General features: G+C 31.8%; 7 protein-coding genes across 16 annotated transcripts; 6 read left to right on the forward strand and 1 right to left on the reverse strand.

The window, feature by feature from the left end:
- The first annotated feature begins 1,137 nt into the window (after positions 1-1,137).
- Positions 1,138-10,317, forward strand: LOC134726861 (uncharacterized). 3 transcript variants are annotated; one of them, XM_063591261.1, is made up of 5 exons: positions 1,138-1,237; positions 2,168-2,245; positions 2,922-3,020; positions 6,943-7,021; positions 8,435-10,317. In XM_063591261.1, exons 3-5 carry the CDS (start codon positions 2,990-2,992, stop codon positions 8,850-8,852), a joined length of 528 nt encoding a protein of 175 aa, XP_063447331.1. In that variant the 5' UTR covers positions 1,138-1,237; positions 2,168-2,245; positions 2,922-2,989; the 3' UTR covers positions 8,853-10,317. The 3 variants fall into 3 exon arrangements, with proteins under 3 accessions (XP_063447331.1, XP_063447330.1, XP_063447332.1); XM_063591260.1 differs by having other exon boundaries at positions 2,168-2,233; XM_063591262.1 differs by lacking the exon at positions 2,168-2,245 and having other exon boundaries at positions 1,139-1,237.
- Positions 10,318-10,509: 192 nt separating this feature from the next.
- Positions 10,510-22,912, forward strand: LOC134724715 (uncharacterized). 3 transcript variants are annotated; one of them, XM_063587896.1, is made up of 7 exons: positions 10,510-10,636; positions 14,507-14,566; positions 16,693-16,986; positions 17,961-18,044; positions 19,491-19,565; positions 21,069-21,147; positions 21,800-22,912. In XM_063587896.1, the coding sequence occupies exons 1-7, from the start codon at positions 10,564-10,566 to the stop codon at positions 22,209-22,211; spliced, it is 1,077 nt and encodes a 358-aa protein (XP_063443966.1). In that variant the 5' UTR covers positions 10,510-10,563; the 3' UTR covers positions 22,212-22,912. The 3 variants fall into 3 exon arrangements, with proteins under 3 accessions (XP_063443966.1, XP_063443968.1, XP_063443969.1); XM_063587898.1 differs by lacking the exon at positions 17,961-18,044; XM_063587899.1 differs by lacking the exons at positions 17,961-18,044; positions 19,491-19,565.
- Positions 22,913-29,154: 6,242 nt separating this feature from the next.
- LOC134724716 (carboxylesterase 1E-like) lies at positions 29,155-34,354 on the forward strand. Its single transcript, XM_063587900.1, has 3 exons — positions 29,155-29,270; positions 29,995-31,532; positions 33,715-34,354. Exons 1-3 carry the CDS (start codon positions 29,268-29,270, stop codon positions 33,869-33,871), a joined length of 1,698 nt encoding a protein of 565 aa, XP_063443970.1. The 5' UTR covers positions 29,155-29,267; the 3' UTR covers positions 33,872-34,354.
- Positions 34,355-36,565: 2,211 nt separating this feature from the next.
- On the forward strand, positions 36,566-56,743 carry LOC134724717 (uncharacterized). Of its 4 annotated transcripts, XM_063587904.1 has the most exons (13): positions 36,652-37,110; positions 40,791-40,895; positions 43,386-43,454; positions 44,309-44,520; positions 45,744-45,809; positions 46,421-46,504; positions 48,852-48,965; positions 49,685-49,813; positions 50,238-50,387; positions 52,357-52,441; positions 53,344-53,441; positions 54,647-55,133; positions 56,532-56,743. In XM_063587904.1, exons 2-13 carry the CDS (start codon positions 40,844-40,846, stop codon positions 56,558-56,560), a joined length of 1,575 nt encoding a protein of 524 aa, XP_063443974.1. In that variant the 5' UTR covers positions 36,652-37,110; positions 40,791-40,843; the 3' UTR covers positions 56,561-56,743. The 4 variants fall into 4 exon arrangements, with proteins under 4 accessions (XP_063443973.1, XP_063443971.1, XP_063443974.1 ...); XM_063587903.1 differs by lacking the exon at positions 36,652-37,110 and adding an exon at positions 36,566-36,638 and having other exon boundaries at positions 54,647-56,743; XM_063587901.1 differs by having other exon boundaries at positions 36,650-37,110; positions 54,647-56,743.
- Positions 56,744-59,520: 2,777 nt separating this feature from the next.
- Positions 59,521-77,198, forward strand: LOC134724718 (uncharacterized). The gene is made up of 12 exons (XM_063587905.1): positions 59,521-59,733; positions 61,654-61,736; positions 63,260-63,331; positions 64,122-64,321; positions 65,875-65,931; positions 66,644-66,721; positions 68,077-68,187; positions 69,486-69,620; positions 70,746-70,883; positions 71,206-71,290; positions 73,662-73,759; positions 75,172-77,198. Exons 2-12 carry the CDS (start codon positions 61,685-61,687, stop codon positions 75,775-75,777), a joined length of 1,632 nt encoding a protein of 543 aa, XP_063443975.1. The 5' UTR covers positions 59,521-59,733; positions 61,654-61,684; the 3' UTR covers positions 75,778-77,198.
- Positions 77,199-101,630: 24,432 nt separating this feature from the next.
- Positions 101,631-110,035, reverse strand: LOC134724719 (NFU1 iron-sulfur cluster scaffold homolog, mitochondrial-like). Its single transcript, XM_063587907.1, has 7 exons — positions 109,921-110,035; positions 108,953-109,062; positions 107,892-108,027; positions 107,071-107,137; positions 105,883-105,997; positions 103,781-103,884; positions 101,631-103,058 (listed from the first exon to the last, which is right to left on the reverse strand). Exons 1-7 carry the CDS (start codon positions 109,986-109,988, stop codon positions 102,843-102,845), a joined length of 816 nt encoding a protein of 271 aa, XP_063443977.1. The 5' UTR covers positions 109,989-110,035; the 3' UTR covers positions 101,631-102,842.
- A 3,473-nt stretch (positions 110,036-113,508) lies between these two features.
- LOC134726863 (UPF0728 protein-like) lies at positions 113,509-118,481 on the forward strand. 3 transcript variants are annotated; one of them, XM_063591263.1, is made up of 5 exons: positions 113,651-113,831; positions 114,036-114,070; positions 116,585-116,685; positions 117,655-117,774; positions 118,291-118,481. In XM_063591263.1, exons 1-5 carry the CDS (start codon positions 113,787-113,789, stop codon positions 118,353-118,355), a joined length of 366 nt encoding a protein of 121 aa, XP_063447333.1. In that variant the 5' UTR covers positions 113,651-113,786; the 3' UTR covers positions 118,356-118,481. The 3 variants fall into 3 exon arrangements, with proteins under 3 accessions (XP_063447334.1, XP_063447333.1, XP_063447335.1); XM_063591264.1 differs by lacking the exons at positions 113,651-113,831; positions 114,036-114,070 and adding an exon at positions 113,509-113,615; XM_063591265.1 differs by lacking the exon at positions 113,651-113,831 and having other exon boundaries at positions 114,036-114,057.
- The last annotated feature ends 25,698 nt before the right edge of the window (positions 118,482-144,179 follow it).

The following is a 144,179-nucleotide window of genomic DNA, read 5'->3' on the forward strand; positions in this document are numbered from 1 at the left end:
GTGACAAAAGTGTTTAATCCTATGGTATAAGACTCAACAATAAGAAAACAAAAAGAAAGTACGTGTGTGTGTGTATGTTTATGGACACATGAAAATTACAACGTGTTGTTTTAATTAATTTTTTACAACACTTGGTCGCTACATGTTCTAATAGACTATCAGTCCTCGAGGGTATCAACTACTCAGTAGTCAGTACTTCAGTACTAACATGACTAATAACAAACCTTTCTAAAATTGACGGTTACCAAATTTTCACCCTTGGCGGATTGAGATAAAATTTCGGAGACAAAGGGTAAGGATTTTTATTGGTTGCAGCCGAAGTGCCCTCAACATGATCACGTGTAAATGTGGAAAGTGTTTGTAAACAATTGCCACGTGTTTATTGTGCAACAAGTCTTTACATCCCTAAATATACGACTTTATTTAGTGACAACTTGATAGTTTTTAATCAACTAATAGAAGTTCCTGTGTATGTTTCATGCACAAATGTATGAATGTTGACGTATATTTTCGTTTCCGGCTTTACCAAGTGTGTAGAATCTAGACACTACCGTGTTTTTACCCCCAAATTAAAGAGTTCAAGTGCTACCATTGGTCAAGAATAATGTATTCGGAATAAATCTTCCGGCAGATGGCGCAACATTGTTTTCACAAATGTTGGCTCAATCCGCTAAAGGTGAAGAGAGCGGGAGTGGATCGTTACCCTTGGCTAGCGAAGATGATTAAAGCTTATAATGTCAATTTTGGTCATAAAGTTCTTCACCTGATTCGGTTCTCATACATCATTGGCTTTCAAATATTCGTCTTTGAGTAACCACAATAAAGGAAAATAACGACATGTATGTAGATCATAACATTAATTTGGTAAAAAGGAAATTTCGATTTATCATTGGTTTCCTTTCCATATCAAGAGTACGAAACAAGTTGTCATCTTAAACTCCAAATGTAAACTTCGAATTATGGTGTTAGGGTATTTTACAAATTGTCCAGAAATATTTTCTTCATTGTAAAGTCCATCCTAAACAAAATGCTAGTTAGTATTGTAACAAGACCATTTAAACCCCTTTTGTTAGATTAAAGGTGAATCACTAGCATTGATATCAAATGTTACAAATCAGGAAAAAATACTGTGTATATCTTTAATATTTTTCAGAGCCAACTGCCTTCATCAAAGAGCAACTTAATAGTGATCATCAAATTACAAAGTCACACGTGATCAATGTTACCCAGACTCCAAGTATGTATTACGAACACCATGAGAGATCAACGTCGCAAGAATTTGAAGCTGAACAAATCAGATGTATGGAAAACTGGTTTTGTAACGTTTTTCCTGTTGTTTAAGGAATTCCTTAGGTTCGAGCTGCTCAGGCTTTGGTTTTCTCCTCTTTGTTTAGTATTATGATGTTTGTCTTTTGTTCGGTTTTAGTGTGTTTTATTGCATTGATAGTTTTGTTGTCGACAAATGAGTTTGAATTTTCCTTTGGTATTTTTTTTCTTCTCTTTTTATGGCATACTTTCCAGATACAGAGGAGTTAATGCCGTCGCTTTTGAAACGTCAAAACGTGTTATATTGGGAATATTTTTGCTTTAGATTACAAACGCGCACATGGACCCCTGTTTAAAAATAAAATTGGGATTATTTTTTCAGGAAGAGAATTTGTACCAATTCTTAAATATGCAGCACTTTTTTTTTATAATGTGTCCTCCAAAAAAGTAAAATTTCGATTTAATGTATTATTTCAATTATTACACAAAATTATAGCATAATTAGGAAGGAAAAAAGATATGTCAAGAATTATCTCAACTAATCAGCTCCAGCAGTTACCTACCCCCTTTCTTGTCGCAAAGTACAAAATGATATTGTGTTCAAAAACGGTCACTACCAAAACGAACTGTTTGGATTGAAACATGTAAAACTAATCAGAGCATCTACAATCATTTCAAATACAAATACATAATCATAGATAAGATAGCATATATGAAAAATGCATAATAATTTGGATGAAATATTATTATACATGCCAGTTTTTGCTTATTATTTGTTTTTGTTTTTTTGTGCAACCATTTTTTTATCTTTTAATATTCAACATTTTAGTATCAACGGTCAACATATATGCGAAATTACATTTTAATTTGTTTTGAAATTTGATCTAACATTTTTTTCAAGACACAAATACAGTCTCAAGCTTCCCGACCGAAAAAACACCACGATCAACACAAAAGACAGAACAAGGTATACAGCAAGGTGAAGACCGCAATCATGAAGATATACTTATTTGAAGATAATACAATTGAAAATAAATTGATAACCAGCACATTGACAAGTTTTTAAGTTTAACCAAATTTAGACAGCTCACCTTCTTAGAGGTTATTTACATACAATTAACTGAATGGTAATGCAAGGCTTACCTGTTCGGGTCCAGAATATTTGTCCATTTTTGAAATTCGACTCTTTATAAGATCTGTATGGGATTTTTATGTGTGATAGTCGAAATGTAATGTCCTTATTTAACATTGGAGAATAAAAAATATATGTAGATATACTTTGACTATATTCAAAGGTTTTACTGGAAAATGATTTCCAGTTGTTGCAGGAGAAAAAAATCCCACTATCATTACACTTTGATACTGATTTTGAAAAAAAGTCACCACCGAAACGAATCATTTGAATTGAAAATAAATGGAAGCTCATCAGAGCATTTGCAAACATTACAGAAAGACAATTATAGGGAGATATCATAAAGGAAAATTGCATAATGATATGGCTGAAAATATCGTATGCATTACAGTTTCTTTTTCACAAAACTTTGTGCATGCATATTTTATATCTTTTTTTATTCATCATTTTAGTATCTACGGTCAAAATATATGCGATATTGCTTTTTATATGTTTCAAAATGTGACCATACAACTTTTTTAAGACAAAAATACAGTCACCAGCTTCCTGACTGTTCAAGCTCCACGATCTACGCAAGAGACAGAACAAGGAATGCGACATGGTGAAGACGGCAACCATGGAGGTATAGTTATTTAAAGATAAACCCGTTTAAACTATAACCAGCATATTGACAAGTTTAATATCAACCTAACTTAAGACAAACCGACTATGTTTTCATTCATTTTTGAAATTGGACTTTCTAAAAGGTCCGTATGCAACTTTTACGAGTGGAAGTGGAAATGTAATTTTAAATTTTGTTTGTTGTGAATGAAAGAATCAAGTAATTATAACAGAACAATAGGATGATTTAAGAGTTTATTAAACAATTGTAAGATATATATCAGACCATAATTATCAACAAAAAAATCTTGGAAAATAATTGCTTCATAATACAATAAGGCAATACGCTAGATGCGAATATCGTCTACTTCATATTCATCAGTGAATATAAGAACTTGAGTACCTTTGATAATTATTTACTCTACTTGGTCGATGCAACTGCTGGTGGATGTTTCGTTCTCGATGGTTTCACCCGCATAGTAGTTAGCACTTTGGTGTTGACATGAATATCAATTATATGGTTATTTTAATGAATTTCCAGTTTGCAAAAGTAAGAATTATTTGAAATACTGAGGATGTTCTTATCCCAGTCATTATCAAGTTTACCTGTGTTCAAAAATTATTAAAAGGTTGCAAACTTTTAAACTTTACTTACAAAGAAATGACCTTAAAAAATCGCGACATAACATATGCGACTTTGGCATTGAATTAAAGTGTTGCCATATTAATACGTGTAGTTGTTTCCATTACTTTAGTATTTTGAACCTTGGATAAACTCTAATGAAATATATTGAAAAAAATGAAGCTTAGAGCATTTGCAAACATTAGAAAAACACAATTATAAGGAAGATATCATATATGAAGATATCATATATGAAAAAAGGCTGAAAATATCATATGCATAACAGTTTTTAATTATCATTTCTTTTTTCATAATATTTTGTTCATGCATAATTATATCTTTAATATATTTCTCATTTAAGTACAAACTGTCAAAATATATGCGATACTTCTTTTTTATATGTGTTAAAATTTGATCTAACATTTTTTCAAGACAAAAATACTGTCACAAGCTTCCTGACTAAAAAAGCACCACAATCTACACAAGAAACAAAACTCGATTTGCAACTTGATGAAGACAGAAATCTTGAAGATAAAGATATGAAAAGTAAAAATTTTCGGATGGACTTTGTAAGATGTAACACTACCAAATCGTGCCCAGTCAAAAAAGATCATACTGGAAATTAGTACATACTTAAGAAAAATAGTTCATATGCACAGGTGTAAATATTAAACTATCTAGAATATATTTTAATGATTAAGGTATCAAAATAATATGTGAAGGACTAGTGATCTTCATAAATACATATTGACAGTTTATTTTACATGACTAAGGCCGTGTTCAAATTGACCTAAACTCGGTGTTGTGTTAGTGTAACTGACACATAAACTAAACATAATTACGTTCCCATTGATAAAACTCAATGTTAACATGTAGTTTAAATCATGTTTTGTCTACAGGCAGTCGATAGTCGATGTAGGCCTTGTGTAGGTTCAGTGTACACAAAACTAGACATTCCAAACTGTAATTTTTCCATTTATATGTAAAAAAAGAAACGATTTTTATATAAGATTGATACTTATAACACTTATTTATTAAGTTCTTTACAGAAATATTTGTCTAAACTCGATATATGTATTTGTTATAAAAACACTTTACGTAGCCTTATTAACCATTTATCAAAACTCATCTATCATCATTGCCGAACACATAATTCCTTAGAAAACGTCATTCCGAATCAACTGGACGTACACACTGACAGAAATATTTGCCACTGGTCTTCACTTCACTCATAAATGCATTACTGAAAAAGGGTGAGGTTAATTGTTTGTTGTCAAATGGTCGTTCCCTTACTGCTAGAAAAGTTGTTCGAAAATTTGAGTTCGGTTCTACGTAATGAAAATTTAAATGACATATAGTTTACAAGTGTGAACACATCTTATGTACAGGTAACTAAACAAGGTGTATAGATGTGGACAAATCTTATGTGAGACTAGTGTAGATAACATTAAACCAAATGTAAACATGTTTACTGTACACGGCGTTTGGTGTGAACACGGCCTAATTGATGTTTGAATGAGATTTTAAAGTTGAGTGCATATATTACCTGTTTCCCATACATGCGGTTCGTGATTTGGTTTATACACAGTTCCATTAACAAGTACTGTACAAGTATATATAAATAACACAAAATGATGAAATTCGAGATGATTTGTATCAACTCAATAAGTGTTATCAAAAACATGAGTACCATATCAAACATTTTTCAAGAACAAGTTGAAATTTCACGCCTTAAATCAACTTAGTAGAACCTGTTTAATGTAATTATTGATAATGTGCAAAATTTTAATTGAAATCTATGTTGGTGTTACTCACCATTAGACATTAAAAGAATATAATCAAGTTATCAAGCAATTGTAACAGAAAATAAAAAAAAATGCTGATTTAACAGTTAACTAGTTATTGTAAAATACATATCAGCACACACGTTAATGCTTTACATAACTTTTATACATTCAAAATATATCCTTATAAAAACTGCTAGTCTCATCATTGAATACGCTGAATGTGTATTTCGTCTACTTTATATTCATCAGTGACGTTTGACTACAAAATAAATGGAAGCCAAATCAAATACAAATTGAACTGCGCCTCATGTATTAAGCTAAAAATTCCAAAACTTTGGGACACATACAGCTAAAGCCATTTATACGTTGGGAAAGAAAACCCTTATATTGATGTCTCATATGGGGTGTGATCTGCTTAACCTTCTAGAACACTTACTATCAACCTTATTTTTGATAGCGCTTATGTAGCTCAGTGTTACGTTTTCGGTGATTTGTTTGCTGTTGTTTGCTATAAGATCGTATTTTTTTTTGTTTTTATGAAATTCTATCACCAAGTTCATTTGTTTTCGACTTCGAGTTTAGATATCATTTTAATATATATGTTCGTCTCTCCTTCAGCGTTTAAAATTAAGCTGAACGTTCGATAGACATCTCAAAAGCTAACCGTATAAACATATACAGTAAAATCATGAAATAACTTATTAGTTTCACTGATACAGCAGTATATAGAAAACATTTTTATAGTTATCAAAGGTACCAGGATTATAATTTAGTACCGCAGACGCGCGTTTCGTCTACATAAGACTCGTAAGTGACGCTCATATCAAAATATTTATATAAAGCCAAACTAGAGCAAAGTTGAAGAGCATTGAGAATCCCAAATTCCAAAAAGTAGTGCCAAATACGGCTAAGGTAATCTATGCCTGTGATAAGAAAATCCTTAGTTTTTAGAAAAATTAAAAGTTTTGTAAACAGGAAATTTATATAAATGACCACATTATTGATATTCATGTCAACAATGGTTGACTTCTGGCTGGAGATACCCTCGGGGACGAAACGTCCACACGCAGTGGCATCGACCCCGTGGTGTAAATGGTTATCAAAGGTACCAGGATTATAATTTAGTATCCCAGACGCGCGTTTCGTCTACATAAGACTCATAAGTGACGCTCATATCAAAATATTTATATAAAGCCAAACTAGTACAAAGTTGAAGAGCATTGAGAATCCCAAATTCCAAAAAGTTGTGTCAAGTACGGCTAAGGTAATCTATGCCTGTGATAAGAAAATCCTTAGTTTTTAGAAAAATTAAAAGTTTTGTAAACAGGAAATTTATATAAATGACCACATTATTGATATTCATGTCAACAATGGTTGACTTCTGGCTGGAGATACCCTCGATACGAAACGTCCACCAGCAGTGGCATATACCCAGTGGTGTAAATAATAATCAAAGGTACCAGGATTATAATTTAGTACGCAATACGCGCGTTTCGTCATTTGTGAATACAGACAAAGAGCACTTTCTATTTTAGATTTTACCATCATTGGAATTGTACTGAGCGGTGTACTACTCTTGATTTTCCTGCTTATAGGGGCTTTACTTTTCAAAAGGTAAGTCAATTGCTATATTATATCTATATTAGCTCAATGATCTATACACTAGAATTCCAATGGTACAGTTTAATTGTAATGAGTCATAGGTTTACAACCTCTCTTTTATTTTTTAGTTTAATTGAGTCCAGACCTATATTAGCAGTTTCTGTCACTGCTACGTGTTATGTGTGCCATGTCAATTCTGTTATAGCGTAGATAAAAAGTAGTTTCTTATATATATATTCCATATGCAGGTAGAAATTATTATCTTATACATTTTAACATCTTGAATATATCAAGTAACATTTTGCAGATATTCATATGTCTATCAGACATAACTCTTTATTTTTTTTAAACCTTGTTCTGGTTCCATATTGCATTTAATAATAAATCAAATCAATAAATCGTCATAACAATCTGTTTGTATATCTTATCATTAAGATTTAGATACTAGCAGATATATATATTTTTTTCGAAAAAAAGACATGGCTTTGAGTAAATAAATGTTTGTATAAGATGTTTGCTCATGTTGTATAAATCTGAAATGAGCATCGGTAAACGTCTGCCACTTCAATCTATAAGTCTTCTTGTTTTTTGTTTCCTGTTATTTGTTAACGCGCCAAAATTTAAAACTCTACATTTTGACACTAAATTCGTTAAATGGTTAAAAGATTTAAATCCTTCAAAAGCATAGAATTAAAAAAATTAAAACAACATAATGATTATAAATTTCATAAGTCTGAAGTACTTTTCTTGGTTCACCTTCACCAGGAGCACCCAAATCTGTACACATGAAGAAGAAAAAAAAACCTGAAACGCTCTATTACCAATTAATGACATCAAATTATAGCCAATTTTATTTAAAGTCAAATAAGTGAACAGCATAGCTTCTAAATTTAAAATCATTGTAGAAGGGTATGTTATAAATCAAGTCATTGCCGAACTACTGACTACTGTGCGGATAAATTGTATTAAAAGCTCAATTACTAGCTATTTATATACTGACTCGGAATATTCTCCCACATTTGTTTCAAGGTTTACCCTGGGGAAAAACATGTAATGTTTTTCTTTATTATAAAATTTATTCAGGGCTTTCTGAGAGCTGATATACTAGTTTTGGAATAAGTAAAGAATTTGAAATCAATTATTTAAAGCACGTATGTAATGTATTTATTATATTACATGTTGCCAATTCAAAAATCATTTTTTCTGATGGATATAGGTGGCAATGGTGAACATTGCTACATTATAAGTTGAACAGTTACACATCTAAGACAGATGTGGCTTAGACGAACTGACTTCGGAGATGACACGACTGTATCATTAAAGGAGTAAAACAGTCAGAAAATTATATAAACGCTTACATAATCTAAAATTAACAAACATAAATTCAGATGTGTTCATTATACAAACATTGATTGATTTTTTCAGATATAGGAAATCAAAGCAACGAAAGGGGCCAGAACGTACTGAAGAAATTGAAATGAATATAGAATCAGAAAACCGGAATCAGTATAATTATTCTGAAGTTAATGCACAATCGATGGGAAAAAATGAAAACCAGACGGTTGACGATGGTGTCACAAACAGACAGAACCAAATAGAAAATGACTACGATGTGTCTTCAAATGTACCTGCACGAACAGAAAGTGAACCGTTAACATATGACGTCCATGTGTCGGACAATACATACAACGTAACAGAAACTTCCGGTATTGAACCAAAAGATGACGTTAACAATACTTACGATCATTTTTTCGGAGAACAAACTGAAGATCAGTATGATACAGCTGATAACAAAGTAATACATGTTAACCAATGTAAAACCAATGCGGATTTATATTATTGATATAGTTCAATAATTTAATTTTGGATGTAACGCGTCTTCTGGTTGGCTGACGTTATTTTGTTATGAGCCCATTAACATAATTTAGTCATGTGACCGTGACGTCATCAACGTTTTTTCATGGTTTTCTACGGTTTAAATTGGAATTTAGAATTAAATTATAAGAAATGACTGTAATACTTTTTCTGTCTATTAGAAATAAAATAAAAAATGTAGTGGACACGGTTGAATAACCGTGCTACGCGAAGTTGATTTTCGCTATTTACATTAATTGATAGCGTTTGATTTTGTCAGTTTTATGGACTCTCCTCTTACAGTTTGCCCTGAAATTCGATATAAGTGTTATACATTTTTGCCACATGCTATATACTTTAAGATAATGTATTGGCATATTATTAACACATTATTCATAATCAGAGCGGGCTACTTTTTTTGTACTCTCAATTATAACCCTATATGAAAAAGTTAAACAGTTCTTTTGTGTAAAGCTGTATTTGTTTTTAATTGAATCATCAAAATTCTTTAGTTGGTCTGTAGGTTTCAATATGGATGGCAATATCTTATTAATTATAATCAGATAATGGTTACATTGCAATTTTCATTTAGAATTATGCTAATAAGCGTATTTTTCAGCCAGAGATTACAGTTCGTTACATATATTAAAATACAAAACCAAATATATCATTAACTAAAAAAGGTCATTTACATGTACTCATATCGGAATTTTATCAGCTGGCAATAATAGAACTAAAAAAGATAACAGTTGGGCCCATCTTTGCTCAACATTGTTTAAGTTCGTTTCAACCTTTGATATTGGTCAATAACATAATGAATGAATAGTACAAAAAGATTAAAAATCATATTGAATCCCTTTATCAAATGACCTGTGGAAAAAAGGTACTATTTAGCACTAGTATTGCATCAGCTCATATATCACATCAAAGGTTGTCAATCAACATGATCAAATCAAACTAATCTAGTTCACTGTATCGTTATTTTTTATTTGTCTGGATAGAAAGCTTGAAAAGAAGATAGCAATGTTATATTATCAATATCTATGTAGCTTTTTTGACAAAGAGAGGTCGAAAGAAACCATAGTAGGAGAATAAACGAATAGTAGGAAAATAAACGAATAGATGGAAAATAAACTGCAGCACCATCGCTAAATATTAAAAAGACAAACAGAAAAACAATAGAAAACATAGAAAACTAAAGACTAAGTAACACGAACCCTACAAAAAACTGGGGTACAAAGTTTCAATGGATTTTTTTAAAGGAATTCTAGTTTTTTTTTGTTTTTTTTTTATAAAATCCTGTATTGAAGCAGGTGCAGAAAAATGAACTACTGCACAAAAAGAAAACAACATTTTGGTACTTTCGTTTAACAAATGGTTTATATGCATTATATGTGCTTTATTTCATGAAGAAATTATATGATGATTTTTGTTATTTATTTTTACTAATAAAACATTTCTGCAAATTTTAAACGTCTGTTTTTTTTTGTTTTTTTTGTATTATGTGATCAGTATAGAGTTGTTTAATAGTTTAAACACTAAAATATATTCGTTACATTCATATATCATGTATATGTTAAAAATATTTCATACGGATAAATGATTACGTAAAACCTCATGTGACCTCCTCCACTCTGAGAGGTTATTTCCTGTATAAATATCTACACATACGCTCATTGCAGTAATATACACATAATTTTATGATGAAAATATTTATCTTACATTTTGTTTGCTGGTTTATGAGAAGAAACTGCTTAACATTGGCATTATCTGGTAAGAATGTCTTCATTACTATAATCACGAATTTATTCAGAGTGTTTCATAAGGGGCTTGATAATATTATCCTCAATCAAAATTGTTAGTGTAAGGAACTTTCTTAATGACTACGAATTTTCTAATTATTTTTAATTGATTTCAATGTCCTTTCATTCCGGTTTTTGTTATATATAGTGGCAAGTCCTCATTGTCATTATATAAGGCATTGGAAATCTTCCATAGTATTGTTACTATCAAAACGGTTTGTGAATAAACTTATCAAAGACATTAAGCTGAAAATGTCTTCGCCTTACGCTCGTCTCGTCTGCGAAACACTCAAGTGTACGTCATGAGCAGGTGTAAAATTTCAAAACATTTAATCTTTATGTTTCAATAAAAAAGAGAAAATAATCAAAATAAACAAAATGCAAAGCTGCTAGTGTGTATGATGAACTCCTAATCACTGTAAAAACTTGAAGTCCAATTCTTTCGCAACGTTAAATGTTCAATGAATTCAGGAAACGAATACATTCATATAATCAGTTAATAACTTCAAATTAGATACCATTTATAAGAATAATACTTTATATCTAAATACCAAAATTATCAGTAAACTATCGGGTTGTGTACAAAGATGTCATTTGTAATAAATATTCTATTTGTTTCCTGGTTTATACAGTTGGTAAGGCATCGTAAGAATGTCATGTGGTTTTTTGGATTTATTAATCTATTCTATGAATTAAATTTAAGTTTCCGAAATACTTCATCCCTTAACATGATTAACTCTTCATTAATTATTGAACTCTTTCATTTTACACCCATCATAAGATGATGATGTAAAAAAGAAACACTCAATTTGGTTAACGCCCTCGTGAAAATCTTTGAAATTACATATAAACATCACACTTAAAAATATGTTGAATCTAAGTATTAGCATTTCGATGACAGGAAGAGGATGACAATATGTTAAAAGAGACATTTTTTATGTATGAAAATAAATGTAACATTGTAGACACGGCTGGCATTTATCGAAGTTGTGCATTTCAGAAGCAAACTGAACTCAGTTTTGATCTTTAGCATCTTCCATAACTGAAGAAATTAAATGATCCAAAAAATATTTTGAAACAGCGAAAAACTTATGACATCTTACCGTATGATGCATCTGTGTTTTAACTTAGAATCGACATTCCCATGGGAACCAACTGTGCTTCTTTCCTTGTTGAATTGTTCCTTTATTCACATGACACTGAATACATACAGGAATTTCTTAGAAAGAAAGACAAGTAGTTACCAGTATCCTCAACTAAATAATTCAAAATGTGATAACTATATTGGATGCATCTATGACATCGAATTTGGGATAAAGGATCCAACAGATACAGTGAAGTCTGCCTCATATGTTTACTTACATAAAAAAAAATTGACAACGAGGGTCACTTCAAATTGTTTGTTTACGGTAGTTAGATAACTGCAGCTTCCCAATTTTGAACTTTCAATTTTATCAAACAACATTCCAGCAGCGACTGCAAACGGAGTATATATCTCACATCACGAAACTCAAGGGTCTGTATTTCCTATCATAATTTCCTTGATAAATGGTTACTTTTCACAAGGAAGCTTTTGAACTAAGAGCTCTAAGTGATGAAATTGATATTAATCCAAAGTAATACAAATACAATTAAAAACCAATTGTTCAAAGAACAATTGAAGGTCTTTCAACTAATAAGGATCTATTTTGATATGGAAATATTAAGATTCAGTTGAAAATGTCAGTTTCTGTGGCTTTATGATATATAAATATGAATTTCGAGCAAAGGTCAAAATCTAGAACGTCCAATTAACCTATGACCTTGACTTCAATTTCAAGGTCATAAACCAAGGATCCCAAATCAAAAGACCCTAGGTCTATATTATGTATGGTTCATGAGTAATATCACTTTATGCATAATTCTAAATATTAAAAAAATCAAAATTTAGAATTTGACCTTGACCTTTGACCTTGACCTAATTTTAATTTTTTGGGACCAAGGATCTTAAATCAAAATACCCTAGGTCTCTATCACTTATGGTTTAACAGTTAAAAATGCATATCACTTATATCATAAATAAAAGGGGGGATAACTCTCATATGGAGTCTCCGGATAGCTTCGGTCAAAATGAAACAGAACATCCTGAGGATATAACGAGCAATTTGGTAAAATAAATTTGTCGGTTTCTTATACGGTTGCGAATATTAAGCGATAACAAGAAAAACAGTGTTTGGGGAGATAACTCTTACATTGAAAAGATTTTGGTTATAGAATGTGAGTCACAAAAGCGTAATAACTGTTCGATATCATATACCATATGTCTAAGCGACATCTTGCGAAACAAAAAAACTGCGAAGCAAAAAAAAGTTGGCGGAAGAAAAAAAATAATAATAATAATAATCAGAAGAAAACCAATAGGTCTTTCAACCGTAAAGGTTGAAAGACCTAATAAGTACCAATACAGTATCAAGGATGAATATAACAGAGATACTCTATGTTTATATTGTATGAATAAAAATGAAACATTTTACATCCACATGATAAATGGTGTAGAATTCTACTTAAAAGATTGATACTGTGTAAACAAAATCATATTGAACTATAATTCGAAAATGTATTCATTTCGGATGATAAGAATATTGGTGAAGAGCTCTTGGTTAGGAGGTGCTCAACTCTTATTAAAACCGTTTAAAACATAACTGTTTATGTAAAACATCATCGTGTATTGAACTAAAATACTGATCAAAATTTATGGAAATTTGTACATGTAACATAAAAAGAAAAGATAAATAACTTTCATGGTTAGAATTCATTAAAACGAGGATTTTGTTTAATTGGTCAATTATGGCGGCAAAAATTCTTGGTAATGGTCATTCTCTGGCGTCAACATCAATATCTATCATGTCTACGATTCACCACTCTAAGAAAAAACACAATGTTGTAGTTTGCCTACACTAAAAATAAAAAAAGAAGATGTGTTATGATCGCCATATGAATTACATATTGTCCATTAGTAAAACTAATTGTCCGGTCCCATCTCGTGCACTGAGCTATTTATCTCTCCCTCCCTATAGTTAGATGATAACACGCTTAAATATTGAAAAAGACCGGCAGTTTGTGTTGTGGTATACAAAATTTGGCTGACTTTGAGAGCAGAACTTTTGAATAATACTTAATAAAATTGAGAATGGAAATGGGGAATGTGTCAAAGAGACAACCACCCGACCAAATAAAAAAACAACAGCAGAAGGTCACCAACAGGTCTTCAATGTAGCGAGAAATTCCCGCACCCGGAGGCGTCCTTCAGCTGGGCCCTAAACAAATATATCCTAGTTAAGTGATAATGAACGCCATACTAATTTCCAAATTGTACACAAGAAACTTAGATTTAAATAATACAAGACTAACAAAGGCCAGAGGCTCCTGACTTGGGACAGGCGCAAAAATGCGGCGGGGTTAAACATGTTTGTGAGATCTCAACCCTCCCCCTATACCTCTAACCAATGTAGAAAAGTAAAAGCATAACAATACGCACATTAAAATTCAGTTCAAGAGAAGTCCGAGTCTGATGTCCGAAGATGTAACCAAAGAAAATAAACAAAATGACAATAATACATAAATAACGACAGACTACTAGCAGTTAACTGACATGCCAGCTCCAGACTTCAATTAAACTGACTGAAAGATTATGATTTCATCATATGAACATCAGGCACAATCCTTCCCGTTAGGGGTTTAGTATCATACCATCATAACATATATGAGAAGAACATAACCCGTGTCATGCCAACAAATGTCTTTGTAGAATATATAGAACTATTGATAAAATATTTCCTATATTTATTTTTCAATATTGTAGATCACATTACAAATTCTCCCAGCAGTATGCCAGATGATTCTGAAAAGGAAATAAACAAGTGTATGTATACAATTTGCTTATCAAAGTAGCCACTGGTATGCTAACAAGAACACAAAATAATTTACCAGAACACCCTTCACTATGGACAAAAACGATATCGATAAGTAAGCTAATAGCTGTACCATTCATGTTCACCGATTTGACTCAAATTCTCATATTGTATTTATAACCATGTAAAACATTTATCTAAATTATAAAAAACATATTATATTGATAATCTACAGGACATGGGATCGATAATATGTAGTTTAGTTTCTTGTGTATTTAAGTCTTGACGCCACCTTTTTAACTATCGAGTTGACCACCGAAAACCTCATACATGTACAAGCGATATAAACCTAAATATCGATATAGATAAAAAGCGGACTCGTACATTTTTCAAGTTCAGTTTACTGTTATTATATAGATTTAAAGCATATGTTAATCGTCGTTTTAAGATTTGTGTGGATCGAATTAGGCCATCAAATGATTTACTTTTGTTTAATTCTCAGTTTTGACATATTCTTTTCATTCAAATAACCACACACACAGAATTCGTGAGATATCCATCCCAAGCTGAGGAGTAAATTTGAAGTTCAAAGGATTACGGAATCAATGAAGTAAAGAATTTATCATTAATGTTTCTTAGCTTTATTTGAAATCATACTGGTTTCTAAAAGCTACAATTTCTCCTCCATTAATGATCGAACAAAAAAATGTTCTATATTTCGTAGCTATTGTCATTTTAAAAAAGTTCTTCCATAAGAATAAAAAAATAAATTGAATTGCTTCAGGTTTATTATATCAACTCAAGTCAAAAAAACCCGTATAACATCAATCAATATTCAATTCTAACAAGGTATAGATGTTTACATGGTATTTGCATATCAGACCATTCAGCAGGCCTAGCTACATAGGTACATATATATACAAAAAATAACGTGTTATGATTTAATATCATATTCCTCAGTAGAAAAAATACAGACAAGAATTGCTAAACTTTCGTGTTATGATTGCCCCCGAAATAATATTTTTCTTTTATAATTATCATGGACAATTTCTAGCATTTCATTCATCTCTGAAGTTATTTGGGCTGGAACCTGTCTAAGGTCAGACTCAAAATATAATATACGCATTTCAGAACATAAAAAAGTTCACCTTCTTTGGAAGCAGACAAAAGATTGACATTTTAATCTGAGGATATATCATGATTGTTGTTTAAGTCGAAAGGCCTTGGGTTTTTGTCTGACGTTATTTTGCTTTTTTTTTACCAATTTTATTAAAAATATTAGACATTTCCTTCTGTTGTACAATTGATTGTCTGCAAAGTTTACAAACAAATTTATGTAAATGCACCAAGTTGCATGTGATAAACCCCACGGACAATAACGTAAAAAATTGTAAATGCAGGTTTGTTCTTCGGCCCGCGGAGTAAATTCGGTAAATAAACATAGCCTCTTTATCATTTTAAATGTTATTGAACTGCATCATTTCAGTGATCTTTTTTTACGAGTTTGTGATCAATCTATTTCTCCAATGGTAAACAGTTTCATTGTGTTTAATCAAATATAGCTCGACTCGTTGAAAAAAGCAATGCGTTGTGGGATTCTATAAGTTTACTACCAAATAAAAATACGTCAAATTAGTAGAAAACTGTCAACTTATATAGTGTCTTTGACTTTTAAAATGAAAACTATTTCAATGAATTTTCCAATGAAGTGAGAACTGTCCAGTGTAAAACAAATAAAATCTATGAAACCTTTTAATGATTTGAAGGAACGTGTTACATGTCAATCTCTACAAACGGTCTTGGGCTTTTTGTATCCTGTATTTTTCCCTCCAAAGAATATCGCTGCTTCGAATAACCTTTCACTGAAACATTACTTCTTTTCAATTATGTTTCCTTTCTGGCGGTACAGACTGTCCGGCAATATGGATGTAAAAGGCAGACGCAGACTCATCTGCGCTGGCTGTGTAAACTGGGTTTTTGTCAGAACCTGATATCAAAAGTTAAATACATCATATTTCGTGTTCTCAAAAATTTGTTTTAAATTCAAAAATGTTCCAAACCTGGTTTTTTTTAACCTTTATAAATCATATGACGTGATTAATTGAAAATCATGAATAATCTATATGACTACTTTCAGATCTTTGTCAAGGAGAAACACTTAATATTACCTGTCCATACAACTTTTTTATTGTGTTTGATGATGCAAACTTTGGTCGTGGACATTCAGACAGTCAAAGATGTAGACAATTATTGGGCAGAGAAAATACTAATTGTGACCACCGCAAGCAGACACTTGAAGTCTTAAATGATAAATGTCACGATCAACAACAGTGTATTCTTCTTGTTAACAAAAATATTTTTGGAAATTCATGTTGGGGTGTCACAAAGTACCTAAATGTAAAATATCACTGTAGAAGAAAAGTTAAAAATGGTATGTAAAGATTTATTTCAAAACATTGATTTTCGATTCATTGCCGTAAACGCTAACGAAGTCTATTTGTTGCATCGAAATATTGCTAAACATGATGTTGCTTAATCTTACCTGTATATCATCATATTTTGTCAATATGGATTCATAGATCTTATGACTTTTTAATTTTTTTGTTTGTACCGGTTCGTTAATTGATTATCATTTTTCTTGGTTTTGAATAATCTTTTATGAAAAAAGAAATGAAATATAAGGGAGCTATCATTTGATTTTTGTTGTCACTGACTGTCATATTTTTTTTGTCGTTCATAATTCAATTTAGACATACATCATACCGGTGCCTTTTTTAAAGAATTGTTTCTCCTTTTTTATATTCTAGATGACTATACATTATGCAATTAACTTAGTGTTGAAGGATTTGTATGATTTGCAAACTTATTACATTTCCTGATTTCAGTAAATAAATTTTAAACAACAAAAAATGGACAAACTTCATTATGTTTTTTTTTAAATGATAATTTTATTGTACATGTATATAACACATATTTTACAGACAAAAACGAAAATATTACAAAATTTGTGAAAACTGGAGTATTTTGTCAACTTAAAGAAATATAGAATTTAAATGAATTGTTTTCCAATAATCAATTTAAAATTGACTTATCTTAGATCATTTTGTTTAATGTTTATACGAATCTCGAAGTGTCGCCACTGGTACAAACTTTTCATATCAAGTATAATAAAGTTTAACCTTGGTTTTGAGTAAAAACACGAAGTTAAGAATCTACTATGTATAGAAAGAAATATTGCATTGTGTGTGTCATTGAGCATCTTCATATAATACATAAATTAATACTTTTTTTCAAATCTATTTGTCAAGAAGAGAGATAAATTATCACATTTGAACACTTATTTGTCTTGTAACATGAACATTCTGTAAAGTAAATTATGAAGTCATACCTGTAATAATTTTTTAGAGGAAACTGAAACCACCGAGAATCCAAGTATTACTGATCATCCAAATATGACGACTAATTTTATCAATAATACCCAGACTACAGGTACTACAAACCGCTCTATGAGAACTACGTCACAAACAAATATTCGTGCTTGTTCATATATACTTTTTTATGTTTTCTGCTCTTTGAACGGTTTGTGTTCTCTCACATGTTCCCCATATATATACTCATTATTATTTAAAGTTACATTTAAAGTGCATTTCTGTTCACAATTATGTGTTATATGTATATTTGCCATCAGGTTTATTTTAATTATTTAAAACACATTATAATAACATATTTATCTTTTACTTTTTTACATTCCTATTTTAGGATTGGAATGATTTCTATTCCTTACTAAACATACAAATAAAATTGAGAATGGAGATAACATCTTTTAAGTTTTGTATTGTATTTAGAATTCCTGTGCATGCATAAGTGAATTGGTTGTTAAGAAACGATGTAGAAACATTTAGGGATGTCAACCAGACTATTACTGCGAACCCAAAAATTATGGTCACAACCCGTTTTCCTACTTTTTTCCTAAATTTCAAAATGGGGTAATCGTTTTAAATTTCCTTCATCTTATATTTACCTGCTTATTATATATTGTATATATATATATATATATACGAGTCTAAATTGAAAACTACGTTCAAACCTATGACTGCGTTGGATAAAAACCGCAATTTTTATACGTGTGCATGTCAAACAAATTTCGTTGTAGAAGGGTCTAAAAACAGCACAAACAACATTTTCCAAAAGACCAAAAGAGTGTAAAAGTACATTTAAGCAAAACGCATTTGACTAACAGGTCGAACAACTGATGTTCTTGAACCCTGCTGACTGCCATATATATTTAATGCCTATACATAATGATTTATTTATATTTACCTCATATGAACGTAATTTTCTTCAAATGTATCGACTTATATTGATTTGCACGTTATTAGATACATATAGTTTTTTTTATTTTTTAAAAGTTACAGACATATACAGTCCATTGTCACATTGTATCTAATAATAAATAAATGAACTACTTTAGGGAACGACCAATTTACTTCAAAAGGGAGGGAGTAGGGGAATGGTTTTTTTCCTAAAAAACATTCTGTTTAGTTTTGAAAAAAGAAATATTATAATTTATCACGTCGAAAAACTAAATAATTGTTCTGACTAAGAAAACAAAATCTTTTGACGTTAAATGGTTGCCTTCTTGAGTATTTGAATAAAAGGACGAATAAAAAAAGTGAAAATGTGATAGTCTCCGAATATTACAATAATACTATTATAGACAGGTATGAAATACTAAAATTAAAATAATTACACAATAATCTGACTAAACGGTTTTCATGCATAACATTTTGAACTAACTATCTACACTTGTTTTACTTTTTTATTCAAATATACTTTATATGTTTCATTTCCTTTTTTTATCACTATTTATATTAAAATATCTGTGTTGTGCATTTTTTGTATCTTTAAAATATATGATCTGATTGATGTTTCTAGTTACAAATACAACCATTAGCTTCCAGAGTGTTAATGACAAATTAGGACAATCATCTACAAAACATCCTGAACCAGGTAGGCAACTCAATGAAGACAGTAACCATTAAGGTATACTTATTTATTGATCATAAAACTGGAAAAGTATGTTGCCTGTAAAAGATTGATCAGCTTGTGAGAGGACATTATATCGATATAAAATGAATACCGATACATGCATACTGATTCAATGCCTAGCTTACGATAGTTTTTTTTTCATTTGGTACTCCCTATGTGATATATTTTCATTGAATTCCAAGGTGTCAAACCTAAATCTATTAAGTGCAATTTATCAATACACAAATACGATAAGAAATTCAGTGTATACCCTTACGCTTGCGAATGAACTATGGAGCCAGTCCATTTACACGATTGACATAAGATCACTTCGATAATATAATGTCACAGTATGTTGTATATATAAAAAATAATTTATCGGTCTATATATGTTCCTTATTCTATTATTTCTACTATATGTTTCATCTTTAAATGAGAGTCGAAAGATAACAAAGGGACATGCAAACAAAAATGAATTTGCTAAGTTTTGAAATTACATTTGAATTAAGTTTTCTGTTCGTAACTTGCAGCGAGTAAAAGGCATTTCTTTATTAAGAGTTCAGGAGTTCAACATTTATTTATTTATAAGATAGAAATGCATTTTAGTATTAGATATTTCGTTTATGGCATTTAACTGTATGTTATATAAGTTTACAAGACAAAATAGTGGACAGTGATAGAGAGATATGTCATATTAATTTCTCCTGTTAGGTAGTAATCCCCATCGAAACGGACGCTTTTTTTCTTCTTTTTTTCTTTCTTTATACACCAGATGTTCCATCAAGGGACAACATCATGCCATTTGAAGATTTAAGATTCTTTGCAACACCTCGATAAGGTGTCCTTAAGTTTCTATGCAAAATGATTCTCTCTAGAAGACATTTTCCATTAAAAGTACAAACTTCTTGCCCTCAATCCCATTAAACCATTTATTGTAACATATCAAATGTTATTATAGTAGAATTCCTCACTTCATAAATAGTAATTTGTTTGAATTTTTTGCAATTAGACGTTCAACCAATCCTAATAGAACAATGAAATTTTGACTTAAAAGTTTCAAAATATGGTGTATTTTATGTATAAGATCAGATGTTAATGTTTGCACATTTTTGTAATCCAAAAAAACATCAAATAAACTAAACTGATAACTTGTTACCAGACGAACGTTTTTCCTTTGTCAAATTTAGGAAGGAACGATCGAAAACATTAAGTGTGTAGCCTTAACAAACACGAAGAGGGTTGTAAGTCCAAAATTGTACAATAATTTTGCCAACTGTGCCTGAGGCCATTTATGCCTAAAGATATTGAAACTTAAAACGTTTAGCTACACAAAAAAAAGCTAGACTCTGTTCCCCTTGTAACCTTGATATATACATGAAGGTAAATTATCAAGACTTTTAAGTAATGTAATACACTTAATCTTTTACCTTGAGTTTTGAGTCAAATAGGATCTTAAAGATTTAAAAAGCTCACTGTTTGTTTTAGAATTAACCATCGTTGGAATTGTGCTCGGTGTTGTTTTAGCCCTGATTTTTCTTCTAATAGGGGCTTTGTTGTTTAAGAGGTAAGTAATATTGCATATGTTTTAGCTGTCAAACATTTTCCATTTTATTAAATCAAAACTTTAGAAAAAAATCTATTTTAATTTTATCATTATATTATATTTAGATATGGGCAGGCTTTTCACAAATACATATGTAAGATATATAGCTTTTACAGACATTTTCCTTTGATCTTGCTGACTGATAATTTCCTTTCTCAGCGGAGTCGAGTGATATGAAAACTTATCGCATAAGACTAAGGGAGCATGTGTCGTTGTCAATGAAATTTTCAACGTCGCCATAGGCAACATAGCAAAAAACAGAGTATCATTTGTCATCTCAACTCGATTGATTTTCTCACTTTCACCGTACCGGCTCAAGTGAGAAAATCAACATGTTGGCATTTTTAACGATAATCTATTAATACGTCTTATTTACAGATTGAGTTGAGTCAAATAGATTTTTATTTAAGGGTTTGTTTTTATAAAATACCCTTACAAAATAGAAAAAAACAACACATTTACTATCAAACAAAAAGGGGAAATAATTCCAATGAATTAAGTAGATATAACAGTATCATAAGACACCTCTGACAATAAAAGCACTAACATAAACTATATTTCGTAAACATTCAGTCAGACTGATTTATCATAAAAATATTACCTGATTTTACAGATTAAGGCAATCAAAACAACAAAAGGGGACAGCACGTACTGAAGAAATTGAAATGAATGTAGAATCCGAAAACCAGAATCATTATGATTATTCTGAAGTAAATGCACAATCGATGGGCAATAATGCAAACCAGACGTTCAATGTTCCAATCGGACTGCACCAGGCAGAAAACGAATATGAAGTCTCTACACATGTGCCTTCAAGAACAGAAAGTGAACCGTTAACATATGACGTCCATATGTCGGACAATACGTACAACGTAACAGAAACTTCCGGTAATCAACCAAAAGATGACGTAAACAATACTTACGATCATTTTGTTGGAGAACAAACCGAAGATCAGTATGATATTGCTGAGAACAAAGTAATGGCTGCTACCAAATGTAAAACAAATGAGGATTTGTATTCTTAAAGTCATATGAAACCTGATTTTAAAAAAGTTGATTATGTTTTATATACTTAAATGTCTAAATCTAACTGTAAAATAAGCGTATAAGAACTGTCCTCTAAACGAAAATGCTTTATATTATCTTCATAAATGTAACGATACTATACTATTGTCTCAACATTCAGATATTCAAAAACTTCGTTAAAATTTCGGCAATTGTAAAAGTCATCGCAGGTGCGAGGAGAAACCCGTGATGAAAGAATGTAGACAAATGGCACGTGATGGTAATTAATAATAGTATATTATTGATTCTAAAACAACAAATTAAAAACGCCAAATCATTCATCGAATGTAAATGAAAAATCAGTTTACCATTTGGAACGGATGGACAATTAAAACAAACTAGATCATGGCTCTATCAATTCATTTTTTTCAATATGCTCCACTTACTGTTTGTTGATCTAGTTTGTTTACTTTTATCAAATCTCGTTTATGTCACTGATTTAAAGAGCAAGATATAAAAGAAACGCGTAATCGTTGTATTATTAATCATGTTAAGAATATTGGCTTATTTATAAAAACAGTCATAAGAACTGAGGGCAGAAGTCTTATATTTTTTTCCCATGTGTTCATTTATAATACAATTGTTATTTCTTTGCTATGTTATGTTCAGTCACACAAACTGAATATGTATATGTGACAATAAAACTATTATTTGATGGTCAGATATTTTATTGGTCCAGTTTTGTTATTTTAGAAACAGATTGATCTCTCCTAGTCACAAACCAATCACAAGGAATAATATGAAGATAATTTCTTTTTGATTAGAAAAAAAAATTTTGAAGTCTTTTCTTTCGTTTTGGCTAATAAACTGCTTCGTATTTTCATCATTCTCAGTTTAACATGGAGAAAACAAGTCCTTAGACCAAGAAATATACAGCCCTCAGCATCAGTTTCCCCCATCTGATTCGTTGGAAAATTGTGTTTCTTGGTACAATGTGATGAGTTCTTTGATAGATATTGTTTACCATACACTGGAGTTTTTATTGATATATTTCAACGTATCACCAGCCCAGTAGTCAGCACTTCGGTGTTGACATGAATATCAATTATATGGTCATTTTTATAAATTTTCTGTTTACAAAACTTTGAACTTTTCGAAAAACTAAGGATTTTCTTACACCAGGAGTAGATTACCTTAGCCGTATTTGGTACAACTTTTTGGAATTTTTGGTCCTCAATGCTCTTCAACTTTGTATATGTTTTGGCTTTTTCACTATTTTGATCTGAGCGTCACTGATGAGTCTTATGTAGAAGAAACGCGCGTCTGGCTTATGAAATTATAATCCTGGTACTTTTGATAACTATTTACAGATTCGAGTGGATTTCGCCACATAAGAGTTTGTTCAAATCCACTTATTTCAAATAATACTGTCTTGCACTCATAAATTTATACATACTTTTTTTCGTCTCTTCTAAGAATTACAAAAAAAAATGTAAATATGATCGGTTTTAAACATGATCAATAGAAAATACCTTCATCAGTTATTACTGTGATTCTCATCATCAGATTATATTTTTACCTTTTCAATTTTATTTATTATATTTTATTTATTTTCCTGCGTGCTATTGATAATAAAATAACTTAAGAATCCTGTTTGATCCATGCATCCTTCTTTATGGAAATGACATATGTCAATTTTCAGTGCTTATTGTTTAAGTTAAAAGAACGAGCATTACGAGCTTAACACGTTGTTGAAGACGAATATCATTTTTTGTTTGTTTGTCCTGTATACAAACTTGTAAGGTCATATTATTTATAAAAATACCATTATATATATTCTTAGACAAATATTATTAACTAGCTGAAAAACTGTCAATAAACTATGGAGACTATATAACTGTGTAATTATCTAAAGGCAGCATGGAAAATGTGATGTCATACTATTTCATTGTTCGATGTTTTCTACTTTTTATCATTGTGCGTCATATTTGTAATATCTCTTTTGATTGCTTTAGCATTTATATGCTTTTTGCAAATAAACTTATTCATTAAATTAGTAGTCTTTGGATGCATAGACATTTAGATATTAGATGTTCGGATGTTGTGGTATAATAATACAATCTGTGCTGATAAGTATTTACTTTTTTCTTTATTCATTGTGCCATAAAATATTGGTAGTGCGATACATAATTCATCAAAAGTTCAGGTTGCGAATTTCTCAAACAAAGATTACGTTCGACGGGAATTAGAACAAAAAGAAAATATGTGTTTATAAGGTAAAGGTCCGATCATAAATTAATCGTTAATGACACTGGATCAAACCTGATGACATTGTGAAAAATCTCGTCTCCGTCCAAAAGCCGTGATATTGTAACCTTTATATGAGGTTGGTACGAGTTTATTGTGGCCTTTAGAAGTATATCAACCTCAGACTTAGTCCTCAGTTTCAGATTGATATGTCCTCGAATCGACCTCACACAAAAGCTATAATTATATAGTAGTACATGTCAGTCAATGCATCTTTTAGTTAATCAATTTTTGCTATAATTGTGGTTTCCCAAATTAAATAAGTAAATTAGTTCATATATGTCAGTAGTTGATGCAAGCGTCCAGAATGGCAAAAATGAAGAAGATATATCAAAGAGTCAACAAAAATAACATTATAACTTGAATACATTGAATACATACATACAACATCCTTTACAAAAACGCAAAATGACAATTTTTTTAAAGTGAGGATAGGGCATATTTTTTTTCTCTCACCTATAATGACTTCTTTTGTACTGAAAGACAGGAGGATGCCATAATTTTTAATTCAATCTATAACGGATAGCCAGAAGTTTTGTGATACATTACATTCCCAAAAAATGTGATAAATATTATCTTTAATTTCTGAACAAAAAGTACACTGTTCAGTTTTTTTAATTTACATTTCAATAAAAATGAATTACATGGTAGAATCCTATGAACAATCTTAAAATGGAAGTTTTTCAAAAAAAGAGTTTCTGATTATAATGAAGGGCATGGAATAAATAGCATTCCAATCCTCAATCTGCATATCGCTTTCCCATTTTTCACGGGAAGATAAAGATAACACTTTATTATCCTCCAAAAATAATGTATAGAAAAATTTACAAGATTTTGGTTTTTTAACTTTATCTATTTTTTTTTATTTTTTTTAATAATTTCCAGTTTTGAACTACATTCTATTATACTTTTCCATCTCTTTGGAATCGCACTTAAAATACTATAAAATTCTACAAAATTAGTATTTATATCATACTTTTTTTTAAATTCTCTGACATCAGATCATTAATGAAGAATATACTATTTTCAACATATTTGAACCTGAAAATCATCTTGCCATCCATTTTGATGTTCGGATTCAGCCATATGGACTGGGTCAAAATTTCAGTATTGTTTTTAGCTTTAAGCTTATTTTTTAACTTGGAAAAAATTACCAGGATATCAAGTTCAAATGGATTAACTTTATTCTGCTAAATAAAGTAAACCTTCTAGACTTAAGTGTAAAATTTCCCCCCCCCCCCCAAATTTTGAATATAACTAAGTAGCAAGACATTTCAAGGAGAGTTCATTTATACATTTGTTATAAAAGGCGCATTAAAATAAAAGATGTATATTTTTTCCAATCGCTATACCGAAGCCACTTCTGGTAGACGTTTATTGTGCAAGAGTATCTCCAGTCAAATATTCAGCACTTCTGAGCAGACATGAAATATCATCATAAAATATGCACAAAGAAAAAAAATAATAGTGCAAGAAATTCACTGATTAATTACCTTAACATTAATGGTACCAATCTTACTATACCAGATACATATTTACCTTTCTCATTAATGGTACCAGTATTACTACACCAGATGCACATATGAGTTTGACTATCCCTCTGTTATCTTTTGCTCCTCTACTACAATTCTATCTCACCAGTAATGCTGGACGAAATATTTGTATTTGAAAAATAACATATAAAACAACAACAAAAAAGGACAAAAAGATAAACCGAAACTAGAAAAATATTCACAGCTTTGCAATATACAAATTATATATATGTACATTTGAACATGATTTCCAAATTTCACAAAAAGAAAATTTGATATCCGTAGCTATACCCGTATTTTCTTGATCCAAATTTATTATCGTTCATTTTTTACCCATTTGATTAACATCTGTAAGCCATTATATTTTCCTTTCGATTTTTCGTTCATGTTTTATACTAAAATTGTATTGTTCATTCATATCCTATAAACTAAAAACATAACTTTATTTACTCATTACTTTACACGTCAAGTTGAATATATACTTTCAAATGTTTAATGTAAAGATTGTCTTTTAGGTAAAAGCTTTCGTTTTGCAGCGATTGCAATACTGTAATCATAATCACAAATAAAGGGAAGAGAGAAAGTATGGTAAACACCAACCCCTCATCTAAAATCAGCAGATATCCTTCTCATTTAGTGGACGAATCACTCATCTAAACTCGGCAGATTCTGTTCATTCGTCTAGGAGAATCGTTACAAATTCAACCGAAGAGTGTCGATTGATGCAACTGAATAACTCATCATTCTTTTCTTTAAAGTCGGGAATATGGTCATTGTTATATTATAGTTCGTTTCTGTGTTTGCTACATTTCAACGTTGTGTTTCTTTTGTTTCGTTTGTTTTCTCTCATATTTGAGTATGAATGCACATTGTTATTAGACGTGTCATGGTACTTTCTATTCCAAATTCATGTGTTTAGTTTTGATGTTATATTTGTTATTCGCATCGGATTTTGTCTAATGCTTAGTTCGTTTCTGTGTGTGTTACATTTTAATGTTGTGTCGTCATTTTCTTGTAATTATTACGTTTCCCTCGGTTTTGGTTTATGACCTGATCTGTTTTTGTCAATCGATTTATAAGTTTTGAACATCGGTATACTACTGTTGCCTTTATTTATTCACTATTTGTTGAAATCATTGTTTTCGTCAGGAAAAACATATCTTCCAAACTTAAATAAAAACAAACTGTCTTTTTAAACTAAATACAGGAACAGGATTTTCTTGTAACGTAATATCGAATTTATTGGGTTTTTTGCGGGAACTAAGTTTCAATGGAGGAGATTTTTTTTATCTTCCACTCCTATCACTTCGAATGATGGTTGTTGCCTGTCTTAGACTATTGTCTGAAATCGGTCCCTTTTTATCACAACACAATATTCGTCTGATAGTCCTATATATTAACAGATAAACCGGTTAATTAACACGAGGATAAAGTTTATCTCAGTATCATATATACATCTATATAATTGATAACAATTGTAAACATTTCACAGACTACATTTGATATTTGGTTATATGTACAATATCAATGTTATTACTAAGTAAAATTATAAATTAGCAACACATCGAATTAAAAGAGAACTTTAATCAGTTATTTCGTAAAACATTAAAACAGGGTGAAATAGTGTTAGTGACTTGTTACTTTTCTATTAGAGGTCAATAAAAAAAAGTCGTCTGTAGATGAAAAGCACCTCTGACGTGTATTAATTCTAAGCCTGGTTCCTTTTTATTTTTTTTCTAAATTAAATGCACAGCGACAACTGCAACAGAAAAAGTTTAGAATAAGTTGTATTGTACATGTTTATTCGATTCAAGTAAATAAAGGTATATTGAAAAAATAATTGCATAGATCAGAGAAAACAGAGACTAAGTGATAAAGCGTTTTGGAGCTTCGATGGCTGAGTGATCTAAATAGCGAATAGAACATACTTTGAATTTGGTGCTTCTATTGCGCTTTTATGGCGAAGCCTAAAACAAACCCAAAAATTGCACTGAGTAGTACTGGTGGGGCTTAAAATACTAAAAACAAATCAATCGATCAATCTAGAATAATTAAGTGAGTTTAAGAAAATCGTCCTGTGAAAATTGGTCTTATGTGCTCTACTCAGATTTATGCACTAGTTCTCAAGAAACCGAATCAACAAATGAGTAACAAACGCTCATCTTTGAGTAAGTTTTCGCTCGTCTTGTTCTTACCCGTTCATCGATTTGTGTCTGCCTTATTTATGTTATCTCTTCACTTGCAAGTGCTATAATATGATTCTAAATATACTTATCTAATATGGGGAATAATAAATACAGACTTACTGAAACATATCACTTGACGTAAAGAATGATATATTACATCAAAACACATTTTAATCAACTTGCTTTGCCATACATTATTCCAATGACTCATATGTTTGCCTTTCAAAGGCAAAAACTTCCCCCAAAAAAATGCAAACAATACTTTCTAAATTGCATGCGTCCAAGCCAACTTTCTGGATTAACCTTCTTCAGAAATGTTCGAAAGCCAAGATTGTATAAGTACCAAAAAAAACTTTTACGGGGAAAATTCTAATTGTCTGTTATTCACTGATTATAAGGACTTATATCAATGAAAAATCGTCTTTTAAAATAAGTGGTTAACCTCTTCGTATCGTTTTATTCAAAAATAAAAATAAACAAACAACAATAAAACCTATAACTTTAACAAAAACCTTCACATCCATGGTACCAGTCATCCCAGCTGAACATATCTACAATGTTGTCTCATCAGTGATGCTCTCCAAACATTAATTAATTTGGCAAATTTGGAAAAGAACAAAAAATAAAAAACCGACAAAATCGACAGAAAAAAATAAGGCCGAACATGGAAAAAGAATCACATCTATAGAAATCAGAAAATGTGATATAAATGTCAGTGAGAAAAATACAGATACAAGATTTTATTATCGAATTTATTGGGAGTTTTTCTTGTGCTAAATTTCAATGAGGTGAATTAGTTTTTTTCTTTCATTTCCGTCACTTCGAATGAAGTTTGGGACCTTACTTAGGCTGTAGTCTAAAATTGGTCCCTGTTTATCACAGCATTACACGGATACACAAGTACTCGTCTGATAGTCCTACTTATTACCAGATAAACCAGTCAATTAACCCGCCGATAAAGTTTATCTCCTAATCATATGTACAACTATACAATTGATAACATTGTAAACATTTCACAGACTACATTTGATCTTTGTTTATATGTATAATAATGGTAAGTAAAATTATGAACTACCACATATAGATTTATAAGAGAATTCAAATAATTTATTACGTAAAGTTTTGAAACAGGCTGAAAACCGTGTTTGTGTGACAACTTTTGTGTTTGCTGAAAAAACGCGCGTCTGACATGCAAACTTTTAAGCTTAGTACCTGTGATGAGTTAATGAGAAAAATAATAAGAAAAACATTGTGTATACCATGTGTTCAACTCACTATGTAATGCACTAGTTCTCAAGAAACTGAATCGAAAAATATAAAGTAAAACTTTTGACAAATTTGCATTTTCGCTCGTTTTTTCTTAACCGTTTATCATTTTATGTCCTCCTTTTCATGTTATCAATATATAATACCATCATATGATTCTAAGTACACTGATCAAATATGATGAATTGATTAGTATACATGCCTATTAGTACTTAAACATATCATTTGACGTAAAAAAATCTTTCTTACCTCGAATCAAATAATGTCATCAACTTGTTTTGCCATACACTATTCCAAAGACTCTCTGTTTTTTCGCCTTCCAAAAGCAAAAACTATAAAGAAAGAGAAAACAACACTTTTGTTATTTCAAGCATTTGTAGATAAACCCTTATTAGCGAGTCTCAAGGCCAAATATATTCGTAAGACGAGGATGTATAAGATCCAAAACATAATAACAACATTTACGGTACCAATTTTGATTCATTTATTTGCATGATATGTTTTTTTTAAAGGCCAGACAGTTGCTGGGTTTAGTTTGTCTGATACACTACTTCTCCGAGGAGATTTCTTGTGTCCCAGTTACAATTAAAACACGACTTGGCAAAATTAATGGCACAAAAGAACCGACACCTGACTATACAACGTCTGTCTACAAATTTTATAATATACCTTATGCCAAACCACCTATTGGAAAACTAAGATTTGCCAAATCTGAGCCGTATGGTCAATGGAATGGAACTCTGAATGCCACCAGCCTTGGCCTAGCTTGCATGCAATCACCAGAACTTAATCCTACGTCTAGGTATAAAGGATTCTCGGAGGACTGCTTGCAGTTGAACATATATGTTCCAAATAATATAGCATCTAATACTAAACGTTCTGTAATGGTATGGATACACGGCGGTGCATACCAATTTGGATCCGGAACATTATATAACGGTACTATGTTAGCTGCTAGAGGAGACGTTGTTGTAGTGACAATAAACTACCGACTTGGAATATTTGGTTTTCTTTCATACAATGATACTGCTGCTCGAGGAAATTTTGGTCTATGGGATCAAATCTTAGCTCTACAGTGGATTCAAGAGAATATTGCAGATTACACTGGTGATCCGTCTTCTGTGACAATATTTGGACAATCTGCTGGTGGTTTTAGTGTGTCTCTATTGTCAGTTATACCGAGCATCAAGGGATTGTTTAAACGCGTCATTGCCGAGAGTGGTGTGGCTGATTCATTCTTTGCTCTGACTGACGACGCAAAATTAGTGTCTGTTGCTTTAAGTGATGCTGTTGGGTGTATTTACAATCCAATCACCAAAAATTATTACGCCATGCTGGATTGTATGAGATCTAAAACTTCTATGGATATAATGAAAACTCTCGATACATTGGCTACGGACTTAGAGACATCCATACGAGTAGCCATTCCTCTAGCACCGGTTATTGATGGTCAACTGTTTAATGACTTGCCCTCAAAAGTCCTGTCTGACAAGAATTCACCCGAGTTCGCGATGTTTCGGTCTCTAGACATGATAGTTGGAAACTGTAATATGGAAGGCTCTCTTTATCTCTCAACAACAGTGAAAGAACAAGAAAAGTACAAATTTAACATTACAAATGGAATTCCAACTTCGTTTTTATGTAAACATTTTGCGCCTTCATTATCTGGATTATATTATCATCATAGCCTAAAAGTTTCTGACGCCATTTGTAATGAATATAGCGTCAAGGACAACATGGATGAACAAAGTCGACAAGTTTTAGAAATGTATACAGATTTATTCTTTATCGCGCCTTCATTTTCTATATTAGAGTCGCACTCGAATAATAATACATATTCAAAAACATATCAGTATGTGTTTACGGAAAAAAGCCCTCTTCCGTTTGGCCCACCTAGACCCGCCTGGTACAGAGGATCTGGACATGCATCGGAAGTTGTCTTTCTATTTGGAATTGATGATTTGCACTATTCCCACATTCCAGTTTCTACCGATCAGTTTGACTTAGCCTTACGTATGAAAGACTATTGGACAAATTTTGCCAAAACCGGGTAAGTGGTTTATTTGAAATATATCAATTATGGTTATTACACAATCAATTCCGTTAAATAATAACCGCTGTATAGAAATGCGGGTATACGGTTATAATCAATGACCACCAAAAACCGTGAACACAAAAAGAAGCACGCATATGGGTCCACGTTGTCCATCGATCATCGATGAATGAGCCATGATAGTTATGATTAATGTATAGTAAAGATCACTAGTACACCAAAAGGGAGATAAAATCGAGACAACTGTATCCCTAATATAATTCACATACTTGTGATATAAATGGAAACTTACTAAGATAACACGGAAGTCACGAACAATTCGACAATAGGCTCCTGTCATACGAAACAGGTACATGGCGACCAAAACAAGTGTTGTCAGTTGGTTATAACTTTCAGTTGAACATAATACGGAGTGTCTATTCGTCCGGCTAGCCGGGCGAATAGTTAAAAATCTCTATTCGTCCGGCCATCTGTCTGCGGATGCGCAAATATTCAATATCAATAAAAGTGTCATGTGACGTTGAAAGTGTCCCGGATGCGGTGTCGGATAACACACGCGGTGTCGGATAACACACGCGCGTAAACAATGGACGTGTTGAGAATTAGAGATCGTGATTCATATTTAAAGATGTCATAGAGGAAACCAGAGAGAATGTGATTGCTTTAAACAAATGTCTAAAGGAGTGATTCCAGAACAATAGCGTATACATGTTAACTGTGAGGAATAAGCCTGAAATTAGGTGAAATTGATGATTTACCCCCATTTACCTTATGGAGGCAAAACGCATTCGGAAAGAATACTATATCAAACTTGCTTGGATGCCTTATTTTTTAGTTATACTACATTGGAGATCTATGAACATATACTGATATGCGTGGACTGGGAATAAGACACCAGGGTTTGGGTATTCCCCCTTTTGTATCTAAAATACATTTGTTTTCTAAAAAATCTGATCAAAAACACAATCCTACTTTTGGGGAACAGGTTACACGTGCCTGTCCTTCTCGAATTTTATATGAATTAAAAATCGCCGAACAATTTAAATGAACAATCGTTCATAATCATATGAGGACCTTACTTTAACCAAACTTCACAGAAACTAAAAAATCAGGATCTTTTGAAATCATAGATGAAATCAATTATGATTGACCCGGCTATTTACCTTACAGGTAATTAATAGGCAGAACAACAAAAAAGAGAATCGTTTTTACCCTTCCCCCTCCCCCAAATACCAAAGTTCCTTTAGAATATTAGAATAAAAAAAATCTGAACCAAATGTATAGTTTTTTTTGTTTTTTTTATTAGAATGAGGGTTTTTTTTCTCATAAAACGAGGTTAGACAATATATTTTAAGACACCCCGTGCTTCATTCAAAACCTTCAAAACACGATGTTATATGTTCATCATTATATATTTGGCCGGACAAATAGCGAAAAACCGTAAAAATGCTATTTGTCCGGCTTGCCGGATGAATAGACATTTTTGACTATTTGTCCGGCTAGCCGGACGAATAGCCACTGTCAACATAATATAGAACAGCGGTGAAATAGCGTAATTATAATCAGACTGTAAAAACAATCGGAAAAGAACTACCCTTAATCATGTGTTCTGACATAAGTGGCGTGCTAAATTATAATCCTGGTACCTTGATAATTATTATCGCAATAGAACTACCTAAACTATGGGTTCCCAAATAAAATCAATCGCCTTGAACAACTAGCAAAACCATTGGTACTCACATGTTGAAAACTTATTTTAGTGTGCGCTGATATTTGAGAAGAAAAATACATGTAGCACAAGACACGCTTTTCGGGATTATCTTAACCAAAAATACCCAAAATAAAGTATTTCATAGCCGGGTATATTTCTTCTTAATAAGCTATATGACCATAAGGGACCTTTAAGTTCTTTACTAAAAATTCACTCTGACAAAGATCGTTTTTTTTTGTTTTTTTGCGAAACCGACTTCAGGTGCTACGAAGATCTAATTGTCCGGCTTCGTCTGTGACAGCTAGAATAATATGAAAATATGTCATCTTCTTTCATTTTACTGGTCTATAAAAGGACACGTTAGGCATGCATCAAGACAAAAAACCCAGAGAAGACTTTATTTCTTCGTGGATTGTTATTTTCTGATTATTTGTTAAAAATATGTTTTAATATTCTTTTATATTTCAGAAATCCTAATTCTGAAGAAACCGATGTAGTTTGGCCGGCATTCAATACAGAAACTAAATCGTATATGCAGCTGAATGATCAAAACTTAACACGCAATACTTATTATAATTCGGACAGGGTTAAATTTTGGTTGGTAACAATCCCAAGCATGCTTTAGCATGATAGCTCAATCAAAAAGGATTTAGACCGGACTAAAGTTAACCCCAAACACTATTGATGCGGAACATTTTTACGTTACTCATTGTTCTATTCCTCTACAGTGATAAAAAGTACCAGTCATGGAAAATTCGTATACTCGCCAATATAGAATGAATAATGTGTCTCTTCGTGTTTATTTTTGACATTTCCTATTTCCTATTTATCATTTGGATTTAACATTTTTTAACACGTGTCCCCCAAAAAGGGTCAAAATGAGGAAAATAAAATATGGGAAGGGTGAAATTTGGACACAGGAGACAGAAAAATTCAGTCTATCGCCAGAAACGCTCAACCCTTGACAGTGGAGCTTCGCCAACTTTTTCTTTATACCTGTATTTTACATGTGTATCAATATATTTGTATATTATACAAATATACTGTTTAATATGGAAAATTAAATAAAACTTTATATTGATCTATTCTGATTAAATTGAGAACAGTTTATTCAGAGGTTTATTTTAAAGTTATACCGCATCTCAAACGGTCGTACTACAAATCAAAGATACAATATATGCAGGACACATTTCGAAAAACCTTTCATTCTCCCCCTTTTTTGATATCGACTTGAAAAAATGTCTCAAAAAAAATGAGCCATCTAAAGATTGATTTCAAACAGTTGAAACTCGATGAACCGAATAAAATATGTACAAGGAAAAAAAAAGAATATGGTATATCGGTAGTTGCCAGAGAGACAACTTAATTTGAGAAAGGAAATGAGGACTGTGTCAAAGAGACACAAACCCGAGCAAAGAACAGATAACAGCCGACGTCCACCAATGCGCCTGCAATGCAGCGAGAAAATCCCGCACCTGGAGGCGTGCTTCAGCTGGCCCCTAAACAAAAGTGTATACTAGTTCAGTGATAATAGACGTCTTACTAAACTCCGAAAGATATAAAAGAAACTAAAATTAAAATGCATGTTAGACTAACAAAGGCCAGATGCTGCTGAATTAGAACAGGCGCAAAAATGACGGCGGGGTTAAACATGTTTTTGATATCTTTAACCTTCCCCTTTACCTCTATCCAATGTAGAAAAAACACAACTATACGCACAGTAAAACTCAGTTTAAAAGAAGTCCCAGTCCGATGTCAGAATAGCTAACAAAAGAAACTAAACAAAATGACAGTTTATCGGACAGCAACCAATTAAAACCACCGAATTTTAGGCTCCTGACTTTGAGACTTACAGATAAAGATTGTGCCGTGTTTGAACATGCATATGAATACTAAACCATCCTCACACATGGAACAGAAATGTAAAACAATATAAGAACAAGTCGTTAAAATCAGTTGTAAATGACCTTTATATTCGCAATCTTATAAATGACAGATATATCTCATCACATATGGTATTGGAATATATGCTTTAAAAAAAGTTCACAGTTCAGTGACAGCGAATTAGTTTTTAAATCACTGCGCTAGAAAAGATAGGCTTATGATCATTGACCTTTAGGTCAGTCATCTGTCCCAGATTTCACTTTGAAGAAGAATCCTATTGAACAACATCACATTAAAAGTGCATTTAGTGTCCTTGCTATCTTCATTTTGATATTCAAACAAATTAACATTACAAATGAGACCGTAACATTAGGATAGGAACACTGTTGTACTGTTCTGAATGCGCAAATTAAATGAAATATCTGACAATCAATAACCCATTTGCCAATTACTGATTTGATTCTGTTATTGTACACTTTTTAAACAGATCGCTTCCCTTTGTCAATCTTAGACTGGTTCCATACCGGACAAAATTGACTTTTGCAAAGCATGATAAATTGAAAGTGATGTACATTTGTATCGGCGGTTTAACTTTTCATGAAAAATAATTTCTGATGTCAAAAGTATTTAGCTTAATGACAAATTAATGTAATGAAATGATTTGAAAACCTTAAAGATTACTCACATTACGCACAGGTAAATTTGCTTTTTCTGCTAGCTCTCCATTTTTAACAAAAATGAATGTCTCTCATAAGGGAAACAACTAAAAAAGGGGTCCCTCATTACAGGGTCAATTACGGGAATTGGCAGAGAGCCTATTTCCAAATATAATAGTTAGAAATTAATATATATGAGACTGAGAGGTAAAGAGTACTACTAACAAAAAATGGATTGGCATAGCGCCTATAAAAACTTAGATAAAAAAAGCGGGGGAAAAAATTCGAATTCAGAGAGAAAACAATTAACCCTTGACGTTAAGTGGTTGCTCAGTCCCTTCCTTTCTGTATCTGCAATCACAGGTACGAGACGAGATTAAAAAATGAAAGTGTATAAATATGCTCATTACACTAACACTATGCGTATATTTACATTTTCAATCTCATACCCATGTCTATTATAATCATATAGAATTTAGAAAATTGGACCTGAAAGCATAATATTCCAAAACTATAAGAACTGGCTTACAAGAAATTTATTCTTTTAAGATTCTGAGCTGTTCCAGCCAATATTTGTTTTAAATCAATACTTTGAACAGATAAAAACATATCGGTACCCTCGTCTTCGCAAAACTGCATTATATAACTAAGATATATAGCTCTTAAAATATGATTATACGTAAAGTTTATTATTGTGCACATGCGCACTTACACCTTATTCAAGATAACAAATCTATATCAATATTCAAAATAAACTTATACAAATTTACAATAGTACTTGAAAAGGTAATAAACCTGTGTATCCATCTAAGGACCGATACAATACAGCTTATTAAGTATCTAATAATGCAGGTATTCAAAGTAAAAGTTCCTCTTATACATTGTTATGATACTCTTCGCTTAATCCGAATACATTTGAAAGGTGTTCGTTTTTAACTGATGAATCGAATACGGTAAATTGAAATGAAAAAAAAAATGTAAAAAATCTTTTCAATTATTTTGAGGATGTTTTTCTAAGTATGTGTTCACCGAAAGGTCGTTAGTACAGTATATTAACATTATACACTTATTTGCACAAGAGAAATTGTATGTAGTTTCGGACAAACGTTTTGTAATCTTCCGGATGTATTATCACGTCGAAGCTGTCAAACTAAATAAACACTTGGAGAGGGTAGGCTCTAGATATCTCTGTTACTAGGATTGTAAAGCAGTTTAATTTTTATCAAAACATTTAAGCTACAAAACAATCGGATAATAACGTGTAGTGTTTGTGACTAATATTGTGTTTGGTTGTACCTCTGTATGATTTAGGAAATAATTAAAGGTATGTAATAAATTATCAAAAAATAGAATAAAGGCACGTTGGCACTATCAAAGTTTTCTTGTATAAGTTTATTAGTCAAAGATATTTTATGGTTCTTTGAACTGGCTACCGTCGAAAGAAAGCTTTGATCAAAAGTTTGACGGACTTGGATAGAATAGAATATAATTCTATGTTTCTTAAAACTTAGATGGACTTTTCCGAATTTACCAATAAAATGCATGTGAAGTTTTCTTTAACCATGTTTTTGATAAAAATAAATTTGATAATGACAATTTATGACTGGTCAAAGAAAACTTGCGACAAATTAGCTTTACGATGAAATTAAGATGTTTAAAAAAACATAGAATTTCAGATTTTGAATTATTCAATTCCACGTTTGTGACTTAGCTATTGTGTACGTATTGCAATCTGTATCGTCATAGTTATATTTGAAGAGAAAACATCAACAATTTATATTATTCTAGATATTGAACACTAAGTGCGCCACCGGAATCAGGGATAATCTCGTTTTCTCCGGAAGGGTGAACGGATCCTGCTCGACTAGTTTCACCTGTCTGTTGCCAACAAAATATTGGAATATAAGTATGGAGTGATGTCATACTTTTTAATTAGACAGGGATCTTGTCGACGCCATTTGACGGATAAGTTGGGTTAGTTCGTTGACAAGTATTTGTACATATCAATTCGGTCAATAACCGTCAAATGTACAATAAGGGTTAGAAATTGCATTCGGATAAATACGGACCATGTCATAACTGTACAATGATTCCGTACTAATACTTCTTTTGGGTCGTTTGTTTATCCGAGGCATTTTTAGTTTTAATTGTCAAATAATTTTGAAAATGACGTTAAGCTTTATCAACCAAACTAAATATTGAGGCGGGCAAACACAAGACGCATGATCAGTAATCGTAATGCTTCTCTCAATTTAGTTCGCAAAGATCCACGGAATTACAGAAAAATCTCAAAAACTAGCAAAATATAACAAAGTATACAGTGGCTGTCTTCTGCTCTATAGTCGGGGTTGTTTCTGGCACATTCCCATTCCCATACTCATGATCATATAAAACTATAGACGACTGGTAAATTGTATGCATAAATATATTTAGTTGGTTGAGTTTTATCTTTGATACTTTCAAAGTACATTTGGGTATACGTGACAAACCTTGAATAATTATTACCTCATTAATTTCACCTAGTCATTGGAGGCACGCCCGACCATAGACCATATTTATCAAACAACTTAATAAAACTTTTAACATGCAGAAGTACACTTAATTATTACTGTATGTAGTTATGTTAAGCGATTGTATAAGATTTCTTTCCTTTAAATTAGTTCTTTTTGACAAATGTTAATTTTGTGAAGCGGTACTTTTTACTACATACGAGTCCGCTATACTATCGTTTGTATTCGACTTTTCCTCACCAGAATTATTTTGACATTCTCTCTGCATTGTAGACCTATTAGTGACCTTCTGCTATTATAGTTTGCTCTATGATCGGGCTGTTGTCTCTTTGACACATTTCCTATTTCCATTCTCAACTTTACTTCCTATGTTTTTTAAATTAATATATCTCATAGGAATTTACACATAAAAAACAACATATAACGGTAAGTCCAACGCCATAATCCATGGGGAAAAGAAAAAAAACGAGCATCAGAAAAACAACAAAAAAAACAAATAACAGTCCACTAAGCTTTACACAAAAAGTTAAGACTGAGCATCGTCAACACCATCATTAACAAGCTGTACTCGGGTGTTCCGGAATGGTCAAAATACTCTGAGTTCCTTGTTTCCTATGTTAATCATCTGTTTTATAAATGATTGTTTACCGAAATGATATGCAGATAACCATACGGTATGTGCTTTTCTCATTGTTAAAGGCCGTACATTTTTTTTTTAACTTTCGTCGATATTTGTCTCGGCATTGGCAATCATATCACATCTCCTTATTTTTATAATTAGCAGAGACACAAAATAAAAACACAACAAAGCGGTTTTAAAAAAATGCTTAGAAAGTGCATTTTGTATCTGGAAGCTGTTTACAATAGAAAGGTGTGAATGATAAAGATTTATCTTTATCCCTTACGGTATAGTAACATAGAGACACAAGTATATCGTTAAAAATTTCCAAAAATACCATATGCCTGTGCTATCTGAAAACCTTTTATTAAACAGAAGAAAGAAGGCATTAAGGGCATACGATACAGTTACAGGGAAGGTAATGGTCCTTAAGGTGGTATGGGTGTCTTCCTCCATCTTGGATTGTAAAAAACAGAGAACCAAAGGTCCATATTTTCTATCAAGCTAGCAAAATTTGATGCAGGAATGCAGATATTTAATGTGAATTTTCATTCAAAAGAACCAATTTATAAGAATATAACTTATAAATATTAATATTTAATAAATTGCAAAGATCAATTATTTTTGTTTGTTTAAAAAAATAAATGAATTGGCATTTTAAGGGGAAATAACTCTAAAACAGTGCATTTTCTGAAGGATTCTACATGGAATTTTCCTATTTTGTATTTTAGCCAGAAAAAATGTAAGATGACCCTATCTTTTCTTTTGAGATTCTCAAAGCATTGTCTGAAAGCTATCTTTGCCTTAAGTATTTAACAATTCTATCATTTTGTTTAGTTTTTAATCACAAAATGGTGTTTTTTCCTGTATAATTCATACAAAATGTGTCATTTTGTCACATCCTGTAGCTTGAGAAAATGCGCGGTGACCTATCATTTTTATTATATTTTTCAACATATATCAATAGATACTACGCTTTGGCAAAGTATGAACAAATTCTATCATTTTTATTTTAGACTCCCATACCACCTTAATTACGAATTCGATACGTTTGTATATTGTCTAGAGCATTGTATACAGTACAGACGATGTTGTGTCAACAGCTTTTAAAACAATTCCTTCTAACATGTTGGTCTGAGATGGATATTTTAATATATAGATGTCAGCAGATTCACATTTTTTCAATGTTAAATTAAAAAAAAAATGTAATCTAAAAAATACTTGTTGTCTGCTTAGTAAATTTTGTATAGTGGCGCCACTTATGAAGGTCGGACAAGATTGAAGCAAAACGGACCGAAAGCAACGGACAAAAGCAAAAGTGACAAAAAAGAAAAATTATCGGTCAAAAAGCAGACCACAAGCACCGTATCAGACGGCTCCCACACAGAGCACACGTTTTAACGGTCATTGATATAGAACATTTCATTTGTATATATAAACAGGTCCCACAACTGTACTTACTTTATTTGTTCATTCCTAAAAGTTATCTTTTAATGTTGATAGTTAAAAGAGGCAATATCTTTTAATAGAACGTTCCCACGAGGTCAACAACTTGATAAAACGATATAAATGTCCAGTACATTACACCGACATGTAATAATAACAAACGATTACACCTGAGGATTACACTGTACACCATATCACTGAAAGTTTCAAAAAATATCTTAATCTAAATCAAATGAATAAATGACAAATCAATACACGGTCTCCTAGTCCCCGGATCAATACATAACTGAACTATTTTTCATAGTTTTTACTGATAAGGATAATAGTATAACAGCTTTAACAGGAAGTTTAATATGACTAAAACAATGCATGATATTTGTCTTATTTGTTCTTGAGACATGGGAATTATTTTGACATTTTTGTTCACAGATTTCCAGTTTCCGATTTCGACTATGAATAAGCTTCCAGTCTAGGAGATCGGAATGTTTCGTGAGTTTCTATTGGTATATTTTGTACTAACAGGAGTTTCAAAGGGTGAGTACTAACTTGTATATTAAATTTTTACGTCAAATTTTTTAGCTCAAATCAAACGATAAGAAGAAAAAACAGAAAAGTCTTTATTTTAGCAAGAAAAGTAACTATGATTCACATTTCTGTAAAAGCGAATACGTTTACATAAGAAAAGAGGTTGGGGTCTGTTTCCCGAGAATTTATTTCATACAAAAACTATTTAAAATCAAGGGTATAATAGCCTCATTTTGTTTTTATATTTGTCCAATTTTGCGTATGTCTCAACATTTGGCACACTCATAAAAGACTTCATGAAAACTGTAATTTATTTTCGATAGAATTTGATAGATTCAGGATTGTTTAAAAAGGTCCTGTCGTAATCATGACCCAGTTTTACTCATACTGTTGCAGATATCAATTAATTACGGCATTGATTCATTTGCCGGTTTCTTCTTTCGAAATGATGCACTAACTGGTTTCAATAAACGGTGACTGTTTATGAAGCTGATTCATCAGACTTACATGTATCATATATAATTGTGCATATAGGCATATATAAATTAACTAGAGTGTTATGCACAAATAAATACATATCACGTGTTTAACTTTATACTTCATCTTTTTTTTTTTAATTTCAAACTGTTTATAAAAATTAAAAGTTGAATATTCAGACTTTTATCATAAAATTTTGATTCACTAATTATTAAACTTTCATTTATATTTTCAGATTGTTGATGATTATATTTTTCTTATTATTATATCGTTTATATGATAAGCATAGAGACCTGTGAAATATGTATATTTCCATAAAACCGGACCGCACGTACAAATGTGGGATAATTCAATATGTAAAAATGTTTGTTTTCCTTCTCTCTCTTTTAAAAATATCGGAATGCGTTTTTAATAACCGTTTGACATCGATCGTTATGTCATTTTTGTCAGTCCCAGGAGGCCTAACATTACAGAACACAAATCAAACAAAAACATTCATATTGTTCGTGAATTACGGTTAAATCGAATCAACAAATATTTGATATATAATAAAATACATTATATGCAATTGCAGACTGATGTTACTCCGGATAACATAGATAACCATGGCATGTCAAGTGGTCTGAAAAACTATAAAAAGATATAAATTTACAATTTAAATTTATGACAATGTAACAATAAAATCGATTTAGCTATTTATGGTGATAGATTTAATATCAAAACACTTATTATGAGTGTATTTGATCTGAACTTGTGGATGACTGTTATTTGTTCAACGTCTAAAGGCATATATATATCATGCATATTATGAATGAGAAAATAATGTTATGGGCTATGAAAAATGGTATATTTTTTCAATTCATAACCATAAATTTATCACATGGATTTCATTGCATATACCACTTAGTACTATACTTTTTTTCTTATATTCGTCAGACCAAAATTTGGGCGATCAGAACAGTTTATGATGAAATTACCAATAACTAACAACATTGTCCTAAACTTAAGCCAGTGCCATCTTTTTTGCCTTAATTGACCAAATGAGTTGCAACCTCTTTTTAAAACAAGAGCATTCGTCAACTATAAAATATTCATTCAAATCAAGAGTAGGTATCATATTAAGAGCCACTTAGGTAAAACCCGCCGCGACCAATAGTTGACCAGAGCTGACGTGAGATCGAAAGATATTTTCGATTAAAAGAGTGTTTAATATTTGAACTTAAAAATGAACATTTCAAAGACATTATTTCAGATGTCAACTTCTTGCAAATGAACAATGACGAAAAACTTTATCATATCTTGATCAACTTTCCACGAAAAACTGCTAAATATCTGGTGGACGCAATTAGGAAACGACGTCAAGTTGTATTCGGACAAGTTTAGTTATTTATCAAAAACTTTAATTTATTGATGATTATAAAAAGGTTACTTCATGGTCAATCTGAATATTTTCAGTTTCTTTATTATAAATATTAATTTATTATGCATTCAACTGGAAATTTAGTAAATCGATCTTCTGACAACTTATTTTTCTTTTCTTTTATATAAGTTTGAATTTTTCACTATTTTTCACTATTAATTAATTATTTTGAATTAAGCTTAATTTTAATTTTCATTATTTTGTTTGAAATCCGTGATAAAGAATTACGTTTAATTTTTGAAAGTGACTTATAGACCCAATGGGTCGGGTGTATTTTATTGTGATTACACATGTCACTATAATAAAAAAATTGCTTACTTACTTACTTACTATTTGCCTTGACCTAAAATAGTATAGCACTGATTCATAACACAGTAACCGCCATAGATAAAAATTATAAAATTGTAAAAAAAAAACAACAACTAGGTTAATCATCAAACCAATATTCAAAGAGAAAATAAAAATAAAAACTTCGGGGTATTCATTAATATTGCAAGAGGTGATGAATGTGTCAACGAGACAGCAATATAGACAGTCTAACGAGAAAACAAAAAAAAAAACGTACACCATGTTCTATTTAATATCCTAATTTTTTATTTCAGTTTTGTGTAACTGTGGAACATTCATAAGTAATATTCCCGAAGTAAAAGCTGTAAACGAGACTCATACAGGTAATAACGGCTTTATTTGAGGTTTGGGATTGGAGGAGAGGAGTCGTTTAAGGCAATACGTTTTTAGTCATGTAGGTTTTATACAAAACAAGGGTTCTCTGTTAAAATGTTTCAAATTTTGAAATGCCGGGGTCATTTAAAACTTGCTATATGATATGGGTTTTGCTTATTTGCCTAAGCCGTAAGATATCCTTACATTCTTGTATTTTCATTTACAATCATACCGCAACTCCTATTTTTTTATATATATATTAGGAGTATTTTTTATGTATAGTTAATCTTATATCTAATATAGAAATAACTATGTATAAAAATAACCCAAATAGAATATGTGGTCAGTATGACTGCCGATGAGACAACTCTCCACCAGAGTCCCTGTACGGCCTAAGGTGGATTTAATGCTGAGTTAATTTTATAATAGTCCAAATTTTATATTTAACTTAACCTCATTGATAAAAAATCTAATGTTATGCCAACTATGTTTAAACTTACTAAATCAATATAGAACAAATAGTTACATGTCTTACATGTCTATGTATATTGACAAAAAAAAACTTTTATTTTGAGGTTAAGATCCGTTAAAGACACATCCATTCAATATTTATCGCGCTCTAGGTGTAGTTTTTTTTAATTTTTTTCCTTTTAACTGTTTTAAAAACGTTTCGTTTCTTTTTATAATATATTTAGTCTTTCTACCATTCTACCACATAACCTTTGCGATATATATATATATTTTTTGCAATATGTTTTTTTTTCTAAAATAGTTTTTTTGTCCAAATGATACATTGTAACATTTACCACAAGACGCTAAACAAACAACAATCAACCAATCTAACAATATTTTTGTATTTCAGGTGTCATTTGGAATGTTACTGTAGATCCTTTGACAAATTGGACATTTCATGCTACAAAAGTGAACAGTTATGACATTACTTCTAATTTGGATTTACAAATGAAAGTTGAGAATTATTTTAATTTTACTAAAACTTCAGACACTAGTGCGTTTCTTTCATTTAACATTATAAATAATTCTCTAGACAAGGAAGATGCCTTTTGGAGGAATACAGTAAGTCGAAATATTATGTTTAGTGCTGAAAAAATCACAAAGGCTTCATTTGTTTTCACTTGTTTAGTTTAAACATATTTTATTGTTCAAAATGACAAAAGGATCAACCACAAGTTTTACAACTTAGTAACGTCTTCTCCTAGGTTTTAGAAATTTTCATTTGTGTTTGTCCTTTAAAAAGATATGAGTATTCGACATTCCAGATTAAGCTTTCAATTTGACGAAATACAATTTTAGCTTTTCCTGAATGTCATCGCCGGAAAATATTATATCTTCCCTTATCGGTAAAAAAAAAATGCTGGTTTGCTGCCATGACGAGCAATCATGGAAAAAAGCAAACATTGAGCTGTTAACAGAGTATCCTGGTAACCTTTTATCCTGTCTTGTGGGGTATTTTAAGGTTTTAGAAATTTAGCAAATACAGAGTTCAACAAAATCAGACACAAAATGTCGAACCCTTAATTGTTCTTATATAAAAGTTGTGAATAGATTTAACACCAACAAAGATATGCCTTCAGCACATTGGTCATTGTGTGTGACTAAAATCAAAATGTTTTTCCTTAACTACTAAGTTAGAATGCTCCTATATCCAATTGACCTTCATTGCAGGTAATCGCCTATACACCAAAGGAAGAGTATAACTAATATAAATGGTGTTAATTCAGTGTAAATTCATGCAATCTGTAATGACTTCCGGACTATACATTTGTTTTTTAATTGGTTACCATAGCAGAAACAAGGTGAACATATTCGCCATGAGCATGTTAAATCTGATAACAATGTCAAAAGGCCAATAAAGGGCATGTGTATAATATATATTAAATAGAGGCAACAGCAGAATATCTCTGTTCAAAAGTCATAAATCGACTGAGATAAAAAAAAAAAAAAAAAACCACACAGGTTACATCTTTAAACAGAGGGAAACACATCGACTATAAGAGAAAAAAAACAGGAACAGCATAAATGCTGAAATGAAACAAAATCAAACGCCAACTTACAAAGAAACGAACTATTTGATAACAAATACCATATTTCTGAGTTGGGACAGGACATTTTATCGTGAATAGTTGATTGAACCTGTTTTAATTGCTAGCCAAACCTCCCGCTTATATGGCAATAATAAAAACTTGTATGTTTAAAGTTGCCTTCAGCGATGATACCCCAGATGGTTGTACGTAAGCAACTAAATTCTATTACAGAGTACTTTTTTTTTCTCTTTTTAGAGTAAAGGCGAACTTAAAGAAATCCATTTTAAAGTTAACTGCTTTGGTTCGGACAACGTCCCAAAGGTATGCATTCTTACATAAAAGGGGGGAGCGATAGCATAAGAGTACAACCAAGTATTATCGGCGGATTTGTGTTAACATATGAAACACTAGATATTTGTTTTTTTTTTTCTCAAAAATGATGAGTAAACACTATATGGAGTGCTTGTTTAATTGAGACTGACGGTTAGATAGCTTTTAGTTATTAAAGTATATAGAGTAAAGCTACATGAAAGAAAATAATATTAAATTCAAAATATACATGTATTGCAATAGAAAGAAAAAACAAACAAAAAATGTTATTTGTTTAGAAGACCTGAATCTTTATTCTTTGTCAAATGATCATGAATTTGACGAAACAATTTGGTATATCTACATATGAGACAGATTAATACACGTGTATAGACGATTCAAAACGAACATTTGATGTATTTAGCTATTGTAATGTATACCTTTCCAAAAATGAATAAAAAGGACATATTCCATACGTAACATTCTATTAGGTATTTAACAATATAAAGGAAAAAATATTGAAACAAATTTCTTTCAACGTGAACTGGTTTTCACTTGTTGCGATGAAACAAACACAGAACACTAACCATACAATTGTAATATGAACTGTTCCTATTTTTCAGGATATCAGAATTATCATCGAATCTGTGAATGAATTTCCTCAGCATTTCAATACTTCGTTTCCTAAAATAATTAAAGTTGACGAGGTAATACAACAATATACATGTATGATTTTCTATTTCAGTAAAAGGCAGTCCTATTTTCCTTCTTTTGGCAATGAATCAATGTGTCCTTAAAAAATTATAACGAATACCAATAAAAAGATGTTTATTGCATGTAAAAAGAAAACTTTCAACATGATAACGTTAAAGGCTTCTTTTTATTTTTTTATACTTGATGGAAGGGTGTATCTAGATAGATCTTTTTCTGAAAGTGCAAATTTATATCTGCAGAACATCTTTTGCTACGCATTTCTTTGACATATTGAACCCAACTCTAGACTCTGATCATTTAAAGATCCATTTGTCGGTCGCTTTTTCGCAGTGACAATAAGCCATAGCTTTTTGAAGAAAATGTAATTAATTTTAATCTGATAATGCCAATATCAGGTTTTCCATAATTGTACTTTGAAACTTGATTACTTGGACTGTCGTACACTTGTCAATTATGTTAGACTTTAATACAATTAAGAGGTTTAGCTAGCTATAGATATTACTCAAAGTTACCAGGATTATAATTTATTACCCCAGGCGCGCATTTCGTCTTTATAAGACCGACCAGTGAGGATCCAAAATTCCAAAAAACTGTGCCAAATACGGCTAATGATAACTATTCCTGGGATAAGACAATCCTTAGTTTTTCGAAAAGTTTAAAAGTTTTGTCAACAGGAAATTTATTAAAATGCTATAACCAGGTTTAATCCATCATTTTCTTGATGAGGAAATGTCTGTACAAAGTCAGGAATATGACAGTTGTTTTCCATTCGTTTCATATTTTGGTGTTTTGTTATTTTACTTAAAACTTAAGTCTTAATAGTTATCAAAAGTACCAGGATTTTAATTTTATACGCCAGACGCGCGTTTCGTCTACATAAGACTCATCAGTGACGCTCATATCAAAATAGTTAAAATGCCAAATAAATACAAAGTTGAAAAGCATTGAAGACCCAAAATTCCAAAAAGTTGTGCCAAAAACGGCTAGGGTTATCTACTCCTGGGGTAATAAAATCATTAGTTTTTCGAAGATTCAAGGTTCTGTGAACAGAAAATTTATAAAAATGACCATATAATTGATATTCATGTTAACACCGAAGTGCTGACTACTGGGCTGGTCATACCCTCGGGGCTGAAATGTCCACCAACAGTGGCATCGACCCAGTGGTGTAAATAGTTATCAAAAGTACCAGGATTTTAATTTTATACGCCAGACGCGCGTTTTGTCTACATAAGACTCATCAGTGACGCTCATATCAAAATAGTTAAAATGCCAAATAAATACAAAGTTGAAGAGCATTGAGGACCCAAAATTCCAAAAAGTTGTGCCAAAAAACGGCTAGGGTTATCTACTCCTGGGGTAATAAAATCATTAGTTTTTCGAAGATTCAAGGTTCTGTGAACAGAAAATTTATAAAAATGACCATATAATTGATATTCATGTTAACACCGAAGTGCTGACTACTGGGCTGGTCATACCCTCGGGGCTGAAATGTCCACCAACAGTGGCATCGACCCAGTGGTGTAAATAGTTATCAAAAGTACCAGGATTTTAATTTTATACGCCAGACGCGCGTTTTGTCTACATAAGACTCATCAGTGACGCTCATATCAAAATAGTTAAAATGCCAAATAAATACAAAGTTGAAGAGCATTGAGGACCCAAAATTCCAAAAAGTTGTGCCAAAAACGGCTAGGGTTATCTACTCCTGGGGTAATAAAATCATTAGTTTTTCGAAGATTCAAGGTTCTGTGAACAGAAAATTTATAAAAATGACCATATAATTGATATTCATGTTAACACCGAAGTGCTGACTACTGGGCTGGTCATACCCTCGGGGCTGAAATGTCCACCAACAGTGGCATCGACCCAGTGGTGTAAATAGTTATCAAAAGTACCAGGATTTTAATTTTATACGCCAGACGCGCGTTTTGTCTACATAAGACTCATCAGTGACGCTCATATCAAAATAGTTAAAATGCCAAATAAATACAAAGTTGAAGAGCATTGAGGACCCAAAATTCCAAAAAGTTGTGCCAAAAACGACTAGGGTTATCTACTCCTGGGGTAAGAAAATCCTTAGTTTTTCGAAAAAATCAAGGTTTTGTGAACAGAAAATTTACAAAAATTACCATATAATTGATATTCATGTCAACACCGACGTGCTGACTACTGGGCTGGTGATACCCTCGGGGTCGAAACGTCCACCAACAGTGTCATCGGCCCAATGTTAAATTAGTCATTATCAATTTTTCCGCCAAAAACAATGTCGTTGGAAATTACTAAATTATTTTTTTTCATTTTCCTATATAATATTATTATAAATGTATATTATTTTAGAATACGAAAAATGAGACGTCAGTGTTGAATATATTCCCATACCTAATTGACGCAGATATTCCTACACCTCAGTTGAAAGACTTCACCTATACAGTAAAATCAAGCAATGGTCAGGTAAAGACTTTAATTTATATAGATTAGATTTCAGGTTAAATGGCATTATTAAAAGGGTATAAGTTGTCAATTATTAAATGCTCCCATTTGATTTGTACCATACTAAAACGTAAATACAAACTACAATAAGTCTGAAATAAACAATTAACAATGCATACTAGACTTGATAGCATAAAATAAAGCCTATATCATTTTATGTGTATTTTGGTCATTTTTGTCTAGACGCCGTGTTATTGGAAAGTATCGTGATGGCCTCCGCAGACTGCATTGATTTTCTTTTCCTTTAAATGGCTGTACACGACTAATGGTTGCATAACCAATTTATTAAATTGATTGTTACATGGACTACGGATTCAAAGAGGTCTTATCATTCACTTGAAAGTGAAAACTTCACCAGCGATACTTGTTTTAGCTTATTTTGACCTAATTGAAGTAAGCTTTTTTTTATTTGGTCAAAAGCTCCTTAGCGCTTGTTTCGTATATTTTTACCTCTTCCGATTGAAAAAAAAGTGTTCTTATCTTACAAGTAATCGTTTTGGAGTCTTATTTATGAAGGATCAGAAAAACAAAATATGTTGTTAAAGCTAACTTGGACTGTTTTTCTTATATAGAAATAACATTAAGAAATACATACTTTATTGGTTAATGAAGACATTGATACATGTAAAGTAAAATGAGAATCTAAAATATTTCTATAGATGCATTTTTTATTTCTTTAGAATGATGGTACACCATGGTTCTACATACCCATTGCATCCTCGGATAACCTTCGAGTCAAGGCATCTCCGGACTTTGACCAGCTTCATAAAAATAACATCAGCATTTTAACTTTAATAGTTGTAGTCAAGGTATGACAAGTTATGTACATATGAATATTTATAAATAGATTTCAAGGTTACTTTTTAAAATACGCAATAAAGTAAGTGCATAAACCTGTTACCAATTTAACATATTGCATTGTACTATATATGCGACTGTGTTTGCAACAGTTTTTCAATGTTAATATTTCTTAAATGAACTAATACAGTTTTTTCAATGACATGCATAATTTTGGAAAAATTTGCAGAATGAAATTGTTTTAAACATTGGTGTGTACATGTTAGCACCATTTTCTTTTTATCAAAATGGATTCAAAATGAAATTTCTTATAGTATTCTATTTTTATTTTTAATTTAATGTTAATTTTATACGCATCATCAAAACCGTATTGATGAAGGGTGTTGATAATGCTGCCTCTGTTCAGTATAAATGTCGAATGTCATCTTATCTTAGGCGATTGATGAATCTGGTTTTGAAATAAACACTACTCTACAAATAGAAATAGTTGATGTCGATGACTTGCCACCATCTTTTCAGTATCCTGGATGTCAAAACAATTGTTCAGTTACTCCATATGAAGCATACACGGGACCTTCTTGGCGGGTATGTTTTTAGAATAGTAAACCATAACCTGTGTCCTAAAATACTTTTTAAAACAAGGTTACAGTGAATGAACTAAACGACATGTACAGATTCAACTGGTTAAAAAAGTATTCGAAGTCAAGTTTTCTCATAAAATATATTTTAAGTAAAAAGTAAAATCACAAAAATACTGAGCTTAAAGGAAAATTAATTCGGAAAATCCATTAACACATGGCAAAATCAAATAACAAAACGCATAAAAAACGAATGGACAAGAACTGTCTTGGTACAGGCATTTTCAAATGTAGAAAATGGTGGATTAAACCTGGTTCTATAGCGCTAACCCTCTCATTTTAATGACAGTCTTATCAAATTCCGTTATATTTACATTGATGCGTTAAATAAACAACCACAATAAATAAAATAGTCAAAATATGGGTACATCAGTCATCATCGCATAACAATTTTAAAAGGAACAATTTAACAGAACACAAAAACATTTACTATCTACGAACACATTATTTGATTTGAGTGTCTGACATCAGAAAATTTTCATACGTCACATAAATTTGTCGTTCAATGTGCATACACACAATTTTGAAATTTACATAGGCAATGTTAGCATACTGCAGGGTTAAAAAATCAAAAGTATGTAAGAATAAATTTCAGAAATAAGAATCCAAAAACAGTTAATTCCACTACGCGATGTTTTAATATAAAACGGAAGATGTGGTATGATTGCCAATGAGACAACTATCCACAAAAGACCAAAATGAAAGTTTTGAGCGATTAACAATATACTGTTTTTTTTAATTTACCAGAACCTCATTTGAATGTTTTGAACATTTCAAGCATAACTGCATAGCAGGTATGAAACGAAGTGAAGATATCGAATCAATTATTCAATAGTTGACACTATACAGTACATTTTACTGTAAATTTTCATATTATAAATTTCGTAATCGTTGAAAATGTGAGTCTACATCTCAGACAGAACCTGATGTCAGTTAACTCAGGGTTTTTTTTATGCTCACAAAAGTTGTACTGTTGGTTTTTTTTCTCTTCTTTATAATTTCGAACCTGTTGATATTATAATTTGTTTTGTCAAATAGTTAAATTAACAGAATTTTCAGTTTTTTTCTTACATAGTTATTATGATTGTTATCTGAAACGCGTTATAACCAACATTTTTTAACATCGTAATATTGTACGTGTCCCAGGCATAGATTACCTTAGTCGTATTTGGCACAACTTTTTGGAATTTAGGATCATCAATGCTCTTCAACTTTGTACTTGTTTGGTTTATAAATAGTTTGATATGAGCGTCACTAACGAGTCTTGTGTAGACGAAATGCGCGTCTGGCGTACTAAATTATAATCCTGGTACCTTTGATAACTGTTCAAATTCTATCTACATTTGCGAAATAAAACAACCAGCACAACTGTAAATGACCTTTAAGTACGTTTTCAAGTTGCTATCAAACTTGTTTGTCATTTTTGTCATTATATTCCAAAAAAACATTCATGTTTCAATGAAGGTATAAAAAATCATACACACTTCAACTAGTTTACGTTTGTGAGGTACGCTACACATTTTTAAGAAGATTACAAGCTACAGAAACATTTAAAAGTAGCATTGTATATAACATTACATTGCGTTAGACAAAAAACAATTGTATGTGTGTTTCCTACTTAATCTTTGAAAACACTAAGGTAGGTAGGTACGGATTTTTCTTATTTTACCACTTTGTTTAACATTGAGTCTATGGGAGGGACATTCTGACTTTAACAGTGATTATTGAAAAATTATTGAAAAAACTTTAGGATAGGACTTTTTTAAGCTTAAAAATAGGGAGGGTATGGTAATCAGAAACACACATTTTTTTTATTTGGCCTTATTGAAGCCAATCAGAATAGTGTATATCAATAACATCATGACGAAAAAAACACTTAACATTAAAAGTTCTCTTATTAATTATCTTTGATTTAGGGACCTGTAAAAGTACAACCAACAGATATAATAGCAAAGGATCAAGATTCTCTCGGCTCTAGTATCAAGTATAGCATAAAGAAATGTAAGTTAGATAAGAAGCATTTGTATTTAAGTTATACTTTCCTTTGTTCTTTAGCTTGCTAAAACAACCAGCTGAAATTATGGGGATGTTAGGTGGTTGAGGGGATGGGTGAAGGAATAAGCTACATAATTGATTAATCAACCTACTGATGATTAGAAGCTTCTATTCTGCATTTGTATAATGCATTTTTACTAATTTTTCATTTCATGTTTCAATATACTTAAAAGTGCAGTCAATAGATATATATAGGAGGATGTGGTGTGAGTGCCAATGAGACAACTCTCAATCCAAATAACAATTTAAAAAAGTAAACCATTATAGGTCAACGTACATTTGACCATTTTCAACGATTTTCAACGATTTAAGAAAGAAAAAGCGCAATCTAGCTATATGAGTCTTGAATCCATTTTTCAATCAATATATCCAATATAACAGGTATAATTCGGATGCTTCGGAAGGGTAAGCATTTCCTGTTCCTACAAGACGTATTAGGAAACGAGGACGTTTATAATCGACAAGACGAGTGGAGCAAATGTATGGTTATATATATGAAACAGATATGTCCCATCCTTGACAAACAACAAGATTTATCCACGAATGACTTATGATTAAGCTTTTGTCAATAAATGTAAAAGCGGATTGTTGGGTGCTCTTCTAACAATATGGTTATCAATAAAGGTTAAAATATCAGTACAAGGTAATTCTGAACCATTGTTTATTCACTGACATCTTTAAATATATTTTGTTTGGCTTCATTACTGTTTCCGAGTTTCATTCTTTACAAAAGTCACTTTTGAAACCTATAAAACCGACAGGAAATATGTGTTACTTTACTTATTTATATGTAATGAATTTGTTAAAACAAAATCAAACATGTGACATACATTCGTTTTAATTTCTAGCTCCAAACAACTATCATTCTAGTTTTGAAATCGACCAGAGTACCGGCGTCATAACACAGATTGGCGACGTGCTCACAATCAATGTTTTGACAATTGTTGTAAGTTAATCATTTTATGTTGTTTTCCTTGTCTACTTGCCACCAGCAATAAGAAAATATTGAATTATCTTTAAACAATCATTAACTCATATTGATATTTATACAGTACCTATTGTATACAGCGTATTTCATTAATTGTGTTTTTCATTTTTTCATACGTTTAGAATTATCCTCGGAGTTGGGTCTTTTTGTTGTTTTACTGTTTGGGCAACTAATGATTTGATCTTCATCGACGTTTAAGGGCGACTTCAAGAAAAATTCATTCGAAAAGGACAAGTTTAAAGTAAAACAAGAATTTTAATCCAAGCTATGCGCAAAGGAACTGTTCATTAGTATTCAGCTGAATTATTTACGCTTGTGTGCATGCAAAGGTTTTTTTAAAACAGTTCAAATAAATTTACTCTTACTAAGTCAATACGTCTGAAATCATAGGAGCGTAGTAGTTCTCAGTAGCAGATATGTTGATTGTATATTGCAGTATCTACGAATAACGATAGCTTTTTACAAACATATTTGATAATCATCTGACATTATCGCTATATAAGCAGGATTCGACTAACCACAATTCCAAGTTCGACCCACCATTTGTTCTTGAAATGTCATGTAACAAGTCAGAATTATGGCAGTTTTATCAAATAGTTCGTTTAAATTAATGTTGGCGTTTGTTATTGCATTTCAGTATTTCTGTTGTTCCTTTGTTTTCTTCTTATAGTTGATATGTTTCCTTCGGTTTGAGTTTGTAACCCAGCATTGCTTTCATCCATTCAATTTAGGACTTTTGAACCGCGGTATACTACTGTTGCCTTTATTATTAATCGTGTTTATATGATCTTGTTTTTCATTAGCTTTACTCCAAAAAGAAAGAATAATTATTATAAAATGTCTCAATTTGAGAAGATGGCGATGTTTTTGTTTCAAGATTGTTTTCTTTTAGTTTCGACGTAAGGTACAAACAAAATGTATCAACCATCGCATATGGCTACATCAGCTCAAACACATCAGACGAATGGATAACAACTGTCATATATCTGACTTTGTACAGGCATTTTCTTATGTAGAAAATGGTGGATTGAACCTGGTTTTATAGCTAGCTAAACCTCTCACTTGTGAACAAAACAAAAACAGATACAATAGGTAAAAATGTCTAAAATACATTATGTTATGATTTTGATCACTAAAATACATCATGTGTCATGTGATTTCAGGCAACAGAAGATACTGCTAATGGATTCTCGCAGACTGCAACATTATTGATAAGACTTAGTAATGACTCTTCATACCTTCCCGAAGCTTCTAAGGTTAAGGATGATTCAACCAAGTTAAGATTGATAGCAATAGTCGTTGGTGCTATTTCCTTGGTTATTATAGGAATTCTCATATTCCTTGTGATATTTGTGTATAAACGAACAAAGAAGAAAATGACTGTTGTTCCTAAGGAACAGTCACCAAACACAACCGTTGAGGACCTAGTATCAGATAGACCGTCAACTGTTGATGAGAAAGTAAATAATTGGAAACAGACTATAGATCCAATGCAATGGCCGACGGTCACTAGCAGACGACAACAACTTGATCCACTTCATTTGAGGGATGAATCCACCGAAACTGAAGAAAGTAGTATAAAGAAGAAAAGACCTAGGAAAAAGAAAAAGAAACTAATGGAAATATTTGATGGAACAAAACAATATGATGGTAAAGCTGATATTGAATTTTATATGGAACAAAATAAGAAAAAAATAAAGCGATCAACAAAAAGTAAAAACAAGAGGCCTGAAACTGGACCTTTATTTGTCAAAAGTGACTAAGTAATGATATTGATCATATATATTTTTAACGCATAATATATATTTTATAAGCTTCTGAAATGTCCAAGTTATAGTATTATTTCAACCATAGAAACATTAATTTGGTAAATGTGTTTTATTCAATTGGTACAAAAGTCAACGATCATTCGGTTTGTTTTTATGTTGTTTTAGTGTTTGGGTAGGTTTTCCCCCCGAGACAAAGTTTTTTTTCAAACTTAACAAAAAAAGAAATATTTTTACAATGACATTTAGGCACACATTTCATGTTCCTACTTTTTTGAGCTGTGTACTCACTATTATGCATCTGTTTAGGATCAACAATATTTCTAATGAGAAAATATGAGGTAAATGAATCCTGGTTCACACATTACATGTTTCGTACAAGGCGTACCCCCCCCCCCCCCCCCCCAAAAAAAATACATAGAAGGATGTTATTTCTATTTCAACTTTACATTATGTTATATGCAGATGATGATCTCCCTGCATAATGGTCTTGTATGCTGGTTGTTAATCTACCAAATTGAAATCCTGTGTGTATACAGTCATACAAGCTTCGTCCGCAGTCGCCAGTGTGGCATATTTAAGTTGCTTAAATTATATTTTAATTGTTTCTAGATTTTATGTTTTGAGAATCTGCTGTCACTTTTCATTTACATTGAGCTTAAATCATTTTTATATATCATCAAATTATATGAGATATTAGTTAGTCACAGATCATTTCTACAGTATTAAGATATATTCACTTAAAGTTTTTAACTAGATATATATATATATACTATATTATGCCAAGCAATGCATAGTTCATCTGGTGACTGAAAAATAACTAACGACACAATTATTTCCTATCATATATTTGACAATGATTAACAGTTTGATGCATATTAGGACAAATGATTTCTGTACAAGTTGAAAATAATCATGGGTTGAATTATTTATCTAAATTGGTGCCATTTTCATGTCGAAATTAAATCTACTGTACAGACTCTTTAAAATGTATTTGCCCATGAATATTAATTTTGAAGTACTTCACAGAACAAATAATATATCTTAACCCCATTTGCATTTTTTTCTTTTGAATAATATGAATTTAATGAACCGATTTACATTCAATATTGCATATTAAGCACAAGTATTAAAAAGACAAAAATTGGATTGGAAACAATTGAAATGGCACGAAAACCAACATTAGCGCTAATATGCATCAAACTTCAGAGGATATTGGAAAAGAGCAAATACAATCCAAATTATTCACATGACTTTAATTGACTAATTTCCCTATTTTCAGAGTCATCAAATGGACTATACCAGTTGTGATTGCCAGTATTATGAATGATAATTTCAGTGCATGTTATTGGGAGTGGAAAATTAAGATCTGTTAACCCATAAATGACATTGTTTGTTATTTAATTTTATAAGACAAATAATTTAAGGTTTATTTTTATTGCATTTATTGTATTTTTAATTTATTAATGTCTGTAAATAAAACGTATTTTTGTATCTTTTTTCTTTTGAATCGTTTGTTTTACAGATTAATTTAGAATAGTTTATGTAAATATGTAATACTCCACTAAACAAAAGTATGTCTAAGTTGGTATACAAAACCTGCAAGAACGATTCACATATGGCAGACATTATTTTTAAAAGAAAACATGAATGCAGATTCTTCTTACATAGTTTTTCCTACGGGATTTTAACATAAAAAATGAAAACAACCAAAGCATTTTTCTTGATTAACCTTCATTAGGAACGCTCAAAGCCGAATATTTGAAAGTCAATGATGAATAAGGACCGACTACGTTGCAGAGCTATAAACCTAAAAGGACCTTTTAAAATATCCACATCTATCTGAGGACAAATTTGGCAGATGGAGTTTCATCAGTATAATTTCATAAGAATCTCAGCCACGTGAGTAGCTCGTTAAACGAGCAAAAATCGTACTATACGTTTCTGACACATTATCTTGAATTATATTTTTATAATGTTTAGTTGAGTAAACGGTCACAATTTTTTGGTGCTGAGTTTACCAAATAAAGAGGCTGAAAGGGTCCCATTGAAAATTCCGTCTATACATTATGGAAATTTTATGATTTCTCCTTCTATAATTGTAAACGCCAATCAAACAGCAACCGAACAACACAAATATCCACAAACATCTATGAAGAAACTTACAAAAATAAATAAATATAATGTGTTTTTATCAAATTTACTGTTTGCAAAAGTATAAATTATTCTAAATAAAAGGGATGTTCTGGTATCTAACAGAAAACCCTTTCCGTTTTTTGGCACAACTTAAGTATGACAGCATCAGAACAACAAAAATGACCACAAACATCTAGGAGAAAAATAAATAAGTAGAATGTGTTTTTACATCATGCACGAGAATTCGCATGAACAATTGACCTCGAAATTCATTCTTTTAATGTGCTCGAATGATGCTTCTCTGTCAATTTTTAGGTTTCTTCCTCTCACAGGGTGGGACGACTTTGTGCAAACTATAATATTGTTTTTGTTTATAGTCCATGACGTATGAATATCATGTTAAAAGTTGCAAAACCACGAGTTTATTTGACATATACAATTTGAGTCTGGTAAAATATCTTGCCTTAAATATACATGTAACTGTATGATAAGAGAAGGTTTTACAATTGGTTGTATATTGTCTATTGTGATCTATTTTTCAGATTACTTTATCTCATATCGTCCTGGATATCAATAAAATATCAATGAACGCAAAGCAAACAATAAATCTACCTGTTATGGCTTCAAATATTCTATAAATCATCGATTATTTAGGAGGGATTTTTGTTTTCGATGAATTGTTTGATTCTATATTTCTTGGAAAAAGAAGAGTGAGAAGAAATTGTATTCGAGACGTTTAATGTATGGCTAGTAGATTTTCTTGATAAAAGTAGAATTAAATGTCCACAGATGAACAATTGAAAAGAAACAATGGTTCAATCAATATAATTTACTATTAAAAAAAAGGGGGGCAGATACCAATGGGTGATCAAAATGAAGAGATAATAATATTGCCAAAACGAGGCCAACAGAAAAAAACACGAAAGTCCACAAAAACTACACGAAAAAAACTAGATATTGAAAAATTAGAATTTCATTAAAAACTGGAACGAATGTATGTGCTCTGGAAGGGTCAGTATTAATGGTCTACTATTATTATAGTAGTAGCTATTGTCAAGCTAATATTAAACTCCTAGTTAAATACATAAGTGTTGTTGAGTCAATTTTGAAATTCGCTAATTATGCGTTTATATTATTATAGCGAGCATCAAAATTGTCTCAAACGGCAATATATAAGTTATATAATATTGATTTGATTAATAATAAAGAATAATACTTAAATCGGGTAAAAATAATTACTAAAAATATTTAACAGGATAACTGACGACACCAATTAATCACTAACATCTAACTTTGCAATAAAATGTATAAACAAAAGAAAACAACAACGAACACCACATGGTTTAAATAGTTTGACCTTGAACAAGCACATAATAGTATTTTTTTCAGATGGCATTTGACGGCTAAGTTATAATTCTAAATGTATGCTATTATTTGTATAACATTTTAAGTGGAAGCCTGAACAAGTCCGTCATATCTTAAAGACAGGTTTGTGTAATATCACCATGTTTGATTTTTTCAACTTGTAAAAGACAAATCAATATGAAAAAAACATGATACACTCATGATGACCATACGGTGCTGAGCTTTGGCCTAGGTATGTAAAGTTTGAATAAGTTTGGTCTTAAATGTCTAAATTTGTTATGCCATTGTTTTCCCTGATAAACGTTGAACTTGTTTTATTAGTAATAATTATAGTAAAGTCCCTTCAGATATATATATACATTTCTTAATACTTGTACTTGTATATTTATTACTTTAAACAAACTTTATCTAAACGTTTTTGAAACATTTTTACCATTTAATCAAACCATGCCACTTGATGTTATCAGTGTATTGATTTCTTTATCTTTACCGATATTTCATATATCCAGGTACGAGTACGGCTAATTTTTACCTATCCTTCTTTAAGACTACGGTTATAGGTATGTTTTTTCCATAGAGATTCAAATACGATAACATTTGCAAAATTCTTAATTTGACTTTCTGAATATTTTGTCTATTTTATAATAATTAACTTGACAAAACACGTTATTTCTTCAATTTATTAAAAGTTATCTTCCCGTAACGACGGAATCAATGGACAAAATACCTGGGACACGGAACTCTATCTTTTTGGAAGTAGTCGTTATGTTATGTGATAAAATAATACAAATATTTCTATTTAAATAGGATTTAAGAGAAAGGAAAATTTGTCAAATTGGATAAATGTGTTGGCAATAGTCCCGCGTTCCAATGTTGTCACGTTAACGGTAAACTATAGATTGACAGATTTCAGGATTGACTATGTTTTGAGTAAAATATGGATAACCTTAAATTGAAGAAGATTTTTTAGTCCATTGATTCAAGTAAGCTTAATTTAAGAAGTTATGTTTTAATATGTTTCATTATAGTATTTAGTTGTCTAATATAGATACATTTGTAAGTCTGTTTTATTTATAATTCAGACGTGAAATTTCTTGTCAGGCCGTCTTGAAGAATTTCCCACGTATATTGATTATAGGTTTATTCGAAAATTAATTTTATCATCGAGGAAAACTTTTAAGGTTTACATAATTTATACCTTCGCCTATTTCGTCATTGTGTTTTTTCGGTCTGTGCGTTCTTTCGTTCGTCAGTCCTTTCGCCTGTCTGCCCCGCTTCATGTAATATTAAGTTTTTGGTCAATGTAATTTTTGATGAAGTTAAAGTCCATTAATCTTGAAACTAAGTACTATTATGAATTGTTATTTGGATGGAGAGTTGTCACATTTGCACTCACACAACATCCTCCTATATCTATGTTCCCTTTAATATGATCTTTTAAATCTTAATGCCAAATAGGAAGTTTGGCCCTAATTTCACAATCCTCTAAACATTGAAAATGTTAGTGCGAGTGGGGCATCCATGTCCTATGGGCACATTCTTTTATATTTTTTCTGTTTCTAAGACTACAAGTCTTCCTTTGATGGTTTTAATCATTCTAAAATGAATTTAATTTTATAGCTTGTAAATATCCGCATTTAGGTCTATAAGACATGTTCCCCTTTTGTACACAGAGATTTACGAAGTGGTCATTTCTGTTCTTGAGTCATACTCGATTGTGTTTTTTGTTTGTTTGTTTGTTAAATGATTCATACATATATAACGTATTCTTAACTTATCAATTTTACCCACGTATCCTTAGTAATCTAATCCAAAGATGAGAAGGTATTTAACCATAATAACAAAATATTTTCGCTATAGATAACAGATGTCGGGGAAGTATCTAAATATTTAAAGTCTGTATGAAAATTTAGAGTTATAACTAAAAATGCCATTATTTTCGTATATTAACTATGACTCTTTCTTATGACTTTTTTTTTTTTTCTCTCTTTCATACTTACTCAGAACAGTTAATTCTCATTTCGACTATATGTACTTGGGACAGGACAATTAATTTCAATAATTACTTTCGCGTTTGGTCTATGTAATATAAACATACATGGTTGTCTCATTGGCAATCATACCACATCTTCTTTTTTATATGTACTACAAAAATAAGCATGTAATTGTGTTCAATTCATAGTTCAATACCCACAGCGGTCAATGACAGTATATATTGAAAGATTGTTTTGTCGCCAAGAACCTATGCATTCGACAACATTTTTTTTTATTGTGTCATTATGAGTTTTTATATGATTTTACATTACCAAATATTTGCTTGGTAAATAAGATAACAGGTATTAACATTCTATTATCGAATAACTTTTCCAAAGTGAAATTGTACAAACATTTATATCCAACTGATTAAAACTTTCGTATGTTAGAAACATGTTTAATTAGGTTCAAATTCGATCCCATATATACATTCCAAACGAAACTATAAATTACAAAGTGACAATGCACATATGAAGTGTTTCGTCATTGTTTATTTGATGTTTTAAAATATATATACGTTTTATTGATTTTTAATTTGTTTTTAAGGATCAGTGTTTCGGTCAGTTTTTATATCATTTGAGTGATATGCTATGTCTTTGCGTCGAACATTTTTAACTGGATTTCAACTTTTCCCTATTTTTTTCATTTATAAAATTGAGAATGGAAATGGGAAATATGACAAAGAGACATCAACCCGACCAAACAGTAGATAATAGCCGAAGGCCACCGGTGTGTCTGCATCGCAGCGAGAAAATCCCGCTCCCGGGGGTGGGCCTCAACTGGTCCTAACAATTGTGTACATGTTAATTGAAAATGGACATCATTATATCTATTGTATAACTTACTGATCTGTGATCCTTTATTTGCAGGTATTGCACATGGACACATGGTAACGCCAACATGACTTTACTACTCTGTATCGTATTATCTGGACTAGCTTCTATAGATGTTGGTGGGTAAACGTGAAAATGTTTCACCTTTTTATTTGTATTGGTACATCACAGGCACTTGTCTTTGTGGTACATGTATCGTATAAGTTTGAAGTGGCGGATTTTTAAGAAAAATGTTCGATATGAAGACCCTACATGTTAACAAAATAGGAATGGCATTTATTTTCTTTAAGGGACTCAAACGGAAACCTCTTGATCTGATAATTCATTCTAAAAATAAGTCCTTTATTGATTGGGTGTTTCATAGATCTTATAGAGTTAATCCTTATATATATAATACACTTACAGATCCAATGCTTTTCCGTTTTGTAAAGTTGGATGGGTTATACAACCAATGTGTCGATGCCACTGAAGATTATCGTCTTTATGACAAACTATGTTTTCTTTTCTGCAAAACTAGCGTATTTTCAGGGGACAAACAATGTTTGTACTTGTTTTTGTGTTGTCTCGTATGAATGTTGATTGCATCAATTTTGCTGTTATTAGGAAAATTTGAATTCAAGATCTATGTAGAATTATGACCAAACAAAACAGTAACCCAAAATATATGTGATGAAACATCATTATACACATCTGAGTGTAAAATTATAGTTCTCGTCATCAGTTTCTGTGTATTAAATAAAGACCCATTTATCTAATTTTGAGGACCCTTGCGGTTGTTTTCAGTTGTTTTTTTTAAAAATGATTTCTCATCCTAAATACACTTGAAACATTTGTCACTGGACTAAAAAGCAGATGTAACAATCAATCAAATGATATTTTTCTGTAGTCATGTGTGATTTTTTTAAAAGGGGTTGAAGTTAGCCTTTGACCTTGCGAGATTAAGTAATAATATACATCATAAAGAATTAGTTTGATAAATGACTATAGTATTTACATAAATCAATAGCAGTTCTGGAAATGGATGCCTGATATCTTTTAGACAACAAAAGGATGAATAAAATAGATCACACAATCGTTCCAATATCTTCAACAGCTTAAAGTGGGTTTTTTTTAAAACTAAATGGAAACGTCATGATAACTAAAAAATGTTTTTGCATGTTCATCAGATATTTAACCACATGCCTTATCACTGAAACTTATTTGTACTTTATACTAATATGTTTACTTTTAAATGATCGGTTCTCTTGATTGTTTAAACAAAGAACCATAGAAATCCATATTACAATTTTCCTGTTCTGGATCTTATGGTGGTCAGTTAAAGCCATTTCGCGTTTTCGCCTTTCATATTCTATAGGGCGAAAACGCGTCATCGTGAAGTCAAAAACGCAAAAACGCGAAGTCGAAAACGCGAATTCGAGAAAAGGCGAAGGCGAGGTCGAAAATTTTCGCGTTTTCGACTTCGCGACTTCGCGTTTTCGCCCTATATAATATGAAAGGCGAAAACGCGAAATGGCCTTCACCTGCCACCATAGAATCTTACTATTCGATCACTGGTGTGATATGGTATCAGTAATTATCAAAACAAATCAAAGGTACTGTTATGTTTTTCGTTTATTCGTCTATTGGATCTTATTTTTTTCAGTGAAGAGTTCAAGTTGTAGTGACTCAATTAGTAAACTTCCTTACCAAATAAGACTCAAAGAGACTGAAACGGGTATGTTTGAAAGTTTAGTCACAGCTATAAATATCCGAGCATATATAATGTAAGACTTTATAACAGATTAAAACAGTTCGTTTTTAGTAAATACACAATTAAATTACAAAATTTCAATGATGTAGTGAATTTGTGTCAATGAATTAAAACAGATGCGATGAAAACGTCATTTAGATAGCAACCCAAAGTTAAGCGATCCACGTTTGTTTTGCAATTAATTATGCAGGAAAAAAGACTTTAAGAAGATATACATATTGATTGTAAGAACCGATCATTTTAAAATGGTGTACGCAAAGAAATAAAATAGAAAGATGTTTATGAAATTAGCAGAAAGGTTAAGCAACCACTTTATTGGTTAGCAACAAACAAAAACACTATTCATTCATTGTATCGTTTAACTTGTGACACTTTATCATTTGTCTGGGTAGTATGTCCGTTCTTGTTATGCCCTACCTACGATAGTAGAGGGTCATTATGTTTCTGGTCTGTGGGTCCATTCGTTCGTCCGTTCGTTCGTATGTTCATCCATCTGTTCGACCCGCTTCAGGTTAAAGTTTTTGGTCAGGGTAGTTTTGGATGAAGTTGAAGTCCAATCAACTTGAAACTTATTACACATGTTCCCGATGATATGATCTTTCTAATTTTAAAGACAAATTTGAGTTTTTACCACAATTTCATGGACCATTGAACATAGAAAATGATAGTGCGAGTGGGGCATCCGTGTACTTGAAACACATTCTTGTTTTCTGTTTTATTTCAAAAATGTTTTATTGTACTTTTATTGATACAGGTCTTCAGTTTAATATTAGTTTAAACTCATCGGACAGTTGGAGTTTGGAAGTTAAACAAATAAATGGTAGAGCTCTTCAAAAACGCCAAAGAGATTATGTACGCACATTTTTCAACCTAACGGAGAATAATGAAACCAACGTTTTATCGTTTTATGTTGTAAAGGAACTGGACTTGGAGGGTTTTTATAAATATATTACAGTAAGTTTGCAGTCATAACTCTGTAACACAATCTTTGAATAATTCATTGCACCAACGCTATTCATTCACTTTTTCAAAAGGTTTATATCATCGGTACAAGGACACCATTCGTGAATATAAATCAACATGCAGAAATCTTATACGTTCATCTATTTCACATCAAATCTTTTATGATAATATTCTTTACAAAGCATAAAAATGTATACATTCACCTCAAAAGCTAACCCAAAGCTTAAAACAGACTGATTATGATGGGACATAGTTACGAACTGTTGTCAGGTGATTAGGTATGGCATCGTTTTTTCTATACATATTAGACCGTTGGTTTCTCCTGTTTGAATGGTTTTACACTTAGTCTAGTCATTTTTTAAGCCGTTTATATCTTGCTGTTCGGTGTGAGCCAAGGCTCCGTGTTGAAGACCATACTTTGACCTATAATGGTTAACTTTATTTCAAAAATTGTGACTTAGATGAAGAGCTGTCTCATTTGCACCACACTTTCTTATATCTAAATTATTAATATAATTTTATTTTGGCTTTAATATTGATTCACTTATAGCATCTTTGTATTGGTAATAAACACATTTATGCTAAAACCAGTTGTTGGCATGATACGGGTTATGTACTTTTCATATATTTTACGATGGTATGATACTTAACCTTTACCTGAGGGATTGTGCTTGATTTTCATCTGATGAAGACATACTTTTTTAATCAGTTTTATTCAGGTCTGGAGCCGGCATGTCAGTAACTGCTAGTAGTCATTTTGCTTAATTAGTTTCTTTAGTTATCTATTCTGACATCGGACTTTAAAACTGAGTTTTACTGTGCGTGTAGCTAAGTGTTTGTGTTCTACATTGCATTGTTAAAGGTATAAGGGCAGGGTTGAGATCACGCAAAATATGTATAACCCCGCCGCATTGTGTGCCTGTTCAAAGTCAGGAGCATCTAGACCTTTGTAAGTCTTGTACGATTTCTTTTTAATATTTGAGTTCATTAATATATTTCGGAGTTGAGTTTGGCGTTCATTATTACTGAACTAGACACTTTTTTGTTAAGAGTTTAGCTGAAGCACGCCTCCGGGTGTGAGAAAATCTCGCAGTGTTGGAGACCAATACGGCTGTTTTCTGCTCTCTAGATGGGTTGCTGTCTCTTTGACACATTCCCCATTTCCATTCTCAATTAATTATATTCGTCATGTTTGTAGTATATTAAAATGATGTGGTATGGTTGCTTATGAGACAACTATTCACTAGAGTTCAAAGTTAGTGGATGTAAGCAATTATAGGCACGACTTTCAAAAAAGAGAACACCCATACTGTATGGTCGGCTATAATAGGCCATAAAAAGAAAAATATGAAACATTCAAGTATGTCGGTATAAATTTTACAAGAAATAATTTTGCGTTTAGTCAAAGGAGAAATAATGGAAATGTAACAAATGTCAGTACCGGTTGTATACTTTTTTATTCTTTCTCTCTTTTCTATTTTCCAGTCAAAGGCAGTAATCATTGTATCGAAATATATTTTAATGTTGAATATATTTTTTTTCAGACACAAATAAGCTCTATACAACTAAATTTCAAGTGTGGAGTATTTGATGAGAGAGAGGTAAATGAAATGTTGCTGATTTTCGTAGAAAAACAACACAATAGGAAGAATAATCATTGAATACATTGAATTTAAATCACAAATAATAATAAAGATAGTCGGAAATATTATTTAACACTGCCATTTTACTTTATTATGCCAGATTTTGATTGGTTAATAACAATACGAGGTAGACAATTTTTTACTTACAATTGATTAAGGGGTTCCTTTTTTTATTGTAACCCTCTCACACAGTAGAAACTCGACAATTTGAAAATGATTTGCTGTAAAATTTAAAAACCAATGCTAAAATCTACCATTCGACCTTGGACCTTTTTCATAGTCATAAATATAAAAACTAACTTGTTACGTTTGCCTGACTTTAACATTTTTATGTACTAGTATATAGTAAGTCATATTAATTTAATTACTTTCACTTTATAATTTAAATGACAATAACGACAGAACAATTAAAGAACACATAGCTGAGAGGGAGATTAGCTACCTCTCGAAAAAAAAAACGACATCTATCCTCGAAATTGACTCAGCCAAAGTTTTCTTGGGATAACAATCTACCTCATAACCCTCTCAACTATGTGTTATTTAAATATAATGCCTTATGTTTTCTGATTTGACCTCCTAAAACCTTTTAAATTATCAAGGTCAGGTAAAAAATATTTTATAAAAATCATCTCTCATTAATAACTTTTAATTGTTTTTTTTTTCTCTTCAGATAGCAGTTTTAGTTGGTGCAGTTAATGAATTTGCACCTTATTTCAAGGACAGACCATACACTTATGCTATGACAGAGGTATGAACTTTATTTTGAGCAATACAAATATACGCATATATATTTTGTCAATTGAACACAGTACAACAGCGAAAGAACTTAAACTTGAATTACAACACACACAATATAAAAAAAGAAGATGTGATATGATTGCTAATGAGACAACTGTCCACAAGAGACCAAAATGACACAGACATTAACAACTATAGGTTACCGTATGGCCTTCAACAATGAACAAAGCCCATACCACATAGTCAGCTATAAAAGGCCCCGATATGACAGTGTAAAACAATTCAAACAAGAAAACTAAGGGCCTAATTATATAAAAAAAAATTAAAGAAAAACAAATATGTAACACATAAACAAACGATAACCACTGAATTACAGGCTGCTGACTTGGGAAAGGTACATCGATAAATAATGTTGCGGGGTTAAACATGTAAGCAGGATCCCAACCCTCCCCTTACCTGGAACAGTGGTATAACAGTAAAACACAAGAACGAACTATAAAAATCAGTTGAAAGTGGCTTAACTCATCAGATGGACAAAAATACAAGTGGACGTGGCCGGGTACTTGTAAATCCCGAAAACAAAAAGACACTAGGAACAAAAACTTGTTACACATCAACAACGCTGCTGTGTTCAATGACCTCGACCATTCATGATACAAAATTTAGGGTTTTATCATGTTGTGTATCTAGTGGAGACTTTTCACTGTGATATTATGGCTATATGGTAAGTTCACAACGCTCTTTCTAACCAGTGGCAATGACACTATGCACAACATACGAACAAACTGTAAAACAGTTTGTCCATGTACCTGCAGAAAAAAACATGAAAATGACAACTGGACGGATAGTGGAAAATTCAAATAACTATACCATAAGCTCTGTTCCCATTGGAAAATTATCTGCTATTTCTCGTACATTCTTTCAAAATGTATAGCCAGTTAAATGACGAAGAACATGTCAGAAGTAAGATGGATAATAATACACATAAAGATTGTATATGAGTAAAGATTGTACATGAGTAAATTTATATGATGCCGATATATCAACGTGGATTCGTTTGCTCACAATGTAAAAGGGATGACAAAATAGAACATAAATAAAATTGAGAATGGAAATGGGGAATGAGTCAAAGAGACAATAACCCGACATTGAGCAGATAACAGCCGAATGCCATGTACCAATTGGTCTGCAATACAGCGAGAAACTCCCACACCCGGAGGCGTGCTTCAGCTGCCAATCCATAGTTGTAGAAGAACCTGTCAGTTGGGAGAGAATGGCTATTCAAAATAGCAAAGTTTTAAAATAATTTTATTTCAAATACATGATCGCATGATAGTCGATTATAATGTCTGAACTTCTTTTTAGGATAAAACAAATGGGACAACCATATTTACTGTTCCGAACCATGTCGTCGATAAGGATGTTCTTAGAAATGGCGGCTTTAATTATTATATAGAACAGTATAAAGTACAGCCGGTAGGTCTTTATCTCTTTTTATTTTTTTCTAGAATTAAAGTCATATGAAACGAGTGACCGCTAAAAAAATATTGTTAACTCAATTCTTGAACTAATGCATACAAACAGCATACACTCAGTCTTCTGTGCACGATTTTATCATTTATTTTGCATAAATTTCGTATAATCGTCATTTTTTTTCAATCGGTCAGTATTGTTGTAAAAATATGGCAGGTAATTAAAGTTCGTGTTTTGAAGCCGAAGTTTAACGATTGTCACCTGTTTGTCAACAATCAACAAAAAAGCATGGCTATTGAGTACGTGTTTAACATGTACAATCAGATGATAGTTTACTTTAAGGACATCCATGCGTATTGCGAGCACGAGATTTTTACGAGATGGGTCACACTGAGGTCACTTTGCATTCAGAAATTGCTTCCTGGAAAAAGTATATGTACATAAGTTTTAAAATGAAAACTATCTATTGAGTTATCAAAAAACATATGCATTATTTTTTTTAATTTGAGTTTTTTTATGACTTTAATAATAGATTTTGTGCAATGTTGCTATTTTATTTTTTTTATTTTTTTTTGGGGGGGGGGAGGTCAAACGGACATTTTAGTTTTACAAGTTGTGCACGTTCTGTTCCGTTGTGTTTGATTTAACATTTATACTAACAATTTTAGGATTCGACTTCGCTTCATATTTGTTTCTGGCAAAAAAAAATTGTGTTGCTTTCTGACCATTTTGTGTCAAAGCTTACCTGATGAAGATTATAATAAAAGACATGTATGATATTGTCAAAATGAGGACGAACATATCAAGAAGGTATTAGAGGTGGGGATTGTGAATAAAAATAGTCATGAAGTGTCATAAAAGTTGAATTTAATAACCAAACGCTTGTCTAAACCCCTACTACAAAAAAAGAGAGATTACATGCTATATAAATGTTTATGTGCTTTTAAAATTTTACATCAGACAAGTCGACAGTTCTTTTCGATAAGCATGATGTTCATAAAAGAGGGACGAAAGATACCAAAGGGACGGTCAAACTCATAAATCTAAAACAAACTGACAACGCCATGGCTTAAAATGAAAAAGACAAACAGACAAACAATAGTACACATGACACAACATATAAAATCAAAGAATAAACAACTCGAACCCCACTAAAAACTAGGGGTGACCTCAGGTGCTCCGGAAGGGTAAACAGATCCTGCTACACATGTGACACCCGTCGTGTTGCTTATGTGATATCAAATCATAAGTTTTTGAAAGCATTTCTGTATATGTGAATTATTAAAAATTGTATTATTCAGAGTGTTGATGGCAGGGACTATTTTCAAATAAAATTTTCATCAAGCGGACTTGTCACCTTGAAGAACTCCATTGATTTTGACGATTTGTATAGAAGAGGAAAACCAACCTATTTTATGCTGAATTTAACAGCAGAGGTAAACTATTAAAAACCTGAAATCAAGACAACATTTTCAACTAGTATTTGATACTAAATAATGTTTAAATTCTTCAACATACTAATAAACTCACATCAACAAAGAAAAGCGTCATAAGTATGCAGTACTTGAACACTTTAAAATATTAGCACTGTAAACAACAAAAACTGACAAGAGATAAAATTAAGAATTTACATGGGGAATGTGTGAAAGAGACAACAACCCGATCTTGAGCAGACAAGAGCCGAAGGCCATCGTTGCATCTTCAGTGCAGCGAGAACATCCCGCACGGGTTAAACATGTTTTTTTTAGATCTTACCCCCACCCTATACATCTAGCCAAAGTAGAAGAAAAACACACATCAATACGCACAGAAAAACTTAGTTTAAAAGAAGTCCGAGTCCTATGTCAGAAAAGGTAATAAAAGAAACTAGACAAAATGACAATGATACATACATTACCAAAGGACAACTAGCAGTTACTGACATGCTAGCCATAGACCTCAATTAAACTGATTGAAAGATTATGTCTTCATCATATGAATATCAAGCACACAAGAGAATACACCATTGTTCATGTCTGTCAAATTTGTTTTGCGTAACGGTTGTTTTGTTATGAATTAGGCCGTTGTTTTTATCAATCAAATTGTTTCATATTTCAAAGTCATGTCAGGATTTTTAATAGCCGACCACACGGTATAACTTTTCTTATTGTTGAAGGATGTACGGTTGCATATAATTGCTAACACACTCTCCATTTGAACTTTGGTGAATGGTTGTCTCATTGGCAATTATACCACATCTCCTTATTTTGTATCAATTCTAAAGGACTTTATGAAATAGAGAGAAAACAACTTCTTCACTTTTTTATGACCGTGTAAATACGCTTTTTGAATGCTGCCTTTTAAAGTTGGCGCTTTAATATGTATAGTTACAAGAAAAAAACATACAAGACATATACTAGATAAAAAGTCAGCAATACATTAAGCTGAATGTATAATAGATGTATGCTATCCGGATACGCTATTTGTTTTGGATGAGCTTATGTTTAACACCTGTATTTATAAAATGACTTAAATAGTAGAATGAATTAGCAACATAGCTGGATATATTTCTTTTGAAATAGGATACCACGAATTTAAAGTCTTGGACGACTTTAAATATAAGCATTATAGATGTGGACGACCAGAAACCAATGTTCAGTATGTGTGTGCCACCATGCCAGAAGGCTCAATACAGAACAAACACACAGGTTGGATACAGAGTGAGTTTGTACCGTATTACCCTAGCCGTGTACTTTCCTCTTGAGCAGTATAAGTATTATGCTTATTTTCTTTTATAGTAGACCCAAAATAAAGAGTAATGGTAATTTGAATATTCCAGTACTTCAATGATATGCATGTATGTCTGGTAACTTTAGAATAGGGAATCTTATTTGTGATGAAAAGTGTAAAATGAATAGAAAGCGTTTCGTTTGAAATATGTTGAATTGATCAAAAGGTGGCAAGGCAAAAAAGTCTGGAAACACACCGCTTCTTCTTCTTTCAACGTTGCTTTTACAATATCATGGAATATTTTCATTTTAGGGAGTTCTAGGAATCAAACCAATGGAAGTGTTTGCAAAGGATCCAGATACATTCAACAATTCGATCGTCTACACGTTGGAGCCAGGTATAACTAGTGTAATATTTTCCATCTTAATCTTCTCTGTGATCAAATTTTATAAAATCAATCTTAGGATGATTTATTAAATAAAATCGTATGATTCATTTGAATTAAGCATGACAGCATCATATAAATAAATTGTAGTTGTAGCTGTATTTGGCAAAACTTTAATGGAATTTCGGTCCTCAATGCTCTTCAACACCGTACTTTATTTGGCCTTTTTTTTTCTTTTTCTTTTTTTTTTGGATTCGAGCCTCACTGATGAGTCTTTTGTAGACGAAACGCGCGTCTGGAGTAAATTCAAATTTAAATCCTGGAGTTTATGATGAGTTTATTTGAATTTGATAGAACACAATTTATACAATTTTCATCTTATTTCTCTTACATTAATTCAATTTTGGTTTATGTATGTGGACAGGCAAGATAAGAAACAACTAAAAACTTCCTAATTACGCTATTTTACAAATCACAGAGTTATCTTTTCCTGAGTTTGTGTTTAGTCTATTGAAACACAATGTCGAAGGTAGAGGTTTTAAAAATATAGTTCTGACGTTTATCTGGAAAAGTTAAATTGATAAACTCTACAACTTCAAAAGATTTTGTCAAATTTGAAGTGATATTTTTTTCAAGAATGAATAGTTATATATTAATAAGAGATTAGAAAAAGTCCAATTGGAATTAATGATCAAGTTTCTAAAAGAATCTTTGGATTGAAAATAAACTCATCATACATACCAGGATTGAAATTTTATATATACGCCAGACGCGCGTTTTGTCTTCAAAAGACTCATGTGTCATTTTAATGTTATATTTAACATTGCCATAAAAGCGAGAGGTTTGGCATGCCACAAAACCAGGTTCAAACCACCATTTTTTTCTTACAATACCAATACCAATACCAAATTATTTATTATAGTGACATGTGTTTTATGACAATATACAATATTTCAATAAGCAGTTGTAATTACATGTATCAACACCCGGCCCTTTGGACCTATAAGTCACTTTAAACATTTATACATAAAAAAATAGTAATCATTTAACAGCGGACAAAGTTAGAATTTATGTTTGATTGTTCCTATACAAAAAGTTTTTTCTTTTATTAAATGCATTGTTCAAAAATTTAGCAGTTTTTCTAGGATAATTGCAGATAAGAAGTTTAAATTGTTCATCATTAGAAAGGTTTTCAAAAGAGTGTTCTATATCCAATATAAGTTGATTTCTTAAATCTCGGTAAAAGACACAGTCCATCAGGAAGTGGCGTTCATTTTCAACATCACATGAGTCACACATTTTGCAAATGCGATCAACTTCTGCTTCTCCGACAAACCGTCCGGTTTCGATCCTCAAGGGAAGTATGCCGCATCTAAATTGTGCCAGTATAGAACGTTCAGAACGAGAGAGGTTCAGTCCAACATATGTTTCACATTTATATTCTGATTTGAATGTTTTATATGTCCGCAATTTCGGAAAGTTTGTAATAGAGTTTTCCCATTCAGTGGAACACAACATGAAAAGTCTGTCTTTTACAAGAGAAATATCGCAAGTTTGTTTTTGGTGGAAATAATCTTCCAAGTCAATGTGTGACAAAATAAGTTTAATATCTGATGACCAATTGTTCAAACACCGTTCAAGGTCCCAGTTGAAAACCTGTTTACATACGCGTGAATCGTCCATTTGAATAAGCTTGTTCCATAGTCTAATCATATTGTACCAGTGTCTTTCTTTACAAGGCAGCCACCCAACATCACCATTTGTAGCAACTTTCGGAGCGAATTTATGAACACCTAAGAAATAACGAATGGCTTTGGACTTACAATGTCCTGTACCAAGTCAGGAAAATGGCCATTGTTATATTATAGTTCGTTTTGTGTGTGTAACATTTCAATGTTGTGTTCCTGTTGTGTCGTTGTTCTCCTCTAATAGTTGATGCGTTTCTCTCAGTTTTAGTTTGTAACCCGTATTTGTTTCGTTTTTTTTCTCAATCGATTTATGAGTTTCGAACAGCGGTATACTACTGTTGCCTTTATTTATCCATCAGTGACGCTCGAATCAAAAAATGTTTAAAAGGCCAAATTGAAGTTAAATCTAAACTTTTTCATACTTGCAATATAGTTTCAAAACTTTCTTCAATAGCAATGCAATATGACATTGAAAAGGATTTTAATTTTATGTATGTGTCAAAATTTTGATTTTTTTTAAATCACATAATTGTTCTAGCTGCGATCATCACGCCAATGAAATTCGGGCAAAATTCGTGAAACTTCCTATCCAATCATCCTGTCAAATATTTTCTCTATGATTTAAATGCTTCTTATTCTATTTCACATATACATGTAGTTTTAAAATATTAAATGCAGTATATTTACTTTTCAAGTGCCATATCAATATGCGAGTGCATTCTCAATAGACAGCAGGACAGGGGAAATAACTCAGAATTTGAATGTTTTAGATGCTGGTGTACTTATTATAAAGGTATTTATAGTCGATTATTTTACTTTTGATATGAATATTGTCTAAAGTGTGAGTGTGATATATGATGTTCAATTGTTGAGGTCAAACTTCGGCTCTTTGAATTATAACTTAGAATCGAAAAATAATGCATATTTTCTCTTTTATATCGAAACGTCTTTCAAAGTAAGTTCCAATATGTATAGAAAGCGCATAAAATCGGCGAAAAACTTTCTAAAAAAAACCCATTAAATTCCAAATCAATAGATTTTTCTTTAAAAAATAATTGATATTGGTGTGAAAAATTCTGTTTAAATTCTATGAAATAATAATATGAACATCGCCCTCTTTTGATGGTTTACATAATTCAAAGTGGAGTTTTACGTTAAAAATACCACAAAACTTTGAACTAATCTCAACGCCACTCGTTGAAGTTTATAGAACGTGTATTTTTTAAATTGTTTGTTTTTACTTTTTCACTTCCATCAAGGTAACAACATGAACAAATAGGTTAATGCATAAAAAAATAAGTCGGTCAATACTGCAAAATAGAAATGTATGTATTAACAACAACATATAGTTTTTTTTTAAATCGATTTGAGTTTAGAATTTTGATTATTTTAAGAAAACGTATGCATGTTTTTCACCGATTTATGTGCTATTTTGAATGAGTTAAATCAGTAACATTTTAAAAAATGAAAGAGATAGTTTTTTGCGATTTTCAGTTATGCATTATCTGCCTATGTTTGTATGCAAAAGGTTAACAATGTATGTCACATAGCTTTTTTACTGTTTCTTCACATTAAGTGTCAAAATTGTAATATTTTTCTCAAATCAAAATTTGTGATATAAAATTGTGATAATTCTCAAATAAAAAATGATATAAAATTGTGATATTTTTCTTAAATCAAAAATGATATAAAATTGTAATTTTATTCTCAAATCAAAAATGATATAAACCTGTATGCATTCCATGGGTTATTGACTTTAATGACACATGTTACATCATTTTACCTTTAACTCATACTATTATTGTTTTTCAATATGTCAAAGTAATTGTTATCTGAAATTATTAGCATATTATTTAATAGTAATATTGATTCATTCTGGTCGGTTCTTTCAAATTAACATTTTTGTCTAAATGATAACTTCTTTTAAAAGTACAGAAAAAAACAAAAGATATAAAGGGTTATATAGAATCTTGAGTGGAAGAAGGAGAGAAAACACAATTGTCAAAAGAAAGAAAAAAAAAACACCTTAAAAGTCGACAAAACACGACATAAACAAGATCTGGGACACATACATATTTGTTATTAAGCATGTCACCAGCGACCCGCATTTCATTTTCTACTGAAGTTAAGTTTTTATTTCTTCCAATTCTTCATTTTTCCTAATGGGACTTTATAAACTGGACATATGTGGCTTTCTGTTTTTAGGCAACAGAAGATTCAGTCAAACAACTTTTCGATGATGCTACACTTTTGGTCACCCTTGGCAACGGTACATCGGCAACACCTCCTCCAGTAGGTAAATCAGTGGATGATGACTCAGGTAATTTGAAGATGGTTATCATTATCCTTGCAGTTGTTTCCCTGCTGATTATCATTGTGATAATTATAGTGTTTGTAGTATATCACAAGAAGGTTGCCAAAGCGGTTCGGCCAGCAGATGATGGCAAAGAAGGCTCAGCGGATATTTCGCACTCTCAAAACTGGCAAGCAATGAACTCGGGCAGTAAAACAGAACTTTTAGCAAGTGATATGCTTAATCCGGCTCTTATGGCAACACCGGATGGAAGAGGAAACACATTGTTACCGTTGACGAAAGACTCTGCGACAGGAACCGGAAAGAAGCGTTCGCGTCGTCGTAATAGGAATAAGGAACCGGAAATATTCGATGGGACGAGAGAATACGAAGGAAAATTAGACATGGAGTTTTTTACAGATGCAAATACGAAATCAAAGATAAAACAATCAACGAGAAGTAGAGATACCAAAACCGATCCTAAATACTGGATTACAATTCCAAACGATGATGAGTGACATATAAGAATATTTCAGGTAGTTTGTAGTACATAAACTTGAATGGTTAAAATATGCTCATCTTTCTATATTGAAAGAAGTTGAAACAGATGAGTACGAGAAATAGTCTACGAGTCTGTAAATGTGATTAGACTTACTGTCTGTGATATATTTTATTATAAATATTTGTGTTTTGTTTAGAATAATGTGAAGTTAAAAGAGGAGATGAAAATTTCTAGTTGAACTTACTTGCAACTTGCCATGCACGCCTCGTGTGAAGAAGTCTTTATAAAATAACGATGTTCTTATCTTTTTAACAATATATAGAATGAGGGTTTTCTAATTTAAACCGAAGGAGTAGTTTAAATATCGGCGCTTAATTTATAATGGCGCCTTCCAAAGTACATGTAAGAACTTGTTGCGCTTATTATAATTCAATTCAAAAGTGCCACCAACACCTTTTTGACAACGCTGTTATTTATATTTAATTTCTACAGTTATTAGCCTCAAGAGACCAGTATAATCTGCTTGTTAACAAATGTATTTTATGTTTCCGGATAAAAAGAGCGTTTTGCTTCCTTTCAAAGAAGGATGTTAAAAGGAAAGCAATTGCGACAGTACAGCCTACAAAGAGTTTATCCTAAAAAAAAGTTCATTGAATCCAGAACAAGGTCTAAATTTCTCTATAAAGTCTATACAGGACATTTTTTTGATTTCACAGAATTTGAAACCGATACTTTAATTTATTTTCATCGTGATGTTGTTTACAAACATATTGCGATGGTTTTTAATTTGCTTCTTAGAATATATTTTTAAATCATGTGCATACGGAATTTTTTGGTGCATTTTATTTCTATTAGAAAGAAAAAACACATTAACACTGTGTCTTTCGTCAAGGCGTCTTGCTCATTTGTATAATTACTTATGTATACTGAATAAGTTCGAGAGTTGGTGGGTTAACAGTTTGAACATGTTAACTCCGGTATATTCTGTTTTTGCTTTTGCACAACCCAGGAGGCAGTAGTCGAATTGGTTTTTTTCAAATGATATTCTGTTTATTTGTTTATGCATGTCAAAAGCTTAAATTGAAGTGTGAGTTAAATATTTTTGGTATTTGAACAGTCTGTTTATCTATGGGATGTTTTATTTTACAACGTAATTCGAATTTGTGCTAATTATTGAAAGTTCTGATAACTTCTTCTTTTTTTCAATGTTTTCTATAAATGATCTTTCGTCTGATATTTGTCTTATTGTCAATCATATCACATCTTAAACTGATATTATAAATAACGGCAACAGTAGTATACCGCTGTACAATATTCTTGAATCGATTAGGAATAAACAAATCTGGGTCACAAATCAAAACCGAGGGAATCACATCAACAACAAAAAACAAACACGGAATAACAGAAACACTGGACTGCTACAAAAACAAACACTAATACATAGAAATAGACTATTTGATATCAACAAATATTAATGTTCTAATAATTCCTTTTGAAGGCAGACTAGTAATCGGTTTTGAATTGTCAATTGTCACAAATATAAAATTATATGGATACCTGTTCTAAAACAGATATTTCTAAAACGTAAAAGAGTAAGGATCAAATTATGCGAGAAAAAATCTCGTTTACATATTATGTTCAAATATTTGTTAGTTGTTAATCGAAAAACAATTTTGATTTATACATATTTTTGTTAGTGGCGCAGTTATATTATAATTATGAAACTTATCTGGACAAATATTATCGATATATGAAACGTGTGATATCTGTATTGAAAGACCTATATTTAAGTTAATCTTATGTTTTTTTCGTCTTACAATTCAGGTTATGAAACTACCAATACAAAACGCAAAATAACTCGCACACAAACAACCACAATTACAAAAAAAACAAACAATGACAAAAAAATCCCCCAAAATACTATCATACCTGCATTGTGTCTGCATAAAACTCAGTAGAGCTAATGTTATGTTATGCTTTATATTAATTAAAAGATGTGGTATGATTGTCATTATCAATGGTAAAGTGTAATGCAAGCAAAAATTACAAAATTATATACTGATTCCCGATATCTCTAAGCTGTTTATCGTTAAGGAAAGGTGTTCCCTTTAAAATGCACGTATGTTTTCATTATTAATGTAGCCATAGGAAAGGTGTTCCCTCTAAAATGCACGTATGTTTTCATTATTAATGTAGCCATAGAAAAGGTGTTCCCTCAAAAATGCACGTATGTTTTCATTATTAATGTAGCCATAGGGTGTTCCCTCGAAAATGCACGTATGTTTTCATTACTAATGTAGCCATAGGAATGGTGTTCCCTCCAAAATGCACGTATGTTTTCATTATTAATGTAGCCATAGGAAAGGTGTTCCCTAAAAAATGCACGTATGTTTTCATTATTAATGTAGCCATAGGGTGTTCCCTCTAAAATGCACGTATGTTTTCATTACTAATGTAGCCATAGGAAAGGTGTTCCCTCCAAAATGCACGTATGTTTTCATTATTAATGTAGCCATAGGGTCATATGTAATGTTTTAATGTTTCCCTATAGAGACGAGTTACGAAGCATTACCCTTTACGCTAGTTGTCGGATTTTTTTTATTTCAATCTATTGATGACCTGTTTGAGGTTTTTTATGGAGTATCCCAATACATGGCGGACACAAATATAGGGATATTTATGAAGGCTGATATCTCCACTTTAACAGCTTATTTTCAGATTGGTTTTGTATCAAGAAAAATCTTTATAAGCGTTACCATTGAATGTGTTTTACATAAATTATAGAAAAACAACCAGAAGAACGAAAATCGAGATTCAAAAATCACGATGATCATCGTACCTTCGTCTATAGATGATCGTTACTTTGACTTGTTTTAATAAAAAGATGATCGTATTTAACTAACTCAAAATTTACGAATTTTTTTTTTCACTAAAAGATCAAAGAATAAATGAAAACCGCTATACTAAATAGAAATGACATAAGGGGGATTATAAGACTTATATGCAAATGTCCTGAATATTATTTTCTTATGAGTTATTTAGTTAAGATTCAAAATGGAGTTATGTTGATATGAAGTTGATATAAATATCATTCTCATGATACAGTTTAAGAATGCAGGCCAAAATCTTCACTGAATAAAGTAGAGGAGGGCATGAAATTACAATATTTTGATGACTTTCTATCAGTTTTAAATTGTTGTCTGGTCTTGTTTTTTTCTTAATCAAACGATGACTATTAAACATTGGTAGACTACACAGGCCGACTTCGAGGGAGGGTCATGGTGCTCGCATCACCTTTTTTAGGGGGAAATTTGGTTGATTGTATATGAGGTCTATGAAGCATGACTGTAACGGGCCGACTCTTAGGTTGCCAGTCCCAAATCTCTTCATGAAAATCTCTAGATACGCCACTGGGCTACTGTTGCCTATATTTTCCATGGGTTGGCTATATATGTACAGACGGAAAAGTTGAAATAGATGGTATACCCGTTCATATTAGATTTTCCAAGCTACAAATGTTTACATTTATACGGTATATGACATGTATTATTGAAGTTAGTAGATGAAGTTGTGTTAAGCCAATCATATAAATAAGGGATCTACCATTTGAATTTTATAAGGAGGTGGAATTTGGAAAAAGGCAGAACAGAATCTCGCGAAGTCATAACCATTTGTGCACTTACCAATAGGATCGTTCCTAATAAATAAGCTGATAGCGTACATTTTTTCACATACTAGACAGCTTTATGTGTCCTTATTCATCAGACAATGTTTCGTTGGAACAGACAGTTACGATCATCTTAAGTAAAAGTTAAGATCATCGTTGATAAAAATAAAAAAAAGTTACGATCATCATTGTGATTTTTTCATCTTGATTTTCATTCTTCTTACTTTTCCATCCTGTCCGAAAAACATATGTCAATGGCAATGCTTAAAAAGATGTTTCTTGACAAAATATAAATCTGAAAATAAGCTGTCAAAGAGGAGAAATCAGCCTTTTAAACTTTCCCTATATTTGTGTCCGCCAAATTGGGATGATCTTAACTGCAGTGATCGGTGATTGTATGTATAAATAAAAGTATTTCATGTTTTCTTTAAAATTGCTCATCTATTTTTAATTTTCCTGTTGTATTTATATGCTGTTACCTTTTTCGAAGCAGTTATCAATTTTTGCCTGTTGTTAGAAACTTGCATCGTTTGACTTGAAATTTACTTTTCACAAATGTTTGTATATATATAAATGGAAGATGTGGTAGATTTGCCAATGAGATCACTCTTCACAAGATACCAAATGACAAAAAAATTAACAACTACAGTTAACCGTATGGCCTTTAACAATATGCAAAGACTTTGTCACATAGTCAGCTATAGAAGGTACAAAAAAATAACGAAACACAAATCTGTAACATAGCAACAAACGACTACCAATTCATACATACAGTCTAGCATGGCCGTCAAACTTCATTCGTTTGACACGTACGTTATCTTCATTTAAACAAGAGGCTCTCAAGAGCCTGAATCGCCACCTTAATTTTTTTTGTTAAATCTCTCATCAATGATTATTTTGGCTTTTCAATTTATTTAAATGTTATTTGAATCGTCCTATTTTCTTCAAAAGCAAAACAAAATCATTTTCTCCTATGTTCTATTTTAGCCATAGGAGCTATGTTTCTTGACATACAAGGAAATAAAATATAAAATTTATACTAGATACTCTGAAACTCATTTAGCCTAAGTTTGGCTGAAATTGATACAGCAGTTTCAAAGGAGAAGATTTTTGAAAGTAAGTCAACATGATGAACAAATAGTGAAAGAAGTCTTTAAAGGGCAATAACTCCTTTATTGACAGTTTTGGTCAAAATGACTTATTTGTAGATCTTACTTTGCTTAACATTTTTGCTATAAACAGTTTATCTGAATCTATAATAATATTCAAGATAATAACCAAAAACTGCAAAATTTCTTTAAAATCATCAATTCAGGGGAATTATGCCTGAAAAAACAGTTACCCAATTCGGCTGAAAATTTCAGGACAGGTAGACCTTGACCTAATAAATACTTTAACCTCTTGTCTTATTTGCTCTAAATGCTGGAGTTTTTGAGATATAAGCCAAAAACTGCATTTTACCCTGTGTTCTATTTTTAGCCATGACAGCCATGTTTTTTGACGAAATAGAAAATAAAACACAAACTTTATTTTATACACCCTTCTGATCATTCAGTTGAAGTTTGGTTGAGTAGTTTTAGAGGAGAAGATTTTTTAAAGTTAGCAAATATGATGAACAAATTGTGAAAAATTGTCATTAAAGGACAATAACCCCTTAAGGGGTCAATTGAAAATTTTGGTCATGTAACTTATTTGTAGATCTTACTTTGCTGATCGTTTTTGCTGTTTACAGTTTATCTTTATCTATAATAATATTCAAGAAAATGACCAAAAACTGCAAAATTTCCTTGAAATTACCAATTAAGTAGCAGCAACCCAACAATGGGTTGTTTGATTCATTTGAAAATTTCAGGGCTGATAGAAATTGACCTAATGAACATGTTTACCCCATGTCAGATTTTCTTTAAATGCTCTCGTTTTTGAGATATAAGCCAAAAACTGCATTTGACCCCTATGTTCTATTTTTAGCAATGGCGACCATGTTTGTTGATAGATCAAAACTTCGGATACAATTTATAAACTAGATACCCTAAGAAACATTCAGTTAAAGTTTGGAAATATTTGGACTAGTAGTTTCAGAGGAGAAGATTCTTGAAATAGTTTACGACGACAGACGACGACAGACGACAGACGACGGACGACGACGGACGCCAAGTGATGCCAAAAGCTTACTTGGTCCTTTGGGCCAGGTGAGCTAAAAAAATGCAAATATGCTCAATCTGTGTTTAAAATGTGGTTTTATTGTGTTCACTTTACTTGTAGAATTTGTACGCCTAATTGCTCGATCAAAAATCTTCATATGCCTAATTGAAGTTCGAGGTTGAAGAACATTGGAGACACACAATAACGAAAGATTTTGTAAATTTCAATGAAGGTTAGCAATTCATTGTGTAGAAATTTCTTGGTATTTCAAACAGTACAAGGTTTGGTAAATAGTTATTTCTCTAATTTTTACGCTATTTTCACATTTCTTAATCGGTGTGAGAAAAATATTTCTCATCGCTAGTGAAAAAGCTGTCCTCGGCAAATGATTGGTCGACATTCAACTGTGACGTTTTATTAATAATTGAATTACCAATAATTTCTAATACCTATACCAAACCTATAGCAACTAAAATGTTCAACTACAAACGCATCTTACAGGATTTTGATATTGACGACTTCAAGTCTAAACCTCCTGATTGCACTTGTGCTAGTTCCCAATTCACATATAATCCTGCTGGCGACGTTATTACCGGTGACCTTAACATTGTTAAAAACACTTCTCTACGAAATGTGTTATCGAAAGGTCGTGAGCCTTAATCCATCAAGTGGAAATACAACTTTAAAATTTTGATGGATTCAGTCGAGGATTATGCCAGGCAATGGGCTAAGCGCGAGAAGGAAGACGTAGACACTCTATCCGAATGGATTAAGGCAGTGAGGTCGTTAATACAAATCAGAATTAAGAAACTGAATGGGTCCATCAATGCCCATGCTACGTCAATCTTCAAAGACCCAAATGATGCTAAACACCTATCCGACCTCCATGATAAATATGTTGTTGTCCCCGCAGACAAAGCCTCAAATAACATCGTTTTTGTCTGTAAAAGTTATTACATTAATTGCTTGCTAAACGAATTAGGTATAGACAATTCACTTGAAAATTCAACATATACCCTAATGACACTTACCAAAGAGGAAATCCTTGATAATCATAGGTCTGTTCTTTGTTCCTTTGGTATTTCAACCAAAGATGAATACCTAAAGTACAACAGTGTCCTTACAAACAACGGTATATTGCTGGGTCTTCCAAATTTCCCCTTTCTAAATTATTAACATCTATTTTATCAGCAATCAAAGACGGGCTTCAAAGTTATTGTGAAACTGCCTATTCTAGAGGTGGCGTGAATCAGATGTGGATACTTAAAAATTCCAAAGATCTTTAAGAATACATACAATCTAACTCTCTTTCATCTTGTAACAGTATTAAAACATTTGACTTTTCTATTCTTTACACAAGTATTCCACATTCCAAACTAAAAGACAAATTAAAAGAGTTGGTATTACTTTGCTTCATAAAAAAGAATGGCCAACGTAGATACGAGTATCTTGTCTTAGGGAGGGATAAATCCTACTTTGTAAAGAATCACTCTGATTCAAACAAAAAAATCTCTAAAACCGATATTATCAAAATGCTTGATTTCTTGATTTCTTGATTGACAACATATTTGTTACGTTCGGAGGACGTGTTTTTCAACAGACTTTCGGCATCCCAATGGGAACAAACTGTACCACTCTACTTGCTGATTTGTTTCTTCATTATTATGAGGCTGAATTCATGCAGGAACATCTTAGGAAGAAAGATAAGAAGTTAGCAATATCCTTTAACTCTACTTTCCGCTATATAGATGACGTTCTTTCACTAAACAATTCAAAATTTGGTGACTATGTGGAACGCATCTATCCCATCGGCTTCATATCTTGACTTACATCTAGAAATTGACAATGAGGGTCGGTTGAAGACAAAACTTTACGACAAAAGAGATGATTTCAGCTTTCCAATTGTGAACTTTCCATTTCTTAGTAGCAACATTCCAGCAGCACCTGCATACGGGGTATATATCTTCCAATTGATACGATATTCCCGTGCTTGCATTTCCTATCATGATTTTCTTGATAGAGGGTTACTGCTTGTTAAACCAAGAGTTCCAAATGGTGAAGTTGAAATCATCCCTTCGTAAATTTTACGGACGCCATCACGAATTGGTTGACCGTTATGGAATTACCGTTTCACAAATGATATCGGATATGTTCCTTACGTTGTAACTACAATCCCCTTCCCTTTCATGATTTTAACCTACCGAATTAGACTATTTACCGAATTTGTAATCACATAAGCAACACAACGGGTGCCGCATGTGGAGCAGGATCTGCTTACCCTTCTGGAGCACCTGAGATCACCCCTAGTTTGTGTTGGGGTTCGTGTTGTTTATTCTTTAGTTTTCTATGTGTCATGTGTACTATTGTTTTTCTATTTGTCTTTTTCATTTTTAGCCATGGTGTTTTCAGTTTATTTAGATTTATGAGTTTGACTGTCCCTTTGGTATCTTTCGTCCCTCTTTTAATTTGTTTGGCTTCTTCTGAATATTGCTATTGTGATGTCTTGAGAAAAGGTGACCATGTCTGATGACGTTACATAAAAAGTACACAAAAATCGTCAAATCTTTGAAAAGAAAGGATAAAAGTCATAAGAGAAACAAATTCCACCACTATAACTCACGTAGTACTATATTTTTCCACTTTCAATAGTTAATGTTTTATACGACCGCAAAAAAAGGGCCCACAACAAGCATTTTTCTAGTTTCAAGACAATAACTTGTGTGTATCTGTATGGATCTCTCTGACATTGTACCACAAGTTTCCATATAACACGGGTAAGGCTGTGATTCCCTTTGGGGTTAATTTTCCCGAATGTGTTGGAATAAGGGGCCAAAAAAGGGCCAAAAAGAGGCATATTTCTAGTTTTCAGATTAAGTGTATAAATATCTATAAATTTTTACAAGATGATTCAATACCACTAAAGGAAAGTTGGTTTGATATTTTGGGTTATTGTCCCAATAGTTTAGGAATTAGGGGACAAAAGGGGGACCAAAATAACAATTTTTGTAGTTTTCAAATTTATGTTTAAATGTTTGAATCTGTCTGAAATTAAACCACAATTAGGACGCTTCTAAAACATTTAACATACAATGTTGGGTATGTTCGGATTTACCTCCTTTACACTACTTGATTTTTATGTTTGAAGACATGTCAGGTTTTGAACTAATGGCCAACAAAGGGGGACGGAAGTCGTTTTCATTTATTTTTTTCAAATTTCTCAAATTCCTAATTTTTGAAAAGTTAATAGCAGAAATCTTTAATTGTACAATATTGCGCAATAGATTTGTAAGATGTTGACATTTGTTTTGTGTCAGAAACTCATATTATGTCAAACATTTGATCGCAATCCAAATTCAGAGCTGTATCAAGCTTGAATGTTGTGTCGATACTTTCCCCAACTGTTCAGGGTTCGACTTATGCGGTAGTATAAAGCTGTGCCCTGTGGAGCCCCTGGTTGTATTTGAAAAGCTCGACAAGCCTCTAGCTTTAAATATTTAAATTTAACTGTCTCGAGTGGAGAAATTTCTCGTTACAAACTTGTTGCAGTTGTGGAATCTATATACCTCCTCCATCACCTCCATCTTTCGTGACGGAAGACTATAGTATATCAAAATAGTTGTTTTTCCTTTCTTCGGTCTGCTTGATCATGAAATTATGAAAGTTTTGAGATTCCAAACTACACTACGGTGCTCACACTTATGGCATTGCCTTATAATAGATATTCGAATGGTTTGATAACAATAGGCTAAGAAGGTTCAGAGAAGATAAAATATAAAACGTGTATGGGCAACAATAATTGAAGCAAGTTGATAGCAATATTACTCACATACTTGAATACTTTTATATAGAGAAAACAAATCACATCTCCGTTAACTTAAACTAATAGGAAGATGGGTGTTATACGATTTTCAGACTAAGTGCTGTTTTTTTCTGAACTCTTTTAATGAACGCATATAGGAGAGAGACAAAATATACCGGAGGGACATTCAAAATCATAGATCAAAAATAAACAGACAAAGCCATGGCTAAACAAGAAAAAGAGAGACAAACAATAGTACACAAGACACAACATAGAAAACAATACAGTTTCTTCAAATATCCGTAATATAATATCAAAACATTGTGCCAAAGTATCATTGATGCTTATTGATTAATACTTGTCACGAAAAGGTTACACATATCCGATTGCTTTCTGCGAAATGAAATGCTCTATACAAGGCCCATTTCAAGTCAACATTGGAAACAGAACTGTAGAAGACACCCAAGGTTTGTTAAATATTTATATAATAATCTAATCGAACATTTCTACCTGTAATTTATAAAATAAATGTATGATTCAATGATCACATTATTTATTTTACAGTCTTTTATATAGATTGAAAATGTATGAATGTGCACCGCTGGTGATATTCTGTTGTGTTCTGTTTATAAATTTCATGTTTATAAAACTTAGATTTTTTTTCGAAAAACTAAGATTTGTCTTATCCCAGCCATAGATTATCTAAGCCATATTTGACACAACTTTTTGGAATTTTGGATCGTCAATCCTCTTCAACATTGTACTTGTTTTGCTTTCTAAATATTTTGATTTGTGTGTCACTGATGAGTCTTATGAAGACGAAACGCACGTCTGGCGTACTGAATTATAATCCTGGTAACTATTAACACCACTGAGTCGATGCCACTGCTGGTGGACGTTTCGTCCCCGAGGGTATCACCAGCCCAGTAGTCAATCCTTCGGCGTTGACATGAATATCAATAATGTGGTCATTTTTATAAATTTCATGTTTACAAAACTTAAATTTTTTTTCGAAAAAATAATATTGTCTTATTCCATGCATAGGTTACCTTAGCCGTATTTGGCATAACTTTTTGGAATTTTGGATCCTCAATGCTCTTCAACGTTGTAGTTGTTTGGCTTTATAAATATTTTGATAAGAGAGTCAATGATGAGTCTTATGAAGACGAAACTCGCGTCTGGCGTACTTAATTATAATCCTGGTACTTTTGATAACTACTGTGATTAAGCCCGAGACATGTTATGAAAAAGACAAGAAGTCAATCATATCTGGTATACGGTCTTCACTGAAGACATTGGAAGACAGACTTAATGGTAAGAATAAGGTCTATGACTCAAAAATTACATCTTTTTACTTTTTCGTGATTACATGATTACATTATTTCCTATCATTACTCTAATTCAGAATGTTAATACGTGCCCTATTAGTGGTTTTCTGCTGTGTTTCTGTGATTAAGTCCGAGAAATGTTATGGAAAAGAGGAAAAGTTAATCGTAGCTGGTATACGATCAGCACTGAACGCATTGGAAGGCAAACTACTTGTTAACGGTAAGAACCTATATTAAATTGGCATTTGCTGCCAAATTCGTGCTCACCGATTTGACTAATTTTTTTATACGTGATTCAAAACATATTAAAACGTATATCAAAATTTTAAAAAAAATAATGAAAAATGAAAAAGCATGGACTCGATAGTATAATATGTATCAGCATTTAATGTAGATGCTATCTAATAAACATAATCTCTGGAGAATGAAGACGATCTAATAAATAGATAGGTTAGACAAATTGGGTCCTAACTGGCGGCTTATATCGAATTTTATTAATACTTCAAATTACATGATAGTAAATTAACTTTTTTGACTAAATTGTAGCTCATACCGACAACTTATATCTATCACACACATTGATATTCAGAATTGAGGATATTCAATGGAAACAAGAATAAAATCATTTCCCGATCAATGTATTGATTGAAGATCTATATTTTTTGGGGGAAAATGGTATACCTGCATATGATGTGAATCAAAATATTTCACTTACTCAAACTTATTCCGTGACATTGATTTAACCAACAGAGTAATATAGCTATTTTAGAAACCTATCTATTCAACTTTGACTTCAGATCTACCGATATATATATAGTCAATAAAGTTTAAAAACAAAAAAATAAACTCGCAAATTAAAAACATTTAAAGAAAAAAAAAATTCTTGAATACAACCATTATTGGAGACATTGGAAGACAAACTTATTGGTTAGTGCAATCCATGAGACACATATATATAAGTAGGATCCTTTACTATAGATAATTTAGCTGATCTGTAACAATAACATCTTCATGCCTAATATATCATGTAATGTAGTACGCCGCTAGATTAAAAACTGACGTGGAAAGGTAACACATGCCCACCGTAAGCTCTTTTTTTGAGAGCCCAGGTGGTACTGTGGTCTAGCGGGACGGCTGCAGTGCAGGCGATTTGGTGTCACGATATCACAGTAGCATGGGTTCGAATCCCGGCGAGGGAAGAACCAAAAATTTGCTTTCTACAGATCTAACATTGTTGGGTTGATGTTCAGACGAGTTGTATATACAATATGTACACAGCCATGTATCACCATCATTGATGGTGATCCGATGGATACATCTGTTGTAGGGTTGTCACTGACTCAGACGTACTTATGAATATAATTACTTTCTGTGACTGTATCTAACATTAATTTGTAGGATCCTTTACTATAGATAATTTAGCTGATCTGTAACAATAACATCTTCATGCCTAATATATCATGTGCTGTAGTACGCCGCTAGATTAAAAACTGACGTGGAAAGGTAACACATGCCCACCGTAAGCTCTTTTTTTGAGAGCCCAGGTGGTCGTATGGTCTAGCGGGACGGCTGCAGTGCAGGCGATTTGGTGTCACGATATCACAGTAGCATGGGTTCGAATCCCGGCGAGGGAAGAACCAAAAATTTGCGAAAGCAAATTTACAGATCTAACATTGTTGGGTTGATGTTTAGACGAGTTGTATATACATATATATATATATATATCATAACAGTGTTTTGAACTCATCATTAAACTTTATTATATCATTGATATTTAATGATATAATGGGAACTTTGAAATTCTATTGTACATCGATAGTTCAGGCTTATTAAAAATAATCATTGAAAAGAAACAGCTGTTACAAGTGCATCAACCCTATTATCTATCCTTAAATTGAATTAATCTTTTTCATGTATTTGATTTAGTAGGAAAACCTCAAGGATGTTCAGCAGATTGGAAGGAATACAATAATCACTGCTATTACTTTTCAACTAACAAAACGACATGGTTTGAGGCGGAGGTAAGACCAGAAGACTGGTAATTGAAATATTCCAGAACGTACATGTGCATCACGTATGAATGTAACGTTGATATTTAACAATATGATTATAGATCATCATGTGAATTTTTACTTTTCCATGTTTTCGTCATTTAGTTCCCGAGTTCTATTGTTTATAATTGTGTATAAAACTCTTTATCGTGCTTGATTTCATATTTAACATTTGTTCATCAATCAATAACAAATAATAAATACATATTTTGTACAATCTATTATGAGAATCCTTCACTATGATATCAATTAGTTTTTGATCGCCTTTACAAACTAAGTACTACAAAAAATAAATTGAAGTCTATTTGTGGAAGTATATACAAGTGTTTTCCTTATCGTAATCCACATTTTTTTTCACACTTTTGAAAGTAATGTCTGTATCAACATTTCTTTGGGTCCACAAAATATTCATGAATCTAAATTTTATAAATACTTTTACAATAACGTGGTTTTTTTTCTAATTTGCAGAGAATATGTAGAAATATGGGAGCATATCTTGTCAAGGTCACAGATGCACAAGAAAATTCATGGATCAAAAATATGATTATTACTAAAAGTATGGATTTCTTTTTTTGAGATTTAAATGTGATCTTATCAGTTATAAGAAAAAAGTAAAAAAGAAACAATAAATTGCCAAAGGTTTGATGTTCTTTGGTTTGCAAAACTCAATAACGGCAACAATTTGGACTTAAAATTAGATTTATTAATTTTTCTCTTTCCAATTATCTCATTGATAATTTCCTATGTCTCGTCTGTTGGTGTCCTGTCGATGTTTGTTTCATTGTCAATCATACCTCTTTTGTATACTGTGGCATTGTGACTTTTGCATTTTTCCCTTTTTACAATGTGACTGTATAGATGCGATGTAGTGTGTTGATGATTTCATTGTCCAGCTATCAAAAGGTTTATAAGGTTTTTTATCTAAACATAATGTTAAAGGAATTATAAGTCGAAGAGGTTATTTTTTACAGAGTTTATAAATGCGTTAACTCAGCCTTTCACTCACAAACTTAACATAATTTAGACTTCATTTATCTAGTTCAAGTTGTGAGTGGGTCGGTTGAGTTAATACAAAAAGGAATTCCTCAAAATTAACCTTGATGAATATTTGACAATATTAGCATGGGTGTACAGAAAAAAAGCATTGGAAATTGACTAGCTGAGCTCCTGATCGTACTCAACGATCCTGATTGTAAATGTAAGTTTGAACGAGTTTTTTTGTATTTTCTGGCGAGTTTGATGGTTTTTTGGATTGAATTCTTAAAATCAGGCCCAATGGTGAAGTTGTCAATTTAAGCGTCATAACTGTAGAATAAGGGATGAGACTGTATAAACTTGATTTACTTCATCCTTTTTGCATACAATTATTTGACAAATGTTTAAACTAATACTAACTTAATAAAAAAAAGTAATAAATCGTTTTCAACAAAATATATCAACTCTCAATGGTATTCTTAAATGCTGCTTTAATATGTTTTTGTTTTCTCTCTTTGAACAAATTGAACAGAAGTCGTTGCACAAAATTACTGGATGGGAGCACAAGATCAATTGAAGGAAGGAGAATGGAGATGGGTCAGCGATCAGTCTAAAGTACAATACTCTGGGTGGTCTACCGGCGAACCAAACAATTATGGCGGTAATGAAGATTGTGTACTATTTTACTTGCCATGTAGCTTTAACTGGAATGACGGTCGATGTCATTTCCCATATGGGTATATCTGCGAAAATCAAAATGTACGTATAATAAAAGTCTCTTTTTTTTCATTTGATATGGGCAACCCAACAGAAGACATGTGGACAGTGGACATGATGCTGATTATCCGTCCGGAGCTCCAAAGTTCGTTCTGTTGGTCGTTTGATTTCGTGTTAATCGATACTTTCTTTGCTGTGAGGAGCTGTATAGTATCATTATTGTTGGGTGGCCTTTTTGTCTTTTATGTTTTGATCATATTGATGTCTATTTCCCGATAAAACTTAATCTGAATTATAGGTTGTATTGCTCACTTTGCATGGAATGTGTTATATGTTTTATGTGATCCAATTGAGATTTAAAATTTGAAATAAATTTTCATTTTAAAATCAGAAGAACTAATAATAAACGAACTTTCGCTTTAATACCTTATCACAAAAGTTTTTTTTTTTTTAAATGTGTTATTGATTTATTTTTTTTCTTTTCTGGGTACATACTCTAAAAAATCAAGACAAAAAAAACAAAACTCGATCAAATTATCATTCAGTCGAGACTGAACAGTCGAGCTTAAAAATTAGAAAAAGTCAAATCACAAAAATACTGAACTCAGAGGAAAATAAATTCGAAAAGTCCATAATCACATGGCAAAATCAAATCAAAGCGCTGTAAGCACTGCAGGCAGTTAACCAAAAACCAAGGCAAACATAATTATGAAAACTGTGGCAATGTTTCTTCAACTTTTTTTCTAAAGATTTAAAAGAACAAACATTAAACATTCATTTATAATTGTACATTTATGTTCAATTAATGAATTAAACATTAAGGCAAATAATTTATATTTTATCAAGGTTTTCAATAGCAACGCACATGACCACGAATGGTCATGAGTCATTCATGAGTCAGCAGTGGTACAAATTTGAAATGATTGCAGTTCTTCTAGTTGATCGTAATTGTTCGTATTAGTTGACTGTTAGTAGTTCAATTTGACTTTAGTATGAGCTTGTAAAAGTATGAATGGACTTGCTTCCCTGGAAAGAAAACTGAGTTTGTGTTGTACAGTAAAAAAGTTATGAGACAAAAATCAGACAAATGTTTACTACTACAGGGATCAATGGTGAGGTCTGACTGACCTGTCCATAGTAAATGTAAATGACTCCCACCTTCACCCCAAGTCCAAGTTTGGAATAAAATGACAGGTGTTAGGGTCTAGCAAAGTGATATGAATATGTGTTGCCTATGAGATTGACCTTGTATGTCATTTAATCTTTTTTGAAATGACAAACAGGAATGAATATGGTTAAGGCGTTGATATCTCAATCTTTTACAAGTTCTCAAAACCCCTATTTTTCATTTGATTTTTTATATTGTCCCATACATGAATATATATGGTTTATGTGTGGGGTATCTCGACCGTTATCTAAGTTTTCAAACATGAGGGTTGGGGGACCCCAGTGATTTCCCCTATATTTCATTTGATTTGTTATATTGTCCAATACATGAATATATATGGTTGAGAGGTGGGGATCTCATCTGTTTCTAAGTTATCAAACAGGAGTGGGTAGGGTGAACCTAAGGACTCTCTCTTTATTTCATTTGATTAGTTCTCATACACGAATATATATGGTTTAATTTAAAGGTGGGGATCTCGACTGTTTCCAATTTCTCAATCAGATGACTGCGGGGACTCCCCCTATATTTCATTTAATTAAGAGTTGGGGATCCCAACTGTTTCAAAGTTCTTAAACATGAGGAGTAGGGTGACCACAGGGACTTCCCCTATATTTCATTTGATTTGTATATAGTCTTATACATGAGTATATATGGTTAAGGGGTGATGATCTCGAAATTTTCCATCTCGAATTTTTCCAAGTTCTCAAACAGGAGGGTGTACGGTGACCATAGGGACCCCTTATAATTCATTCATTTGATTTGTAATATTGTCCTATACATAAATATATATTGTTTAAGATTGTGGATCTTACCCTAAACAGAAAGGGGTAGATTGACCCCACGAACTCCACCTATATTTCATATGATTCCCATACATGAATATATATGGTTTAGGGGTGGGGATATTGACCGTTACCAAGTTTTGGTCATTTTGGTCTCTTGTGGATAGTTGTCTCATTGGCAATCAGACAACATCTTTTTTTTTAATATAAGAAACTTCCAGCTATATTAACTGACCTATCAAAATTGAGAAGAAAAAAACACCCCTTGAAATAGCAGTAATATGTTTAACTTGAAAAGCATTTAACATGCATTACCAACATTTATCACTGATAAAAAAAAATAAGCTGTTAGATAAACTGTTCCCAGCTGTCACATTGTATTGGATTTTGACATTAAAATTGGTGTACAAAATATTTTCTTCTTTTTTCTCTCATTTACATATATCTTTTGGTTTTCAATTCTAGTGTTTATATTTATTTACCATGCATAGATGTATTTTGTCACCTGTCTGGATTTTTATAGCTTTTTTATAGCCAAAACCCGGGATTACCCTTATCCGCTTCCAATATTGTAATCTCGCGGCAGCCATTTTTTTCAATGTTGTTCTCTCTAGACAGATAGTGGAGCCTCGATAGTGAGATACGATTTTACTCGGACTTACACATTATTTATCAGCGATTTTCTGTATAAAGCTAGCGGTTGAACAAATTGAACATCGCTGTCATGAATAGTAATGATGAAAATAAGCTTGAGATCGTTTATTAGGAAACTTTGGTAAAAATGTTAGCAAAGTAATTTTTTTTTATTTTCTTTCAAGGTCCGTTGAGCATGTCGGCGTAGCTAGTAACCAAGTAGAAAGTTCGACTGCAAAATTGGCAGGTCGCAGACCTCGGACCACCGCTTATTTAAACCCCTGCGTCCAAATTGAAAAGATACGAAAATTTCGTCTTCTTATTCAAAATTGCCGCCAACTACTGACGTATATATACGTAGTTGACTACGTATAATTGCCAAACAATATTCCTACGACTTTTGCAATTTGGGAAATCTTAACTACTTGTCTTTAGAGATTTTCGGCCATTAAATATTTCATACATTTGTTCTTTGACATCTTAGCCAAAAGCTCAGGGGACAATAAACTACAGAAGGATTCCTAATGTGCTCTACTTCCTATGTGCAACTTCAAAACTTTTGGGAAAATCGACGATCATTTAAGGTTTTTCTGGTTATATTTTTTGTAATCCAGAATGAAAAGTATGAAAAAACTGCCTAATAAGTTATAAATAATATAGTAGTTAGCTAGATGATAACAAAGGCATGTATTTCAGCATTTATTGGATAGCACACAAATCCAGGGTGCTCGCATAAGGCAGCTTAACTGCCTAAAAACAAAACGCATCAAAAACGAATGGACAAGAACTGTCATATTCCTGACTTGGTAGTAGAAATGGTGGATTAAACCTGGTTCTATAGCGCTAACTCTCTCACTTTAATGACAGTCTCATCAAATTCCGTTATATTTACATGATGCGTTAAATAAACAGACACAATAAATAAAAAAGTCAAAATATGGGTACAATTTAACAGAACACAAAAACATCTACTATCTACGAACACATTAATGGATTTGAGTGTCTGACGTCAGAACATTTTATACGTCACATAAATTTGTCGTTCAATGTGCATACAAACAATTTTAAAATTTACATAGGCAATGTAAGCATACAGGGTTAAAAAATCAAAATTATGTAAGAATAGATTTCAGAAATAGACCAAGATTTAAACTAGTCCAAAAGATATATATAGAATTTGTAATAATCCACAAATAGTTAATTAGTTAGATAGTGTTTAACTTGTTGGATTTTAGAACTTTGAAAGAATTTGCTTGCTTGTTTGCTTGCATGTTTTTGGGGTGTTTTTCATTCTTTTTATTTTACAGAGATCAAAGTGCCCTCCTTAGCCCAAAGTGTAAAGCGCACAATCAATAGAAATGAGGAAATGTTTCCTGATTGCAGCAAAATTATTATATGATTAAAGATAATCTCTCAAAATATATGTATCTTTTTATTAGTATAGTAGTCATATTTTAATACCCCTGAACAACCAATGCCGTTAAGTGGTGGAAGTCATACTTTAATCGATTGGAATCAGGCGGAAACCCGGTTGAAATAGAACAAAAGAATCGAAGCTCTTTGTTAGAGAAGGCAACAAATGCTTACTGTAGTGTTTACTATAGTGACAAAAATTTAAAAAGTTTATAGGAACAACTAAAATGACAATTTTCTTCTCAATTACGAAGCGTTTATTTTCAAAAACACCATTTGCATAAGTTTTCAATGTATCTAGCTAGTTAAGCAGAACAATTAGATAGCAAGTCGACGACATGGGTATATTTCAAGCTGGATGTAGAAAATGCATAACCTCCGATTTTTACCACGCACGGCAAACATATCAATTTATTTGTTCAGTTGTTTTCGTGTCTGCCCTTCCATTATGTGAATCAAGAAAAAAATCCAAAAAATGGGTAACAATTGTATCAAAAAGAGAACATCGAGTGCACCTTTTTTATGTTAGGGCGTGTTTGAGTTGAATATTTTGTCTTTATATCGTACAAAGCAAGAATATTTCATACATCGTCTCGCTTCAGATTCTATCATTTTTATATATCAAAGCTACAGTCTGACTTTATAACATAAAAAAAATCACAGTGCGAAAGATGAAATATATGGGTCAGGTGAAATACCTAGCTAATGAATCACAAAAACAGAGTAGGAGTGTTCGAAAAGCTATTTTTTTACTAAAAATACTTGACGACAGTCTTTCAAGTTGCTGATGAAAATGCATATCTTCGAAAAAATTATATTTGTCTATGTGTGATAACTATAGGGTTTAAAGTCTTCAACCACTAAAACAAATCTAGTCTGCCCTTCCACGAAATATTTAATTAGAATGTTTCAAAATGTGTATGAATTTTCGAAAATTCCACCTGACAACTGATCAGACAATAGTTTTAAGTTGAATCAATGCAGACAACATTATTTACTGATGCCCATTAGCTAGTTGATACATTTGTCTTTTAAAATACAACTGACATATAAGGATAATAAGGACATATTGTAATATGGTAATGGTGAAATGTGGATAAATTTATCGATTTCCAAGAGCGAAATTGGCAGCGCGTCATTTCACAATGGCTTCCATTTCGACGATTGTGAAAATAAACTGGCGTAAAGGGGAGATAACTTTGACGAAGTAGAATCCTGACTGGAATGTTTTAAGATTTCAATCAGTTGTTGGCATACACATATATAATTTCATGATGATGAAAATTGCATATTCTTTTATATTTCCTCGATTCCGATTGTCTCTCCTAAGAAAATATGGAGATGTGGTATGATTGCTAATATGACGATCAAACAACATTTTTTTTAAACAATAATAAATCGGACACCACGGGTGAAACCCATATTTTATGGTTCTGAATTATCCTGACATCACAAATGTGAAACAAGTCATAATAAACAATGGTATGATTTGTGGTAACAAATACAACAAATAAACACAGACTGCAAACAACTACGGCCGTGTTCACACCAAACACTGTGTACAGTAAACATGTTTACATTTGGTTTAATGTAACGTACACTAGTTTCACATTACATTTGTTCACATCTATACACCTTGTTTAACTACCTGTGCATAAGTTTTGTTCACACTTGTAAACTATATGTCATTTAAATGTTCATTACGTAGAACAGAATTCAAATTTTCAAACAACTTTTTTGGCAGTTATGGAACGACCATTAGACTTTAAAAAAAAAGGGGGGTGATTTTACCACAATTTGATTTTTTTTAAATCGGGTCATACAGATGATTAGAATGAACAAATATTCTGAATCCAAAGTTTGCCCATACATTATAGTGTCAAATATTGAATTGGTACCATATAAAAAAAATATATATAAACTTTCGCGCGAGAGCCCCCCCCCCCTTTTTTTTAAATACAGTGTTTGCTCCTTTAAGAGAGTCATTTTGGATGATTTGCAGTAGTTTAAAGATGTCTCGATTAAACATTAAGAACGTAGGCTGCATCAGCTTGCTTACAGGACAGACTAAGAAATAGAATTGTGATGTTAAGGATCACTACATTTCTATCTTTTTTGTTTGTTTAAAATGTATTTTTTCTCCAAGGAGTATTTAGCAAAAGGAGGGAGTTATGTTTTTTTTTCTTACTGTATTTAAACGGACTTGAGCTACTGCACAAATACAAAATTAGCCTCACCCTTTTTCAGTTATGCATTCACTCATTCTATGAGTGAATCATTGTTTGAGTAAAGACCAGTAGCAAATGTTTCTGTCAGTGTGTACGTCCAGTCGATTCGGGAAAACCTTTTTAAATGAATTAAGTGTTCGGCAATGATGATGGACGAGTCTTGTCTGTCTTGATAAGGGGTTAATATGGTTAAGTATAGTGTTTTTATAACAAACAATATATATAGTTTAGACAAATATATCTGCAAAAAACTTAAATAATAAGTGTTATAAGTATCAATTTTATATAAAAATCGCTTCTTTTTTAAATATACATTGGCAAATCAAAGTTAATTCTGAATGCCTAGTTTTGTGTACACTTAACCTACACAAGGCCTACATCGACTATCGACTGCGTGTAGACAAAACATGATTTACACTACATGTAAACATTGAGTTTTATCAATGAGAACGTAATTATGTTTAGTTTATGTGTGAGTTACACTAACACAACACCGAGTTTAGGTCAATGTGAACACGGCCTACCTTAATTACAGGCTCGCAACTTAAGACAGTGGAGCTGCACCTTTTAATTCCGGTACTATTTAGTTAAGTATTACCTGTTCCAAATAAGGTATTTATCTTATTTAGCTGCATGAGTTTAATTTTCAAAATGTCTATATTATGTCTTCTTTATCATGAAGGTCACATTGAGTCTGATTGAGTCCACAATTTTCTACATTAGAAAACGTCTGTGCCAATTAAGGAATATATCAGTTGTCATTCATTCGTTTGGTGTGTTTGAGCTTTTGATTTTGTCATTTAATTAGGGAAATTCCGTTTTGAGATTTTTTTTCGGAGTTCAGTATTTTAGGATTTTACTTTTTTTCTGTCGTTTGAAATGGTATTGTTATTGTTCATAACCTTGTTATATACTTTTTTAAGGTCTGATCTATGATGAAAAACGTGATTTCTGTGTTTCTTGCACAATATAGTAAAACTAATAATTTCCTTAACTACTTTAAATTTCCTGTATACCGTCTTCTCAACATCCATGTTTTGAAAGGGAACATGCAGTATTCGTTGCTGCATCTTTGTTGGTTGTTTGTTAACTCCGTTTATTTGAAATTAAAAGTTTGTATTTAATTTTACTTCATATTTTGGGGAATTTCAAATGGCAAATGATATACATCATGATATAACATAACGAGCTCTTCTATTGCTGGTATACATATTGAAGGTGTAATACCACCATTGATTTTCCCCTATTAATAAGTCTTTGCTTATTTCAAAAACTTTTGCAGAATTTATCTCTCTTTTAAATTAAAAATATTTGGTATGAGTACAGTTTAATCCTGTCCAGTACTGCAGACAAAATTTCTCATAACAATTTCTTGTATATACGAAAATAACCAATACTGGGAGTTAACCAATAAAATTTTAACCTCTTTTTAACCTATGTACAAGCTTTAGTAACCATGTAACTTCAAGTTTTCAAAATATTCTATCAAAACACCAATTAAAAATAATGGCGCTTTGATACACCTGAGATATATGTGTATGACCAATAATTTGTTTACTGCAATTAAATGATTAATGTCCCACAATTGTCAAATTCAAGGGAATATTATTTTCGACCCTTTTTCGTATGAAACCGGATGTGACGTGCTACTATGATTTTGTGGTATTACACCTTGTAAAAGTTGATTTTGCTTTTTTTTAATGTTTTACATAGCTCTTAAGAGATTACCAATCTACAATCTGTATGTTTTTGCAAGCGCATTGTTAATAAATCATAACCTGATTACCATCTCACCTTTTAAACTGTTATGAATTTAAGTATTATCTTTTTATACTTCAAACAATTATTTAAATCAATAATCAGTTTGAATAAATAAACTCATCATAGATACCCGGATTAAAATTTTGACGGCCAGACGCGCGTTTTGTCTATAAAAAAAAGACTCATTTGTCATTGAGGATCCAAAATTCCAAAAGGTGCCAAATGCGGCTAAAGTAATCTATGCCTGGAATAAGAAAATCCATAGTTTTTCTAAAAAATCAGTTTTGTAAACAGGAAATTGATAAATAAAAAAATGACCACATTATTGATATTCATGTCGAACACCGAAGTGTTGACTACTGGGCTGGTGATACCCTCGTGGACGAAACGTCCACCAGCAGTGGCATCGCCCCAATGGTGTAAATGGTTATCAAAGGTACCCGTATTATAATTTAGTACGCCAGAGGCGCGTTTCTTCTACATATGACATATTGAAACATTTGCATTATGAATGTTACATATCAATTAGAAGTTCAATTGATTTTACTGTCCTTAAATAGTTTGTTGGTTGCTCCATGGTAACTATTTCATACATGTTTAGGACGAGATAATATAATTAGATCCTGTCAAAAAAAAGCTGTTCATGATGAGGGTCGGGGAAATGTAAACCTTCACTGGAAAATGAGGGTACATAGGATGGGGACAGAAGTTTTGCAATGAAACAGGACACTAACTAACACAATAAGAGTTGTGGCAAATGTTCTTTACGTGCATAGAGCATGACACTTTCTTTCCAAGAGACATCTATATTGTGATCTGATATGGCTGTGTGCTTGTCAAAAATGCCACACCAAATGGACACCCTACATTGGCAAGGTTGTTACTGTCAGTTGATAGAACATTACGCTAGACTATTCAACAGTGACTGACCCTTAAGCTTGGAAGAGTTGCCAAGAAGAAAGTTATACAAACTGTATGTTCTAAGGTCAAGGATAGAGTGGAGAAGTAAGTAATCCTTGTTTCTGAGGGTGCTTCGGGGGACAAGTGGTTTAACCCCTTTAGGTTCTCATCGGTACACTCTGGTACCGATGGGCTATGTTTTTGGGCAACTAGCTTGTGTAAAGTATTGAATGTTTGACATTTTGTTTTTTTTTTGTTTTTTTTTCATTTTTGACATTTGTTTACGTACAGAAATGGTTAAGAGCTCAAATCAATCCTCTATATCACAGCTGTGTGATTCATGCATGGGGCCTTAAACGTCTTCCGAGTATGGTTTGGTATCAAATCGCCCCTAACGGACAACATTTTCTCCTGTGAAACCCGTTTTTTTTCTTAATTTGAATACACTATTTCTGAAGAGTATGGGAAAATAAACTGTTGATTTTGGGGGCAATGTAACTTTTTTTTATTAACTACGCCGTGTATTTTTGAGGGTAACTATTCATAGTATGATTAAAACTTGTACTCAAGTTAAATAAGTGATTTAAAGTGTACCAACGCAATCATTAACTTGAAATGCACTCTCAATTTGTGGTCAGTTCTTACCAAACTAATTGAAAAAGAGACAAAAAAAGACAAAAAGTCAGTAATTTTTTTTTCAAAGTTGAAATAGATGTAACAGATTATTGTTTCTGAAGTGCCTGGTTATGGAAATGCCGAAAACACTTTTGTTGAAACAAAGGAACCGGTAAAAGTTTAGAAAAAAAAATGGCAGACTAAAGTATGATATCATCCTATATATGCTCAAAATGATGGGATTTACATCAATTATATGTTATATCGAGCCTTATTTTTTAAACGAAAACAAGCTGATTATTTGTTTACTCTCACTTCGTTAATGGAAGAATTAACTACTAAAATTTCGATAATTTAAGCTGGAACTCCAGTGGTTCAGTGGGAACCTGTACTAGCCCACAGCAGGAAGATTGCATGTTCGAACCTCAAAGCCAGAGGTGAAAAAATAATTTCCTATATTAAATGTAACTTAATTTAACTTAAAAAAATATTTTCCTATATGAAATGTAACTTAACTTAACTTAAATGTAACTTAGCTTAACTTAAATGTAACTTAACTTAAAAAAATAATTTCCTATATTAAATTTAACTTAACTTTACTTTCAATTTCAAAAAGAAAGTCATGAATACATACAAAACTCAAATTAAAAACAATGTTTGTATGTTTTTAAAGAATGTGTGTCCCCCTTTTAAACAAAAACTTCATAGGCCCAAAACACCAAAGTTATTATTGGTAATTCTTTGAATCTTTACTTTTCAAGTCAAAATTCTATGTGCTGGTTGACTAAACATAAGTTAACCTGAAATTTGCGTCAAGGATAAGATTTTGGATGAATAAACGGCTAAAATCCGTTGTTTCGCATATTGCGGGCGACCTTTGGGAGGGCTTATTACACGTATTTCCTCCAACTATACCATAATGGCAACTTTTCAGTTTCTATCAGACTCAGGCCTTTGCTTTGACACCAAAACTTGATCCTATTAGCCAGTAAAAAAATCTCTACACGACCTTTTTCGCAAGATTTTTGTATTTTTTCACTTTTTTCCGCAAGTCACATGACTTTTGGACAGATAACACGTGACTTCAAAAGACAAAATTTCTGATATATTAATTTTTTGGAAAAATATAATCATTTATCTCTCAAATGGACCCAAAACGACCTTTGTGTGAGCTTCAGTGTGAATGCTATTTGCGATTTAACTTTGATCGTGTCTTTCCACAAGTTTAAGTCCAATTTGGCAGAACGGGAAAGGGTTTTAAAGTAGTTGCAATTGTAATCACTAGCTAGTCAACACTGAGGTTGTGAGTTCCAAGCCTTTTTGTGCGGTTGCACTAGACTCCAATCTTAATTGACTAGGATTGTCAGTTTTCCTATCAAAGGTCAGTGTTTTTTTCCCAGCACTCCTCCACTAATAAAAACTTGCCGCCAAGAAATAGCCTAAATGTGGTGCTTAAAAGTGGCGTTATAACACAAAATCAAACAAAATCAGTCAAACCATTGTTCCTGGCTAATGAAGATGTGTTCATAAACATTTTAATCTTTGTGGTCTATTAACACATTGGAAAACATTAATTATAGAATATAACCTGCTACATGTATGTATGCAAGAATTAGTGTTGCGCATTTCTTCTACCTTTAAGAAACAACACAAATACTGGTATGTAATTTAAATTTTAATGAATATCAATTCACATCACATGTTTTAAAACATATATAACAATAAATATCAACAACAGACTTCAAATGACCTGTACGGAACACCTGACATCTGAGCATTTCTCTAAGGAGTCAAGGTGGTATATGTCTGTATACATGTATATAGGTTATGTTTGGAATAATCACTTTGACACAATTTCACATTGCATAACTCAAAACAGAGAATGATTTTTAACTGAATAATAGTATCTGTACTCTGTGTAAGGATCATTTTATAAAAGGTCATTATACATTATTTTCAGCAATGATATTCATAATAATTTGTTTTACTTATATCAAAGTGAGCTTGGTAGGCTCTTCCAAAAGGGTAATCATATTCTCTCCCACATGGGACATGATTGCAAATACCCTACAGTCAAAGTTGTTTGTCTGTAATTTATATATTGGAACAAAGTACTTAATTTTACCCCTTCTGGTCTTATAAAAGGTTACAAGTCAAGTTGGGGTTATGTGATCTATCTCAAATAGTTGAATACTAGTAACAAATGTCAGTATTTTGTTAAGAGAAAACAAAGATTCAGCAATGTATTCTTTATCAAAATGTGTGTGCATAGCTCAGTCTTAAAAGGTTATTCAGTTCAGATCCTACTTATTGATGCATTATTTGTTATTCAGTGTTTTATCAGAATCCATTATTTTGATTGAAAGACAATAATAGTAACCTTATTCATTGGCATTTCAAAATAATATTTTATTCCAAATTAAATCAAAAAATTTATGACAGCATGTGCTTTTTAGGAAAACAATGCATAGGAAAACAAACAAAAAGGCCTGATAAGTTACCCCATGGTTGTAGCATTAAAATGTAATTGGAAAATGGAATGGCCCTTTTTGTAATTTTATTAGTGTAGTGTTATGGGTTGAAAATATGTATATTTTAGGTACATGTATGAAGCAATTCCACATTTTTACATCCCATAAATAAAACAACAAAAAGAAGCATTCAATTTTTAAGTAATATCAAGAAGAGGTTTGAAAAATGGTTGCTTAAATATCAAATCAAAAACAATGAAAATGCAAATAAATGCCAAACAAAATTTCTATTCATAAAGCATCTTATTTAATGATCCTAAACTCACTTGGCACAACATTGCATCAAATAGTATACATGTATATCCACTTTGAGTAAAACAATGGATAACAGCAAGGTAACAGCTGATGTCATAATTAACAAACATTCCTTATTAGGTATCTTTTGATTCTCCAATACTTTTCTCAAATTTTTCAAATTCTTGTTCACTCATATTGTCAGCTTCATCCTCAATCTGTTCAACTCCCATAACTTCTGGTATATAAAACTGTAACATATTTTGTACCCCATGTTTCAATGTAACAACTGAACTTGGACAACTTGTACAGGAACCCTGCATCTTTAGTTTTACAATACCTTCTTCAAAACCCTGTAATTAAAAAAAATATGTTGATTGTATTCAAAGCAAGATAAAATACATCAATAGATAATTCATATTAATAAAACATCCAAAATTTTCTGAACTTACAGTATAATTAATCTATCAAAAAACTTTCTTTATATAGTTACAAGACAGAAGTCTGCTAAATATTGTCTGTGCCTGTCCCAAGTTAGGAGCCCTTGGACTTTATAAGTCTTGTATATTCATATGTTTTGAAGTTTAATGTGAAGTCTGTTTTCACTGAACTTATACACATTTTGTTTAGGGGCAATTGGAAGCCTGCCTCCATGGCTGGAATGTTCTCTCTGTGTTGAAGACCCCTTTAATAACCTTCAGCTGGTGTCTGCCCTTGGGTCTAGTTGTTGTCTCTTTGACACATTCCCCATTTCCATTCTCAATTTTAGCATATGGATATGTTTTTCCAATCTTGGTCCCTGCATTGTGTTTTTTTTAACCTATGTCAAGACAAGTTCTTATCACTTATATACATGGCTTGAACTTAAAAGTCTGATGAAAAAGCATTTTCATGTCTTACTTAGACTTGGTAGAGTGGCTAAGCTTGGAATTCAGCCACTCTGTACACACCTCAACTGTGGAAGAATAGAAAAGGCAACGTAAAGTTTACTCCATAGGGTACAAAGCTTAAACCAATTGTGTAAACAAGAGATAGAGAGTAAAACTAGTGAAGTTATAATGTATTTATAGTTTACCATATAAACAATATCTCCACCATCTTCCTGTACAGTAGGTCTTATTCTTGTGTCAAGTAACTCCTTAATCATTAGGACCACCTCATCATCCTCTGGGTCTACAGCTTGACAAAAAAAAAAAAAAAATTTCATTGAAGTTTTAGATTCATACATTGATAAATCAGTATTTGCTTCAAATATGTTTTTCAAACAATCTTTATAAACAGGATTTATTGATAAATCAGTATTTGCTTCAAATATTATGTTTTTCAAACAATCTTTATAAAGAGGATTTATTAATTAGATCATTGCTCTTTGTGTTTGATTCTTTATGTTGATGTTCTTGATTGACAGTATTCAACCAGATACTGTTTTATCGGTAATTCGTATATTTTCCCTTTGATCTTACTGCCTAATATTTTCCAGTATCAAGGTACTGGCGGTATCACTGAAAATATTAGGCAATACATTGCGTGACGTCATAACATTGCATGACTTCATAATTACCAATAAACAGAATAATAGAAAGTTTCGTTTTTGATGCTGACTATATCGTGTTGAATATCTTAACTTGCCCCAAAGGGCTCGTCTAGATATTACACATGATATAGTCACTATCAAAAACGAAACTACCTATTATTCTCTATATATTTGAGTAGAAACCTGTAGTAAATAGCATTTTTGACCATGCTTTCCAAAATATGTTGGTTTTTTATTTTTTTCACTTGTTCACAATTATTATCATCCTGTTCCATTAGCTGCACTGTACCAGTCTTTATTGAGTGTTTTACTTTGACTACAAATGGTCGCTAGGTGACAAAAGGGGTTGGTTGGTGTTGGCATAAAACTGGGATAAACCCAACACATTTTAGCATACACCAAGTCAAGCTACCTGTTTTAAACATGTGTTTTCTTTTATTATAGTCATTTTCATGGGTAGTTAGATGATAAAATACCAAATTTTGAATTGGTTTTTAAAGGTAAATTTCTATAGCTAAGGTGAATTCCACAAAATGCAGTAGCTTTTACTTTACATTTATAAAAATGTATAGCCTCAGCATTACATTTTTAAACATCATATGTTGTAGTAACCAGGGCTTCCAAAATTTTTCTGAGCCAGCCGGACATTTCATATCTGATCCGAATTTTAATCCCTAAGACAAAGTCACAAAAGGCAATTATGGTAATCAGATGGCCATCCCATTGACATTAAATTAAAATCGATATTAAACTTTACTTTGATATGAATTTGATGTTCTGACATAAAATGTTAAAATTGACATTGCATCATTCAAAGTGTGCACATCAACGTGCTCATATCTGCATTAGACTCTTTATTTGTGCAAAATGAAGTTGTCTAGAACTTTATTTTCGTTTTTAAAGTCAAATTTTTCAAAACCGGATGTTGACTTGACAATGATAAAACATGGACCATAAACGGATACGTAAAATCTGTGTACGTTAACATAGAACTACTGAGCGAAGAAGCTCTTTCCATGTTATTTCTTCAACAAAACACTTGAAATGAACATTAGATACAGGCATTAATGATAGTTTTAGCATTTTTGAAGAAATGTAGGATGCATTATTGAATTTCCCACCTGTGCACATGCGCACACGTGTTCTTGTTCATACAACGTAGTTCTGACGATTTTTCATTTAAAACCTTTTTAAATGATTTATCAAATCATGTTTATAAATGTATTTATTATATATTTTAAATCAATTAGATACAAGCTGCTGAAATGTACGAAAATAATTGGGAATGGATCGATTAATTTATACAATGTCCGGTACTGAAAATAGTTTACCTGTCACCTGAACAGGTAGTTTTCAGCTGTCCAACAACTAATTAGCCTTGATTAAAATTAGAAAGTACTAAAGTAGGGGTTGTTTTGATAGTAATTAATCATTATGTCACTTTTATGACCGGAAATGTATGGCTGTTAAAGGCAAAATGTTGGGTCAAAAAGATCGTGAATTTATATGTTAAAATGACCGAAAAAGCCTTTGAAACTAAAAAGTATATGACCGTTTCATGCTTTGCCCAGCCGGTCTTTTACCGGACATTATACAAATGACCGGAATATATGACCATTTTGGAAGCCTTGGTAGTAACTAACCAGTATCAATAGAGGGTTGTTCATCAGTCAACACAGGTAAGCCACTGGCAAAGAAGTCCATAATGGTTCCATAGACATCTGGCTTTACCACCTGCCAATCAATATCTTCATCTGTCTGTAAATCAATAAAATACCAAATAATAGTACAGTGCAACCTGTGTTATCTGACACAATGGGGGACCAAAAAAAAATGTTGGATTAAGGTGGTACCTAACACTACAGGGAGATAACTCTGTATAGTTAGCTAAATGTTTTAATGATGCTGTGTTGTAAAAGGAATATAAAGCTTCTCAATGAACAAAATTGGTGTTTGTCAAACTGCTATATAACCAGTGTAATTTTTCTGACAAAACGGTTGGTTCAAAATTTTTGAAATTTTTATAGTTTTGTTAAAGGGTCAAAGTAAATACTTTGACAAAATTTCATGAAAATTAAACGAGCCAAATTAATTTTAGTGAAATTGTTGGGTACCACCTTAAGCAGGGTGTCAAAATACTCAGGTTCTTTCTGAAAGGATTAGCACATTTTGGGACCATGAAAATGTGCTGCTTAAAGTAAGATGTTGGAATACTCAGGTGTAGGGTTAGATAGGTTAAACTGTAATAGAAATTGAAGCGAGCAATATTGAAGCTATCAGAAATCTTATATTACAATATGTGTACATGTGTAAAGAATCAAAAAGAATATTTATTAGTTCTGTATATGAAAAATCTATAACACTAAATCTAACAGAGGATTTATCTCATCATTGTATATCCTCTTTTGAAGTTTGCCATGAAATACTTTTTACTGAAATGAGTTTACTGTAAGTTGATCTTGGTTTCAATATCCTTACTTTTTTACTCCTACTGGGTGTTTTTTTTAGCCTTAATTGAACGGTTACCCTCAAGATCAGTATGGGTTACAGTTTACATCTACTTTTGAAAACTTAACAGAACTTATCTTTTCATTACTGAATGATACTTATGGGTTAAAAATATTACTTTGAAACCTATAGTGGTTTACTTTTATAAATTGTGACTTGGATGAAGAGTTGTCTCATTGGCACTCATACCACATCTTTTTATATCAATTATACAAACTGTACTTTGTATTCTATTTATATAATTTGTGTCATGAATTGATTATCTAAATCCATTAATTGATTTCCATTCTATAAATAACTTGAAATACCAACAGAAGACTTACTTTAGTTACAGTTATAAAATCTGTTCCAAAAAACACACCTTTTACACCATCAATTCGAAACAGCTGTCTGAAATTTAAGAGAATTGTGAAACAATGTATGAGAATGCATGAAAATCATTTAAATTTTAGTAAAACATCCTCTTTCTTATTTTTACACTAATGTGTTCAAATGTTAATTTAAGATCAAATACATTTTGCACAGACATATATAAGACACAAGATAAATAATTTTTAACAGAAAGATATTGAATTGTTAAAAATTACAATTCCATGATCATGATGATAGGGATGAGATTTTATACTATTGAGAAGTGGCGGATCCAGAACTTTTGCTAAGGGGGGGCTCGCTGACTGACCTAAAGGGGGGGTCATAATTCCCTATATAATCAACCAAATTTTTCCCACAAAAGGGGGGGCCGGACCCCGGACCCCCTGGATCCGCCCATGTTGAGGTTGTGATAAGCACATTGTATATCACTCATTTCTTACAAATAATTAGGCTTTTTTTTTTTGGCATAGAGATAAACATCAATGCCTATTTTTCCCTGATAGTCAAACATGTACAAATGATGTTTAAGATTTGGAATAGGGTTGTACATATGTATATATTTGTTTAGGGGCCATCTGATGGCGCCTCAAGATGTGGGAATTTCTCGCTACATTGAAGACCTGTTGGTAAACTTCTGCTGTTGTTTTTTCTATGGTCAGGTTGTTGTTTCTTTGACACATTCCCCATTTCCATTTTCAATTTTATTGTATCGTTCTAAAACATACAAAAATCTTATTTCAAACTTGAAAACATTTTAAAATAATCATCTTACTTGGCTAAGGTGGAACAGTAAGTGGATGATGCATTGGGAAAATCTTTGGTTCCTGCCTCCAACACTTGTACTCCTGGTATGAACTTTAAACTGTTTGGATTGGGAGTCTCTTGTGTTTGAATAAACATATGTCTCACTGCAATAACAATAATGGAAATTTGAAAATTAAATTTTCTGATAAATTATCTCTCATTATGAAATCTTTTTTTTTAAGTTTAACTACCGGTAATATGTTTATTGGAGATTTTTTTAGTTGTGACTTGCTATGAACTAATTTTCAGTTACTGCAATTAATTGTGTCTTTGAGAAGATTTGATGCAATTGCCAACGAGACAATACTCTATCAGAGACCAAAAGACATAGAAGTTATAAACAACTACAAAAATGTATATATCTAGAATATTTGTATTAGAATACTCAATAGAGAGGGTGATGGATTGCTACGCTCGAAAACAAGGTTTTCTCTGGATAACGACCTGCTCTGTCAACCTCTCCGCTACATGTATGTGTTATAAAATTCTATATTTATATTTAATAAATTAAATAATGTCCACTATTTTTAGTAAATTCCCAGCAATTTAGGAAAAAAATTTCTAGGATGTTAATATTATCAAACCTTTGTAAATTTGCTGATCTAAGGAGATTATATGTCTGTCACAGTAAAATAGCTGTGTCTACTAAGACTGATCTAAGGAGATTATATGTCTGTCACAGTTAAATAGCTGTGTCTACTAAGACCTATATGTATTCCTTGATGGGACACACGGTATACACATTTCCACTCAGACTGTATGCCCAGATTTATCTATCTATTAGTATGACCAGTAAACTAATGAAGCATGTACAATATTTCAAACATCCTTCAGAATAGTCACCGTCAGGACATGCTAGTGATCTCTGTTGATGAAATAGTTAAGACAATTTGCCCATAGATACCCCTCATAGACAAATGATAGATACATGCATATACATTTGTACATGTAACTAGTTTTTAGGCAAACAAAACACTTGAATTGTGTATTTGTGTTTTTTTATCATCCAATACACTTTATCAATCTTACCTAATGATTTTCTGTTTATACATGGTGGCTGTAACAGCACTCTGTTATGTGTATTTGGGATGGCTCTGTTTATTTGGTTACATCTTGTACATGTGTGTACGCTTGAAACCCTAAGAAAGTAATTAAAAAAATGTAAGCAGATAAAATACAGTATCTAAGTTACAATATACAACATTTACAATGATGTACATGTATAAAGAATTCTTTTTAAAATAACTTACATGTAGGATGTGTCAATGTATGTGGCAGTTGATCAAAGTTTACCAGTTAACATATACAGAGCAATAAGTTTAAAACTAGTTTTACAAAAAAGGAAATGATACACAGTAATTAAACAGATATAACATGCCACGCAGGTTATTCAGTTATGTCAGTGTGCACCACATGTTTGATGTTATATAATTATTTCTTCAGATATAGAAAAAAAGTAACAGTCATTCGTGATATACGCATCATTTTTTAAATGTCAAATAATGTAAAATAAATAAAAACCAGTTTGATGACCTTTGACTTTGAACATGTTGTGCTTTTATCTGTATTTTTGATATCCCAAAATCCTTTAATAGTAAAAAGAATAGATTGTAAGGACTTCATACTTTTTCACATTCATCATAACTTAATTATTTGGTGGAATTTTTACACTTTTTCGTAAGAATACAGAAATTATACATGTCATAGTGAGGCCAGCTGATAAACCAGAGAAGTACAATTCTATAGAAAGTGGACCGAATTGATAAACAATAGTAGAGTGATCTTTTAAAAAGTGGGGAGAGTTTCTGAATAAGTGGGCCGATTTGACGGTGGGACGAGTTGACTTTGTTATCACAGGTCTAGATTACGCAACGTCACTTTTCAGAACCCATAACAAGGCTAAAATATAATTAGCTTGCAACATAGTGGCACTTTTAATATACCTTATGGATTTAAAAATGTTTTTTATTCATCCCAACCGTATATTATTAACAGACCTTGATAAGACGTGTTGTTTGCGAAAGAAAACATTTCTCAATGCCCCAACGTTTATTTTGGTAGCCATCTTGTCGAAGTCGTGGTGGCAAAAGTGCTTGAAAGTGAATTTAGTAACTCGTCCCTCTGAAGACTCGTCCCTAGTCTAAAAGGACAGACGAAGCAAAGTAGATTGTGAAAATGAATTGAGGATGTGCACAATACTGAGTATGTATTCTATAGACATTTTATCGAATCTTTTTTAAGATTCATGCATGATGTGCAACAATTTTGTTTCATTGATAATTTTATGTGATGATGTTGTCACTGACTTTTGGGAATATATATATAGTTTTTGTGCTTGTTTATTTTTGCCCACTTATATAAAATTTCTATTGTAAATCTAATTTAATCTAAAAGCAGCCAATTTAGGAGAGGGTTAATAAAGCAACACAAAAATTAAAAGCACGTTTGAAGCATTGAGGCAATCTATAAAAAGGTGATAATTTCATTTATTTAGTTTTTTGTTGTAAATAACTAAAAAGTCTATGTGCGCACTAGTAATATGTAAGTAACAGCTATAGAGAGCTCTTAATCTAATATGACTATCAGATAAACATTCAGAGATTATAAAGTCAATGTACATAAAATTAAAAGGCATGCATTAAAAAAGATTTATTTTGTTCAAATAAAATTGAGAATGGAAATGGGGAATGTGTCAAAAGTATGTTTTAATTGGGCCTCGAGAGCCGGTGTGTATATGATGCAAACGCCCTTGGGCAATGCACACAAGTAAATGTACCTACCATAAAACCAAGAAATGTTCATTTGCTTAACAAGTTCTTTTGAGACATAAAATCCATGAACATGATGTATCAAATTACCAAACAGCAGAGCAACATCAGTCAATACCACTCTTGGATTGAACAATTAAATGTGGTCAAACTGTTTTCAGCCCTAAATGGTATGGTGAGTGACCTATTCATCTATCCCGAAGAGAAGCAGTGGCTTAAACAAAAAAGATTTTAAACCATATCTTATACGGTTCGAACAAAAGTATCGTATGTCCATGATTTTGTCTAAAAAATTATTTAGTGTGTTTAATATGAAACAAATGTAATAAAAGATACTTAATTATTGACGGAATTAGTTAAAAATTTAGTTCGAATTTCTCAAGTGCCAATACACTGATGCATCTTATTTGTATGGTTCAGAGACGGATTTAGAAGGATCTCCCCATCCCTTTTTAGCTCACCTGGCCTAAAAGGCCAGGTGAGCTTTTCTCATCACTTGGTGTCCGTCGTCGTTGTCGTCGTCGTCTGTCGTCGTTAACAATTACTGAATGGATTTGAATTAAACTTAGCATGATTTTTCCTTAGATTATCCTGCACAAAGTGTGTGCTTTGATTTTTGATCCGTCAAAAAAAATGGCCGCCGTTACTTAAAATAGAACATAGGGTTCAAATGCAGTTTTTGGCTTATATCTCAAAAACGAAAGCATTTAGAGCAAATCTGACATGGGGTAAAACTGTTCATTAGGTCAAGATCTATTAGGCCTTAAATTTTCAGAAGAATCAAACAACATTGTTGGGTTTCTGCCACTTAATTGGTAATTTTAAGGAAATTTTGCAGTTTTTGGTCATTATCTTGAATATTATTATAGATAAAGATAAACTGTAAACAGCAAAAATGATCAGCAAAGTAAGATCTACAAATAAGTTAATAAGACCAAAATTGTCAATTGACCCCTTAAGGGGTTATTGTCCTTTAATGACAATTTTTTACAATTTGTTCGATCATCATATTTGCTAACTTTAAAAAATCTTCTCCTCTGAAACTACTGAATGGATTTGGATGAACTTAGCATGATTGTTCCTTAGATTATCCTGCACAAGAGTGTGCTTCGATTTTTGATCCGTCAACAAACATGGCCTCTGTTACTTAAAATAGAACATAGGGGTTAAATGCAGTTTTTGGCTTATATCTCAAAAACGAAATCATTTAGAGCAAATCTGACATGGGGTAAAAATTATCATTAGTTCAAGATCTATCAGCCCTGAAATTTTCAGATGAATCAAACAAACCATTGTTGGGTTTATGCCACTTAATTGGTAATTTTAAGGAAACTTTGCAGTTTTTGGTCATGATCTTGAATATTATTATAGATAATGATAAACTGTAAACAGCAAAAATGATCAGCAAAGTAAGATCTACAAATAAGTTAATATGACCAAAATTGTCAATTGACCCCTTAAGGGGTTATTGTCCTTTAATTACAATTTTTCACAATTTGTTCATCATGTTGACTTACTTTAAAAAATCTTCTCCTTTGAAACTGCTGTATCAATTTCAGCCAAACTTAGGCTAAATGAGTTTCAGAGTATCTAGTATAAATTTTATATTTCATTTCATTGTATGTCAAGAAACATAGCTCCTATGGCTAAAATAGAACATAGGAGAAAATGATTTTTTTTTGCTTTTGAAGAAAATAGGACGATTCAGAGAACATTTAAATAAATTGAAAAGCCAAAATAATCATTGATGAGAGATTTAACCAAAAAAAATAAGGTGAGCGATTCAGGCTCTTGAGAGCCTCTTGTTTGCTGGAGAACTTGGTTGGTCACGGAATTTGGATCACTGAAGCATGAATGTAGCGGGCCCCGCTGAAGCAGTTAGTGCAACCCTCTTTTATGAAAATTTCTAGATCCGCAACTGTGGCCAGTTTGGGCCATTACGTTCTAATCTAGTTTCCATAAGTCGGGTAGGTTGGAAATAGAAAACTTTAAAGGGTTTTAAATATTATTCGGTTTACCGTTAAAATCATTAACAATATACATCATGAGCACTTATTCTCCTTTTACATATAGCTCTTCTTATATGAAAATCTTTAATCGATAAATTAGCGTCCTTTACGAAGTTAGCCTTGCGGTTGAAATACTTTTCTTATGTTCTTTTACCTTGTAATAAAGTATCAGATCTTTTGACCACCCAAAATATTTAAAGACTGTTACAAAGTTTACATTTTACAAATTTAATTAATTAACTGAGCTTTGTACTCAAATTTTGTACATTGAAGAACACAAGTCTCATAGAAGAATACAAATAATTGATATTTCCTTCGTCCAAAACTTTTCTTACAAACATGAGCATCATCAAGTAACCATAGCCCAATTTGTTGAGCCTGTGTACATATTTTACCATAGATATAATGACAGCAAAATAAAGAGAAAACTCTGTAACCTCTGATAACACTGCGGCCAAATTTGAGGATTTTTTTTTATTAACACCAAGAATATACTGTAGATATCTGAAATGTGTTTTTTTTTCTTTTCTTCAAATAGTCATTTATGTGAATTAATTGAAAGAAATAAATAATCACTGTCAATAAAATTGCAGTACAATAATTTGAATATGGAGTTCGGGTCCGATTTGGTTTCGGGTCGACTCTCCCATATTTGTCTCAACTTCGGTCCATTCTTGTTCTTGCAATCATTTCAGTGAGTATGCATATAGTATGCTTACAATAAAATATCACTGCTCTAGAGTGTACTTTATTGTTATTTTACGATTAATCATAATCAGCTTTTACAAAAAGGGCCGAATACCCATAGGGCGAGTTAGTAAAATTAAGCGTTTATAAGATTAAGATCAAATAAATAAATACACACTTCCTGGATACATGACGCCAAAAATCTAAGATATAATACAACTAGAAAAGGTTAATTACTTACTTAAATAACAAAGTATATAAAATCTACCTAATATACCGAGAGATATCTGTATTTTAAAGAGCTACATCTTACCTTCCACCAGGAATATGAATACGGAATGATCACAACATTATTTTTTACTCCAATATTTTCATCATCAAAATTCATACTCACCATTCATGAGTAACACAACGTGTGCTACAATGTACCAGTGGAATATGATCTATAGACGTATTTACACTTGTATTCAAATTTGTCCGCCATTACATAACATCACACAGGTTCCCGTAAACTTTGACTTCATAATTCAAAACATATGACGTCACAACTAAAAAGTGATTGTTGCTTGATGTCAAAAGGTTATTCGGAGGTAATGTAAGGTCATTCGGATGCAAAATACAGCTAAATACCAAAAGTGTAAATATGTTTATTCAACCGTCATTAACACATGTTTCCATCCCCTGTAATTGCTCAGTTTTGTATTTTTATATAGTGTTTTGTGAACTTGTTTCATTATGCTTGTATTTTATTCTGAGGTAAAGTTCCTGGCCTCATAGTCCAAATAATTATGACATCTTGAAAGGCTATTATATTTTTTTTCTGGGACGCCTTACATCGACGCAGGAAGGCGTCAAAGCAAAAGATTAAAATAGCCTTCCAAGACGTCATTATTATTTAGACTACTGCATGGCCTCATTGCTTTGCTCCTCTTGCTTTAAGAGTTTAAATTGAATGTTGCTTTAGTTATTCCACGTTAAATTCTGAGTGCCAATGAGACAATTCTCCATCCAAGTCACAATATATAAAAGTAATCCATCATATGGGGACGAAGTCCCCAATAACAGTAGAAAATTCAATAAAATAATCGGGAAAATTTCCCGAATTTTTCAGTGTACTAATGAACTCAAATTTGTTCAAATTTTTTTGTCGCCGTTTTGAAATCCCGGACCTGCGCAGATATCTGCAATGTTCTTCCTTTTTCCGGTTTTGTTTTTATGAATCTTTGAGTAAAATATATATTTATCAGTCTAGTATAAAAAGGAAGGAACGCAATACCAATTTCATTTTTAATAATTCCTTGATACAATATATGAAAAAACGTTCTTTGTTTACTTGCATATGACGTCATAACTTAAATAACGTCACAACTAAAATCCCTAACAACAGAACCAAAATCGAAAATGTTACGGTATTTCCATTTCTTTTTTTTAACAAATATTTAAGTAACAAAAAAATAATTCATACAGACTTCGTCCCCATTTACAGGTAATGCCTGCCTCATATTAGGTCAAGGTAGTAAGTTCTTCAACACAGAGTCTTGGCTCATACCAAACAGCAAGCTATAAAGGGCTCAAAAAAATTACCAGTGTAATATATAAACATATATATATCATTACACCATTCAAACAGGAAAACCAACCGTCTAATCAATATAAAAAACAAGAAACACTTATGAACCATATCAAAACACCACAACTACCATATGACTACTGATTATCAGATTCCTTACTTTAATACGAATGTAGGACATGGTGCAAACAATTGCAGCGGTATTGAAGGTTTAATGGTACCAAACCTTCTCCTTTATCAGAAACAGTAGTGTAACATCACAACATAGAAAGACACATTATAAAATATCTATTGGAATGGCTTACAAATGTACGTTACTCAATCAAATAATGTAGTAACACAAATGAAAGAATTTCATCAGTCATTCAGTAGTTGTCTTTTGTTGATGTGGTTCATAACTTAATTTTGTGTTTCTCGGTTTTTTATATACATTTAGATTAGACCATAGACCACTTTCGAGTTCATCCGTCACTGGCAAAAACTCGTCAATTATGCACGCCTTTAGGACATCATTTACCAGATAGAGGGGGTCGCCTGTATCCCTGCACTATTTACTTTCTTCAAGCGTCTTAGTGATTGTCTTTGTGCAGGATAAACTAGAAATAATGGTTGCTCTGTAGGTACTTACTGACAATTCCCTAATGACAGCAGTGTTGATTGTCAATTTTGAGAATTCAATTTGCCGAATAATTCGTGCAATATAGAATTATAGTTTTCCAACCACTCGCTCAACATTGGAAGGGAAGTGACGACGCCCCTAAACGCACAAATGACAGTGATAAAGGCACGTATAGTTGACGAGTTTTTTCCGGTGACGGATGAACTCGAAAGTGGTCTATTGGTTTTATTGTTTGAATGGTTTTACACTAGTTAATTTTTTGGGTCCTTTATAGCTTGCAGTTCGGTGTGAGCCAATGCTCCGTGTTGAAGACTGTACCTTGATCTATAATGGTTCACTTTTATGAATTGTGACTACTACTATCTCCCAATTGATACGATATTCCCGTGCTTGCATTTCCTATCATGATTTTCTTGATAGAGGGTTACTGCTCACAAGGAAGCTATTAAACCAAGAGTTCCAAATGGTGAAGTTGAAATCATCCCTTCGTAAATTTTACGGACGCCATCACGAGTTGGTTGACCGTTATGGAATAACCGTTTCACAAATGATATCGGATATGTTCCTTACGTCGTAACTACAATCCCCTTCCCTTTCATGAATTTGACCTACCGAATTAGACTATTTACCGGATTTGTAATCACATAAGCAACACGACGGGTGCCGCATGTGGAGCAGGATCTGCTTACCCTTCTGGAGCACCTGAGATCACCCCCCCTAGTTTTTGGTGGGGTTCATGTTGTTTATTCTTTAGTTTTCTATGTTGTGTCATGTGTACTATTGTTTTTTCTGTTTGTCTTTTTCATTTTTAGCCATGGCGTTGTCAGTTTGTTTTAGATTTACGAGTTTGACTGTCCCTTTGGTGTCTTTCGTCCCTCTTCTATTAAATTAGAATCTTTTGATTTGAGATTTATTCTCGCTGATAATTTTTTTTACACCTTTCTGATTTGAATATTACACATGTAGTTTATCGTATAAATTAACAAAAATGTTTTATTCATTATACAGAAAGAAAATGCCACCAAATGCACAAGTTCTTGTAGCCCATGGTCCATATGAAGCATGTGGAAATGTTGATTATAGAACTTCAAGACTTGAAGGATTACAAGGTAAGTTAAGAGTGCAGAGTGTTTCTAATTTTTGAGAATTATTCTTGTTTATCTAGAGTAAACCACAGTGAATCAATATGAATTGTGATTTTAGGGAGCTATACCATTTGATTTTTATGGGGGGGCTAGGATGAAAAATTTTGTCCTGCTTTTTTTTTTAGTTGTAATCTCTGTCCTGCCTTTTTATTTTTTACTCTATTCGGTCCTGCCTTTTATTTTTACTAGTTTATCCTGACTTTTTTTACACAAATTGTCATCCTGCCTTTTTTTTTTACCAAGTTGCTCATCCTGCCTTTTTTTTTTACTCAAAACTCCTGTCCTGCCTATTTTTTTCAAATTTCATCCTAGCCCCCCCATAAAATTCAAATGGTAGCTCCTTTAGGTGATGACAGTATTGTTTTATTAGCCCCCATGGTCTACTGGGTATGAGCTGTTAGATTTACAGTCACTTCAATGAGTCTGTTTTAATATACTGCAATATTTAAATTAAATTTTTTGTTTCATTTGAGTAAAATTGATTTACCTCCCCTGAAGTATGTATAATTCATTCCTGCAATTAACTATTTCACAAAAAAATATTTAAAGTAATGATAATCATTTCAGTATATATCTTATTATCAATTTTTGTTGTAAAAATGTTTGTGCTCCTGTTTACATGTACATTTATAAGTTATAATAGTATGTATTGATGAAACCTTTCAAATATTTTTCATGTATTATAGCTTAAGAACCAAAGCTGTCAAGTCTAATACAATTTGATCATAATTTCTTTCCTAATTGTAACAAATTACAAATATTATTGTGCAGTGAAGAAATTCTTGTGTCATGAAACTTAAATGAGTATAGAATCAGTCCTTTTTTAAAAAGAAATCCTACAATATTAAGGTTATTAATTTGTATTTCTAAATTTATTTTAAAAAAAATAAAGTATACATGTACAACATAATAACTGTTTACTTTCTATTACAGCAATGTTACATAAAGAAGGACACACTGTAGAACTTGAGGAGATTGATGACTGGAACAAAGTAGAAATATGGGTCAATGGCGAAAAAGTTTTTGATTGTAAAATTCAAGATTTAGAATATGGTAAATATCTCGGGATAAAATTTTGGAATTTGCATATAATATTTATGGAGCCTTTTGATCTTTCATGATCAATTTCTCTTAAAAAAAGATTGACTTTTTTGTTGGAATAAAAGATATGTCATGTCCTATTTTTATTATATGTATATTAAGAAAATAATTTAATGGATTGTTTGTTTGTTGGTTAACGTTGAGTGAAAATATTTTGAGATTCTCAACGGAATTCTCAAAATACAAATTTACTGGACAGTTAAAAAAGACAAGAACTATATTTTAAGTATGCTAACGATGGCTGAAATGAGCAATTATAATACAATAAATCAATGCTTATGAAACACAATATTTTGAATAAGCATTGGTAATAAATAATTATTGATAACATATATTAGATAAAACATTTACTCTTTTTGATTTGTTTGTCTCTTAAAAATGGTACAAATTCTTGATTTTCTTTTTTTGAAAAAAACAATTTTTAAATATTTAAAATGATTAAATATTTTCTCAATTTAATTTTTGTAGGAAGTGATGGAGAACTGGATCCTCTTTGCCAGAAAGCTGTGGAAAATGTAAACAATGCATTCTGATAAGCAAAAAATGCAGGAACTCATCAAGGGGCAATAACTTATTTTGACAATTGTATTCATATAATGTAAATAGTTTTACTGTGTATGTAATGTAAATAATGACAGAAGTAAAGTATGTTTTTCAAACTCTGTGTGTTTTTACTCATCTTTTTCGAAGGAGAAAAGTTTGTGTAAATTGTGATACATTTATTCTATAGTGGACATTTAGGTTGATGCACCTTACCATTTAGTGCTAAAAAGTGTTGTTTTTTTTTTCACTTGAGGACAATTTTGACAATTTTCAATTTGTTTAGGAGTAATGCTTTCTGAATGATTGAACAATAAATTTTGTGTCTTGGTTGCTTTTGACTATATCCCTTGTGCTGTTAAGGAGTTATGGCCAGGGTTTCCGCTGGCGGTCGCCATTTTCGCAAAAAACATAATTGTGGCGATAAAAATTCGTCATTTGCGAAAGAATTTGACAAAAAAATATATAGAACGATTTATTTTCCTCCATCTTGTTTATTTACTTTTTTACGAGGTTCTCAGGCTTTACCTGATCAGACAATACTCGGAATTCACCTTGACCTAATTAAGATTTGGACAGATAATCAATAATTAGCTGATTGCATTTTATAACTATTGACAACAAAGGACTAATTAATAAAGGCGTTGATTTAATTGTTTGACAAAATGATATGGTTAAATGGCTTCCGCTAAATGTCACATACAGAACTTATTCATCACTTTGAGACGCACATGTTAGAAGAAATCTTTTGACGTCTCCTCTCCTTTTAAAGATATTTTTTTAAAAGAAAGCTGTTGTTGTGACGAAAAATGTTCAAAAATCTCTGATTTAAAACTTTAACTATCCTTTGACTTTAATATAGGTAATTGATCAGGGAGACTACTTTAAAGTCGTTTGAGTGACACGCATGTTTCAAGCATAGTTTTACGTCTCAATTTTTTCATTTATGATGGTCAAGAAAAGAAAACTATCGTTAACTTATGAAGAAATCTATTCAAAAGATTGGGAAAAAACCCTCGAATGAGAGTAGCCCTTCAATGTTATGACTACACATGAAATGAGGGATCCAAAACATGGCCATTAATTTTGTTATATTCCAGGACTAATATCTTCTTTATTATTAAAAGTATAGTAGCCCCCTCATTAAGAAAAGTTGTTTAAAATACAATGACTATTTATCCCTTTTAAGTTAATGAGTGTTTATTCATTAAATGTAGAGTTTGAAATAAGTTTGAGAGAATAATCATAGACACAATGGGTCAAAATCACCTTATTTAAGGGAAAGGGGGAAGGGGTAGAAAAAAATGTAAATTTTAAACAAAAAATATAATTATATTACTTGGCAAAAAAAATAATACAAGTGGCAAAAAATATATTGTTTTTGCGAAAGAGGTGGCGAAAAAAATAATTGACCTAGGGGAAACCCTGGTTATGGCCCTTTAAAGTGGGATAAACGATACCAGGGGGACATTCTGTATTAATGTATGTGTCTTTCATCATTGAACTGTGTCACAATTGGAAGACAGTAATTTTATCCTAACCAGCAGCATTTTCAAATACAAATAAAAGAGAGAGGCGAAAGATTCCAAAAGGTTAATCAAATTCATGCATTGTAAGTCAAAAACAAACTGGCAATGTCATGACAAAAAACGAAAAATGACCAGAAGACAGTATACTAAATTGAACACAACATAGACTGAACAAATAAATTCTGTCCTATTTTAATTTGTATGACTGTTTAAAAAAGACTTGTCACACTGTGTATACTGTTCAGATGTAAGATACTAATATTCTACTATTATTATGAGGGAGGAGTATAGTTATATCAAAATTATTGAATATATTATAGGTTGTTTTGTTTTTCTTCATTATCAACTTCAAAACAATGAATGTTTCATTGATTGAAGAAAATTGAAGGACAACACAAAAAATTGAAATCTAATTAACCCTTAATATTAAATAACAGTATAAAACAAAATAGTATGATAGAAGGATATTATATTTAAAAGCTTTCTGCCTGGTTACCACAGTTGAAAAGTAAATAGTCCGTTTTAACGAATTCATTGATAAAGCTCAGATAAACAGCTTCCTTCTGGTAACTTTACCATAAAGGAGCATGTATGAAAAAAGCAATTATTATGCCCTGAAATAACACAAAAGAATTAGAATAATTCTAGCCTTCAAAGATGATTTTAACTTAAAATTCATTGATGAATAAATTTAAAACTAATACAATTTAGTGCAATAAATAACTTGTGTGATGTCGCTTAACCATTATAAACATGTTAAACTGGACATGTTTGACATAAAATGTTCCTTTAATAGATGAAGTTTTTGGTCAACACAGATCAGCTAACACAGATATGATGCCTGGACATACCAAAACAAGATATTCAAATTTACACATATTTGAGTCCTTGTAAAATATTTTTGAAAACAAAATATATATTTTCTGTAAAGAATTTGATCAAATCTAAGAATAATGACACAATCTCAAAATGAGGCCAATTTAGCCTATGTTTGAACAAAATGAAAGAAGTTAAGACACATGATAAACTATGACCAAATGTTCATATTTTACTACTAGTATCCTTTCCATGTGTCAGTAGAACCAACACAGTTGAAGAATTTTGATATTTCTGGAATGTCAATGGCAAGCTTATATGACATGATTTTCTATCCAAATTCCTTCAGAGAGGGTTACGGCTTATAAATCAAGAACTCGAAGTGTTAAAGTTTAAATCATCCTTTTGGTAATTTTATGGACACCTTCACAAGTTGATTGATCATTATGGAACATCTGTTTTACTTTTGACAACTGATATCTTACAATTGTTGTTACCAAAATGCATCCCATTTCCTTTAATCTAATCTGACATACAAAGTATCACATCACATCACTGGATATATATTTACATGAGCAACACAACGGCTGCCACACGTGGAACATGATCTGCCACCCCCCAAAGCACTTTATGAGATCACTCTTAAGATATTTTGGTGTTTTTTTACGCTTGCAGATTGCTTAGTATATGTGTTCTCTAAACATATGTTGTGTTTTGTATACTATTGTTTGTTTTGTTGTTGTTTTTTATCCATGACATTATCAGGTCTTATTTAACTGGTTATTTTAATTATCAGTTTAGATCCTTGCATGCTACTCTCTATTATACATTTTCTGTTTAATCAACAATTATCTGCATACATGTACTTGTCATTGTTTTGCTTCTAAACTGTCTATTCTTTTTACTACTACACTTGGTATAACCAAAAAGCTGGTTTTAAATGGTTCAAATTAGGCCTTTGAAAATAGTGGAACTAATTACTTTTGTATGTCAAAATTCGTTGAAAGTACTTGATTAATTGTATGATTATATTGGTGATTTCGAATCTGTTCAGAGTTTTGATATTTCCACTCTATATACCACTTTGCCTCATAATCTTACTAAGAAGAATTCACACACTAATGTTCAGTATACATGTTACCTCAATCAATTGCACGCAGTGACCCAGTTCCAGACAGTATTCAATTTGCAATTATATTTTTTTTATAGTTTTGCTGTAAGGCCCAATAGTATCTTAGCCTCTTTTTCGAAACGTTATTTCGTCAATTTGTATTTTTCATCAGAGGATGATTTTGTTGGAAGTTTTAATAACATTTGGATCTGATTGGTTGAAACGATTCAAATGAAAAATGTGATGTAATCACTTTTTTAAATCCGGGTTCGTATTGAATAGCTAATGTTCCTTTTGTATTCAAACCCCTTTTGCAAACTTTTGCACTGAGATTTCTCTCCCACCTGTTGGATGTCCGTGTCACAAATTACAGAACAATGCTAAGTGTATGCTAAAACTTCAGTTGATTACACTCTAGTTTTTTCAATTTGATTGTCAGATATACAGAAAAATGTTCAAATGAGCACCGAGATAACTGTTATTTCGTGTTGAGCAAAATTGTACTGTGGACTAAATTGGAAAAATTTCCAATTAAAATAATTTGGATTGAACGTGATTTAAATACATATGTACATACATAGTTTCTTTTCAATATTAAACAAGACTAAACAAAGAAGCAGGGACATTTTTGTGTTCGTTATTTATTTATACAATAGTGTCAATAGAAAAACGCCTTGATGTGTTTAGGTCTTAAATCTATTGGACACATTAACATGGTGCTGTACTCTGACCGTCTTATTACGCGAATTCATTTCTTTGGCTTACTTATGCAATGTCAGTATGTGCATATTACTCTTACAGTTATTTTTGTTGTTGTTGAAAAAACAACAAGTTCAAATTGATAGTAATTAAGTGTGCAAGTTATATACATATTTGTAACAAGAGCTGGTTAACATGTTAACAAACTAGTTTTCATTTCAATATCATAACTAACAAAAAAGCTTAAGTTTACCGGTCATCATAAGATACACATTCATATCTCCTTTTTTCTTCCAGTTAACACATTATATAAGAACAATTAGACTATTTAAAAACACACATTTAACGCATCATGTAAATATAACGGAATTTGATGAGACTATTATTAAAGAGAGAGGGTTAGCGCTATAGAACCAGGTTTAATCCACCATTTTCTACATTTGAAAATGCCTGTACCAAGTCAGGAATGTGACAGTTCTTGTCTATTCGTTTTTGATCCCTTTTGTTATTTGATTTTGTCATGTGATTATGGACTTTCCGTATTGATTTTCCTCTGAGTTCAGTATTTTTGTGATTTTACTTTTTATCCAAACTCAATAGCTATCTGATAACATTTCGCTAAGCTACACTCAGAAATATTAAAACGGGAATTCCGAACAAAGGAGAAATTAATACACATTCTCTGAAGTTACAACTAAAATTATTAGCCCTATTCACAATTTGTATTAAATATATTTTAATGACAAAATTCGTTCTTAACCTTGACTGAGAGAATTAGAAAATTTCAGTCTATCGCGATATTTTCATTTAGAGGATTTAAATTTATTATGCATCACATTTAATTATAAAAGAGAGGCAACTGATATATCAAAGGAATATCTAACCGTTATGGCTTAATAAGAAAAAGATAAAAAAAAAAAAAAAAAAAAAAAAAAAACGGTACAAAAACCACCTTCACCTAAAAAAGACACCTTTACAGGAATGTTTTCACTTGCATGCAGTAATATTTCGTTCATTTAAACGCCACTATAGATCTAGTTTCGGGTAAAGCGAACGGGTTCATCACCTTTCAGAAAGCAAAATTAACAATAGGGAGCCAAAAAGTTTCTTTTCTCTTTAGTTTTTGTATGTAGTTTACTGTGTGGTATCTAGATATAGGAAAGGACATTTATTGCTATCTATATTTGATCATCAATTTAACGTTATGCTTTGGTGAATTTATAAATTAAAGAAATTTAACGTGCGCTTATTGTTTTTTTTTGCCATACAATGTGCTTCATAATAATGCCAAAACGTTCACAAATGTTGTAAAGAAGAAACTTTACAATTTTGATAATCATCCAGTTAGATTATGTAACATATTTATCTTCTCATTACAATAAGTAAAATTACAAAAATACCGATGCCGAAGAAAATTCAAAACATTAAGTCCCTAATCAAATGGCAAAATCAAAAGCTCAAACACATCAAATGAATGGATAACAATTGTCACAATCCTGACTTGATGCAAGCATTTTCTTCAGTAGAAAATTATTGATTAAACCTATCAAAGTTTTTCAGAAATAATATTTTTGTTTAATCATTATATATATATCATATCATTTGGGTTATAAATACATGTGCAATGAGATTTATTGACGGACCATTTACTAGTACATGTAATTAAATAGGAAACTTTTCTTTGATAACTGTCAAATAAATTTAAAGAAAAAAGAAGTCTTTTTTCATCCATTAGTTTATATAAATTGGGTGTGTGAAAATGCAGTTTATAGAATCGAACAGGAAAAAACTGTCAACTGAATTCAAGAATTAAAAAAGTTCGCTATCTACCTAAAATTAAAAATCATAGACTTTTTAAGACTCCAAAATAGATAATATCATTAATGTCCTACAGCTTTATTGCAAACGTTTATGAGAAGTTCTTCGATAAGTTCATTATGATAAAACAAAAGTTTAATATATGACTCTTTCACTTTTTAAAGCAATTCATTAGACAAAGAAAAAAGTTTTTTTTACAAAAATACAGAACTCTAAGGACTGACAATGCCATTGCAAAAAAGAAATTTAATTAAAAGACCAACAGACACCTTGTATTCCATTGTAGATTCCGGTTATCTGTGAATGTCACGTGAGAGGTTTAGCTAGCTACATAACCAAGTTTCATCTCCAATTTTTTATTTTTTTGGGGGGAAATGCCTGTATTTAGTAAAACATATGAAAGTTGTTTTCTATAAGTTTGATGGGTTTTAGATTTTGATATTGCATTTTTTTAAGGGGGAAATTCCGCTTTGAATTTTTTTGGAGTTCGGTATATTTGTTATTCTACTTTCGCTATTTTCACAAAATTCGATTTTCTAGGAATTTTAATCAAACTGACCTATATCCACATACCGTTGTTAATATCAAACAATAGTTCATTAGAAACGACTTGTAATAACGTATTTTCGAGGAATTATGACGATGACCATTAGGGATGTAAGATAAACCTATCTTAATTTCGAGGGGGAATTTTTGTGTCGTCTTCTTATTTTGCTTGTCGATTATTTACTGATGTATATTAGTGGGAGATATTATGGACATAATTGTGCAAATCGTGATACAAGCATGAAATTTGGTATAAAGGTTAACTAAATGATACTTATAAAAAATCCGCTGCTGGCCAGAAAAAATAATCATTTTTTCAAGATGGCCACCACACATTTTGAAAATGGCGTCATAACAAATTAGCCATTAATGGTTAATCCTTTGAAAAGTGTGTTATTTGTAAAATCCATTGTTAGATTTGATAAAAAGAAAATGACAGTTCATAAATAACGACTAGACAATACATTAATGAAACTTAAGGTGACTTCCGGTTTCAAAATGTCGGCTAACGAGTCAAAAATTTCATTTTTTTTTAATTTCAAGCAATTTTACAAGGGATTTCAATCCTTGAAAGATGTGTTATGTATAATTCAATGTAAGATATGATAAAACGTTAAAAACAGCTCCTTAGTACGACAAAACAACACATAACTGAAGAAAAATAGTGGTTTCCGGTTCCAAATTAGATGCAAATACGTAAAAAAATATTTTTCATCAACTTAACAACTATAACACATGCATGAAATACAAGCATGAACTTTGGTATACAGGTGGACTGAACGATAATTAAAAGAAATCAGGTGCTTGCCATAAAAAATTTCATTTTTTCAAGATGGCCACCGATCATTTTGCAAATGGCGTCATATCCAGTTTTAAATCTTTGAAAGTTGTGTTATAGGTATAATCCAATGTAAGGTTTTATTAAGCGTAAATAACAGTTCCCAAAGTACAGAAAAACAACACACAAATGACAAAAAAGATTGATTTCCGGTTTCAAAATGTTTTGAAAATGTATTTTTTTTATAATTTTCATCATCTTAACAAGTGATATCACATTCTTTGTAAAGATTTAATGTCTAGTTTTATTAGAAAGACAGGTTCGTTATCTTAAAATTATCGGTCAGTAGCCAATAACAAAACTCGTACTCGGACAGAACGGTAGCATTTACAGTCACCAACACAACTGGATGTTTCGCCTCGTCATTTCAAAAGTTCCCGACAGGAGGATGCAACTTTAACGGTAGCCGAAGGAGTCCTCGATTTTTTTCTTTCATCCAACCCTAGTATTCATGAATTGGTACATAAATCAGACTGAGCCCAAACTTATCATCCTTGATACGCTGCTCTTTCGATGTGCTCCGAAGAAAAAAACTCTTGTAGGCGGAACTACATCACAATGCCGCTGCTTCCTGGGTAAAAATAAAGTGATGATGTTTTGTCATACATGATGCAAACAAATGCTTCTTTTATGTTCTTGTATGTGTCTTTATAATCAGCAAAGAAATAAGTACGTCCCTTACATGTTGAAATACTTCCTATGTCATCCAAACTGACCTATTCCCTTAGTGTCACATGCACTGAATGTATGAATGAAAGGAAGAGTAGCTACACGAGGACCAAACGCATTCGATATATCACGTACAGGAAGCCATCAAAAGACTTCATTCCTGCCAAAACCTATCCACAGTTTGTTCCACCAAAGTTTTGGAGTGCTGCAATTCTTAATACTACTACATCTGTGTCGGTGCTATATTGAATAACCGTCCTACAACAATTTTCATAATCAGGCCGATCATGGACAAACATTCGTATATTTGCTTCTACATGCTTACAAGGGGTAGCTGGAAAGTATCCTTATTAGTCTCTACAGAAGCATTTCTGTCGGCAAAACACTTGAAAAATTTTCGTTTCGTTGTCATCTTCATAGAGAAAACTACTCCAGAACCCAAGTTTTGTCTTCTCACATCTAGCCTTTCAATGATTCATTTAGTAAATCTAAAACAATATCTACTCTTGAATACTTATCGATGCAAGATTTTATTTAAGGCCGTATAACACAATTGCAAAATCATCCACAAAAATGTTTCAAGTTTATCCATTTGCACCGATTTAATACCACTGTTTAAAATGACATCCGAAAACAAAAACGGAGGAGCAGTTTGTCTTTATGGATTAAGAAATATTCCAAATCAATGTGTCCACTGCGACAAAAAATAAAGACTAGAAAAGATATCTAAGAGCTCTAGCTTTGTTTTTTTACAAAAACGTTTACAGTTTTATATAATAAGAGTTGTTCTTTTTAATCTGGTTATAAGAAACCGGTTCTCCTTCGTTTTGTATTTACTTCAAAGGATCTTCAAATTATTTGCCTTTGATCTTTTTAAAGAAACCCTTGTGTGTTCATCTATTATAGAATGCCTCAAACCACTTGATCTTGCAAATTTATCTGATGGTCTACTGACTTCTGGTATAGCTACCATCAATACGTCTAAATGAGGTCTTCGGTTAAATCTATGACAACACATCGCCCTTTACAATTGCATTATTCTGTTTTTGTCTGATCAATTGTGTTATAAGAAAAATATTTTTTGGTCTTACGTACAGTAAAATTATCATTTTCAAAATCAATTGCCACCTGTGGATGACTTAAGAGAAGGGAAGCCATATCTCGGAGAAGGTCGGTCGCGATCGAGAATATGTTACACGATCAAGACCTAAATGAATACAGTATCATGCTTTATATGGACTGTTGGTACAAAATCTGACTCATGAAATAAGCATACTACCAAATTCACAAGAAGTTCTTATTTTATAATTGAACGCCAGGAATTGAACTGTGGTAGAGATGACTATATTTTCTTACGCCAGTCTATCAAATCATTGAACGTCACAGAGTCATGATATGATTATAATTTATGTGTTTAGCTTTCTTAAGCCGATATAGATCTTTTAAGCTAAAACACATAGAGTTGTCTGATGCGCGTGTCTGGTCCTAGGTACATTTGAACATACATGCAAGAATAAGCCGTTCTAGCTGTTGCAATAATGGTTTTAGTGAGGAAACATGAAACATGTGTCCATCTACCTTCACTTAATATATCACCAAGAACTTTAAAACAAGTCATTTCAATGTGAAATCCACGTTACATGACGATAAACTTATCTTCGATGTACAAATCAGGCAATTCCCACTGAATAATCATTACCAAAAGTGGCTGATCTACCGTTACTATTGATGTTTTTCTCATTTTAACCACATTTTCCGTCTTATCCATCAAATACCTGTTCATTGCAACTGAATTGGCTTGTTTTTAAACAGTGGCATCATAGATTTTACACTTACTTGCTTTTTAGAGTAATGAGATGAACTACGATTTATACCAGTTTGCCCTGGTAGTGCATACAAATAACTCATTATGTCTATAAATGGTTTGCGCATGCGCAAAATTGTTAAATCATGTGTGTTATAACCTTGAAAAATGTTATCAAACCAAATCATAATATCATTGAAAATCCCAAATCACTTATTTTATAGTAAATAGTTCAACTATTTTTTAATGAATTTTGTTACATTTTCGCGCATGCGCAAACCCGGTTTGTGTCAAATACTCATGTCTAGGGAATTATTCACATGTAAAGAAGTAGCTACCAAACCTGACAGCTGTTTTTCACTAATAGAAGGTAAACGAAAAGTTTTCTAGAAAAAAACAGTATTTTCAAACTGAAAAAACAGCCATTTTGGAAAACGGCGGTGGCCATCTTGAAAAAATGATTTTTTTTAATGGCCAGCAGTTGTTTCTTTAAAAGTATATAATGATGATGCTTTGTGGTAATTTTCATGCTTGTATCATCATTTGCACAATTCCCTCGATTTTGCCTGCTAATATCTTCCAAGACGGGCTTCAAAGTTATTGTGAAACTGCCTATTCAAGAGGTGGCGTGAATCAGATGTGGATACTTAAAAATTCCAAAGATCTTTTAGAGTACATACAATCTAACTCTCTTTCATCTTGTAACAGTATTAAAACATTTGACTTTTCTACTCTTTACACAAGTATTCCACATTCCAAACTAAAAGACAAATTAAAAGAGTTGGTATTACTTTGCTTCATAAAAAAGAATGGCCAACGTAGATACAAGTATCTTGTCTTAGGGAGGGATAAATCATACTTTGTAAAGAACCATTCTGATTCAAACAAAAAATTCTCTGAAACCGATATTATCAAGATGCTTGATTTCTTGATTGACAACATATTTGTTACGTTCGGAGGACGTGTTTTTCAACAGCCTGTCGGCATCCCAATGGGAACAAACTGTGCCCCTCTACTTGCTGACTTGTTTCTTTATTATTATGAGGCTGACTTCATGCAGGAACTTCTTAGGAAGAAAGATAAGAAGTTAGCAATATCCTTTAACTCTACTTTCCGCTATATAGATGACGTTCTTTCACTAAACAATTCAAAATTTGGTGACTATGTGGATCGCATCTATCCCATCGAATTGGAGATAAAGGATACTACAGATACAGTTAAGTCGGCTTCATATCTTGACTTACATCTAGAAATTGACAATGAGGGTCGGTTGAAGACAAAACTTTACGACAAAAGAGATGATTTCAGCTTTCCAATTGTGAACTTTCCATTTCTAAGTAGCAACATTCCAGCAGCACCTGCATACGGGGTATATATTTCCCAATTGATACGATATTCCCGTGCTTGCATTTCCTACCATGATTTTCTTGATAGAGGGTTACTGCTCACAAGGAAGCTATTAAACCAAGAGTTCCAAATGGTGAAGTTGAAATCATCCCTTCGTAAATTTTACGGACGCCATCACGAGTTGGTTGACCGTTATGGAATAACCGTTTCACAAATGATATCGGATATGTTCCTTACGTCGTAACTACAATCCCCTTCCCTTTCATGAATTTGACCTACCGAATTAGACTATTTACCGGATTTGTAATCACATAAGCAACACGACGGGTGCCGCATGTGGAGCAGGATCTGCTTACCCTTCCGGAGCACCTGAGATCACCCCTAGTTTTTGGTGGGGTTCGTGTTGTTTATTCTTTAGTTTTCTATGTTGTGTCATGTGTACTATTGTTTTTCTGTTTGTCTTTTTCATTTTTACCCATGGCGTTGTCAGTTTGTTTTAGATTTACGAGTTGGACTGTCCCTTTGGTGTCTTTCGTCCCTCTCTTTTTCCACTATATCGCTTATAAGATATGATTTATGGAAACGGATACAAAAAAAGGATTACTAGTACATGTTGGTACTTCACATTAAACCGGTACATATGGAAGTTTTGTGTTCGATAACGAAATATTTGATTATTTCAATATCAAACAAAAATGCAAGATTACGTACATGCGATTTGACTCTACACGAATACTGTGAAAAGAATTTTATTCGTGGGGTACCAATTTTCGTGGTTTTCGTGGATGACTTAATCCACGAATTTAAGTGTCCAACGAAATAAAACAACCAATGTCCAAATCAAGACACGGAAAGATCCCCATGAAGGTTTGACTACCTATATGATCTAGAGAATATATTGACTAACCTAGAATCTGAGAATATTTTAATAGCAGTCACAAAACTACAACTGCATGCAGGATTATACCCATGCAATATTTGATAACCTAAACTGTACAATTTTTTATCTTTTAATTTTCATAAAAAAAGTTATTTCGATGAAAGTCGGATTTCCGGTATTGATATGCAAGTATGATAAAGTGTTCATTTTCTATCCTCATAGTTCTCATACATATGGGAAATAATAGTTTCATGCTGGGCTTTATTTTGATAAGAATTATTTGAAAATTAAAGATACGCTTACAGCATTTGTTTATGATACTGATTTCTTCAGGTGACATGTTTAAGACCTAATTAACACCTTTGATGGTTTTTAATCTGTTGATCACTTTATCCTGGGTTAATTAATGTTGTCACTACGATTTACAGGATCAATGTTTACTTTGCAATTTCCTTCAATTCTGACAACTTGTAACCTTCGTTTCTAAAGGCTTTTTTTGAATTTTTTTAAGAAAACTAAAATCCTCGAATTTAAAAACCCACGAACATCTAATTATTGCTCAAACCACGAAAATTGATACCCACGAATTAAAGTACTTTCACAGTATACAAAAAATAAGTTAAAAGACAAAAACCAAACCCAATTCTGTTGCAGGCTAGCGTTTATTTCTTATTATAACTTAATACTGGTCATTCCTTCAAAGTAATCTTTAAAATTATGGGAACGAACATCAAAATAACAAATAATAAATTGTATGCGTTCCATGTGATTTTTTCAGATAATTCAATTCAACAGGAACGCTCAAATCCAAAGAGTTGAAAAACAGTTAATTTTAGTTTTATTCTGAACATGAATGTTTTGTTATAAGTTCCCTCTGCTAGTATTTAGGTGATATTCTAATTTTTTTAAATGATTTTTACCGAAAACTTTCAGCCGTGATCCCTCAAACAATCCAGTATGCATATGAATGAAATCAGTATACATTGGTGATGTATACTTTGAGAGTCTTAACGTGTGTCAACGTATTGATTGCACAACCTAAATCAAGGTCTACCATACCGATAGCTGTTCTACAAGAGGCTTTTTGAAATACATACATGACGTGCTTCGGTCAATCTTTATATTGAACCCTGTTTAAATTACAAAAAGAAACATTCAACTTCTGCGACATAATCGTCATATACGTCGATGTTTATTATGACAAAAGCTGGTAATATCTTGGTCAAAGATTAATTGTCTACAGTATTAAAAACTGTTGCTAACCTTAAAACCAGGTTTAATCCACCATTTCCCATGTTTTCTACATACTTAGAAAATGCCTGTACCAAGTCAGGAATGTGACAGTTGTTATCCATTCGACGTTTGATGTGTTTGTGCTTTTAATTTTTTGATTTTTCTATTTAATCAGGGACTTTCCATGTTTGAATTTTCCTCGGAGTTCAGTATTTTGGGGATTTTCTTTTTACTAAATTTCCATTTTTTTTCTTTTTTAGTTTCTATAGAAACTTCCTATTAAAAAAATGCAGTTAAGACTCTATCGTAACTGCGAAATATTGTATTTTACTCGGAATCATCTAAGTGGATAAAGGCTCATATTCCTTGTCAGTTTTTTTTTTATATCTTCCGAGCGCTAGTCAACGAAGTGGGTATAAAAAAAAGTAAAAAAACAAAAACACCAAACTCCACTAAACATTTAAGCGCAAAGTTATTTATACAAGAAAAAACACTGGCAGGGAATATGAGCCTAGTAAACCTGTCTAATAAATATCAAATTTATCTTGATCCAGGCACAAATAAAATTGCACAATTAACAGGAATATTTTTCTCGATTCAGTTTACTGATATCCCGGTTACTTTGCTGGTGTACATGATCAAATTATCAAGACTGAAAATAAACGGAGTTTGACTCGAAAATCATACAGAAGTTTTGTTTGCAAGAAATTATGATTTTAACTCATAAATGAAGACCTTTCAGTATTGATTTCAAGAAACAATATTACTGTTGGTATTTCGATATGAATGAGTAGCTAAGTTAGCCCTTGGACTTATTTAATGATTGTGTTTTATCAAATTTAACTGCTTTTAAATTTTTAGTCATATCTACTGATAAGATAGACATAAATTAGCAATATTTTAGAAAAGCATAATATTGAAATTCTTTCAAACTGTTTTATTCAAATTTGAAATGAAATTGATGAACATTTTCTCTTGTTTTTTTCACCAGGAACACGTGGTCGATGTCTGATTCGTCCGATAACATAGTTCTCCACGTACCCTTCAAGTAGTCATTTGAATGTATGCAGCCCCTTGGAACGTATAAAGTGTGTCTTAGTGGTATTTTAAATGCTGTTAAATGAATTTCATCTTCATTATAAATTTCTCCAAGAATGAAAAATCCAGAATCGTCTTCCAATGGACAATCTAAATGAACAAAGTTGTGTTTTTCAATTCCAGCTCCAGAATTCAACACAAAGTCTTCTAAATAATCTTTCTTATAATTAAAATCTTGAATGCAATGACGGAACGGCAATGTCACAGTTTCAAATGACATGTCTGCAAAACGACATCCATAATAAGCCAGAAATTCTGATGTAGCGTTCTCTGTTGCAATATGTTCATCAAACGATGGCGGAAATATAAGCTTTCCTGAACTGTGCGTGCTTTCAGGTAGCTCATTTGAAATCCATTTTATATTTTTCACAACTGTATGTTTAGGTATCAGTGAAGGTAAACCTATGATTGGCATAAGGTCTCGCAAATTATGTATTCCAGGCGCAATATCACCAAGTATTCTACTTCTACTTATCATTACAGTTTTGCCATCTTTATTAGTCCGTTTGAAATTTGTGAATCCTTCCCATCTGTCTTCACAGGGAAAACTGGGTTTATTTCTATTTGTCTCTAGACCAAAAGGTTGGTGATTGTGAATTGTTGGAAGCTTTATATCCTCTGAATTACTAGGTTCGAGTTTTGCTTTCGGTGTTGTTTCATTTACCAGCATCGGAAGCGAGAATTGATCACGTTTGTTACTCTCTTGAGTTATCTTCGTCCTGGGACTACTTTTATGATTGTATAATTGTAGAATGTCAAACCAATCTTGTAATGAGTTATCACATGATTTCAGTTTATATTTTATGCCGCATTCTGTTGTCAGAATAAGACTAGCAGCTTGTGAATGTTTATCATAAGTTAAATTCTTCACATTTTCTGTTATACAAATTCTGCATTCATGAACGACATTCGACTTTTCAAATTTGTAGAAATTCATATACTTGTCTTTAAATGAACACCACAACTGTTTAAAGGAAGTAATTTTTCTATTTTTATTGCATCTTATTTCAAGCCAACCAGTTTTTATATTGTTAACAATTACATCATGAAGTTGTTTAATTAATGGTTTATGTAACTTTGTATTCGGTGAATGATGAAAAAAGTTTAAAAACCTCCGAAAATCGATACTTGATTGTTTTTCTCTCTGAGCAGAACTCAAATCAAATAGTGAACAAATGATGAAGTAGTTTTTATTTGTTAAAATAGGTGGACATGTCTCATCGTCAGCTAATCGAATGAATATAGACCATAGCGAATTGACATCACCACAGGGCAATGAGGAAGAAGAATACATTTCTTGACATAGTTCCCAACAAGTGTTTTCTAACTTCACAAGATTAGATTTTGTTACATCTTTTATTATACCAGTCATATATTTTATATAAGATCTCATATCAATATTAGGACTAGCAAATATTTCATTAAACTTGTCTTCAGACAACTGTAACAGTAGGCAATCGAGGAACACTGATGTGAGCGTTTTGATTTTGTCTCGGTCTTTATTTGAATCTCGTACATAGTCGCACAACGTTTGTGAAATACACGTGACAGCTATAAGTGCCATTCAGAATTCTGGAAAAGAGAATCATATGTTAGTTCATATTTACAAAACCTATATAACGTATTACTTTCCTTGAGCACGACAATCATCTCATGAGTTGTTTAAGTTTATTTGGTATTTGATGTTGATATAAAAACAACTTAAAGAGAAAAAAAATATTCAAGAATGTAGAGACCAATTTTCTAATTTAATTTTTTCTCCCCAATTTGATCTGAATAACAATCTAATCATAGCTACTATGACTTAAATAACCATATGCCTCACATTGGAAACCAATACACATTTTAATCATAATTATTATTATTATTTCATTATAATAATTGTTCTGACTTATCATTATTATTGTTAACATCTTTATTATTATTATTATTATTATTTATTATTATTATTATTATTATTATTATTATTATTATTATTATTATTATTATTATTATATTGGCTAGACTTTTTCTCACTGTTTAATATATACTTACTGTGTGTCTACACGTATTGCCAGATATGCACTAAAATGGTGAATGGTTGATATTCTTTATACTAACCAGTAACCCAATCAGCGAAGAACAAAAAGTGTGAAAATTTCCCGGTGTGTAATATGTATAAAAACGTCACTCTTATAAAAAGAATAGTTGTTTAATTAGTAGTGAAATTACATTTAAGTTGCAATTTAGGCATCGGTTTAAGAAACACATGTTACAGCAGAGGCAAAATATGAACAGCATCACGAAAATGCATTGTAAAATTTAAGATTATTGCAAAAATTATCTATTTTTTCTTGACACCTTGTTGCTATGTACTATTTTTTGCTGAGCACACAGACCACGATAACAATACATTTAACTTTGAACTTCAACCAGGAACATTATGTGGAACAGAACATGATGAGTCCTTCGTAGAATTGAAAGTTATTTATAGTCACTCTTGTGAAACATTGATATAATATATATATATTTAGCCAAATGGTTTTTAAATCATAATTTTAACTTTTTTCTCAGACAAATGAATTGAATTTTACAAACTTCTTTAAAGAGGTTACTTACTTGTATAACTAACGTGTTGATGTTAATGTCACTGTCAATGTATAAAAACAAAAATCTTTGAAACAAAAAATGATTTTATTGAATATTCACTTATAGTTATCGAGTAAAAACGCATTTTATAATATTATTTCGATCCCAATTCATACTTTGTTTTATTTATACGTTTGTTGCAGTAATAGATTAAGGCCACTGTAGTTTGCCAATATTCCTATCTCGTAAATACCTTTTGTAGGAAGGTGTGGGATGGTCTAATATTGTGACCAACGTGCTGGTTTTTGACACTGCTATGATGAAATTTAATGAGAACTTACTATATGCTTTACTAATTCGGATAGTTAAATACAACAGTATTTACTATAAGAAAATATAATTTATGTATTTGAAAAAAAAAACACTTACTAAACATTACATTTACAGGATTTTTAAGAACTTATATTAATCAGGAGCGCTAAAACCAAAAACATTTAAGGTCCAAGAATGTATAAATTTCCGTTTTCAGGAAAAGAAAAATGAACAAATGAGAACTTAAGGACGTATTCTTTTGACGTTTCAGTCTCGTTGAAATCTCGTTTTAGAATTATTTACAAAATATGCGATAGAGGTGGAAAAAACCATGAATTTTAAAAATGTTATAATCAAACTTAACTCTGTGAAAAAAATAGTTTTTACAATAAGTAGTTTTTGAGTATTATAAACTTTTTAAGTTTTATTACCAATCAATGTCAGTTTTATAGCCAAAATTTTTAGAAAATGGGTGAGGGCCATAAGAAATGATTTTTATGTGAAACATGAACATCCAGTGCCACTTTTTTCTTTCTAAATTTCTTAGCTATGTATTTTGTCATTCATTTATAACAAAGAAATAAAAATAATATGTAGATTGATCTTGAAACAGGAAATAAATCACAAATTTACAAAATTGACAGAATTGAAAAATTTGGCACGGAAAAGCATTATAATATGACAAAGCTTCTTATATTAACACCTATCTATAGTTTTTTTTAAGTGAAATTTATTCACATTGAGCCACTTCATCTTTATTAAAAATATGAAAAAAAGTTAAATTGTAGAACTGTATTTTTTTTCACTACAATTGCCCAAAAATGGGTAAAAATTGATGAAACATGGGGAAATCATCAAAATAGGGAAGTTTCAAACGGTCGTTACGGAGCAAAAAAAGAAGTGCACCACCATATGAATTTTTCTTCACCAATTATTTTTTTTACACATTTATAAATATAATAATCAGGTTAAGAAAAAAAGTTTAATTCGAGAAATGTTTGGCTCCTCAGAGGTGTACACCCTTAAAAGAATTATCTTATTAACTCATTTGAGGTTAAAGTTTTTTGACGGAATTCATAAATATTTTTTTACCTTGTTTCGTCTACATAAGAGTCATCAGTGACGCTCACATCAAAATAGTTGTAAAGCCGAACAAGTACAAAGTTGAAGAGCATTAAGGACCTAAAATTCCAAGAAGTTGTGCCAATTATGGCTAAGGTAATCTATTCCTGGGATAAGAAATTCCTCAGTTTTTCGAAAAATTCAAAGTTTTGTAACAGGAAATTTATAAAATTACCACATAATTGATATTCATGTCAACACCGAAGTGCTGACTACTACCCTCTTCCACAAGCAAATATTAATTTCACTTGTAATCCATGTTTTCTTAAGCTTTTGTTTGTTTTATTTCTAAGTTTAGTTCATGCTTTTATCTGTTAAGACAATGTATCACAATTTACAATTTGATGATAATATTGGTCGATTAAATGTTATTCATCCGTAACACTTATCTGCTATCACCCAAAATTTTATCTGTCAGGAAGAACCTGGAATTTACTTAACTTCAACATCTATGTTGTCAGCTTTCATAATGTCTATAGTATCTTTCATTGAAAGTTTTGTTTAGTGATAAATGACGTCATGAAAAAAGTTATCGGAATTTTTATCATTAAACTATCGTTTTATTGTTTTTGTTCAGGCACTAACTGTCTAAACGAGCGGCGAAAGATACCAGGGGAGCAGTCAAACTCATACATAGATTGAAAATAGACTGACAACGCCATGGCTAAAAAATTAAAAGACAATCAGACAAATAATAGTACAGAAGACACAACATAGAAAAATAAAGACTAAGCAACACGAACCCCACCAAAACCTGGGGTGATCTCCGGTGCTCCGGATTGGTAAGCATATCCTGCTCCACATGTGGCATCCGTCGTGCTGCTTAAGTTATTACAAATCCGGTAAATATTCTAGTTCGATAGGTCACATTCGTGAAAAGGGAAGGGCATTGAAGTTACGACATAAGGAACATATCCGATATCATCTGTGAAACGGTTATTCCATAACGGTCAACCAACTCGTGATAGCGTCTGTAAAATTTACGAAGGGATGACTTCAACTTCACCATCTGGAACTGTTGATTAAATAGCTTCCTTGTGAGAAGCAATCCTCTATAATGTAAATCATGATAGGAAATAAAAACCCGGGAATATCGTATCAATTGGGAGATATATATTCTGTATGCAGGCACTGATGGAATGTTGCTACATGAACATGGAAAGTTCACAATTGGGAAACTGAAATCATCTTTTCGTCGTAAAGTTTTGTTTACAACCAGCCCTCATTGTCAATTTCAAGATATGAGGCAGACACCTATTTGTTTGTCCTTTACCTCAATATGCTTATCATAGATCAATTATTTTTTGCAGTAAATCTTATTTAATTTGATTGTCGCATCAGTTGTTTTATGTCTTCATGTACAAGAAGCTATGGACATAAATAACGTCTTTTCAATATGAAAATAAGAAGATTTGGTATGATTGCCCATTACACAATTATTCACCAGAGCTTAAATAAAGTAGATGTTTGCAGTTAAAGTCAACTGTATGACCTTAAACAATGATAGAAACCTATACCGTATGGCCGTTTTAAATTGATCCCGACTTGAAAAATATGTCAAATAAAAGACGAATAAAAAAAACACAGACATGAACCACCTAACTACAGACATTATTTTTGACGGGCACATAGAGAATGTGGCGGGGTTAAGCATGTTTTTGTGTGTTCAACCTTCACCTAACCTAATACAGTGGTGTACCATTACAACATAAGATCATCAGAATTTATTTTACATGAATAGGGTAATATAAAGGAATGTGTTTAATGTCACCGATTGCAGTGTTGCTTAGTAAATTTCTGTATACGAATAAACTTTCTGCACTATGACTTCCCTTTAGTGTTTTTAAACAGTATAGAGAACAGACGTAGGTGTCTGTCATAGATTTACCTCTTGATTTTCTTTTCTTTTTTAAAAACGTAATTGTTCTGTTATCCAAGTGAAAAAGCAACGTATTTGTATGTGTATAGGTGACCCACATATTACATTAGTATAATGAGAAAATTAACACAAATAAACATTTCGGAACATTTAAACATATCCACTTGAATTAAGAATCATTTCTATAACTGTATTACGTTGAATTGAAAACTATGCAATATATACGTTTTCTCCCGGTACATTTCAATATATTTTATTGGTTTTAGAATCAAATTTGGTAAAGTGCAATTTCATTTCCAAATTTAGGAAATTCATATTTTCCTTCTTATGTTTTAAGCAATCTTGGGGATCTTAAAGTTTGTGAGTTTTACCGAGAGTTAAATCATCACAAACATTACATACATTTACATATATTAGGATGCTTATCTAACGTCATAAAACTTTAAAACGATATATTTTATCTTATTTGATATGAAAGTTCAAACACAATCACTTTTCAATATGACGTTATTCTTCAAAAAATCGTGTTGCTATTTTTTATCTAGAAATGTTTGATCGTTATTTGGAAATATTTGGAAGTATGATTTCATTTTCGCAAAATTTAAATGCCATTTTTGCTTCAGAAATGACTTTGTTTTGTAAATAACTAGATGTGAAATATGATTGATGCAAAAAAATAAATTCGATTATCAAAATATTCAAATATTCACATACGACGATAAAACAATTGAAAATGTACGAGGAGTTTTATATTGAATTTTTATACCAAATTTTTATTAAAGACCTATTTATTAACATTTATATTATGTGTCAAAATGTCTAAGAATATATGTGTTGGCATGTATGATCAATGATATGGTCATAACTAAAAATTAACTATTTATAAAACTGTCTCGAACTTGTAGAGATGTAGTTTATCTATTGGCCTTGGCATTGTTACTTTGTATTGAATTATGAGTTTAAATATCCATTTGGTATATTTTGCCTCTCTTTTATAATATATGATATATACATATTATACAACCACCAATTTAAGATATAAGCTGTTGAGTTGGTAAATAAATAAAAAGAAAAAAACAGAAAAAGTTAACATATAAACACGCAATAAAAACCGACAAAATTAACAATAATGTGTACACAATAAGATTATATATAGCAGTGCAAATTCAAGTCATAGTAGATTATTCTTTTTTTGTTTTTAACATGAACAAGTTAACTGTGTATGGCAATTTTTGTATAGTATGAAGGATACATGTTTGTATATAATAAATATATTTAGGATTTTATGAATGAATAGAGAAATGAAACATGATCCTTCATAATAAACTATATTGCAAATGAAGTGCTGCTTAGTGAAGTGCTCGACCTTTTAATTTCTATTAAGGTATTTGCTCAAACTTTGATCTTTTATGATAATTCTAAATTTACATACAAAGACTATGTTCTAAATCTTAATTTCATTGAGTAGCATTGACGTCAGTAAAATTAAATCATATATAGACTGACCAAACTTAAGTATGGTATTTCACTTTACGTGCATATTTTAATTTTGTGAAATTCATTTTAATAAAGTGTGAATTTCTTAAAGTTATTTAAACAAAGTTTATTCTTGAGATATGATATTGATTTAATTTATTGGCTGAATTGTTAATAAGTGGAAAACATTATTTAAAAGATCTTCTTACTTGATAAATGAAACCATTATTTATGATGGGTATTTACCATATTCATGTACTGTACTTTTGCGTGTACTAAGCTAAACAAATAGACCTTTTAACGTTTAAATAACTGTAAATTCTCAAATCCTATGGTTGAATTATTAGTTTGCATGTTCATAAACGAACAATGAGAGTAAGGTATGATGAAAGTCATAATATTTAGAACCTTAAATTGAGAAAAAAAATCAAACCAATGAAAATCATATAAGATTTGTTAATAAAAAATTATTATATTATCTGGACACTTTAGTTTTTTCCTTTCTTGCTTTACTTTGAACAACCTACATTCATTTTGTATTCATGTATACATTGTCATATCGGGACCCTTAATAGCTGACTATGCGGTATGGGCTTTTTTCATGTTTGAAGGCCTTACGGTGACCCATAGTTGTTAATGTCTGTGTGATTTTGGTCTCTTGTGGACAGTTGTCTCATTGGCAATCATACCCCATCTTCTTTTTTTATATTTACAACAATGATCAAATACCATACCGCAAAGTCAGCAATAATAGGTTCCGAAAAGACAAGTGTAAAACAATTTCAACGAAAATTCGTTGAGTTTGTTTTCGACTGATGACTTTTAAATTGAATATCTCTTTATTATATTTCCGCGCTCTTTTTTATAATATATGATATATGCATTTGATACAACGAGCCATTGATGAAATAAACAGTAGAACAATTGATTGATCAATACCTGTTGTTCAGGATCGTTTAGGGGTTGTCGTTTGTTGAAGTGGTTCATAAGTGTTTCTCGTTTTTAGCTAACCTGACCTGAAATGCCAAGTGAGCTTTTGTCATCACTTGGCGTCCGTCGTTCGTCGTCGTCCGTCGTCCGTAATTTTTTACAAAAATCTTGTTTGGCCTTATAAATATTTTGATATGAGCGTCACTGATGAGTCTTACGGAAACGAAACGTGCGTCTGGCGTATTGAATTATAATCTTGGTACCTTTGATAACTACTGAAACCACTGGGCCAAATTTAACCAAACTTGGCCACAATCATCATTTGGGATATTTAGTTTAAAAATGTGTCCAATGACCCGGCCAACCAACCAAGATGGCCGCCGAGGCTAAAGATAGTTAATAGGGGTAAAATGTAGATTTTGGCTTACATTGTTTGGTAACTGCCCCCGAATTAGTAATCTTAAGAAATTTTTGGAAGTTTTTTGGTTATTCGTGAATATTATAACAGATAGAGATTAACTGTAAAAATCAATAATGTTCAACCATGGAAGTAATATTTAAAAGGAATAACAACGACTAATTAGCCTGTATTTATAGCATGCTGAGCTCTGTACTAAAGTCATTCGATTTTATCCAATTATAGTCTAAGCGGTAAGACCCCTTTGGTTACTATCTGCGTTACCGCTGTTGTAAAATGGCATCTGGAATTTCTTATCAGTCACGTGGTTTTATCGAGTCCGGTAATTATAAAGTACCTGTGTGAAATCCGAGGTTTATTAATAAGAAGGTGGCGCTGAATCATATAACACATCTATCTTCAGAAAGAAGTCGTAAGATGTAAAAAAAAACACTTGAAAAACGGCCGAGAATTGTTCTAACTACAGCAGTTTAGCATGGAAAATTGTATTTAATTTAGCATATTTTTATTTTTTTCCGTTTTTTTTCAACTGTTTTAAAAGTATTTTCCGGTTAAAAGCGGATCCCGAGTTAAAGAGTTAAACACCGATGAATCGATAAGGTTTCACATGATGCTTAACAAAATTATGTAGGCAAATGTAGAATAATTTTTTTACTGTTGAAATGTGCAACGTTTATCGAGATCGAAAAAAAGGATAGTTACTTTCAAGTATTCTAAATTTATGTAAATGTCATAAATGTCATTGATTACATTATTGAAACTAGACAACTAAAATGGGGATAATATTTTCGTAAATATATATTAAAAAAATGTTTATTGTGGAATGCTTGTATTAATTTAACAAGTAACAGCCAACATTATAACAAACCGACGAAATGGGCTCTGTCTTACGACAAATTCACTTTTACACAAATTGGTTTATGTATCAAGAACTTAAATTGAACGATAGAACCGTTAAGAATTGTGAATATTTTTATTGACTAATACATGAAAGACTTAGATTTTTCGTATTTAATAAAGGGGGTCCAAACGTATTTTGTGTACAATCATCTTCTAAACTTACGAAAATGTTTGGTTTTTTTAATGTCTGTAAATATTAACATTTAAAATGACCCAGCCTTGTTCTCCAATTTCGTATGTGATAGCTGTCATTTAAACTATTAGGATCAAACTAACCAAAAATAGGGAAAACATAGATCTAAAATAAAAATTGAACGAATGGCTCTGTTCGGCAACGTACATCAACGGAATGTAACGAATGGAATATTCGGGTTACTTCGCACGTATATACGACAAAAACTTGTCTGTTCGTAATTCTCCGTGAACACGAAAATGACCGATAAGTGTCAATGATTTGATCGATCACATGCGGAGAATCAACTCTCCTGCCAGATATTGAACCAATTAACGATTTATTGAAAGATGGGCGGTAACGCAGATGAAACCTTTGAAGTGACGACGATGTTATTCCTTTCAATATTACGTCCATGGTTCAACAAAGTAAGATTTACAAATAAGTCTGCATGATAGAAATTGTCAATTTGTCACATCAGTTCTAGAATGTTTGACAAACGAGACATTTTAATTTGAAAAATATCAAATTCACCAACATAAGCAGCAATAAACATACTTCGTCAGTTTATGGAATATACATTTCCTTCATTATTTGGTATTCATGTGCTTGCAGCTACTACTCGTATTTATTAAAACTTCACCAGTGTCTGAGCAGACGGTTAATGAACAATGGTTAAGGTTCATCATAACAAATGGACAAAAATGACCAAATTTTTAACTAAAAATTACTCTGTGTGCAGACTTACCTGTGCAGTTTGGAAAGTTTTAAGGCCTAGCATCCACTAGATATATAAAAGTTAAATGTATTTTGCATATAAGAAAGATGAAATCATTTTTGGATTTTGATGGGCATTTTTTTTCCTTCATGCATTAGGTGTGAAAATTTACCTAGTTGTGGAACAACTTTGAGATGCTTCCTCAGGTAAAAAAACTGGTTTGTATTGTTTTGATTGTTCTTAATTGACATGGACAGTAGGTATCTTCACCACTATAGGTGAGTTAAAGAGTTTATTTGACCATGCTGAGTGGACAATATCAAAGTAATTCAGGTGTTTGTTTATTTTTACACATTCTGCAGAAAGGAAAAAAAATGCCCAGCAAAAACCAGAAAAGATTTTAGCTTTCTTAAACACAAAATGCATTCAACTTTTATATATCTAGTGGATACTAGGACTTAAAACTTTCCAAACAGCACAGGTAAGTCTGTACACAGAGTAAATTTTGAGTTGAAAATGCGGTCATATTTGTCCATTTGTTATGATGAACCTTAAGTCAAAGACCGTCTCGTCCTTTTTCTAAACAAAAGTTTTTCCCGAAGATTTCAAGAACTTGTTGATAAATATTTAATAAATATCAACTTCACAAATAATGATCAATAATAGATGATTTCTGGAAGTATAGATCAAGCTACTGATGTTGTTTGTTATATTAGTTTCGTGTAATAGTGCTCTTGTTATTCAGTTTTTTTTTCGTTTACTAATAATGATTGCCAATGAGACAACTCTCTACAAGAGACCAAATGACACAGACATGAACAACTATAGTTCACCGTACGGCCTTCGACAATGACCAAAGCCCATACCGCATAAGTAGCTATGAACGGCCCCGTAATGACAAATGTAAAGCAATTGAAACAAGAAAACAAACGGT

This window comes from Mytilus trossulus, chromosome 7 (assembly GCF_036588685.1).
Source record: "Mytilus trossulus isolate FHL-02 chromosome 7, PNRI_Mtr1.1.1.hap1, whole genome shotgun sequence".
NCBI lineage: Eukaryota > Metazoa > Mollusca > Bivalvia > Mytilida > Mytilidae > Mytilus > Mytilus trossulus.

Bases quoted from the DNA above. Each gene is read 5' to 3' on its own strand.
- LOC134726861 (XM_063591261.1), top strand. From the start codon at position 2,990: ATGCGACATGGTGAAGACGGCAACCATGGAG. The intron at 3,021-6,942 runs GTATAGTTATTT...TTTCTATTTTAG, and splicing joins TGAAGACGGCAACCATGGAG to ATTTTACCATCATTGGAATT. The intron at 7,022-8,434 runs GTAAGTCAATTG...TGATTTTTTCAG, and splicing joins GGGGCTTTACTTTTCAAAAG to ATATAGGAAATCAAAGCAAC.
- LOC134724715 (XM_063587896.1), top strand. From the start codon at position 10,564: ATGATGAAAATATTTATCTTACATTTTGTTTGCTGGTTTATGAGAAGA. The intron at 16,987-17,960 runs GTATGTAAAGAT...ATAATTTTTTAG, and splicing joins TAGAAGAAAAGTTAAAAATG to AGGAAACTGAAACCACCGAG. The intron at 19,566-21,068 runs GTAGGCAACTCA...TGTTTGTTTTAG, and splicing joins TACAAAACATCCTGAACCAG to AATTAACCATCGTTGGAATT.
- LOC134724716 (XM_063587900.1), top strand. The intron at 31,533-33,714 runs GTAAGTGGTTTA...TTTATATTTCAG, and splicing joins ACAAATTTTGCCAAAACCGG to AAATCCTAATTCTGAAGAAA.
- LOC134724717 (XM_063587903.1), top strand. From the start codon at position 40,844: ATGTTTCGTGAGTTTCTATTGGTATATTTTGTACTAACAGGAGTTTCA. The intron at 40,896-43,385 runs GTGAGTACTAAC...TTTTTATTTCAG, and splicing joins ACTAACAGGAGTTTCAAAGG to TTTTGTGTAACTGTGGAACA. The intron at 44,521-45,743 runs GTAAGTCGAAAT...TTCTCTTTTTAG, and splicing joins ATGCCTTTTGGAGGAATACA to AGTAAAGGCGAACTTAAAGA.
- LOC134724718 (XM_063587905.1), top strand. From the start codon at position 61,685: ATGACTTTACTACTCTGTATCGTATTATCTGGACTAGCTTCTATAGAT. The intron at 66,722-68,076 runs GTATGAACTTTA...ACTTCTTTTTAG, and splicing joins ACACTTATGCTATGACAGAG to GATAAAACAAATGGGACAAC. The intron at 70,884-71,205 runs GTGAGTTTGTAC...TTTTCATTTTAG, and splicing joins ACACACAGGTTGGATACAGA to GGAGTTCTAGGAATCAAACC.
- LOC134724719 (XM_063587907.1), bottom strand. From the start codon at position 109,988: ATGGCTACCAAAATAAACGTTGGGGCATTGAGAAATGTTTTCTTTCGC. The intron at 107,138-107,891 runs GTAAGATGATTA...CTTAAATTTCAG, and splicing joins TACTGTTCCACCTTAGCCAA to ACAGCTGTTTCGAATTGATG. The intron at 105,998-107,070 runs GTAAGTCTTCTG...ATTGATTTACAG, and splicing joins ATTTTATAACTGTAACTAAA to ACAGATGAAGATATTGATTG.
- LOC134726863 (XM_063591263.1), top strand. From the start codon at position 113,787: ATGAGTAACACAACGTGTGCTACAATGTACCAGTGGAATATGATC. The intron at 116,686-117,654 runs GTAAGTTAAGAG...TTTCTATTACAG, and splicing joins AAGACTTGAAGGATTACAAG to CAATGTTACATAAAGAAGGA. The intron at 117,775-118,290 runs GTAAATATCTCG...TAATTTTTGTAG, and splicing joins AATTCAAGATTTAGAATATG to GAAGTGATGGAGAACTGGAT.